General features: G+C 37.3%; 7 protein-coding genes, 1 long non-coding RNA gene and 1 pseudogene across 8 annotated transcripts; 2 read left to right on the top strand and 7 right to left on the bottom strand.

Moving 5' to 3' along the window:
• Window positions 1–29,564: 29,564 nt before the first annotated feature.
• LOC100375174 (tubulin beta chain pseudogene) lies at window positions 29,565–30,449 on the bottom strand (annotated as a pseudogene).
• A 10,704-nt stretch (window positions 30,450–41,153) lies between these two features.
• Window positions 41,154–48,889, bottom strand: LOC100372499 (tubulin, beta, 2-like). The gene is given in 4 exon segments (NM_001184890.1): window positions 41,154–42,197; window positions 43,440–43,555; window positions 46,659–46,878; window positions 48,775–48,889. Coding segments are annotated over 4 exon segments (1,344 nt in total). The 5' UTR covers window positions 48,832–48,889; the 3' UTR covers window positions 41,154–41,246.
• On the top strand, window positions 48,331–49,333 carry LOC146742754 (uncharacterized). Its single transcript, XR_014929731.1, has 2 exons — window positions 48,331–48,434; window positions 48,590–49,333. It is a non-coding gene; the product is annotated as an uncharacterized LOC146742754 (long non-coding RNA).
• A 29,115-nt stretch (window positions 49,334–78,448) lies between these two features.
• On the bottom strand, window positions 78,449–82,137 carry LOC146742753 (tubulin beta chain-like). Its single transcript, XM_085500690.1, has 4 exons — window positions 82,081–82,137; window positions 80,200–80,419; window positions 79,492–79,607; window positions 78,449–79,399 (listed from the first exon to the last, which is right to left on the bottom strand). Exons 1-4 carry the CDS (start codon window positions 82,135–82,137, stop codon window positions 78,449–78,451), a joined length of 1,344 nt encoding a protein of 447 aa, XP_085356816.1.
• Window positions 82,138–91,496: 9,359 nt separating this feature from the next.
• LOC102805848 (sialate:O-sulfotransferase 1-like) lies at window positions 91,497–98,261 on the top strand. The gene is made up of 4 exons (XM_078010535.2): window positions 91,497–91,693; window positions 94,518–94,700; window positions 97,116–97,307; window positions 97,885–98,261. The coding sequence occupies exons 1-4, from the start codon at window positions 91,564–91,566 to the stop codon at window positions 98,241–98,243; spliced, it is 864 nt and encodes a 287-aa protein (XP_077866661.2). The 5' UTR covers window positions 91,497–91,563; the 3' UTR covers window positions 98,244–98,261.
• Window positions 98,262–105,452: 7,191 nt separating this feature from the next.
• Window positions 105,453–111,403, bottom strand: LOC100369476 (uncharacterized). Its single transcript, XM_085500871.1, has 6 exons — window positions 111,125–111,403; window positions 109,946–110,090; window positions 107,906–108,648; window positions 106,912–107,065; window positions 106,213–106,348; window positions 105,453–105,876 (listed from the first exon to the last, which is right to left on the bottom strand). The coding sequence occupies exons 1-6, from the start codon at window positions 111,178–111,180 to the stop codon at window positions 105,728–105,730; spliced, it is 1,383 nt and encodes a 460-aa protein (XP_085356997.1). The 5' UTR covers window positions 111,181–111,403; the 3' UTR covers window positions 105,453–105,727.
• Window positions 111,404–113,060: 1,657 nt separating this feature from the next.
• Window positions 113,061–119,367, bottom strand: LOC144355128 (uncharacterized). Its single transcript, XM_078010539.2, has 6 exons — window positions 119,350–119,367; window positions 116,378–116,522; window positions 114,694–115,454; window positions 114,129–114,282; window positions 113,520–113,655; window positions 113,061–113,339 (listed from the first exon to the last, which is right to left on the bottom strand). The coding sequence occupies exons 2-6, from the start codon at window positions 116,519–116,521 to the stop codon at window positions 113,233–113,235; spliced, it is 1,302 nt and encodes a 433-aa protein (XP_077866665.2). The 5' UTR covers window position 116,522; window positions 119,350–119,367; the 3' UTR covers window positions 113,061–113,232.
• A 4,785-nt stretch (window positions 119,368–124,152) lies between these two features.
• LOC146742752 (uncharacterized) lies at window positions 124,153–125,750 on the bottom strand. Its single transcript, XM_085500480.1, has 3 exons — window positions 125,615–125,750; window positions 124,631–124,897; window positions 124,153–124,502 (listed from the first exon to the last, which is right to left on the bottom strand). The coding sequence occupies exons 2-3, from the start codon at window positions 124,710–124,712 to the stop codon at window positions 124,174–124,176; spliced, it is 411 nt and encodes a 136-aa protein (XP_085356606.1). The 5' UTR covers window positions 124,713–124,897; window positions 125,615–125,750; the 3' UTR covers window positions 124,153–124,173.
• Window positions 125,751–139,944: 14,194 nt separating this feature from the next.
• Window positions 139,945–142,508, bottom strand: LOC146742751 (uncharacterized). The gene is made up of 4 exons (XM_085500870.1): window positions 142,387–142,508; window positions 141,615–141,768; window positions 141,142–141,277; window positions 139,945–140,344 (listed from the first exon to the last, which is right to left on the bottom strand). Exons 1-4 carry the CDS (start codon window positions 142,461–142,463, stop codon window positions 140,196–140,198), a joined length of 516 nt encoding a protein of 171 aa, XP_085356996.1. The 5' UTR covers window positions 142,464–142,508; the 3' UTR covers window positions 139,945–140,195.
• Window positions 142,509–143,200: the final 692 nt, after the last annotated feature.

The raw sequence follows: 143,200 nt of genomic DNA, 5'->3' as shown, positions 1-143,200 counted from the left end.
CTGGTAGTTGCACTTTTCCAGATTAGAAATGGCGATGTCTGTCTGGTAGTTACACTCTTCCAGATTAGAAATGGCGATGTCTGTCTGGTAGTTACACTTTTCCAGATTAGAAATGGCGATGTCTGTCTGGTAGTTACACTTTTCCAGATTAGAAATGGCGATGTTTGTCTGGTAGTTACGCTTTTCCAGATTAGAAATGGTGATGTCTGTCTGGTAGTTACACTTTTCCAGATTAGAAATGGCGATGTTTGTCTGGTAGTTACACTTTTCCAGATTAGAAATGGCGATGTCTGTCTGGTAGTTACACCTTTTCAGATTATAAATGGCGATGTCTGTCTGGTAGTTGCACTTTTATTTTTTTGATTTTAGAGTGATAAATGTGAAATTTACAGAGCAAGAGCAAATTACCTATCAGTGCTGAGTGTTTTGTTTTTGTTTTGTTTTTCTCGAAAATGAGGCTGATGACCCCCAGCTTTTTAAAGTCAATATCCGTACCTTGCGTTGCCTTGGACTACAATTTATTGTAAAATAAAAAAAATCTGGATATTTTCATTTAGTAAGCTTCCACCTTGATTGATTGAGCTTTCAGGTAGGTTATTCCAACTTATTGGATGGAACACTTTCGCCTCAGTGTTTTATTAGCTCTAATTTTAGGATGCTTGTACATGTACGTAGGGCACGTGACCCTGTTGCACAGGAGGAAATAATGGATTGGAGAATTTGATATAATTAATTGTTAATAAGCTTGTACACATGTATCATGTAATCTCTCAAGTGACGGTGACCAAGACTAATAAAAGAGTTTGATATAGTCATGGTAGGAGTGATGTTTTTTTTTTTTTTTTTAAATTGGAATCAGTTTAGTTGCATTACGTTTTACCGTGAGATTCTATTTCATCAACACCATTCTGAAAACATGTTGTCCACACAGGTAAACCTAGACTGGCCCAGTCGTGACAATTTTATTGTTTTAAATGATAATTCATTTAGAACGAGTTTGTAGAATCTTCCGCGTTGACGTGATTTCACGTCCGAGTCGGACCACGATTTAAAAACAAATATAAAATTGCTACTGGGCCAGCTTACAATATACCGTACTCCGGGATTAGTTAACTAAATCCTTATATAAATGTAACACTGATGATTGGTCTAAAAATCTGAAAGTTCTTCTGATAACACCCAAAATGCGGTTAGATATGTGTATATTGAAATTAAGATTACTGTCGATTATTGCACCAAGATAATGTGACCAGAAATTGAATAAGGAAAGTCAGGGTGTTCTTAGCCAATTATAAGCACTTTGCTCGGGTGAAAGCAAATTTCCCATATTTCAGACCATTTCTGAACAATAAAGTTGTAAATTAACTCGTGATGAGATGACCATATTTATATTCAATATTCGTGACGTTTAGAGCGCCTCTTTTAATCAAAGTTATTAGGAAACCTAAACGTTTGCATTTTTATTTGTTCACAGACGTATCGGTCGGTCGTTGGTATTTTTCAAGACAGACTTTTCGGCCGTTTAGTAAGTACGATATAAAATATATTATCACACGCACGATTGAAGAGAAAATACGGCTGTTATACTATGGTCGTTCTACGTCATTGAATCTTGTGAGTTACCCTTCGGTTTTGTGAGGACGGAACCAAGCTGTAGTCAGTGGGCCCCCCCCCCCCCCCCTGTGGCCATATTTTGTGAAGATCATGACTTTGGATTTGTCTGTATTTACTTTCAATCCCCACCTATTAGTATAGTCATGTAGATGATTAAGGGAAGACTGGAGTCCCTCTTTAAATGTTGAAGTGATAACTATATCATCAGCAAAGAGGAGGCTGGATATTGTTAGTCCATCTAGTACTGGTTGATCAATGGCTGTACTGTCTAATAGTTCAACTAAGTCATTAATAAATAAACTAAAGAGAGTAGGACTAAGTGGACAGCCTTGCTTTACTCCGTTATCAGTCTGAAATGCTGGTGTCATCTTGTCATCCAGTTTAACGTAGAATTTAATGTTATTGTACATACTTTTGATGATGTTATAGAGACGGCCATTAATGCAGTTGGCTTGCAATTTATACAGTAGTCCTGATCTCCAAACTGTATCAAAACATTTTTTCAGGTCAATGAAAGAGCAATAAAGTGGCTTATTCATTGATTGGTATTTTTTGACCATGGTATGCAGTGTTAAGATATGGTCTGTTGTCCTATGTTTTTTCCTGAAACCAGCTTGGTTCTTGTGAATAATATCATTATCATGTAGATACTGGTTTATTCTGTCATTTAGAATCATGCTGAAGATTTTTCCTATTGCGCTGTTAGTTGATATCCCACGGTAGTTATTTGGATTTAGTGAATCATCTTTTTTGTGAACTGGTGTAATGGCATTAATGTTCCATATTTCGGGGTATTCTCCTTTCTCCATTACATGGTTGTATAATTTATGAAGGGCTGCAATAATATGTGGACTACTGCATTTAAGCATTTTCAGCTGGTATGCCATCATAACCAGGTGATTTCCCTGTTTTTAGCTTCTTCAGAGTTGTCTTAATTTCAGACATAGAAATCTCTTTATTAATGCTGGAATTGAGATTGTCCAGATTTTCAAAATTGGTCAATACCTGGTGGATCTCAGCTTGTCTATTCTCTGGTATATTGGAATTATTACTGATTGACTGGAAATGATGTATCCACTTGTCATAGGGGATAACTGAAACTAGACTTGTACTTCTTGATTTTGTATATGTCTTGAGTAAATTCCAGAAATCACCTGTGTTAGTATTGGAATTCAACAAGTTAATTTTATCTTGGAAAGAGTTCCATTGCTGTCTTTGCATGGTTTTAATATGCTTTTTAAAGGCTTTCTTCTTAGTAAAATAAATGTTGCGCATATCAGTATCCCAGGGTTTGTGCTATATGGATTTAGCTAATGTTCTAAGTTCTTGTTTGAGTATATTACAGTTTCTATCAGTATACTTATATGATTTCTTCCTGAGTTTTCTTCGTTTAAAGTGTTTACTCTTGTCAAATAAACAGTCATTTGCGAGTTGCTCAATGGTATGTTGGAATTGGCTGGCAATATCATCGGATGAGTGATTTGAAAAATCTGTGTGTAAAAAGTTGTTAACAACACTTTCACCTTTTACAGTCTTAAGGTATAGCAAGTACAGATCTTTTGTTTCATTTGTCCACTTATAATAACTAGGAGAATTATCCAGGTGTTGATTTGGGTTGCTAGTTTTACCATAGATGGTTGGCAGTTTAAGTATGACAGATATTGCACAGTGATCTGATGCAATTGTGGGTACATGTACTTTGAAGTTCATGACTTGGTGCTGTAGATTGGTATCAGTAATAGCATAATCAACTGTGCTAGCACCATTCCATTCATAGCAGGTAAACACACCTTGTCTATCACCTATACTTCTACCGTTCAGTATGATTAAACCATTAGCTTTGCATAGAGTAGTTAATTCTGTACCAAATGCATTTTTATGTGTATCCATGTTATGTCGCATTTTAGTTCTAGTGTCACGCTGGTAATTAACTGGTGCAAAGTTGAAGTTATTCTCGTCATCTTCAATTATGTCCAGTAAGTCTGCTGTTCGGGCATTGAAGTCGCCTTGTAGAATAATGTCCCCTTTTTCTTTGTACATGGTGATTTCTTGTTGAAGAACGTTGAAAGGATCTTCACTGATCCTATTGTAGTACGACGAATTTGCAGGAGGAATGTAAACTGTGCATAAAAAGATGTCTTTCTTTAACTTGAAGTAGTCTTTTTTTAATCTACACCACAGAGTGTAAACACTAGACTGTTCTTGTATTGTAACACCAGGTTTAAGTGTTTTCCTAACGTACAAACTAATTCCACCAACTTCTCCATGCCTTTTCAGATTTGTTCCTAATTTTATGGAACGCAAAGTGATCTTCAGTTGTTGGCAGTAAGTCAGTGGAGTTAGCATCTAACCAGGTTTCAGTGAAAGCATAGATATGGTAGTTCTTAATGGTTTGTTGAATGTTTAATAAACCTTTGGTTTTTTGATCATGACTGCAAGGATTTGGTATATAGTTGTAACGTAGTCCCTCTGAGTTAAGATGACCAATGTTAAGCAATTGGTAAGGTACATTATGTTTTTTAACTTTCATAATATTAGTCCAGACTTGTTTTAAGTGTGTTCAATTGCGATTCAAGGTTTATTACTCTTGAAAGTAGATGTGATCGCTGTAAGTGGTTGTTGTTGAGTTTATTAGCATATCTGTATTTTCCTCCCTGGTAGTCAACTCTCTTCTTGATTGGTGAAGCTGCTGCTGCAGAATAGCTGGTGTAAGTTCTTTTAGCAGGTTCATGGTCAGACCTGTAAGTTGGTTTGTTATTTGTTGCTACTGGACGAGCTTCTAGCTGGAAGTGATTCAGGATAGATGCTTTTATATTATTGATTAGGCATGTATGTAAATGTGTCGAAATGGACATAGTGCGAGTGGTTAGTGCTAGTAGCACTAATCCGAAAAAGTACTAGATCTAGTGGTAAAAATGGCACTAGATCTAGCGCAAAAATGGTGAATTTTCCTGATATCAGACGTTACAACTTCTTCTACATAGTCACGCAGTTTGTTTATGCTTTCATCAGTTATATTACATGACCTATGCTGATCAATTTCTTTTCTCAAGATAATGCCTTCTTTTGATTTCTTAGATAGTTCCTCTTGCAACTTTGCTACTTGGATAGTGTGAGTGATTAGTGATAGTGTGTGATTGTTTTCTACAATGAGGTTATTTATTTTCATTTGCAGCTGTTCTTCTTTGAGTGACTTTTCCTTCAGTTGGTATTTCAGATCAGCGATTTCTTGTTTTTGTTTTTTCATTTCATTTTCTAAGACAATAATATCATGAGTTTCACTTGTATTGTTATCTGCTGGTGATGGTAGACTTCTTAGGATCTTGTTGCAGCCTTCAGTAATCTTGGAATCCAGATCTGTCATCATAGTTGACTGTGTGCCATGGAAGTCTTCCAATAATGTCACTATGTCTTTCAGTGATGTTTGTGCTACATGTGGTTGTAGACGTGGTGATGACATTGTTTTATTTTGGATTGGTATCTTACTTGAAGTTGTATCCTTCACTGTTTTGTTGCCATGTAGCTTATAAGGTGTACCAGATGTAGTACCCGTAGCATGCCTAGTACTGTCATTATTCTTGGGTGAATATGTGGCTTTATTCTGGACGATTGACTTGGTAGTATCATCCTTTATTTTCTTGCTAGATTTCTTGACATTTGTGGAAAGCTCATAATGTTCTGGTTTGTAACGTGCTGGTGGCTGTTTAACACGCTGAGGTCGTTCTGTTATAAAGTTTGGCAATGCAGACTGTGTAACCTTAACATTGATGTTTAACAACTGCCTTAATTCAAGAAATAGATTATAACCCTCATTTAGCATCCAATTATAATAGTCACTACCTTGTATTAATGCTGTCCCATTCTTATAAATTTTAATAGTAACTGTGCTGGCATCTGTGTTAATGTAACTGCTCACTACCTTCATCTTCTTTTACAATATAATTAAATGTATCAATAGGATATACTGACCTCAAAGCCTGTGCCCAAATATCTCTAAAATTTACTGAAGATTTAATACTTATGCTACATTTATTAAAAGTAATATCTCACTACCTATGTATTTATGTAGAAATTCCCTAATCTCTTTAAAATTATCATCTGACTGGTTAAATCCTGATAAAACTTGTATACTTCCTGATGCCATATTAATGAGAAATTAAAGGAGTAAAACTTGGCTAGGTGGTAACTTAAAGTTGGGTCAGTCTCCTTACTGGTTATGTAATAGATTATTGTAGACTTTAATTAGTTAAAGTAGTAGTATTATTTCATGTAACTGTATTGTAGTAGATTTTAGATATCTAACTTGTTATGTTTATTTTAACACCTTTATTGCATTTCATAAACCAAAATAGATATGTAATTCATTCTATAAGGTTGTAATAAAGAATTATCTTATCTTATCTTAAAGTAGAATTAGACAGGAAGTAACACAACTTGACCCAGTTACTGTGATTACATAACCACTCAAACTAAATACATAGTTGGTCTAGCAAACAGATCTAACAAAAAGATCTAGCAAAAACAAGTAGTTATAGTAGACTGACTGACTATATTGAATTGAAACGAAGCAAGCCTACACAGGACAAACACACTGAGGAATAACAAGTTAATCCTTTGCCATGTGTTCTATGTTGACATATACCTAACCTAACACCTAAACAAAGGCAAAGACAATGGTAGCAAAAATGACAACCACAATGGCTGAGTGCCTATCAACAAAAGTGAAAAAATATGAAAAAAGACATAAAAATAAGAACTAATTATTCCCTCAAACTGACCCCTATACCTTTAAAAAGAAATAGTCATAGTCTAGAAGTTTAGAACTCACCTAAAACTAGCTAAAATAAGTGGTTAACTGCAGAGGTACACAGAGCTACATGTTGACCATAGACACACCTCTATATATTTTATGGTCACATTAAAAATCGGCGAGGTTATATCATACTCCGCTAACTGGTTACTTGTGTAAACAATTGCAAACTATCATCGACATCAAAGATGAGCTAGACAATGTCTCTATCAGGATTAATTTGGGTTGAAACAAAAGGAAATACTAGTAAACCAGTTAAGAGGCTTAAGTGGCCACTTGATAGGCGTCGTGGCTCCTTTCGTTAGTACCTTCCATGTTGCGCCACACATGCGAGAGATATTGGGACTGTGGCACAACCCAACGATTACAAATTGTGACGTTAACTGGGTAATTTCTTTGGCTATAGGAAAGTATCGATGCACCCAGGTCAAAACTCGTACTCGTGATTTTCATTGTGGGAGAAATCAATGATTATCAACAAAAATGTCAGGTGCGATGACCACAACCCTTTGTCTCGTGATTCGAGCATACACACCCTTCCGAGCACAAATAACTGCAACAAAGAAGAAAAAGTCCTCTTTAAATCTGTTGTGTCCAACCACAAATGCGGACACTGACATATCCAGGGTTCCAAAACTAGTGTTTACAACTACATGTATTTATTTTACCTGGAGAGATACAGAAATATAATCTTGTTAAAATGCATACAAGTAAATCATTGGTGACTTTTTCATCTACATTACTCCATGACGTCATTCATGCAGATATTGGAGTCCTCTAACCGGTAAATGAAATACAACTTTAAGTAATATAACTTAGTTCAGTTTACGTAATATGCAAATAATATAATCACACATTCCCTAATCAATGTATCAATGCATAATCGTGTTCACACTAGTGGCGTAAAAATGCATAATCGTGTTTGCACCAGTGGTGTATAAATGCATAATCGTGTTTGCACCAGTGGCGTATAAATGCATAATCGTGTTTACACCAGTGGTGTATGAATGCATAATCGTGTTTGCACCAGTGGCGTATAAATGCATAATCGTGTTTGCACCAGTGGTGTATAAATGCATAATCTTGTTTGCACCAGTGGCGTATAAATGCATAATCGTGTTTGCACCAGTGGTGTATACATGCATAATAGTGTTTGCATCAGTAGCGTATAAATGCATAATCGTGTTTGCACCAGTGGCGTATAAATGCATAATCGTGTTTGCACCAGTGGCGTATAAATGCATAATCATGTTTGCACCAGTGGCGTATAAATGCATAATCGAGTTTGCACCAGTGGTGTATAAATGCATAATCGTGTTTGCACCAGTGGCGTATAAATGCATAATCGTGTTTGCACCAGTGGTGTATAAATGCATAATCTTGTTTGCACCAGTGGCGTATAAATGCATAATCGTGTTTGCACCAGTGGTGTATAAATGCATAATCGTGTTTGCATCAGTAGCGTATAAATGCATAATCTTGTTTGCACCAGTGGCGTATAAATGCATAATCGTGTTTGCACCAGTGGCGTATAAATGCATAATCGTGTTTGCATCAGTAGCGTATAAATGCATAATCGTGTTTGCACCAGTGGCGTATAAATGCATAATCGTGTTTGCACCAGTGGTGTATAAATGCATAATCGTGTTTGCATCAGTAGCGTATAAATGCATAATCTTGTTTGCACCAGTGGCATATAAATGCATAATCGTGTTTACACCAGTGGCGTATAAATGCATAATCGTGTTCGCATCAGTGGTGTATAAATGCATAATCGTGTTCGCACCAGTGGTGTATAAATGCATAATCGTGTTTACACCAGTGGTGTATAAATGCATAATCGTGTTTGCACCAGTGGTATATAAATGCATAATCGTGTTTACACCAGTGGTGTATAAATGCACAATCGTGCTTGCACCAGTGGTGTATAAATGCATAATCGTGTTCACACCAGTAGCATATAAATGCATAATCATGTTAGCACCAGTGGCGTATAAATGCACAATCGTGTTTGCACCAGTGGCATATAAATGCACAATCGTGTTTGCACCAGTGGCATATGAATGCATAATCGTGCTTGCACCAGTGGCTTATAAATGCATAATCGTGTTTGCACCAGTGGTGTATAAATGCATAATCATGTTTGCACCAGTGGCGTATAAATGCATGATCGTGTTTGCACCGGTGGCGTATAAATGCATAATCGTGTTTGCACCAGTGGTGTATAAATGCATAATCTTGTTTGCACAGTGGTGTATAAATGCATAATCGTGTTAGCACCAGTGGCGTATAAATGCACAATCGTGTTTGCACCAGTGGTGTATAAATGCATAATCGTGTTTGCACCAGTGGCGTATAAATGCATAATCGTGTTTGCACCAGTGGTGTATAAATGCATAATCGTGTTTGCACCAGTGGTGTATAAATGCATAATCGTGTTTGCACCAGTGGCGTATAAATGCACAATCTTGTTTACACCAGTGGCGTATAAATGCATAATCGTGTTTGCACCAGTGGTGTATAAATGCATAATCGTGTTTGCACCAGTGGCGTATAAATGCATAATCGTGTTTGCACCAGAGGCGTATAAATGCATAATCGTGTTTGCACCAGAGGCGTATAAATGCATAATCATGTTTGCACCAGTGGCGTATAAATGCATAATCGTGTTTGCACCAGTGGCGTATAAATGCATAATCTTGTTTGCACAGTGGCGTACAATTTCATAATCTTGTTTGCACCAGAGGCGTATAAATGCATGATCGTGTTTGCACCGGTGGCGTATAAATGCATAATCGTGTTTGCACCAGTGGTGTATAAATGCATAATCGTGTTCACACCACTAGCATATAAATGCATAATCGAGTTTGCACCAGTGGCGTATTAATGCATAATCGTGTTTGCACCAGTGGCGTATAAATGCATAATCGTGTTTGCACCAGTGGCGTATAAATGCATAATCATGTTTGCACCAGTGGCGTATAAATGCATAATCGAGTTTGCACCAGTGGTGTATAAATGCATAATCGTGTTTGCACCAGTGGCGTATAAATGCATAATCGTGTTTGCACCAGTGGCGTATAAATGCATAATCGTGTTTACACCAGTGACGTATAAATGCATAATCGTGTTCACATCAGTGGCGTATAAATGCATAATCTTGTTTGCACCAGTGGCGTATAAATGCATAATCTTGTTTGCACCAGTGGTGTATAAATGCACAATCTTGTTTGCACCAGTGGCGTATAAATGCATAATCGTGTTTACACCAGTGGCATATAAATGCATAATCGTGTTCACATCAGTGGCGTATAAATGCATAATCGTGTTTGCACCAGTGGTGTATAAATGCATAATCGTGTTTGCACCAGTTAGGTATAAATGCATAATCATGTTTGCATCAGTGGCGTATAAATGCATAATCGTGTTTGTACCAGTGGCGTATAAATGCATAATCGTGTTTGCACCACTGGTGTATAAATGCATAATCTTGTTTGCACCAGTGGCGTATAAATGCATAATCGTGTTTATACCAGTGGCGTATAAATGCATAATCGTGTTTGCACCAGTGGCGTATAAATGCGCAATCTTGTTTGCACAGTGGCGTACAATTTCATAATCTTGTTTGCACCAGAGGCGTATAAATGCATGATCGTGTTTGCACCGGTGGCGTATAAATGCATAATCGTGTTTGCACCAGTGGTGTATAAATGCATAATCGTGTTCACACCACTAGCATATAAATGCATAATCGTGTTCACACCACTAGCATATAAATGCATAATCGAGTTTGCACCAGTGGCGTATTAATGCATAATCGTGCTTGCACCAGTGGCGTATAAATGCATAATCGTGTTTGCACCAGTGGCGTATAAATGCATAATCATGTTTGCACCAGTGGTGTATAAATGCATAATCGAGTTTGCACCAGTGGTGTATAAATGCATAATCATGTTTGCACCAGTGGCGTATAAATGCATAATCGTGTTTGCACCAGTGGCGTATAAATGCATAATCGTGTTTACACCAGTGACGTATAAATGCATAATCGTGTTCACATCAGTGGCGTATAAATGCATAATCTTGTTTGCACCAGTGGCGTATTAATGCACAATCTTGTTTGCACCAGTGGTGTATAAATGCACAATCTTGTTTGCGCCAGTGGCGTATAAATGCATAATCGTGTTTATACCAGTGGCGTATAAATGCATAATCGTGTTTGCACCAGTGGCGTATAAATGCGCAATCTTGTTTGCACAGTGGCGTACAATTTCATAATCTTGTTTGCACCAGAGGCGTATAAATGCATGATCGTGTTTGCACCGGTGGCGTATAAATGCATAATCGTGTTTGCACCAGTGGTGTATAAATGCATAATCGTGTTCACACCACTAGCATATAAATGCATAATCGTGTTTGCACCAGTGGCGTATAAATGCATAATCGTGTTTGCACCAGTGGCGTATAAATGCATAATCATGTTTGCACCAGTGGCGTATAAATGCATAATCGAGTTTGCACCAGTGGTGTATAAATGCATAATCGTGTTTGCACCAGTGGCGTATAAATGCATAATCGTGTTTGCACCACTGGTGTATAAATGCATAATCGTGTTTACACCAGTGACGTATAAATGCATAATCGTGTTCACATCAGTGGCGTATAAATGCATAATCTTGTTTGCACCAGTGGCGTGTAAATGCATAATCTTGTTTGCACCAGTGGTGTATAAATGCACAATCTTGTTTGCACCAGTGGCGTATAAATGCATAATCATGTTTACACCAGTGGCATATAAATGCATAATCGTGTTCACATCAGTGGCGTATAAATGCATAATCGTGTTTGCACCAGTGGTGTATAAATGTACAATCTTGTTTGCACCAGTGGTGTATAAATGCATAATCGTGTTTGCACCAGTTAGGTATAAATGCATAATCATGTTTGCATCAGTGGCGTATAAATGCATAATCGTGTTTGTACCTGTGGCGTATAAATGCATAATCATGTTAGCACCACTGGTGTATAAATGCATAATCTTGTTTGCACCAGTGGCGTATAAATGCATAATCGTGTTTATACCAGTGGCGTATAAATGCATAATCGTGTTCACACTAGTGGCGTAAAAATGCATAATCGTGTTTGCACCAGTGGTGTATAAATGCATAATCGTGTTTGCACCAGTGGCGTATAAATGCATAATCGTGTTTACACCAGTGGTGTATGAATGCATAATCGTGTTTGCATCAGTAGCGTATAAATGCATAATCTTGTTTGCACCAGTGGTGTATAAATGCATAATCTTGTTTGCACCAGTGGCGTATAAATGCATAATCGTGTTTGCACCAGTGGTGTATACATGCATAATAGTGTTTGCATCAGTAGCGTATAAATGCATAATCGTGTTTGCACCAGTGGTGTATAAATGCATAATCTTGTTTGCACCAGTGGCGTATAAATGCATAATCGTGTTCGCATCAGTGGTGTATAAATGCATAATCGTGTTTGCACCAGTGGCGTATAAATGCATAATCGTGTTTGCACCAGTGGTGTATAAATGCATAATCTTGTTTGCACCAGTGGCGTATAAATGCATAATCGTGTTTGCACCAGTGGTGTATAAATGCATAATCGTGTTTGCATCAGTAGCGTATAAATGCATAATCGTGTTTGCACCAGTGGTGTATAAATGCATAATCTTGTTTGCACCAGTGGCGTATAAATGCATAATCGTGTTCGCATCAGTGGTGTATAAATGCATAATCGTGTTCGCACCAGTGGTGTATAAATGCATAATCGTGTTTACACCAGTGGTGTATAAATGCATAATCGTGTTTGCACCAGTGGTATATAAATGCATAATCGTGTTTACACCAGTGGTGTATAAATGCACAATCGTGCTTGCACCAGTGGTGTATAAATGCATAATCGTGTTCACACCAGTAGCGTATAAATGCATAATCGTGTTAGCACCAGTGGCGTATAAATGCACAATTGTGTTTGCACCAGAGGCGTATAAATGCATGATCGTGTTTGCACCGGTGGCGTATAAATGCATAATCGTGTTTGCACCAGTGGTGTATAAATGCATAATCGTGTTCACACCACTAGCATATAAATGCATAATCGTGTTTGCACCAGTGGCGTATAAATGCATAATCGTGTTTGCACCAGTGGCGTATAAATGCATAATCATGTTTGCACCAGTGGCGTATAAATGCATAATCGAGTTTGCACCAGTGGTGTATAAATGCATAATCGTGTTTGCACCAGTGGCGTATAAATGCATAATCGTGTTTGCACCACTGGTGTATAAATGCATAATCGTGTTTACACCAGTGACGTATAAATGCATAATCGTGTTCACATCAGTGGCGTATAAATGCATAATCGTGTTTGCACCAGTGGTGTATAAATGCATAATCGTGTTTGCACCAGTGGCGTATAAATGCACAATCTTGTTTACACCAGTGGCGTATAAATGCATAATCGTGTTTGCACCAGTGGTGTATAAATGCATAATCGTGTTTGCACCAGTGGCGTATAAATGCATAATCGTGTTTGCACCAGAGGCGTATAAATGCATAATCGTGTTTGCACCAGAGGCGTATAAATGCATAATCATGTTTGCACCAGTGGCGTATAAATGCATAATCGTGTTTGCACCAGTGGCGTATAAATGCATAATCTTGTTTGCACAGTGGCGTACAATTTCATAATCTTGTTTGCACCAGAGGCGTATAAATGCATGATCGTGTTTGCACCGGTGGCGTATAAATGCATAATCGTGTTTGCACCAGTGGTGTATAAATGCATAATCGTGTTCACACCACTAGCATATAAATGCATAATCGAGTTTGCACCAGTGGCGTATTAATGCATAATCGTGTTTGCACCAGTGGCGTATAAATGCATAATCGTGTTTGCACCAGTGGCGTATAAATGCATAATCATGTTTGCACCAGTGGCGTATAAATGCATAATCGAGTTTGCACCAGTGGTGTATAAATGCATAATCGTGTTTGCACCAGTGGCGTATAAATGCATAATCATGTTTACACCAGTGACGTATAAATGCATAATCGTGTTCACATCAGTGGCGTATAAATGCATAATCTTGTTTGCACCAGTGGCGTATAAATGCATAATCTTGTTTGCACCAGTGGTGTATAAATGCACAATCTTGTTTGCACCAGTGGCGTATAAATGCATAATCGTGTTTACACCAGTGGCATATAAATGCATAATCGTGTTCACATCAGTGGCGTATAAATGCATAATCGTGTTTGCACCAGTGGTGTATAAATGTACAATCTTGTTTGCACCAGTGGTGTATAAATGCATAATCGTGTTTGCACCAGTTAGGTATAAATGCATAATCATGTTTGCATCAGTGGCGTATAAATGCATAATCGTGTTTGTACCAGTGGCGTATAAATGCATAATCGTGTTTGCACCACTGGTGTATAAATGCATAATCTTGTTTGCACCAGTGGCGTATAAATGCATAATCGTGTTTATACCAGTGGCGTATAAATGCATAATCGTGTTTGCACCAGTGGCGTATAAATGCGCAATCTTGTTTGCACAGTGGCGTACAATTTCATAATCTTGTTTGCACCAGAGGCGTATAAATGCATGATCGTGTTTGCACCGGTGGCGTATAAATGCATAATCGTGTTTGCACCAGTGGTGTATAAATGCATAATCGTGTTCACACCACTAGCATATAAATGCATAATCGTGTTCACACCACTAGCATATAAATGCATAATCGAGTTTGCACCAGTGGCGTATTAATGCATAATCGTGCTTGCACCAGTGGCGTATAAATGCATAATCGTGTTTGCACCAGTGGCGTATAAATGCATAATCATGTTTGCACCAGTGGTGTATAAATGCATAATCGAGTTTGCACCAGTGGTGTATAAATGCATAATCATGTTTGCACCAGTGGCGTATAAATGCATAATCGTGTTTGCACCAGTGGCGTATAAATGCATAATCGTGTTTACACCAGTGACGTATAAATGCATAATCGTGTTCACATCAGTGGCGTATAAATGCATAATCTTGTTTGCACCAGTGGCGTATTAATGCACAATCTTGTTTGCACCAGTGGTGTATAAATGCACAATCTTGTTTGCACCAGTGGCGTATAAATGCATAATCGTGTTTATACCAGTGGCGTATAAATGCATAATCGTGTTTGCACCAGTGGCGTATAAATGCGCAATCTTGTTTGCACAGTGGCGTACAATTTCATAATCTTGTTTGCACCAGAGGCGTATAAATGCATGATCGTGTTTGCACCGGTGGCGTATAAATGCATAATCGTGTTTGCACCAGTGGTGTATAAATGCATAATCGTGTTCACACCACTAGCATATAAATGCATAATCGTGTTTGCACCAGTGGCGTATAAATGCATAATCGTGTTTGCACCAGTGGCGTATAAATGCATAATCATGTTTGCACCAGTGGCGTATAAATGCATAATCGAGTTTGCACCAGTGGTGTATAAATGCATAATCGTGTTTGCACCAGTGGCGTATAAATGCATAATCGTGTTTGCACCACTGGTGTATAAATGCATAATCGTGTTTACACCAGTGGCGTATAAATGCATAATCGTGTTTGCACCAGTGGCGTATAAATGCATAATCGTGTTTGCACCAGTGGTGTATAAATGTACAATCTTGTTTGCACCAGTGGTGTATAAATGCATAATCGTGTTTGCACCAGTTAGGTATAAATGCATAATCATGTTTGCATCAGTGGCGTATAAATGCATAATCGTGTTTGTACCTGTGGCGTATAAATGCATAATCATGTTAGCACCACTGGTGTATAAATGCATAATCTTGTTTGCACCAGTGGCGTATAAATGCATAATCGTGTTTATACCAGTGGCGTATAAATGCATAATCGTGTTCACACTAGTGGCGTAAAAATGCATAATCGTGTTTGCACCAGTGGTGTATAAATGCATAATCGTGTTTGCACCAGTGGCGTATAAATGCATAATCGTGTTTACACTAGTGGTGTATGAATGCATAATCATGTTTGCATCAGTAGCGTATAAATGCATAATCTTGTTTGCACCAGTGGTGTATAAATGCATAATCTTGTTTGCACCAGTGGCGTATAAATGCATAATCGTGTTTGCACCAGTGGTGTATAAATGCATAATCGTGTTCACACCACTAGCATATAAATGCATAATCGTGTTCACACCACTAGCATATAAATGCATAATCGAGTTTGCACCAGTGGCGTATTAATGCATAATCGTGCTTGCACCAGTGGCGTATAAATGCATAATCGTGTTTGCACCAGTGGCGTATAAATGCATAATCATGTTTGCACCAGTGGTGTATAAATGCATAATCGAGTTTGCACCAGTGGTGTATAAATGCATAATCATGTTTGCACCAGTGGCGTATAAATGCATAATCGTGTTTGCACCAGTGGCGTATAAATGCATAATCGTGTTTACACCAGTGACGTATAAATGCATAATCGTGTTCACATCAGTGGCGTATAAATGCATAATCTTGTTTGCACCAGTGGCGTATTAATGCACAATCTTGTTTGCACCAGTGGTGTATAAATGCACAATCTTGTTTGCACCAGTGGCGTATAAATGCATAATCGTGTTTATACCAGTGGCGTATAAATGCATAATCGTGTTTGCACCAGTGGCGTATAAATGCGCAATCTTGTTTGCACAGTGGCGTACAATTTCATAATCTTGTTTGCACCAGAGGCGTATAAATGCATGATCGTGTTTGCACCGGTGGCGTATAAATGCATAATCGTGTTTGCACCAGTGGTGTATAAATGCATAATCGTGTTCACACCACTAGCATATAAATGCATAATCGTGTTTGCACCAGTGGCGTATAAATGCATAATCGTGTTTGCACCAGTGGCGTATAAATGCATAATCATGTTTGCACCAGTGGCGTATAAATGCATAATCGAGTTTGCACCAGTGGTGTATAAATGCATAATCGTGTTTGCACCAGTGGCGTATAAATGCATAATCGTGTTTGCACCACTGGTGTATAAATGCATAATCGTGTTTACACCAGTGGCGTATAAATGCATAATCGTGTTTGCACCAGTGGCGTATAAATGCATAATCGTGTTTGCACCAGTGGTGTATAAATGTACAATCTTGTTTGCACCAGTGGTGTATAAATGCATAATCGTGTTTGCACCAGTTAGGTATAAATGCATAATCATGTTTGCATCAGTGGCGTATAAATGCATAATCGTGTTTGTACCTGTGGCGTATAAATGCATAATCATGTTAGCACCACTGGTGTATAAATGCATAATCTTGTTTGCACCAGTGGCGTATAAATGCATAATCGTGTTTATACCAGTGGCGTATAAATGCATAATCGTGTTCACACTAGTGGCGTAAAAATGCATAATCGTGTTTGCACCAGTGGTGTATAAATGCATAATCGTGTTTGCACCAGTGGCGTATAAATGCATAATCGTGTTTACACCAGTGGTGTATGAATGCATAATCGTGTTTGCATCAGTAGCGTATAAATGCATAATCTTGTTTGCACCAGTGGTGTATAAATGCATAATCTTGTTTGCACCAGTGGCGTATAAATGCATAATCGTGTTTGCACCAGTGGTGTATACATGCATAATAGTGTTTGCACCAGTGGTGTATAAATGCATAATCTTGTTTGCACCAGTGGCGTATAAATGCATAATCGTGTTTGCATCAGTAGCGTATAAATGCATAATCGTGTTTGCACCAGTGGTGTATAAATGCATAATCGTGTTTGTACCAGTGGCGTATAAATGCATAATCGTGTTCGCATCAGTGGTGTATAAATGCATAATCGTGTTTGCACCAGTGGCGTATAAATGCATAATCGTGTTTGCACCAGTGGTGTATAAATGCATAATCGTGTTTGCACCAGTGGCGTATAAATGCATAATCGTGTTCGCATCAGTGGTGTATAAATGCATAATCGTGTTTGCACCAGTGGCGTATAAATGCATAATCGTGTTTGCACCAGTGGTGTATAAATGCATAATCTTGTTTGCACCAGTGGCGTATAAATGCATAATCGTGTTTGCACCAGTGGTGTATAAATGCATAATCGTGTTTGCATCAGTAGCGTATAAATGCATAATCGTGTTTGCACCAGTGGTGTATAAATGCATAATCTTGTTTGCACCAGTGGTGTATAAATGCATAATCGTGTTTGCACCAGTGGTGTATAAATGCATAATCTTGTTTGCACCAGTGGCGTATAAATGCATAATCGTGTTTGCACCAGTGGTGTATAAATGCATAATCGTGTTTGCATCAGTAGCGTATAAATGCATAATCGTGTTTGCACCAGTGGTGTATAAATGCATAATCTTGTTTGCACCAGTGGTGTATAAATGCATAATCGTGTTTGCATCAGTAGCGTATAAATGCATAATCGTGTTTGCACCAGTGGTGTATAAATGCATAATCTTGTTTGCACCATTGGCGTATAAATGCATAATCGTGTTCGCATCAGTGGTGTATAAATGCATAATCGTGTTTGCACCAGTGGCGTATAAATGCATAATCGTGTTTGCACCAGTGGTGTATAAATGCATAATCTTGTTTGCACCAGTGGCGTATAAATGCATAATCGTGTTTGCACCAGTGGTGTATAAATGCATAATCGTGTTTGCATCAGTAGCGTATAAATGCATAATCGTGTTTGCACCAGTGGTGTATAAATGCATAATCTTGTTTGCACCAGTGGCGTATAAATGCATAATCGTGTTCGCATCAGTGGTGTATAAATGCATAATCGTGTTCGCACCAGTGGTGTATAAATGCATAATCGTGTTTGCACCAGTGGTATATAAATGCATAATCGTGTTTACACCAGTGGTGTATAAATGCACAATCGTGCTTGCACCAGTGGTGTATAAATGCATAATCGTGTTCACACCAGTAGCGTATAAATGCATAATCGTGTTAGCACCAGTGGCGTATAAATGCACAATTGTGTTTGCACCAGAGGCGTATAAATGCATGATCGTGTTTGCACCGGTGGCGTATAAATGCATAATCGTGTTTGCACCAGTGGTGTATAAATGCATAATCGTGTTCACACCACTAGCATATAAATGCATAATCGTGTTTGCACCAGTGGCGTATAAATGCATAATCGTGTTTGCACCAGTGGCGTATAAATGCATAATCATGTTTGCACCAGTGGCGTATAAATGCATAATCGAGTTTGCACCAGTGGTGTATAAATGCATAATCGTGTTTGCACCAGTGGCGTATAAATGCATAATCGTGTTTGCACCACTGGTGTATAAATGCATAATCGTGTTTACACCAGTGACGTATAAATGCATAATCGTGTTCACATCAGTGGCGTATAAATGCATAATCGTGTTTGCACCAGTGGTGTATAAATGCATAATCGTGTTTGCACCAGTGGCGTATAAATGCACAATCTTGTTTACACCAGTGGCGTATAAATGCATAATCGTGTTTGCACCAGTGGTGTATAAATGCATAATCGTGTTTGCACCAGTGGCGTATAAATGCATAATCGTGTTTGCACCAGAGGCGTATAAATGCATAATCGTGTTTGCACCAGAGGCGTATAAATGCATAATCATGTTTGCACCAGTGGCGTATAAATGCATAATCGTGTTTGCACCAGTGGCGTATAAATGCATAATCTTGTTTGCACAGTGGCGTACAATTTCATAATCTTGTTTGCACCAGAGGCGTATAAATGCATGATCGTGTTTGCACCGGTGGCGTATAAATGCATAATCGTGTTTGCACCAGTGGTGTATAAATGCATAATCGTGTTCACACCACTAGCATATAAATGCATAATCGAGTTTGCACCAGTGGCGTATTAATGCATAATCGTGTTTGCACCAGTGGCGTATAAATGCATAATCGTGTTTGCACCAGTGGCGTATAAATGCATAATCATGTTTGCACCAGTGGCGTATAAATGCATAATCGAGTTTGCACCAGTGGTGTATAAATGCATAATCGTGTTTGCACCAGTGGCGTATAAATGCATAATCATGTTTACACCAGTGACGTATAAATGCATAATCGTGTTCACATCAGTGGCGTATAAATGCATAATCTTGTTTGCACCAGTGGCGTATAAATGCATAATCTTGTTTGCACCAGTGGTGTATAAATGCACAATCTTGTTTGCACCAGTGGCGTATAAATGCATAATCGTGTTTACACCAGTGGCATATAAATGCATAATCGTGTTCACATCAGTGGCGTATAAATGCATAATCGTGTTTGCACCAGTGGTGTATAAATGTACAATCTTGTTTGCACCAGTGGTGTATAAATGCATAATCGTGTTTGCACCAGTTAGGTATAAATGCATAATCATGTTTGCATCAGTGGCGTATAAATGCATAATCGTGTTTGTACCAGTGGCGTATAAATGCATAATCGTGTTTGCACCACTGGTGTATAAATGCATAATCTTGTTTGCACCAGTGGCGTATAAATGCATAATCGTGCTTATACCAGTGGCGTATAAATGCATAATCGTGTTTGCACCAGTGGCGTATAAATGCGCAATCTTGTTTGCACAGTGGCGTACAATTTCATAATCTTGTTTGCACCAGAGGCGTATAAATGCATGATCGTGTTTGCACCGGTGGCGTATAAATGCATAATCGTGTTTGCACCAGTGGTGTATAAATGCATAATCGTGTTCACACCACTAGCATATAAATGCATAATCGAGTTTGCACCAGTGGCGTATTAATGCATAATCTTGTTTGCACCAGTGGCGTATAAATGCATAATCGAGTTTGCACCAGTGGTGTATAAATGCATAATCATGTTTGCACCAGTGGCGTATAAATGCATAATCGTGTTTGCACCAGTGGCGTATAAATGCATAATCGTGTTTACACCAGTGGTGTATAAATGCATAATCGAGTTTGCACCAGTGGTGTATAAATGCATAATCGTGTTCACACCACTAGCATATAAATGCATAATCATGTTTGCACCAGTGGCGTATAAATGCATAATCGTGTTTGCACCAGTGGCGTATAAATGCATAATCGTGTTTACACCAGTGACGTATAAATGCATAATCGTGTTCACATCAGTGGCGTATAAATGCATAATCTTGTTTGCACCAGTGGCGTATTAATGCACAATCTTGTTTGCACCAGTGGTGTATAAATGCACAATCTTGTTTGCACCAGTGGCGTATAAATGCATAATCGTGTTTATACCAGTGGCGTATAAATGCATAATCGTGTTTGCACCAGTGGCGTATAAATGCGCAATCTTGTTTGCACAGTGGCGTACAATTTCATAATCTTGTTTGCACCAGAGGCGTATAAATGCATGATCGTGTTTGCACCGGTGGCGTATAAATGCATAATCGTGTTTGCACCAGTGGTGTATAAATGCATAATCGTGTTCACACCACTAGCATATAAATGCATAATCGTGTTTGCACCAGTGGCGTATAAATGCATAATCGTGTTTGCACCAGTGGCGTATAAATGCATAATCGTGTTTGCACCAGTGGTGTATAAATGCATAATCGTGTTCACACCACTAGCATATAAATGCATAATCGAGTTTGCACCAGTGGCGTATTAATGCATAATCGTGTTTGCACCAGTGGCGTATAAATGCATAATCGTGTTTGCACCAGTGGCGTATAAATGCATAATCATGTTTGCACCAGTGGCGTATAAATGCATAATCGAGTTTGCACCAGTGGTGTATAAATGCATAATCGTGTTTGCACCAGTGGCGTATAAATGCATAATCATGTTTACACCAGTGACGTATAAATGCATAATCGTGTTCACATCAGTGGCGTATAAATGCATAATCTTGTTTGCACCAGTGGCGTATAAATGCATAATCTTGTTTGCACCAGTGGTGTATAAATGCACAATCTTGTTTGCACCAGTGGCGTATAAATGCATAATCGTGTTTACACCAGTGGCATATAAATGCATAATCGTGTTCACATCAGTGGCGTATAAATGCATAATCGTGTTTGCACCAGTGGTGTATAAATGTACAATCTTGTTTGCACCAGTGGTGTATAAATGCATAATCGTGTTTGCACCAGTTAGGTATAAATGCATAATCATGTTTGCATCAGTGGCGTATAAATGCATAATCGTGTTTGTACCAGTGGCGTATAAATGCATAATCGTGTTTGCACCACTGGTGTATAAATGCATAATCTTGTTTGCACCAGTGGCGTATAAATGCATAATCGTGCTTATACCAGTGGCGTATAAATGCATAATCGTGTTTGCACCAGTGGCGTATAAATGCGCAATCTTGTTTGCACAGTGGCGTACAATTTCATAATCTTGTTTGCACCAGAGGCGTATAAATGCATGATCGTGTTTGCACCGGTGGCGTATAAATGCATAATCGTGTTTGCACCAGTGGTGTATAAATGCATAATCGTGTTCACACCACTAGCATATAAATGCATAATCGAGTTTGCACCAGTGGCGTATTAATGCATAATCTTGTTTGCACCAGTGGCGTATAAATGCATAATCGAGTTTGCACCAGTGGTGTATAAATGCATAATCATGTTTGCACCAGTGGCGTATAAATGCATAATCGTGTTTGCACCAGTGGCGTATAAATGCATAATCGTGTTTACACCAGTGGTGTATAAATGCATAATCGAGTTTGCACCAGTGGTGTATAAATGCATAATCGTGTTCACACCACTAGCATATAAATGCATAATCATGTTTGCACCAGTGGCGTATAAATGCATAATCGTGTTTGCACCAGTGGCGTATAAATGCATAATCGTGTTTACACCAGTGACGTATAAATGCATAATCGTGTTCACATCAGTGGCGTATAAATGCATAATCTTGTTTGCACCAGTGGCGTATTAATGCACAATCTTGTTTGCACCAGTGGTGTATAAATGCACAATCTTGTTTGCACCAGTGGCGTATAAATGCATAATCGTGTTTATACCAGTGGCGTATAAATGCATAATCGTGTTTGCACCAGTGGCGTATAAATGCGCAATCTTGTTTGCACAGTGGCGTACAATTTCATAATCTTGTTTGCACCAGAGGCGTATAAATGCATGATCGTGTTTGCACCGGTGGCGTATAAATGCATAATCGTGTTTGCACCAGTGGTGTATAAATGCATAATCGTGTTCACACCACTAGCATATAAATGCATAATCGTGTTTGCACCAGTGGCGTATAAATGCATAATCGTGTTTGCACCAGTGGCGTATAAATGCATAATCATGTTTGCACCAGTGGCGTATAAATGCATAATCGAGTTTGCACCAGTGGTGTATAAATGCATAATCGTGTTTGCACCAGTGGCGTATAAATGCATAATCGTGTTTGCACCACTGGTGTATAAATGCATAATCGTGTTTACACCAGTGACGTATAAATGCATAATCGTGTTCACATCAGTGGCGTATAAATGCATAATCTTGTTTGCACCAGTGGCGTGTAAATGCATAATCTTGTTTGCACCAGTGGTGTATAAATGCACAATCTTGTTTGCACCAGTGGCGTATAAATGCATAATCGTGTTTACACCAGTGGCATATAAATGCATAATCGTGTTCACATCAGTGGCGTATAAATGCATAATCGTGTTTGCACCAGTGGTGTATAAATGTACAATCTTGTTTGCACCAGTGGTGTATAAATGCATAATCGTGTTTGCACCAGTTAGGTATAAATGCATAATCATGTTTGCATCAGTGGCGTATAAATGCATAATCGTGTTTGTACCTGTGGCGTATAAATGCATAATCATGTTAGCACCACTGGTGTATAAATGCATAATCTTGTTTGCACCAGTGGCGTATAAATGCATAATCGTGTTTATACCAGTGGCGTATAAATGCATAATCGTGTTCACACTAGTGGCGTAAAAATGCATAATCGTGTTTGCACCAGTGGTGTATAAATGCATAATCGTGTTTGCACCAGTGGCGTATAAATGCATAATCGTGTTTACACCAGTGGTGTATGAATGCATAATCGTGTTTGCATCAGTAGCGTATAAATGCATAATCTTGTTTGCACCAGTGGTGTATAAATGCATAATCTTGTTTGCACCAGTGGCGTATAAATGCGTAATCGTGTTTGCACCAGTGGTGTATACATGCATAATAGTGTTTGCATCAGTAGCGTATAAATGCATAATCGTGTTTGCACCAGTGGTGTATAAATGCATAATCTTGTTTGCACCAGTGGCGTATAAATGCATAATCGTGTTCGCATCAGTGGTGTATAAATGCATAATCGTGTTTGCACCAGTGGCGTATAAATGCATAATCGTGTTTGCACCAGTGGTGTATAAATGCATAATCTTGTTTGCACCAGTGGCGTATAAATGCATAATCGTGTTTGCACCAGTGGTGTATAAATGCATAATCGTGTTTGCATCAGTAGCGTATAAATGCATAATCGTGTTTGCACCAGTGGTGTATAAATGCATAATCTTGTTTGCACCAGTGGCGTATAAATGCATAATCGTGTTCGCATCAGTGGTGTATAAATGCATAATCGTGTTCGCACCAGTGGTGTATAAATGCATAATCGTGTTTACACCAGTGGTGTATAAATGCATAATCGTGTTTGCACCAGTGGTATATAAATGCATAATCGTGTTTACACCAGTGGTGTATAAATGCACAATCGTGCTTGCACCAGTGGTGTATAAATGCATAATCGTGTTCACACCAGTAGCGTATAAATGCATAATCGTGTTAGCACCAGTGGCGTATAAATGCACAATTGTGTTTGCACCAGAGGCGTATAAATGCATGATCGTGTTTGCACCGGTGGCGTATAAATGCATAATCGTGTTTGCACCAGTGGTGTATAAATGCATAATCGTGTTCACACCACTAGCATATAAATGCATAATCGTGTTTGCACCAGTGGCGTATAAATGCATAATCGTGTTTGCACCAGTGGCGTATAAATGCATAATCATGTTTGCACCAGTGGCGTATAAATGCATAATCGAGTTTGCACCAGTGGTGTATAAATGCATAATCGTGTTTGCACCAGTGGCGTATAAATGCATAATCGTGTTTGCACCACTGGTGTATAAATGCATAATCGTGTTTACACCAGTGACGTATAAATGCATAATCGTGTTCACATCAGTGGCGTATAAATGCATAATCGTGTTTGCACCAGTGGTGTATAAATGCATAATCGTGTTTGCACCAGTGGCGTATAAATGCACAATCTTGTTTACACCAGTGGCGTATAAATGCATAATCGTGTTTGCACCAGTGGTGTATAAATGCATAATCGTGTTTGCACCAGTGGCGTATAAATGCATAATCGTGTTTGCACCAGAGGCGTATAAATGCATAATCGTGTTTGCACCAGAGGCGTATAAATGCATAATCATGTTTGCACCAGTGGCGTATAAATGCATAATCGTGTTTGCACCAGTGGCGTATAAATGCATAATCTTGTTTGCACAGTGGCGTACAATTTCATAATCTTGTTTGCACCAGAGGCGTATAAATGCATGATCGTGTTTGCACCGGTGGCGTATAAATGCATAATCGTGTTTGCACCAGTGGTGTATAAATGCATAATCGTGTTCACACCACTAGCATATAAATGCATAATCGAGTTTGCACCAGTGGCGTATTAATGCATAATCGTGTTTGCACCAGTGGCGTATAAATGCATAATCGTGTTTGCACCAGTGGCGTATAAATGCATAATCATGTTTGCACCAGTGGCGTATAAATGCATAATCGAGTTTGCACCAGTGGTGTATAAATGCATAATCGTGTTTGCACCAGTGGCGTATAAATGCATAATCGTGTTTGCACCAGTGGCGTATAAATGCATAATCATGTTTACACCAGTGACGTATAAATGCATAATCGTGTTCACATCAGTGGCGTATAAATGCATAATCTTGTTTGCACCAGTGGCGTATAAATGCATAATCTTGTTTGCACCAGTGGTGTATAAATGCACAATCTTGTTTGCACCAGTGGCGTATAAATGCATAATCGTGTTTACACCAGTGGCATATAAATGCATAATCGTGTTCACATCAGTGGCGTATAAATGCATAATCGTGTTTGCACCAGTGGTGTATAAATGTACAATCTTGTTTGCACCAGTGGTGTATAAATGCATAATCGTGTTTGCACCAGTTAGGTATAAATGCATAATCATGTTTGCATCAGTGGCGTATAAATGCATAATCGTGTTTGTACCAGTGGCGTATAAATGCATAATCGTGTTTGCACCACTGGTGTATAAATGCATAATCTTGTTTGCACCAGTGGCGTATAAATGCATAATCGTGCTTATACCAGTGGCGTATAAATGCATAATCGTGTTTGCACCAGTGGCGTATAAATGCGCAATCTTGTTTGCACAGTGGCGTACAATTTCATAATCTTGTTTGCACCAGAGGCGTATAAATGCATGATCGTGTTTGCACCGGTGGCGTATAAATGCATAATCGTGTTTGCACCAGTGGTGTATAAATGCATAATCGTGTTCACACCACTAGCATATAAATGCATAATCGAGTTTGCACCAGTGGCGTATTAATGCATAATCTTGTTTGCACCAGTGGCGTATAAATGCATAATCGAGTTTGCACCAGTGGTGTATAAATGCATAATCATGTTTGCACCAGTGGCGTATAAATGCATAATCGTGTTTGCACCAGTGGCGTATAAATGCATAATCGTGTTTACACCAGTGGTGTATAAATGCATAATCGAGTTTGCACCAGTGGTGTATAAATGCATAATCGTGTTCACACCACTAGCATATAAATGCATAATCGAGTTTGCACCAGTGGTGTATAAATGCATAATCGAGTTTGCACCAGTGGTGTATAAATGCATAATCATGTTTGCACCAGTGGCGTATAAATGCATAATCGTGTTTACACCAGTGACGTATAAATGCATAATCGTGTTCACATCAGTGGCGTATAAATGCATAATCTTGTTTGCACCAGTGGCGTATAAATGCATAATCTTGTTTGCACCAGTGGTGTATAAATGCACAATCTTGTTTGCACCAGTGGCGTATAAATGCATAATCGTGTTTATACCAGTGGCGTATAAATGCATAATCGTGTTTGCACCAGTGGCGTATAAATGCGCAATCTTGTTTGCACAGTGGCGTACAATTTCATAATCTTGTTTGCACCAGAGGCGTATAAATGCATGATCGTGTTTGCACCGGTGGCGTATAAATGCATAATCGTGTTTGCACCAGTGGTGTATAAATGCATAATCGTGTTCACACCACTAGCATATAAATGCATAATCGTGTTTGCACCAGTGGCGTATAAATGCATAATCGTGTTTGCACCAGTGGCGTATAAATGCATAATCATGTTTGCACCAGTGGCGTATAAATGCATAATCGAGTTTGCACCAGTGGTGTATAAATGCATAATCGTGTTTGCACCAGTGGCGTATAAATGCATAATCGTGTTTGCACCACTGGTGTATAAATGCATAATCGTGTTTACACCAGTGACGTATAAATGCATAATCGTGTTCACATCAGTGGCGTATAAATGCATAATCTTGTTTGCACCAGTGGCGTGTAAATGCATAATCTTGTTTGCACCAGTGGTGTATAAATGCACAATCTTGTTTGCACCAGTGGCGTATAAATGCATAATCGTGTTTACACCAGTGGCATATAAATGCATAATCGTGTTCACATCAGTGGCGTATAAATGCATAATCGTGTTTGCACCAGTGGTGTATAAATGTACAATCTTGTTTGCACCAGTGGTGTATAAATGCATAATCGTGTTTGCACCAGTTAGGTATAAATGCATAATCATGTTTGCATCAGTGGCGTATAAATGCATAATCGTGTTTGTACCAGTGGCGTATAAATGCATAATCATGTTAGCACCACTGGTGTATAAATGCATAATCTTGTTTGCACCAGTGGCGTATAAATGCATAATCGTGTTTATACCAGTGGCGTATAAATGCATAATCGTGTTTGCACCAGTGGCGTATAAATGCGCAATCTTGTTTGCACCAGTGGTGTATAAATGCATAATCGTGTTTGCACCAGTGGCGTGTAAATGCACAATCTTGTTTGCACCAGTGGCGTGTAAATGCACAATCGTGTTTGCACCAGTGGCGTATAAATGCACAATCGTGTTCGCATCAGTGGCGTATAAATGCATAATCGTGTTTGCACCAGTGGTGTATAAATGCATAATCTTGTTTGCACCAATGGCGTGTAAATGCACAATCGTGTTCGCATCAGTGGCGTATAAATGCACAATCTTGTTTGCACCAGTGGTGTATAAATGCATAATCGTGTTTGCACCAATGGCGTGTAAATGCACAATCGTGTTTGCACCAGTGGCGTATAAATGCACAATCGTGTTCGCATCAGTGGCGTATAAATGCATAATCGTGTTTGCACCAGTGGTGTATAAATGCATAATCGTGTTTGCACCAGTGGCGTGTAAATGCACAATCTTGTTTGCACCAGTGGCGTATAAATGCATAATCGTGTTCGCATCAGTGGCGTATAAATGCACAATCGTGTTCGCATCAGTGGCGTATAAATGCATAATCGTGTTTGCACCAGTGGTGTATAAATGCATAATCGTGTTTGCACCAGTGGCGTGTAAATGCACAATCTTGTTTGCACCAGTGGCGTATAAATGCATAATCTTGTTTCCACCAGTGGCGTATAAATGCACAATCGTGTTTGCACCAGTGGCGTATAAATGCACAATCTTGTTTGCACCAGTGGTGTATAAATGCACAATCGTGTTTGCACCAGTGGCATATAAATGCACAATCGTGTTCGCATCAGTGGCGTATAAATGCATAATCGTGTTTGCACCAGTGGTGTATAAATGCATAATCGTGTTTGCACCAGTGGCGTATAAATGCACAATCTTGTTTGCACCAGTGGTGTATAAATGCACAATCGTGTTTGCACCAGTGGCGTATAAATGCACAATCATGTTTGCACCAGTGGCATATAAATGCACAATCGTGTTCGCATCAGTGGCGTATAAATGCACAATCTTGTTTGCACCAGTGGCGTATAAATGCATAATCGTGTTTGCACCAGTGGCGTATAAATGCACAATCTTGTTTGCACCAGTGGTGTATAAATGCATAATCGTGTTAGCACCAGTGGTGTATAAATGCACAATCTTGTTTGCACCAGTGGTGTATAAATGCATAATCGTGTTTGCACCAGTGACGTATAAATGCACAATCGTGTTCGCATCAGTGGCGCATAAATGCATAATTGTGTTTGCACCAGTGGCGTATAAATGCATAATCGTGTTTGCACCAGTGGTGTATAAATGCACAATCTTGTTTGCACCAGTGGTGTATAAATGCATAATCGTGTTAGCACCAGTGGTGTATAAATGCACAATCTTGTTTGCACCAGAGGTGTATAAATGCATAATCGTGTTTGCACCAGTGGCGTATAAATGCGCAATCGTGTTCGCATCAGTGGCATATAAATGCATAATTGTGTTTGCACCAGTGGTGTATAAATGCATAATCTTGTTTGCACCAGTGGCGTATAAATGCACAATTGTGTTCGCATCAGTGGCGTATAAATGCACAATCTTGTTTGCACCAGTGGTGTATAAATGCATAATCGTGTTTGCACCAGTGACGTATAAATGCACAATCGTGTTCACATCAGTGGCGTATAAATGCATAATTGTGTTTGCACCAGTGGCGTATAAATGCACAATCGTGTTCGTATCAGTGGCGTTTAATTGCATAATCGTGTTTGCACCAGTGGTGTATAAATGCATAATCGTGTTTGCACCAGCGGCGTGTAAATGCACAATCGTGTTCGCATCAGTGGCGTGTAAATGCACAATCTTGTTTGCACCAGTGGTGTATAAATGCATAATCGTGTTTGCACCAGTGGCGTATAAATGCACAATCGTGTTTGCACCAGTGGTGTATAAATGCATAATCGTGTTTGCACCAGTGGCGTATAAATGCATAATCGTGTTTGCACCAGTGGTGTATAAATCATCCAAGTAGAAATGGTGGAGAATGCACACCATTATTTATGCAGCTTCTTCATCTTCACCTTCCTCCTCGTCAAATTCACCCTCTTCCTCAGCTGTTGCATCCTGGTATTGTAGGTATTCAGAGACCAAGTCATTCATGTTGGATTCAGCTTCAGTGAATTTCATCTCATCTATACCTTCACCAGTGTACCAATACAAGAAAGCCTTACGACGGAATATGGCCGTGAAATGCTCAGATACACGCTTGAATAGCTCTTGGATGGTCGTACTGTTGCCAATGAAAGTGGCAGACATGTTAAGACCACGGGGTGGGATGTCACAGACGGCGGTCTTTACGTTGTTGGGGATCCATTCAACGAAGTAGCTGCTGTTCTTGTTCTGGACGTTCAACATCTGTTCGTCAACTTCCTTCATGGACATACGTCCACGGAAGATTGCAGCCACTGTGAGATAACGACCTTGACGTGGGTCACAAGCAGCCATCATGTTCTTGGCATCAAACCTTTGTTGGGTTAACTCCGGTACGGTGAGTGCACGGTATTGCTGGCTACCACGACTGGTCAATGGAGCGAAACCAGGCATGAAGAAGTGGAGACGTGGGAATGGTACCATGTTGACGGCCAATTTACGGAAATCGGCGTTCAATTGGCCAGGAAATCGCAGATACGTTTCAAAGTACAGAAGCAGATATCGTAGAGGGCTTCATTGTCAATACAGTAGGTTTCATCAGTATTCTCAACAAGCTGATGGACTGAAAGGGTTGCATTATATGGTTCAACAACAGTGCCTGATACTTTTGGTGATGGTACAACACTGAACGTGTTCATGATACGATCTGGGTATTCTTCACGGATTTTGCTGATGAGTAGGGTGCCCATACCAGAACCAGTACTGCCACCAAGAGAGTGAGTCAACTGAAAGCCCTGCCAATAGAAAAGGGATAAAATATACAGACCACTTTCAGATATTTCAAAAGGTGTAGGCCCTCATACAGCTCGTGGAACACAAGGTAAGAATATGCTATATAACTCGATAAAACACGATAGCAAATAGCAAAACAATGGTTTTTTTTTTCGAGTTTAAAGTTAAGATAACACGCAAGTTATTTTTAAGACCAATATTCTATTGTTTATATTTATTTATATTTTAGGCCATGTGGCTTTTATTACAATGCGAATTTCATATGCACGATAGACAAAATGTCTCTGAAATAAAATTACATATTACCTGTAGGCAATCACAACTCTCTGCTTCTTTGCGGACAACATCCAAAACGGAATCTACCAACTCTGCACCTTTAGCCCAGTTTTTGAACAGCATCTTGGATTGAATCATGCAACTAATGCATGTGTTTATGTATTACTTGATGTGGGATGTATTGCGTAAAGTTTGAGTGTGAGGCCAAGGTATAATAAAGACACGGCCCTAGAATAACATCTAATTGAAAATAATTTGGGGAAAAATTACATGGCTGCCATCTTCATTGCTTGATTTAGCTAAAGTTACACACTGTCCACGAATGTAGACCTACGCATATGGGAGTTATTTATAGGTCAAAATTTTGACCATTCTCACGTCTTTCTCACGTACATGAGTTGAGCCGGAAATTAGCCATTGTCACGTAAATACTTTTTCGTGCGGGAGTTTGACTGTTTCCGGTCAGTTCTCACGTGCGTGAGAATGATTGTTTTCTAGTGTGTTCTCACGTAAATAGAAAAAATGCGTGAGAATCATTATAAGGTTTTGTGTCCCAATCTCACGTGCGTGAGAATGATTGTTTCCTAGTGTGTTCTCACGTACTAGTAAATATAAAAAATGCGTGAGAATCATAAGGTTTTACGTCCCAATCTCACGTGCGTGAGAATGATTGTTTCCTAGTGTGTTCTCACGTAAATAGAAAAAAAATGCGTGAGAACCCTTATAAGGTTTTGCGTCCCAATCTCACGTGCATGAGAATGATTGTCTCCTAGTGTGTTCTCACGTAAAAAGAAAAAAAATGCGTGAGAATCATAAGGTTTTACGTCCCAATCTCACGTGCGTGAGAATGATTGTTTCCTAGTGTGTTCTCACGTAAATAGAAAAAATGCGTGAGAATCATAAGGTTTTACGTCCCAATCTCACGTGCGTGAGAATGATTGTTTCCTAGTGTGTTCTCGCGTAAATAGAAAAAATGCGTGAGAATCATAAGGTTTTACGTCCCAATCTCACGTGCGTGAGAATGATTGTTTCCTAGTGTGTTCTCACGTAAATAGAAAAAAAATGCGTGAGAACCCTTATAAGGTTTTGCGTCCCAATCTCACGTGCATGAGAATGATTGTTTCCTAGTGTGTTCTCACGTAAATAGAAAAAAATGCGTGAGAACCCTTATAAGGTTTTGCGTCCCAATCGATTTTGGCTAAAATTCCGCTCCGCCGCCTCTTTACAACAGTGTTTATACGCGGAACTTGATATTGCTTTTTACAATTTGGGTTGCCTTTGAATCACATATTTTAGTGAAACATTGTTTATAGAGTGAAATATTATTGTGTGTTAGGATGGCTGAAACACGAGTCAATACTAGACAGATAACTGGACGAACAATATTTATTACAAATCGGGCGCCATATTACAAGTAACCAAACTGAGCATGCTCAAGGCAATGCCTTATGGAAAAACTATAGGGCTTACACCACATCTCCCTTTCTTTATGTTTAGTCCACTGTTTGCATATGTATATGGCTTTCAAGTGTCCTAAAACAAGCATAAACGATTCTGCCAAACTAGAAAGTATAAAATTACATCGAACGTGGAACTGTAACACAGGAAATATTTCGAACTAGATAACTGTTTAACATATTGGCTCATGCCAAAATAACAGATAGGGAATAACAATCCAACTATAGTTTCTGCAATATGAATGCATGCATGTTAAGTGTCAGTATACTTAGAATTGGGTTTGCATACTCTGCCCGAACGGGTTACTAGTATATAGGGGTGTTTCATAACACTAGTATCAAATTTAATGGGCTCTGTTACACTATGTGATTTTACTGGAGAGTGTATTTTAGGGTTTCTAAGTTCAGTATTGTCTGTTGCAGAGTCTCGTGGAGTCTTCACACTGTCAGCTGGAAGTTTATTCAGTTGAACACGATTTCTGCGAAAACTACCAGATGTTTTCACCAAGTATGATCTGTCATGTACTTGTGATTCTACTATTCCACTTTTCTTTCGGTCTGGAATCCATACTTCACCTCCCGGTGGTAGTAGTGAAAGTTCTTTGACTCGATGACGACTGTCAAAGTTTGTCTTTGTACAAAGACGAATATGTTCTTCCTTAGATCTTAGCAAATTGCGATCAGGAACAACCGGCTCTAGATTTTCTGGCACGACTGGGAGTTTGGTTCTGAGTTTGCGATTCATAAGTAATTCTGCTGGACTGAATCCGCAAACGAGAGGAGTACTTCGGTAGCACAAGAGAGCGGCATATGGATCTTTCGCTGGTATTAGCATTTTTTTGAGAGTTGCTACAGCTCTTTCCACTTCACCGTTGCCTGAGGAATGTCCGGGGCTCATGGTTATATGAATGAACCCATAGTCCTGTGCAAAGGTACTAAATTCTGTAGACATGTATTGTGTGCCATTGTCACTAACGACGGTCTCAGGGACACCATGTCTTGCAAAGATTGATTTCAAGTGATTGATTATTGTGTCACTTGTCAAATCAGAGAGTTTTGCCATTTCTATAAATCGAGAGAAATAGTCAACAACTAGTAGATACCAATTTTTTTTGTAGTAGAAAAGGTCTGTTGCTACTTTTTGCCATGGGCGAATCGGTAATATAGAAGGTTTCAGTGGTTCTATCGGGTTTCTGGAGATCTTACTGCAAATACGACATCCCCTCACAAGGTCTTCAATTTGACGAGATATCCCTGGCCACCAAATAGACTGTGAGACACGCTGTTGACATTTCACGATTCCTTGGTGACCTTCGTGTATACGATCTAACATGTCTATATACAATGACGAAGGAATGAATATGCGTGAGCGGTATAGTAGGAGACCATTTACTATAGTGAGATCAGCGTTATATTGCCAATATTGTTTCAAAAGTCCATCTTTCAGCTGACTTCTGTCTGGCCAGCCCTTGTTGATATACACACATAATTGTTGAGTGAGTTCGTTTTCACGTTGGTGATCGAGAATTTGTTTCAATCGTACATCTGTTGCAGGGAATCCCTCCACTACTAGATTTACGTAAGCATCCATTTCATCATCATCAAATGGATTGCTTGTAATCAAAGACACGTTAGACATTGGAGCTCGTGATAGAGTATCTGCGATATACAGTTCCTTACCAGGGACGTAGTTAATTTGATAGTCAAATCGCATGAGACGCATTCGCATTTGTTGGATGCGCGGTGGCAGTTCATCAAGTGCCTTAGATCCTAATAGTGCGATCAAGGGTTTATGATCTGTCTCTAGGGTGAACTTTAGTCCTATCAGATACTGTTCGAAACGATTACATCCCCAGGTTGCAGCTAGAAATTCTTTCTCAATTTGCGCATAGCGAGTTTCGGCTGGAAGTAAAGATCTTGATGCGTACGCAACTGGCTTCCAAATATTATCATTATCCAGTTGTCTCAAAACTGCACCAAGCCCATATGAAGAGCTATCCGCTGATACACAGGTTTCGCGAGATGGATCAAACATCATCAGTGTTGGAGTTGTACAAATCAAATTCATGATTGTTTCGAACGCTTTATCTTGAACATCTCCCCAATACCATGGTTGTTTGGTTGATAGTAACTGTCTGAGTGGCTCGGAGTGAGTTGCCAAATCTGGGAAAAATTTACCAAGATGATTAACCATCCCCATGAACCTACGAAGATCGGATATATTTTCGGGTTTAGGCATACGAGAGATCGCTTCCACTTTCGAAGGATCAGCCTTGATACCATCTTCTCCAATCACGTGACCAGCAAAAATGATTTCTGGTACTATGAATTCACATTTGCTACGATTTAGTGTCACACTATGTTCAACAAGACGATTAAGTACTTTATCTAGTCTCGCATCATGTTCTGCTTCATTTGCGCCGAAGACAATGATGTCATCCATCAGGTCTACTACTCCTTCAAGACCACTTAACATACTGTGAATTTGTCGTTGATAGTGTTCGGGAGCGGAGTTAATACCAAAGGGTAGACGCTGATAGCAGTAACGACCAAATGGTGTAATGAAACATGTGGCTAATTGAGAGTGTTCATCTGCGAGTCGAATCTGGTGGAAACCTTGATTAGCGTCAAGCTTTGAAAATACTTTCGCACCAGCCATCTGACCCAGAACGTGATCTACGGTAGGAAGTTGATGTCGTTCGCGTTTCACTGATTCATTTAATTTAGTGAAATCACAACAAATCCGAACACTTCCATCTTTCTTTGGAACAACGACGATTGGAGTGCACCAGTCAGTCGGTTCGGTGACTTTACGTATGACGTTGAGCGATTCTAGTCTCTCAAGTTCATCCTTGACTCTTGGCAAGAGTGGTATAGCAATACAGCGAGGTATTGGAACTGAGTACGGTTTCGCATTGTCCTTTAACTTGAGCTTATATGGATGGGACATTTCACCTAAACCTTTAAACAGTTGGGGGTAATCCTCGATACTACCCACATTGAAGGATACAAGTTCGAGATTGCAACTGGTGTCTCGTCCCAGTAGTGATAACCCATTGCCAGCGATGATGCATACTTCGGCCTGTGTATGATTATTTTGACTTTCAATGTTTGCTTGAAATGACCCTAGTGTAGATAGTAGTTTCCTATCAGGCCCTCTAAGTACACGTTGTAGGGGTGTGAGGATTTTGTCTCTGAAATGTTTTTCATAAACATCGCTAGAAATAATATTAACGTCTGCACCTGTGTCAACACGAAATCTGAGAGTGGTACCGTCTACACTGAGATTCACATACCCATCACCTGACTGTCCACCTTGGCCAATAAACCCTAGAAATGCTTCAGGTTTGTCATCTTGTGTTATACCATGTACATTGGTAACTTTTGATTTGCTAGTCTGCGATGATCTACACACAGCAGCATAATGACCACGTGTTCCACACTTTCTACAGTCTGCATTTCGAGCTGGGCACCTTTTACGGTCATGAGTCCCTCTACCACAATAGGAGCAAGCACTGTCACTGGATGTGTGACCTTTGACCCTGTTCTGAGTGCTCTGAAAAGTAGACTGTGCAGTGAAATTACGTTTCTGGTACTTTTTCTTAGCAGGGTTATTACTTTTATTAACAGAACCAACAACTGCATCTGTACCATGTGACATATCTTTATCCATAGACTGTGAACGAGCAGTAGTGATTTCATACGTGCGACAAATTTCAAGTGTCTTCTTGAGAGTTAGCTCCCGTTCATACAGTAGTTTTTTCCGAGTAGCTTGATCAGTAACACCAACTATTAGACGGTCTCTAATCAGAGAATCATGTAGATTGCCAAAATTGCAATTTGAGGCAATTTTCAACACTGCTGCATAGAAATGGTCAAAATTCTCATCAGGTTTCTGGACACACATATTAAATAGATGACGTTCGTAAGTCTCATTTGTCTGACCGACGCACAATACACGCATTTTGTCCATAACGATTTCGATATCTTGTTTGTCACCTTCACTGTCAAAACTGAGCGAGTTGAATGCTTGGAGTACCGACTTAGAGAAACATGTCAGTAGAGTGGCAGTACGTAGTTTCTTGTCTTTTTCGAGAAGGCCTGAAGATATTTCATAGTTTGTCCATACCTGTTCAAAAAGTTCCCAGTCAGCAGCGCGACTTCTATCATCAGAGAGGTCCAACTTGTCGGGAAACGGAACGTGAGAGCAAGATGCCATTTTTTTTCGTGATCCACTAGAGGTAGCGAGCGTATGGAGTACTGTAGTGTTACTTCAAATATTCAGGTTCACTTCTGACACCATGTCGTGTTAGGATGGCTGAAACACGAGTCAATACTAGACAGATAACTGGACGAACAATATTTATTACAACATAATTCAATCTTTGAAACAACAGAAACTAACACATAATAACGATAATCAAATTTGTAATAGTAGTTTATAAATAAATAAACGCTGCTCGGACTGATAAATATGATATATAGAAGATAATATTTGGTAATCGTAGTCCTAAATAACTATTAAAAATAGCTACAAGAATAGCTTTAAGAATCAAATTTGTGTTTGAAGTTCGAAAGTAGTTGCGTTATTTCCGGTTTCAACTAGTTCGAAAATAGAACGTCCTTGAGCGCAATAAAATCACGAGTAGAACTCCATCCGAACCAGACTCTAGCAGCGTAAACTTATTGCAGATTTGCGCAATTTGGGCCCAGTTTGTTCTTACAAGTTTTCTAAGTTTCAGTTATCATTAATTAGTAAACAGGCCCGTGAAACGATTTAATATATCTGTAAAATACGTGCCAACCGACGACTGACTTCGAAACGTTCGAAGTTTCGAACAAACTCCCGGCACACCTTGCGCGATATGCGTCAGATCGGTGTAGAAGACGCCGACCTGCAGCGTCAATGGTGAGAACCCTTATAAGGTTTTGCGTCCCAATCTCACGTGCATGAGAAAGATTGTTTCCTAGTGTGTTCTCACGTAAAAAAAGAGAAATACGTGAGAATCATTATAGTTTTGCGTCTCAATCTCACGTGCGTGAGAATGGTTGTTTCCTAGTGTGTTCTCACGTAAATTTAAACAACAAGACATCGCATCAATCTCACGTACGTGAGAATGGCTGTTTTTGAGTATGTTCTCATGTAAATTTAAACAACGATACATATATCAATTCCACGTAGGTGAGCATGGCTATTTTAAGTATGTTCTCACGTAAATTAAACAACGCGACATCCATCAATTCCACGTACGTGAGCATGGCTATTTTTAAGTATGTTCTCACGTAGGTGGTCGAGGACAATGAAAAAACCTGATCAGACTTGCATACTAATTACCTAATTTGTATAATATTTAACCAATCTGATTAAATGTGATGCATTGTACAGCGTGTATTATATATATATATTATTTGATTAGTACTATACATTATTTCAAGTTGGTGATTTTGATTATTATTATTACGTACATCTAATATGTGTTATTGTTTTAACTATCGCCATATTGCGATTACCAACACTTTAAAAAAATGCCAGTTAATAAATAATAAAATAAAGGATATAGAAAAAATAAACAATTTAATACATATATAAAGAATTAAATCTGCAAGCAGCATTTCGAGTTATAAGCAAGATACTGACACTTTCTTGGTGGTTAGTAAATGTAACCTCAATTATTAAATTAAAGATATACTATAACTAATATATCCACTGTTATTAAACAGGAATGAGAAACGTGTTTTTACGCAAAATCCAAGATGGCTACATGACAAACCACGTGACTTTTTAAAATTATTTTATTATTCTCGTACGAGGCTTTGGCCATATATACTCTATGCCTAATTTTGATTGGTTTCAGCATTCTCTACCATCAGCCCCAGGCAACAGTTACCGCAAGATGGCGCGTGACCCTTGTCACGCAGGAGGCCAATCTCACTAGCAGAGTTCTATTTCAACGAATGTATTGACAGCCGTCACAATTATTATTCAATATTAGCAGCGTCTTTGTTTACCCATGGACCTACTGCGGTTCGTGATTTTTTACCTGTAAATCAACTTGTACGTTATTTATTGTCATAAATAAAACATTGTCAGAATAATTGATGTGATATTCATAGTCACACACAGCTTATCAGAATCTTATCATGTTTATCAGAATGTAATGCTATATACTCCGACCTTCAAAGTGAAGGTGGCTTGCATCTACACTCAAAGCACGTATGAAAACGCAGCGTATGAATCGAAGGAACGAAGTCCCCAAGAGCATATGGGTATTTTGTTTTCAACTGTGAAAAAATATATATTTTGTTAATTAAATTAGACAATGTATTAGTATTTGTGTTGTTGCAACTTGAATGTATTAAATTTTTTTCCTTCAACATTTTAGTCCACTCCTTTTCATACAGCTTGCATCCTTTCTAAATTATGGGCGCTAATAAGTGGGCAGTCACTGTTGCTATGTCACTCATTACTGATAAAACATTGTTTATTACATGTGATGTCACCATTTGAAACTTGAAAGCAGACAGGGCACTTACTGTAGAGGTAAATTTGGTTATCTAACATGAAATACAAAGCAAAACTCTAATTTTGCAAAGCTTCTTGGGTGAAATACCTAGGCAAGACTAAGCCTTGTTTTTTTTTTAATATGAATAACGACTGATGGTCAATATTTTTAAATTGTTATAAATATGTTTATAAAATAAGGTACAACTTTTCACTGCATTTGAAACAATTTTTAAAAGATCGTAGATTATGGGTCAATACAAAAAGCTAGAACTTATACAAACCAGTTGAAACGTATGATTTTTGCAGAGAAAAATCAACTGTTTTTGCAGAGTAAATATGACTGACTTAGTTTTCAACCACAGGAATACCCCCCAAAATATGAAAATGTTTTGCTATAGTGGAAGAAAATTTTGTTTTTCTTGTGCAGACAGAATACTGGTAGTATGCAAATTTTCAGAGGCTGATACAAGCTTGTCACACATGTTCTTGTCGGTTATATGTTCATTTTAAGAAATGTACAAACTCAGTTTACATAGTACATTAAGGAAAAGTTGCACAACTCGTGGTCGAGACTCAACCACTGTTGGAATTATCAGAGAATTGCATTACCATACCATTGTTTTTTCATCTACACACTTTGTTGGTACATGTATTATAACAAAAATGTATACTTTCAAAATTCTCCCACTCATTAATCATAGGAAAAACACATTAGAATATGGTGCCCAGGTTACAGACCTGCATAATGTAGGATTCACTAGACTTTATAGTACACAAAAATGTACTTTGGGTACAGGCACAAATTTGTGTTCTAGTCAGTTTGTACAGGTCAAATTTTGGACATTTTAAAACCAAGTTTATAGCATGCTTAGCAACTTACAACTGTATAACAAAGTAAACTCAGAAAGAATCCTTGTGTTCTGATGTTATTGGACGCATGAAATGTTTAAATATTACTAAACTTGCTAGAATTCGTATACCATACTCAAACTGGCAGCCATAGTAGAAGTACTAATTTGCAAATTATAGCATTCTTAGAACACTCCCACTATTTCAGCCTATCAGCATCAAGTAAATGCCTTGTGATGGCCGCTGACAGACAGAGGAAACCCTTCAAATGTGTTCCAGCTAAGAAGTCTAAAACAAGCAGCCTCTCGACTGAGATAGCTCCGCTGTTATGAACATTTCAATTAAAGAACTGAAGATATTAGAAAATATACAATATGTATAGCAGTAGAGAATTAAAGATATCATTACAAAATGAACAAATCTGAGACAGGTCCACTTGTAGTACCTATCTATGTATGTACCGGTAATATCAAAGCAATTGGACTTGCGGTTTTCAACAAGAATTCAAAAATATCACTTTTTACCAAAAATGACAAAAATATTCATCAAAATTAGAGAATTGAAGATATCATCACGAAATGAACAAATCTGAGAAAGGTCCACATGTAGTACCCATATATGTAATATCAAAGCAATTGGCCTTTTGGCTTTTAACAAGAAGTCGAAAATACCACTTTTTACCAAAAATGACAAAAATATTCACCAAAATTAGAGAATTGAAGAAATCTAAGAGAGGTCTACTCCAGGTACATACACACCAAGTATCAAAGCATTCAGGCTTGTAGTTTTCAAGAAGAAGTCAAAAAAGTAAAACATTGACACGGATGATGATGGACAATCAGTCACTCGTATGACAAAGTCGCCAGCGGAGCTAAAAAGTTCTAGTGTAGATCAAACGACTGCTTAACCACAAACTATCAAAAGTCAACAAATCATTAGTCTTGCTTAAATTAATTTGGTGTATCACTATGATATACAGAAAATGGTACATGCAGTGGGTAATCAGAGTCCTTGGTAATTATTTAGTATAACCATATATTTTGGCCCAAGTATCTTTTCTCAATGAATATAAGTACAAACGTAGATGGTTTATACAAAGGGATAAAGGAAAATTTCGGTAATCTCTATGTGGTTGTATTTATATCACTACGAAAAGATACTTTATCTAAAACATTCGGTTATATTACCGGTAAATAATTACCTACTACCATTTTCAGTATATTTCACAAATTTTAAAATCTGTTTGGTGTGTTTGTTGAAACTCAAAACACACAAGATCTCCTACATGTACTGTGATTTTGTACAGCAGTAATTTCTTGTGTTTATTTATGTAACACAAGACATATACAATAGAATGATGGTTGATCCATATCCTGCTAAATACACGTCAATAAGTGTGTGTATCCATAAACAAACTAATGCTGGCAACTTTTTGTTTGGATGGGAAATTGAGTGCTGGATGCTATCACTGAGGGACCTGGTTCAAACCACTGGCACCTATCGCTGCATGATCTGGTTCAAACCACTTGGACATAGGACTGCATGATCTGGGGCACAATTGTAGTGAATAAAACATGTAATTGGCACACCACCTTCACACCATAAATAACACAAGAATTCTAAGTTTAAATTTATTCACATTGTTCTGAATTGACAAAGTTAGATGCTTCTTTATTTACAATCAATATACATTATATACTGGTACATGATTTATGCAGCTTCTTCATCTTCACCTTCCTCCTCATCAAATTCACCCTCTTCCTCAGCTGTTGCATCCTGGTATTGTTGGTATTCAGAGACCAAGTCATTCATGTTGGATTCGGCTTCAGTGAATTCCATCTCATCCATACCTTCACCAGTGTACCAATGCAAGAAAGCCTTACGACGGAACATAGCAGTGAACTGTTCAGAGATGCGCTTGAAGAGCTCTTGGATGGCCGTACTGTTACCAATGAAAGTGGCAGACATCTTGAGACCACGGGGTGGAATGTCACAGACAGCGGTCTTAATGTTATTTGGGATCCATTCAACGAAGTAGCTGCTGTTCTTGTTCTGAATGTTCAACATCTGCTCGTCAACTTCTTTCATAGACATACGTCCACGAAAGATTGCAGCCACTGTGAGATAACGACCATGACGTGGGTCACAAGCAGCCATCATATTTTTGGCATCGAACATTTGTTGGGTTAACTCTGGTACAGTGAGTGCACGGTATTGCTGGCTACCACGGCTAGTTAATGGAGCGAAACCAGGCATGAAGAAATGCAGACGTGGGAATGGTACCATGTTGACAGCCAATTTACGGAGATCGGCGTTCAATTGGCCAGGGAATCGCAGGCAGGTGGTCACACCACTCATTGTCGCTGACACCAAATGGTTCAAGTCACCATAAGTAGGAGTGGTCAGTTTCAATGTACGGAAGCAGATATCGTAGAGGGCTTCATTGTCAATACAGAACGTTTCATCAGTGTTCTCAACAAGTTGATGGACTGAAAGGGTTGCATTATATGGTTCAACAACAGTGTCTGATACTTTTGGTGATGGTACAACACTGAACGTGTTCATGATGCGATCTGGATATTCTTCACGGATCTTGCTGATGAGAAGTGTGCCCATACCAGAACCAGTACCGCCACCAAGGGAGTGAGTCAACTGAAAGCCCTACCAATGAAAAAAAAAAATTTGTTAACATGTATAACATATGTACCAAAGTTAGGTCAAAAGAAAACAAATTGTGTCATTCTTGTAACACGACCTAGGTACCCTATTTTCACCGGACAAGAACAAATTGTGCCAGGCATTAAGATTTTACAGATATTGAAAACTTTGCAAAACTGGGTAATGTAAACAACTTTAGACATGATACAAAAATGAAATCCAGTTATAACCAGGAACAAATATATATTTAAAAAAACAAACAAGCAGCCTCTTGGCTGAGATAGCTCCGCTGTTAGCAATGCACATTTCAATTAAAGAACAGAAGATATTATTAGAAAATGAAAATTTTCAACAAGAATTCAAAAATATCATTTTTCACCATAAATGATTGTGGTTTTTAACAAGAAAATATCACTTTTTACAAAAAATGACAAAAATATTCATCAAAATTAGATAATTAAAGATATCATTACAAAATGAACAAATCTGAGAGAGGTCCACATGTAGTACCTATATATGTAATATCAAAGCAATTGAACTTGCGGTTTTTAACAAGAAGTCGAAAATATCACTTTTTACTAAAAATGACAAAAATATTCACCAAAATTAAAGATATCATTACAAAATGAACAAATCTGAGAGAGGTCTACCCAAGGTACATATACACCAAGTATCAAAGCATTTAGGCTTGTAGTTTTCAAGAAGAAGTCAAACAAGCAGCCTGTCGGCTGAGATAGCTCCGCTGTTAGCAATGCACATGGCAATTAAAGAACAGAAGATATCATTATGAAATGAACAAATCTGAGAGAGGTCCACATGTAGTACCTATATATGTAATATCAAAGCAATTGGACTTGCGGTTTTCAACAAGAAGTCGAAAATATCACTTTTTACCAAAAATTACAAAAATATTCACCAAAATTAGAGAATTGAAGATATCATTACAAAATGAACAAATCTGAGAGAGGTCGACATGTAGTACCTATATATGTAATATCAAAGCAATTGGACTTGCGGTTTTCAACAAGAAGTCGAAAATATTGACACGGACGACGCCGCCGGACAATCACTCATATGATAAGCTCCGCTCGACAAAGTCGACAGCGGAGCTAAAAATAATCTAAAACCACAATTTTTTTTTTTATTTGCCATCACAACTTTTACAAATTCTTACAAGTATGATTTTTAAAATTTATGCACGATATAAATAACAAACAGTATCTTTGAAATGAAGTTACATATTACCTGTAGGCAATCACAACTCTCTGCTTCTTTGCGGACAACATCTAATACAGAATCTACCAACTCTGCACCTTCTGTGTAATGACCTTTGGCCCAATTGTTACCAGCACCACTCTGACCTGTGAAATAAATAATGTATCAATGAATTCAATCAAAATAGAATGTCTTTGACATCTTAAATCTTTCATGTGTCATTTGAAGTTTGTGGTGTTAGTATGATTATCGATTAGAGTGGTTTTGCAGTTCTTGCTGGTTGTATGATGGTCAATACAAGACATTCATGTCTTTACTATCTATGGCTAATATACAAGTGTATGGCAAATTCTAGAAACTGAAGCCAGTTTATTTAAGCATTTTTGAACAGCATCTTTAATTGAATCATGCAACTAAGGCATGTGTTTATGTATTACTTGATGTGGGATGTATGCGTAAAGTTTGGCCTAGTTGTTACCAGCACTGCTCTGACATATGAAATGAACAAATCTTGAATTTCAAGATATTGAAAGTAAACACCATATATCAACATTACTGGTCAAATCTTACTTTCACCGCCATGAGTTGTTTGCAATGTGCAACATTAGATCAAATCATTTTCATGACGATTTGCTGTTTGGCTAAATGTTTGCATTTAAGTGAGTGTTATGCCACGCACTAGACACACCAGTGACTGTGTCCTGACATGTGAAAATGTGTCAGTACATACATTGTTTAATTTGTTTGGATACAATACATTGTGATTGGACGGAATTAATTGTAAGGTAGTTGCATCTCCAAGTTTTAGTAAACCAGAGTTTGATTTAGGCTGCACTATTGCGCTATAAAATTTGGATTTGCACAATTTTTCAACATGTGTGCACCATCAGGGGTGCACGAAAACAGACAAACAAAACATGTTATAAAAGGTAAAATTTTACGACAATTCAGATGTTATGGCATCAGGGATACTTTACAGCACTTTGGTGCCATGTGCAAAATGATATCTTGTTTTGTGTGAATTTGCATTTGAAAAGAAGCATGTCAACCTCCAGCAAAATGTCAAAGGTTACTCAGCAAGTTTATGACTGCTAAATCTGACGTTGATACACAGAGTGGGTGTGACAAGGTTACAAATGTCAGTGAAGAATTGCAAAGTGGCACTAGCAATGATCGCAACACAAGTCCAGCTGTTATTGTAAAAATGAAATAATAAATAAATAAAAATAAATCAGCATTGTCCACAGGTTAGTAAGTTAACTATAAACGATACAATTTTTAAAAATAGCAGCAAATGTTTTGTATTCAATAATATTTTAAACATGGTATTGTTTCTGATTCTCATAAAAAAAAGTTGTTACCGGTTGTTCGTCGTAATTTTTTTGCCCCCCCCCCCTTCCCTCAACTAGTTTCAGTACACCTCACCTGAAGAAATGCAATTTTTTTTTCATTTAATTCATAATTTCATTATTTATGCGTTTTATTCATGTAAAATGCACATTCATTTTAGATAATATTTTATTCCAGACTTTCTTTTCCTAAATTTATTCACATTATATTTAATTAAATTGAAAGATATAAAATTAAAACTTTTTGACATAACTGATTTCTAAAAAGAATATCTGATACCAGTGTTCTCCACAATCCAAATTAGCTGGTGGGCGGCCTAATTAGCATGAATTTGCATATCAATTTGCATATCATTTACATACAGCATTCTCGCATTTATGACATGAACTGCAATACACACTAACTTATTTACTATTCTCTTTTTAATTTAATTTTAATAATTGGAACATGTTACAATTTTTTGAAATACAAACAGATTGGTCACTATCAATATTTACGAAATGCAAAAAGTTTGAAATCGGTGATTTATGCGTTCGCAAATTATTCTGCGTTCATGAAATGCAATTCGAGTAACCAAGAGCAAGTACAAAACATAATTGAGTTATAATGTAGAAAATATACGAGATGATTTGCCCACGAAGCCAAAACAGACAATTAGTCAAAACAAAATCCATAACATTTTTATTTGTGGCATCAGTACTCACCCGTGCCGACGGACGGTAAGATGCATTTACGCATGTACGGCCACGATACGTTGCGTTTTCACACATTGTTTTGGAATTCAAGAAAAAAATGCTAGCAATCGGCAAAATAAAAGAATCTGATATGTTCTCGAAAGATTAGACATAAAAAAATAGATAAATTGAAAAAAGTACGTGGAAAAGATAACTAAAATATTATTCAATTACAAATACTCGCGGTAAACTAATCCAGCAGCCATGTTTGATGTTTATTACCGCTTTCCGAATTCAGTACACGAACACCCAGAATGCGCTGTTCCCCTATGCAACTTAGATACTAAATCGTTACAGCGCCAACAGCGGTGGGTAGCAGACGGTCGTTGAATGGGGTAGGCCAAAAGGTCATCAGTTTGCCTTCTCCATGCTGTTTTCACAATGAAAATCGAGCGAACGTTGTAAATACGGCTAGAATTAAAATTTTTGTTCGAGTTTACATGCAATCTGCTAATATATTTGTTTATTTTCTGTGCATATACATTTCGTACGTATTTACTTTTTTTCGTGATCGGAAGACGATTATTAAAAATACAGCTGTAAATTGAAACCACTGTAGTTGCGTATCGTGAGCAATAAGTGGCAACAATGTCGGGCGACAATGAATTCAAGCGATTGACACATTGCCATGAATACACTTGATAACTGCTTGCAGACTTCCAATGGACATTGTTTATGTTTGGACTGTTGAAACAATAGCAAAATAAAGGGTTGGGCAACTACTCTTTTGTTTAGGCTTGGGAAGAACAATGCAAGCTTTTTACAAATAATTTCAGCTGGATGTACGTTGGTGGGCGGGTGTTGAGAGTTACTGGGCGGCCGTAAAACTTGATGGGCGGGCCGCCCGCCTAAAACCCCTTGTGGAGAACACTGGATACATAAACAAGCATGTTCTGAAAATGTAGCGAGTTTATTCCATTGTTTTATTATGTTTTTTATTATTTGTCTCAACTAAATGCATGAAACACACCAATATCCTCATTCTGTTTTATATATATTTACATCTGAAAATATTATGACCCTTTATTCTGATGATGGCCCCTTTTTTTAAAATCCGAGATCAAACTCTGGTAAACCATCTACCCCACCTATGCATAAACATATAATTGATACATCAGACACAGAATTACTTAACAAATATCAATAGCCAAAATGTTAAACTCACCGAATACAAAATTGTCTGGTCTGAAAATCTGGCCGAAAGGACCAGATCGGACAGAGTCCATGGTACCTGGTTCCAAATCCACCAGGACTGCACGTGGAACATATTTGCCACCAGTTGCTTCATTGTAGTACACGTTGATTCTTTCTAACTGAAGATCAGAATCTCCATGGTAGGTACCAGTGGGGTCAATTCCATGTTCATCAGAGATAACTTCCCAAAACTGTTGGTTAGAAACAAAAATATTCCAATTATTTTTCATTTATAATTATAACCACTAGTCAGCCAATTTCAAAAATAAATCTCAAAAAATAATTGTTGGAACAGAATCGACCAGCATAACTTTGAGATAGTGCTCAATACATACGAAATGTGTTTTTTTTTTAATGCTAATTTTGGGTCAAATATGACACCATTTGTATCCAGTATCAACCATGTACCAAGTTTGGGGAAATCAGTCCATGTTGAACTTTTGAGATACTGTAATGAACAGATTGACAGACGGACGGACAGTGCTAAAAATAATTTTAAAACTGCCATTCGAAATCTCAGTTTGACAAAATAAACAGAATGCACCAATCAATTCTGTATGTTCTGTATTTTGGTTGTTTTATTACCCTAATTTAGATGTCAGGGAAGAAGACTTGGTTCTTGAATAGGCATGAAGAACTGTATAGTATACCATGTCTTATTGAAATGAAAAATATGGGTAATTATGCAAATTAGGTAATGAATATCGAGATATTTACCCAAAAATTATCAGTTCTGTGCATTGACATTTATGTACCAAGTTTTATTGTAATAAGATTTAGTACTACTCTCTAACATACAGCATTAAACCAAACAAAAAATTTATTGCACATGTTCACATGTGTGCAATTGAGCCGACTTGACTAGTTTGGTTAACAATCGTTATGACTGGTTTTAATTGGTCCTGCGTTGATTTGTATATAAACACTAAACTAAGCCGGCGTTGCTATCGGCCGCCTTGTTTCATTGAAATACTTGCAATGAATGAACAGGGTGCAGGTCGAGACTTGCCATTTTAGGACGTCATAAACTAAATCGGCATGGCACACCCTTATCTTGTTCATACATGTTTCAATTCCAGCTTTTTTGTAACTATGTCGATAACTCGAACAATTTAGAATTTACATTTCCGTCTACTACATATCCATGAACATATCACCTTGCTTATACATGTATAAAATTGTGTGTTCTTTGGTGGAAAGTCAGTTGATGTTTGGGGGGGGGGTGCACAGACTAAAGGTTCAATAGTGAATAATGACTTTGTTTTTCATTGTATTTTAATGCTGGATATTACTAGTATTAGTTGAAGTTCCAAGGTTGAAGCCTCGAATGAGAGAACGTGATTGACCAATCCGCATGTCGGTAGAATTCCAAATTTCATTTAATTTTGTTGTTATTTCAGAACACTAAATTCTTTCTGTATCAGAACAAAAATGTCTTCGAGACTCGAGACCGTTTAGTCGACGTTGGTTGACCATTCTCGACGACTAAATTAGAGTGCCATGGAGGCAGGGACTCTGCGTTGATGAAACTACATTCCCTTGCCAAATATCATCTTGTCAAGCGCAGTTCATATGCGCGTGTCTGCACAAAATTTGGTAAAAGTTGATCTGCGCTCGACAAGATGACATCATTGTCAGGAATAGGTGTCTGCGCATGCATTAATAAAATGGCCGCTGCTAAGGAGTGGTTACCTTGTTGGATTTCGTGATATTTTCACCAAAATATACAGGATAAAGATAAGCACAGGTAAATAAATATTGACTGGTCGACTAGAAATGATTTTGTTGTCATTCGTTGCGAGTTTGAATGGTAATGATTGATGGGAACTTGAACAAATTTTTTTTTTTTTTTTTTTTTTTTTTGACGGACGAAGGTTTTCTAACTTGTCTATTTTTTTTTAGTTCTAGGAATATACAACTTAGGGCGATTTTGGTTCTAGGGGCGATTTATGTCAAAACTACGAACCAAGCAACGTAAAGACTGCCTGTGAGTAAAACGTGATTCCCTAAAAGTAACGGCGCCATAATACAGTCCTCGGAATCATGTACGTAATTGCGATACAAAAGAACAGAAATATCGATCTTACCTTGGCACCAATTTGGTTACCACACTGACCAGCCTGGAGATGTACAATTTCACGCATACTGAAGAACGGAGCAAAAATATTTCTTGAAGTTACAGTTAGAAACGGCAGTCCAAATGTTCAATCACGGTCTGCGGTTTTCAATCGTGGTTTGCCAAATGAACTTTGTGTTAATCCGCACATAGCAAGATAAAATAGTTCGACGTTAAGTGTTCAAAATAAGTGATAAATTCTGGTTTTTAACTGGTTTTATTTTTTGAAAAACGGATAATAATTTTATAACTTTCATGTTGTGCAATTTTGACACACAGCCTTTAAGGATGATAACGTCCACTGACGATGTCTATGGCAACGTGAATGAACGCGTGATCCGTATGCAAATAGTATTATTGTTTCACTTAAGAAAACTCACTCATCACTCCGCTATTATCTGTAGACATGACGCAGTAGTTATATTATTCGGTCCGGGAGTTATGTGTTTTGTGTATACACCCATGTAACCGTTGGCAACATTCACCAGAATGTTAAGTGGTTAATAAAATAAATGAAAATGTAATTAAAATTACCTTATCAATCTCAAAGATTTAAAACGAGATGTATTTACGATCCCGGTCTTGCAGATTTACTGAATGTGACCACCCGGAGTAAAAATACTCAGTTGTTGACTGTGTTACGACGTTAGACAGCCAGGGCTATTCACTGCATTTATTTTACCATAGACCTTAAAAGACAAGGCCTATGATTTTACATACAGCGAGCATATCATTGTATGAAAAAATACAGTTCACAAATTAGTAGAAAATTGCTCAATTTTTTTTCGGTATTTTTTTTTTACAAGCAGGCATTTATGCTGAACCATGCCCTTATTTAGTAGTCAGGGGCGATGCCAAAATTAAAAATCTTGGGCCGAAAAAAAAAACATTTTTGAATAAGAATTCAAAAATGGTCAAATTCTTTTGATGTGCATATCAATTTACTCGTCTTGGCGAGGAGGGTTCAAAAATATATAGTTTGACCTAGTTTTGACCTTGCGTTACGTCACAGTGACCGAAATGTGGAAAGGTCAACACACTTTTCGTGACCGGTCAAACTCATAAAATCTGTCATAATCATCCCATTTACACAATTCTGGTGTCTAATTATATGATTTCTTGCATGAAAAAGTCGATAAGACAACTTTCATAGACCATTATGCCAGTCTTTGCTATGAAAACACAATTATGTCAGATAAGATGGGTCTATTGATATGGGTATTGGCATCATAATTATTCATATATATTAACTGGCCTAGTTTACATCGAGGACCTTTTTTTATTATTGAACCAACAAAGAAAAACGAATACACAACAGAAAATTAGAAAAGTACAACACATAACAATCAACTGAGTCTATAAACTATTTACATAATTCAATATACCTTTAAAAAAATTACATGTCAAGTGAACCTAACATTAACCCAACTTTGTCTCAATTTCTTGTGGCCTTCCAGATTATAAATGGCGATGTCTGTCTGGTAGTTACACTTTTCCAGATTAGAAATGGCGATGTCTGTCTGGTATTTACACTTTTCCAGATTAGAAATGGCGATGTCTGTCTGGTAGTTACGCTTTTCCAGATTAGAAATGGCGATGTCTGTCTGGTAGTTACGCTTTTCCAGATTAGAAATGGCGATGTCTGTCTGGTACGTAGTTACGCTTTTCCAGATTAGAAATGGCGATGTCTGTCTGGTAGTTACACTATTCCAGATTAGAAATGGCGATGTCTGTCTAGTAGTTACACTTTTCCAGATTAGAAATGGCGATGTCTGTCTGGTAGTTACACTTTTCCAGATTAGAAATGGCGATGTCTGTTTGGTAGTTACACTTTTCCAGATTAGAAATGGCGATGTCTGTCTAGTAGTTACACTTTTCCAGATTAGAAATGGCGATGTCTGTCTGGTAGTTACACTTTTCCAGATTAGAAATGGCGATGTCTGTCTAGTAGTTACACTTTTCCAGATTAGAAATGGCGATGTCTGTCTGGTAGTTACGCTTTTCCAGATTAGAAATGGCGATGTCTGTCTAGTAGTTACACTCTTCCAGATTAGAAATGGCGATGTCTGTCTGGTAGTTACGCTTTTCCAGATTAGAAATGGCGATGTCTGTCTGGTAGTTACACTCTTCCAGATTAGAAATGGCGATGTCTGTCTGGTAGTTACGCTTTTCCAGATTAGAAATGGCGATGTCTGTCTGGTAGTTACACTATTCCAGATTAGAAATGGCGATGTCTGTCTAGTAGTTACACTTTTCCAGATTAGAAATGGCGATGTCTGTCTGGTAGTTACGCTTTTCCAGATTAGAAATGGCGATGTCTGTCTGGTAGTTACACTATTCCAGATTAGAAATGGCGATGTCTGTCTGGTAGTTACACTTTTCCAGATTAGAAATGGCGATGTCTGTCTGGTAGTTACACTTTTCCAGATTAGAAATGGCGATGTCTGTCTAGTAGTTACACTTTTCCAGATTAGAAATGGCGATGTCTGTCTGGTAGTTACGCTTTTCCAGATTAGAAATGGCGATGTCTGTCTGGTAGTTACACTCTTTCAGATTAGAAATGGCGATGTCTGTCTGGTAGTTACACTTTTCCAGATTAGAAATGGCGATGTCTGTCTAGTAGTTACACTTTTCCAGATTAGAAATGGCGATGTCTGTCTAGTAGTTACACTTTTCCAGATTAGAAATGGCGATGTCTGTCTGGTAGTTACACTTTTCCAGATTAGAAATGGCGATGTCTGTCTGGTAGTTACACTTTTCCAGATTAGAAATGGCGATGTCTGTCTGGTAGTTACGCTTTTCCAGATTAGAAATGGCGATGTCTGTCTGGTAGTTACACTTTTCCAGATTAGAAATGGCGATGTCTGTCTGGTAGTTACACTCTTCCAGATTAGAAATGGCGATGTCTGTCTGGTAGTTACACTCTTCCAGATTAGAAATGGCGATGTCTGTCTAATAGTTACACCTTTTCAGATTAGAAATGGCGATGTCTGTCTAGTAGTTACACTTTTCCAGATTAGAAATGGCGATGTCTGTCTGGTAGTTACACTTTTCCAGATTAGAAATGGCGATGTCTGTCTGGTAGTTACACTCTTCCAGATTAGAAATGACGATGTCTGTCTGGTAGTTACACTTTTCCAGATTAGAAATGGCGATGTCTGTCTGGTAGTTACACTTTTCCAGATTAGAAATGGCGATGTCTGTCTGGTAGTTACACTTTTCCAGATTAGAAATGGCGATGTCTGTCTGGTAGTTACACTTTTCCAGATTAGAAATGGCGATGTCTGTCTGGTAGTTACACTTTTACAGATTAGAAATGGCGATGTCTGTCTGGTAGTTACACTTTTCCAGATTAGAAATGGCGATGTCTGTCTGGTAGTTACACTCTTCCAGATTAGAAATGGCGATGTCTGTCTGGTAGTTACGTATACACTTTTCCAGATTAGAAATGGCGATGTCTGTCTGGTAGTTACACTCTTCCAGATTAGAAATGGCGATGTCTGTCTGGTAGTTACACTCTTCCAGATTAGAAATGGCGATGTCTGTCTAATAGTTACACCTTTTCAGATTAGAAATGGCGATGTCTGTCTAGTAGTTACACTTTTCCAGATTAGAAATGGCGATGTCTGTCTGGTAGTTACACTTTTCCAGATTAGAAATGGCGATGTCTGTCTGGTAGTTACACTCTTCCAGATTAGAAATGACGATGTCTGTCTGGTAGTTACACTTTTCCAGATTAGAAATGGCGATGTCTGTCTGGTAGTTACACTTTTCCAGATTAGAAATGGCGATGTCTGTCTGGTAGTTACACTTTTCCAGATTAGAAATGGCGATGTCTGTCTGGTAGTTACACTTTTCCAGATTAGAAATGGCGATGTCTGTCTGGTAGTTACACTTTTCCAGATTAGAAATGGCGATGTCTGTCTGGTAGTTACACTCTTCCAGATTAGAAATGGCGATGTCTGTCTGGTAGTTACGTATACACTTTTCCAGATTAGAAATGGCGATGTCTGTCTGGTAGTTACGCTTTTCCAGATTAGAAATGGCGATGTCTGTCTGGTAGTTACGCTTTTCCAGATTAGAAATGGCGATGTCTGTCTGGTAGTTACGCTTTTCCAGATTAGAAATGGCGATGTCTGTCTGGTAGTTACACTTTTCCAGATTAGAAATGGCGATGTCTGTCTGGTAGTTACACTTTTCCAGATTAGAAATGGCGATGTCTGTCTGGTAGTTACACTTTTCCAGATTAGAAATGGCGATGTCTGTCTGGTAGTTACACTTTTCCAGATTAGAAATGGCGATGTCTGTCTGGTAGTTACACTTTTCCAGATTAGAAATGGCGATGTCTGTCTGGTAGTTACACTTTTCCAGATTAGAAATGGCGATGTCTGTCTAGTAGTTACACTTTTCCAGATTAGAAATGGCGATGTCTGTCTGGTAGTTACACTTTTCCAGATTAGAAATGGCGATGTCTGTCTGGTAGTTACACTTTTCCAGATTAGAAATGGCGATGTCTGTCTGGTAGTTACGCTTTTCCAGATTAGAAATGGCGATGTCTGTCTAGTAGTTACACTTTTCCAGATTAGAAATGGCGATGTCTGTCTAGTAGTTACACTTTTCCAGATTAGAAATGGCGATGTCTGTCTAGTAGTTACACTTTTCCAGATTAGAAATGGCGATGTCTGACTAGTAGTTACACTTTTCCAGATTAGATATGGCGATGTCTGTCTGGTAGTTACACTTTTCCAGATTAGATATGGCGATGTCTGTCTGGTAGTTGCACTTTTCCAGATTAGAAATGGCGATGTCTGTCTAGTAGTTACACTTTTCCAGATTAGAAATGGCGATGTCTGTCTGGTAGTTACACTTTTCCAGATTAGAAATGGCGATGTCTGTCTAGTAGTTACACTTTTCCAGATTAGAAATGGCGATGTCTGTCTGGTAGTTACGCTTTTCCAGATTAGAAATGGCGATGTCTGTCTAGTAGTTACACTTTTCCAGATTAGAAATGGCGATGTCTGTCTGGTAGTTACACTTTTCCAGATTAGAAATGGCGATGTCTGTCTGGTAGTTACACTTTTCCACATTAGAAATGGCGATGTCTGTCTGGTAGTTACGCTTTTCCAGATTAGAAATGGCGATGTCTGTCTGGTAGTTACACTTTTCCAGATTAGAAATGGCGATGTCTGTCTGGTAGTTACGCTTTTCCAGATTAGAAATGGCGATGTCTGTCTAGTAGTTACACTTTTCCAGATTAGAAATGGCGATGTCTGTCTGGTAGTTACACTTTTCCAGATTAGAAATGGCGATGTCTGTCTGGTAGTTACACTTTTCCAGATTAGAAATGGCGATGTCTGTCTGGTAGTTACGCTTTTCCAGATTAGAAATGGCGATGTCTGTCTGGTAGTTACACTATTCCAGATTAGAAATGGCGATGTCTGTCTAGTAGTTACACTTTTCCAGATTAGAAATGGCGATGTCTGTCTGGTAGTTACACTTTTCCAGATTAGAAATGGCGATGTCTGTCTAGTAGTTACACTTTTCCAGATTAGAAATGGCGATGTCTGTCTGGTAGTTACGCTTTTCCAGATTAGAAATGGCGATGTCTGTCTGGTAGCTACACTCTTCCAGATTAGAAATGGCGATGTCTGTCTGGTAGTTACACTTTTCCAGATTAGAAATGGCGATGTCTGTCTAGTAGTTACACTTTTCCAGATTAGAAATGGCGATGTCTGTCTAGTAGTTACACTTTTCCAGATTAGAAATGGCGATGTCTGTCTGGTAGTTACACTTTTCCAGATTAGAAATGGCGATGTCTGTCTGGTAGTTACACTTTTCCAGATTAGAAATGGCGATGTATGTCTGGTAGTTACGCTTTTCCAGATTAGAAATGGCGATGTCTGTCTGGTAGTTACACTTTTCCAGATTAGAAATGGCGATGTCTGTCTGGTAGTTACACTCTTCCAGATTAGAAATGGCGATGTCTGTCTGGTAGTTACACTCTTCCAGATTAGAAATGGCGATGTCTGTCTAATAGTTACACCTTTTCAGATTAGAAATGGCGATGTCTGTCTAGTAGTTACACTTTTCCAGATTAGAAATGGCGATGTCTGTCTGGTAGTTACACTTTTCCAGATTAGAAATGGCGATGTCTGTCTGGTAGTTACACTCTTCCAGATTAGAAATGACGATGTCTGTCTGGTAGTTACACTTTTCCAGATTAGAAATGGCGATGTCTGTCTGGTAGTTACACTTTTCCAGATTAGAAATGGCGATGTCTGTCTGGTAGTTACACTTTTCCAGATTAGAAATGGCGATGTCTGTCTGGTAGTTACACTATTCCAGATTAGAAATGGCGATGTCTGTCTAGTAGTTACACTTTTCCAGATTAGAAATGGCGATGTCTGTCTGGTAGTTACACTTTTCCAGATTAGAAATGGCGATGTCTGTCTAGTAGTTACACTTTTCCAGTTTAGAAATGGCGATGTCTGTCTGGTAGTTACGCTTTTCCAGATTAGAAATGGCGATGTCTGTCAGGTAGTTACACTCTTCCAGATTAGAAATGGCGATGTCTGTCTGGTAGTTACACTTTTCCAGATTAGAAATGGCGATGTCTGTCTAGTAGTTACACTTTTCCAGATTAGAAATGGCGATGTCTGTCTAGTAGTTACACTTTTCCAGATAGAAATGGCGATGTCTGTCTGGTAGTTACACTTTTCCAGATTAGAAATGGCGATGTCTGTCTGGTAGTTACACTTTTCCAGATTAGAAATGGCGATGTCTGTCTGGTAGTTACGCTTTTCCAGATTAGAAATGGCGATGTCTGTCTGGTAGTTACACTTTTCCAGATTAGAAATGGCGATGTCTGTCTGGTTGTTACACTCTTCCAGATTAGAAATGGCGATGTCTGTCTGGTAGTTACACTCTTCCAGATTAGAAATGGCGATGTCTGTCTAATAGTTACACCTTTTCAGATTAGAAATGGCGATGTCTGTCTAGTAGTTACACTTTTCCAGATTAGAAATGGCGATGTCTGTCTGGTAGTTACACTTTTCCAGATTAGAAATGGCGATGTCTGTCTGGTAGTTACACTCTTCCAGATTAGAAATGACGATGTCTGTCTGGTAGTTACACTTTTCCAGATTAGAAATGGCGATGTCTGTCTGGTAGTTACACTTTTCCAGATTAGAAATGGCGATGTCTGTCTGGTAGTTACACTTTTCCAGATTAGAAATGGCGATGTCTGTCTGGTAGTTACACTTTTCCAGATTAGAAATGGCGATGTCTGTCTAGTAGTTACACTTTTACAGATTAGAAATGGCGATGTCTGTCTGGTAGTTACACTTTTCCAGATTAGAAATGGCGATGTCTGTCTGGTAGTTACACTCTTCCAGATTAGAAATGGCGATGTCTGTCTGGTAGTTACGTATACACTTTTCCAGATTAGAAATGGCGATGTCTGTCTGGTAGTTACGCTTTTCCAGATTAGAAATGGCGATGTCTGTCTGGTAGTTACACTTTTCCAGATTAGAAATGGCGATATCTGTCTGGTAGTTACACTTTTCCAGATTAGAAATGGCGATGTCTGTCTGGTAGTTACACTTTTCCAGATTAGAAATGGCGATGTCTGTCTGGTAGTTACACTTTTCCAGATTAGAAATGGCGATGTCTGTCTGGTAGTTACACTTTTCCAGATTAGAAATGGCGATGTCTGTCTGGTAGTTACACTTTTCCAGATTAGAAATGGCGATGTCTGTCTAGTAGTTACACTTTTCCAGATTAGAAATGGCGATGTCTGTCTGGGGGTTACACTTTTCCAGATTAGAAATGGCGATGTCTATCTAGTAGTTACACTTTTCCAGATTAGAAATGGCGATGTCTGTCTGGTAGTTACACTTTTCCAGATTAGAAATGGCGATGTCTGTCTGGTAGTTACGCTTTTCCAGATTAGAAATGGCGATGTCTGTCTAGTAGTTACACTTTTCCAGATTAGAAATGGCGATGTCTGTCTAGTAGTTACACTTTTCCAGATTAGAAATGGCGATGTCTGTCTAGTAGTTACACTTTTCCAGATTAGAAATGGCGATGTCTGTCTGGTAGTTACACTTTTCCAGATTAGATATGGCGATGTCTGTCTGGTAGTTACACTTTTCCAGATTAGATATGGCGATGTCTGTCTGGTAGTTGCACTTTTCCAGATTAGAAATGGCGATGTCTGTCTAGTAGTTACACTTTTCCAGATTAGAAATGGCGATGTCTGTCTGGTAGTTACACTTTTCCAGATTAGAAATGGCGATGTCTGTCTAGTAGTTACACTTTTCCAGATTAGAAATGGCGATGTCTGTCTGGTAGTTACGCTTTTCCAGATTAGAAATGGCGATGTCTGTCTAGTAGTTACACTTTTCCAGATTAGAAATGGCGATGTCTGTCTGGTAGTTACACTTTTCCAGATTAGAAATGGCGATGTCTGTCTGATAGTTACACTTTTCCAGATTAGAAATGGCGATGTCTGTCTGATAGTTACGCTTTTCCAGATTAGAAATGGCGATGTCTGTCTGGTAGTTACACTTTTCCAGATTAGAAATGGCGATGTCTGTCTGGTAGTTACACTTTTCCAGATTAGAAATGGCGATGTCTGTCTAGTAGTTACACTTTTCCAGATTAGAAATGGCGATGTCTGTCTGGTAGTTACAACTTTTCAGATTAGAAATGGCGATGTCTGTCTGGTAGTTACACTTTTCCAGATTAGAAATGGCGATGTCTGTCTAGTAGTTACACTTTTACAGATTAGAAATGGCGATGTTTGTCTGGTAGTTACACTTTTCCAGATTAGAAATGGCGATGTCTGTCTGGTAGTTACGCTTTTCCAGATTAGAAATGGCGATGTCTGTCTAGTAGTTACACTTTTCCAGATTAGAAATGGCGATGTCTGTCTGATAGTTACACTTTTCCAGATTAGAAATGGCGATGTCTGTCTGGTAGTTACACTTTTCCAGATTAGAAATGGCGATGTCTGTCTGGTAGTTACGCTTTTCCAGATTAGAAATGGCGATGTCTGTCTAGTAGTTACATTTTTCCAGATTAGAAATGGCGATGTCTGTCTGGTAGTTACACTTTTACAGATTAGAAATGGCGATGTCTGTCTGGTAGTTACACTTTTCCAGATTAGAAATGGCGATGTCTGTCTGGTAGTTACACTTTTCCAGATTAGAAATGGCGATGTCTGTCTGGTAGTTACACTTTTCCAGATTAGAAATGGCGATGTCTGTCTGGTAGTTACACTTTTCCAGATTAGAAATGGCGATGTCTGTCTGGTAGTTACACTTTTCCAGATTAGAAATGGCTTTGTCTGTCTGGTAGTTACACTTTTCCAGATTAGAAATGGCGATGTCTGTCTAGTAGTTACACTTTTACAGATTAGAAATGGCGATGTCTGTCTGGTAGTTACACTTTTCCAGATTAGAAATGGCGATGTCTGTCTGGTAGTTACACTCTTCCAGATTAGAAATGGCGATGTCTGTCTGGTAGTTACGTATACACTTTTCCAGATTAGAAATGGCGATGTCTGTCTGGTAGTTACGCTTTTCCAGATTAGAAATGGCGATGTCTGTCTGGTAGTTACGCTTTTCCAGATTAGAAATGGCGATGTCTGTCTGGTAGTTACACTTTTCCAGATTAGAAATGGCGATGTCTGTCTGGTAGTTACACTTTTCCAGATTAGAAATGGCGATGTCTGTCTGGTAGTTACACTTTTCCAGATTAGAAATGGCGATGTCTGTCTGGTAGTTACACTTTTCCAGATTAGAAATGGCGATGTCTGTCTGGTAGTTACACTTTTCCAGATTAGAAATGGCGATGTCTGTCTAGTAGTTACACTTTTCCAGATTAGAAATGGCGATGTCTGTCTGGGGGTTACACTTTTCCAGATTAGAAATGGCGATGTCTGTCTAGTAGTTACACTTTTCCAGATTAGAAATGGCGATGTCTGTCTGGTAGTTACACTTTTCCAGATTAGAAATGGCGATGTCTGTCTGGTAGTTACACTTTTCCAGATTAGAAATGGCGATGTCTGTCTGGTAGTTACGCTTTTCCAGATTAGAAATGGCGATGTCTGTCTAGTAGTTACACTTTTCCAGATTAGAAATGGCGATGTCTGTCTAGTAGTTACACTTTTCCAGATTAGAAATGGCGATGTCTGTCTAGTAGTTACACTTTTCCAGATTAGATATGGCGATGTCTGTCTGGTAGTTACACTTTTCCAGATTAGATATGGCGATGTCTGTCTGGTAGTTGCACTTTTCCAGATTAGAAATGGCGATGTCTGTCTAGTAGTTACACTTTTCCAGATTAGAAATGGCGATGTCTGTCTGGTAGTTACACTTTTCCAGATTAGAAATGGCGATGTCTGTCTAGTAGTTACACTTTTCCAGATTAGAAATGGCGATGTCTGTCTGGTAGTTACGCTTTTCCAGATTAGAAATGGCGATGTCTGTCTAGTAGTTACACTTTTCCAGATTAGAAATGGCGATGTCTGTCTGGTAGTTACACTTTTCCAGATTAGAAATGGCGATGTCTGTCTGATAGTTACACTTTTCCAGATTAGAAATGGCGATGTCTGTCTGATAGTTACGCTTTTCCAGATTAGAAATGGCGATGTCTGTCTGGTAGTTACACTTTTCCAGATTAGAAATGGCGATGTCTGTCTGGTAGTTACGCTTTTCCAGATTAGAAATGGCGATGTCTGTCTAGTAGTTACACTTTTCCAGATTAGAAATGGCGATGTCTGTCTGGTAGTTACACCTTTTCAGATTAGAAATGGCGATGTCTGTCTGGTAGTTACACTTTTCCAGATTAGAAATGGCGATGTCTGTCTAGTAGTTACACTTTTACAGATTAGAAATGGCGATGTCTGTCTGGTAGTTACACTTTTCCAGATTAGAAATGGCGATGTCTGTCTGGTAGTTACGCTTTTCCAGATTAGAAATGGCGATGTCTGTCTAGTAGTTACACTTTTCCAGATTAGAAATGGCGATGTCTGTCTGGTAGTTACACTTTTCCAGATTAGAAATGGCGATGTCTGTCTGATAGTTACACTTTTCCAGATTAGAAATGGCGATGTCTGTCTGGTAGTTACACTTTTCCAGATTAGAAATGGCGATGTCTGTCTGGTAGTTACGCTTTTCCAGATTAGAAATGGCGATGTCTGTCTAGTAGTTACACTTTTCCAGATTAGAAATGGCGATGTCTGTCTGGTAGTTACACTTTTCCAGATTAGAAATGGCGATGTCTGTCTAGTAGTTACACTTTTACAGATTAGAAATGGCGATGTCTGTCTGGTAGTTACACTTTTCCAGATTAGAAATGGCGATGTCTGTCTGGTAGTTACGCTTTTCCAGATTAGAAATGGCGATGTCTGTCTGGTAGTTACACTTTTCCAGATTAGAAATGGCGATGTCTGTCTGGTAGTTACACTCTTCCAGTTTAGAAATGGCGATGTCTGTCTGGTAGTTACACTCTTCCAGATTAGAAATGGCGATGTCTGTCTGGTAGTTACACTCTTCCAGATTAGAAATGGCGATGTCTGTCTGGTAGTTACACTCTTCCAGATTTGAAATGGTGATGTCTGTCTGGTAGTTACACTCTTCCAGATTAGAAATGATGATATATGTCTGGTAGTACTAGTTACACTTTTCCAGATTAGAAATGGAAAATGAGGCTGGTGACCCCAGCTTTTTAAAGTCGATATCCTTGGACTACAATTCATTGTAAAATAAAAAAAAATCTGGATATTTTCATTTATTAAGCGTCCACCTTGATTGATTGAGCTTTCAGGTAGGTTATTCCAACTTATTGGATGGAACACTTTCGCCTCAGTGTTTTATTAGCTCTAATTTTAGGAAGCTTGTACATGTACGTGTGGCACGTGACCCTGTTGCACAGGAGGAAATAATGGATTGGAGAATTTGATATAAATAATTGTTAATAAGCTTGTACACATGTATCATGTCATCTCTCAAGTGACGGTGACCAAGACTATTAACAGAGACCACGATTTAAAAAAAAAAACACATATAAAATTTCTGCTGGGCCAGTCTACGGTTTACTGTACTCTGGAATTAGTTAACTAAATCCTTATATAAATGCATGAGTGTTGATTGGTCTAAAAATCTGAGAGTTCTCTGATAACACTCAAAATGCGGTTAGGTATGTGTATATTGAAATTAAGATTACTGTCGATTATTACACTAAGATATTGTGACCAAAAAATTGAATAGGACAAGTCAGGGTAATCCAATTATAAGCACTTTGCTCGAGTGAAAGCAAATTTCCCAAATTTCAGACCATTTCTGAGCAATAAAGTTGGTATTACTATAAACAGCAAGTGTAAATTAACTCCTGATGACCATATTTATTATATTCAATATTCGTGACGTTTACAGCGCCACTTTTAATCAAAGTTATTAGGAAACCTAAATGTTCGCATTTTTATTTGTTCATAGACGTATCGGTCGGTCGTGGGTATTTTTCAAGACAGACTTTTTCGGCCGTTTAGTTAGTACGATATAAAATATATTATCACACGCACGATTGAAGAGAAAATACGGCTGTTATACTATGGTCGTTGTACGTCATTGAATATCGTGAGTTACCCTTCGGTTTTGTGAGGACGGAACCGAGCTGTAGTCAGTGGCGCGGGGGGGGGGGGCGTCTCCCCTCGGGGGAAGTGTGGGGGGCTCCAAAATCAAGCAAAATTTGCCCTTAAAAATGCAGAAAATAGCGTTTCAGAGGGACTGGATTTCAAAATGTTTAAGGAGGAGCATGCCCTTCAATCAAAATATGTCATAAAGTTGTGGATTTAGTGTGAACATGATAACCAAACACAATGGCATATTGGTACAACCCAACGAGTACAAATTGTGACATTAACTGGGTAATTTCTTTGGCTATTGGAAAGTATCGATGCACCCAGATCAAAACTCGTACTCGTGATTTTCATTAGAAGAGCGCAGTAGATTGTGGAAAAATGATTATCAACACAAATATCTCACATGCCCGGTGCGACGACCACAATCCTTTGTTTAGTGATTCGAACATATACACCCTTCCGAGCACAAATAACTGCAACAAAGAAGAACAAGTGGCCGAGAACGAGGCGGCAAGTCCACTTTAAATCAGTGTCCAACTACAAATGCGGACACTGACAAACCGGCATTTAATCAGGATTCCAAAACAAGTGTTTACAACTACATGTATTTATTTTACCTTGAGAGATACACAAATATAATTTCTTGTTAAAGTGTTTACAAGTAAATTATTGGTGACTTCTTAATCTATATTACTCCATGACGTCATTCATGCAGATATTGGTACTCCCTAACCGGTAAATGAAATACAACTTTAAGCTTATATGCCAGTGCGTTAACACTATATCTCCTGCAAAGTAATATAACTTAGTTTAGTAATATGCAAATAACATAAACACATCCCCTAATACATACTGACAGGAATGGGCAGACTGTTATTTAATCAGTTAATTGGGCGGGGTAGAAAATAAAGTTCAGGAAAATTAATTTGCTTAGTATTCACTTTATTACGAGAACGGAAAGAACAAATTACTAATCAAAAGAGGAATGTGCACACAAAAAAACTGACTCGCAGAAGTTGGAATAAAATAATCAAGTTCTCACCAGTGGCATATAAATGCATAATCGCGTTTAAACCTGTGGCGCATAAATGCATAATTTTGTTTGCACCAGTGGTGTATAAATGCATAATCTTGTTTGCACCAGTGGTGTATAAATGCATAATCGTGTTTGCACCAGTGCCGTATAAATGCATAATCGTGTTCGCAGCAGTGGTGTATAAATGCATAATCGTATTTGCACCAGTGGTGTATAAATGCATAATCTTGTTTACACCAGTGGTGTATAAATGCATAATCGTATTTACACCAGTGGTGTATAAATGCATAATCGTGTTTGCACCAGTGGTGTATAAATGCATAATCTTGTTTACACCAGTGGTGTATAAATGCATAATCGTGTTTGCACCAGTGCCGTATAAATGCATAATCGTGTTCGCAGCAGTGGTGTATAAATGCATAATCGTATTTGCACCAGTGGTGTATAAATGCATAATCTTGTTTACACCAGTGGTGTATAAATGCATAATCGTATTTGCACCAGTGGTGTATAAATGCATAATCTTGTTTACACCAGTGGTGTATAAATGCATAATCGTGTTTGCACCAGTGCCGTATAAATGCATAATCGTGTTCGCAGCAGTGGTGTATAAATGCATAATCGTATTTGCACCAGTGGTGTATAAATGCATAATCTTGTTTACACCAGTGGTGTATAAATGCATAATCGTATTTACACCAGTGGTGTATAAATGCATAATCGTGTTTGCACCAGTGGTGTATAAATGCATAATCGTGTTTGCACCAGTGGTGTATAAATGCATAATCGTATTTGCACCAGTGGTGTATAAATGCATAATCGTGTTTGCACCAGTGGTGTATAAATGCATAATCGTGTTTGCACCAGTGGTGTATAAATGCATAATCGTGTTTGCACCAGTGGTGTATAAATGCATAATCGTATTTGCACCAGTGGTGTATAAATGCATAATCGTATTTGCACCAGTGGTGTATAAATGCATAATCGTGTTTGCATCAGTGGCGTATAAATGCATAATTGTGTTTGCACCAGTGGCGTATAAATGCATGATCGTGTTTGCACCAGTGGCGTATAAATGAACAATCGTGTTTGCACCACTGGTGTATAAATGCATAATCGTGTTTGCACCAGTGGCGTATAAATGCATGATCGTGTTTGCACCAGTGGCGTATAAATGAACAATCGTGTTTGCACCACTGGTGTATAAATGCATAATCGTGTTTGCACCAGTGGCGTATAAATGCATGATCGTGTTTGCACCAGTGGCGTATAAATGCATGATCGTGTTTGCACCAGTGGTGTATAAATGCATAATCGTGTTTGCATCAGTGGCGTATAAATGCATGATCGTGTTTGCACCAGTGGTGTATAAATGTACAATCGTGTTTGCACCAGTGGCGTATAAATGAACAATCGTGTTTGCACCACTGGTGTATAAATGCATAATCGTGTTTGCACCAGTGGCGTATAAATGCATAATCGTGTTTGCACCAGTGGCGTATAAATGCATAATCGTGTTCGCACCAGTGCCGTATAAATGCATAATCGTGTTTGCACCAGTGGCGTATAAATGCATAATCGTGTTTACACCAGTGGCATATAAATGCATAATCGTGTTTACACCAGTGGTGTATAAATGCATAATCGTGTTGCCCAGTGACGTATCAATGCATAATCGTGTTTACACCAGTGGAGTGTAAATGCATAATCGTGTTTGTACCAGTGGCGTATAAATGCATAATCGTGTTTGCACCACTGGTGTATAAATGCATATTCGTGTTTGCACCAGTGGTGTATAAATGCATAATCGTGTTTGCACCAGTGGTGTATAAATGCATAATCGTGTTTGCACCAGTGGCGTATAAATGCATAATCGTGTTTGCACCACTGGTGTATAAATGCATAATCTTGTTTACACCAGTGGTGTATAAATGCATAATCGTGTTTGCACCAGTGGTGTATAAATGCATAATCGTGTTTGCACCAGTGGTGTATAAATGCATAATCGTATTTGCACCAGTGGTGTATAAATGCATAATCGTATTTGCACCAGTGGTGTATAAATGCATAATCGTGTTTGCATCAGTGGCGTATAAATGCATAATTGTGTTTGCACCAGTGGCGTATAAATGCATGATCGTGTTTGCACCAGTGGCGTATAAATGAACAATCGTGTTTGCACCACTGGTGTATAAATGCATAATCGTGTTTGCACCAGTGGCGTATAAATGCATGATCGTGTTTGCACCAGTGGCGTATAAATGAACAATCGTGTTTGCACCACTGGTGTATAAATGCATAATCGTGTTTGCACCAGTGGCGTATAAATGCATGATCGTGTTTGCACCAGTGGCGTATAAATGCATGATCGTGTTTGCACCAGTGGTGTATAAATGCATAATCGTGTTTGCATCAGTGGCGTATAAATGCATGATCGTGTTTGCACCAGTGGTGTATAAATGTACAATCGTGTTTGCACCAGTGGCGTATAAATGAACAATCGTGTTTGCACCACTGGTGTATAAATGCATAATCGTGTTTGCACCAGTGGCGTATAAATGCATAATCGTGTTTGCACCAGTGGCGTATAAATGCATAATCGTGTTCGCACCAGTGCCGTATAAATGCATAATCGTGTTTGCACCAGTGGTGTATAAATGCATAATCGTGTTTGCACCAGTGGCGTATAAATGCATAATCGTGTTTGCACCAGTGCCGTATAAATGCATAATCGTGTTTGTAACAGTGGTGTATAAATGCATAATCGTGTTCGCACCAGTGGTGTATAAATGCATAATCGTGTTTGCACCAGTGGCGTATAAATGCATAATCGTGTTTACACCAGTGGCGTGTAAATGCATAATCGTGTTTACACCAGTGGCGTGTAAATGCATAATCGTGTTTGCACCAGTGGCGTATAAATGCATAATCGTGTTTACACCAGTGGTGTATAAATGCATAATCGTGTTTACACCAGTGGCGTGTAAATGCATAATCATGTTGCCCAGTGACGTATAAATGCATAATCGTGTTTACACCAGTGGCGTATAAATGCATAATCGTGTTTACACCAGTGGTGTATAAATGCATAATCGTGTTTACACCAGTGGTGTATAAATGCATAATCGTGTTGCCCAGTGACGTATCAATGCATAATCGTGTTTACACCAGTGGAGTGTAAATGCATAATCGTGTTTGTACCAGTGGCGTATAAATGCATAATCGTGTTTGCACCACTGGTGTATAAATGCATATTCGTGTTTGCACCAGTGGTGTATAAATGCATAATCGTGTTTGCACCAGTGGTGTATAAATGCATAATCGTGTTTGCACCAGTGGTGTATAAATGCATAATCGTGTTTGCACCAGTGGTGTATAAATGCATAATCGTGTTTGCACCAGTGGTGTATAAATGCATAATCGTGTTTGCACCAGTGGTGTATAAATGCATAATCGTGTTTGCACCAGTGGTGTATAAATGCATAATCGTGTTTGCACCAGTGGTGTATAAATGCATAATCGTGTTTGCACCAGTGGTGTATAAATGCATAATCGTGTTTGCACCAGTGGTGTATAAATGCATAATCGTGTTTGCACCAGTGGCGTATAAATGCATAATCGTGTTTGCACCACTGGTGTATAAATGCATAATCTTGTTTACACCTGTGGTGTATAAATGCATAATCTTGTTTGCATCAGTGGTGTATAAATGCATAATCTTGTTTGCATCAGTGGTGTATAAATGCATAATCTTGTTTGCACCAGTGGTGTATAAATGCATAATCGTGTTTGCACCAGTGGTGTATAAATGCATAATCGTGTTTGCATCAGTGGTGTATAAATGCATAATCTTGTTTGCATCAGTGGTGTATAAATGCATAATCTTGTTTACACCAGTGGTGTATAAATGCATAATCTTGTTTGCATCAGTGGTGTATAAATGCATAATATTGTTTGCATCAGTGGTGTATAAATGCATAATCGTGTTTACACCAGTGGTGTATAAATGCATAATCGTGTTTGCACCAGTGGTGTATAAATGCATAATTGTGTTTACACCAGTGGTGTATAAATGCATAATCGTGTTTACACCAGTGGTGTATAAATGCATAATCGTGTTTACACCAGTGGCGTATAAATGCATAATCTTGTTTACACCAGTGGTGTATAAATGCATAATGTTGTTTACACCAGTGGTGTATAAATGCATAATCTTGTTTGCACCACTGGTGTATAAATGCATAATCTTGTTTACACCAGTGGTGTATAAATGCATAATCTTGTTTACACCAGTGGCGTATAAATGCATAATCGTGTTTGCACCAGTGGTGTATAAATGCATAATCTTGTTTGCACCAGTGGCGTATAAATGCATAATCGTGTTCGCACCAGTGACGTATAAATGCATAATCGTGTTTGCACCAGTGGCGTATAAATGCATAATCGTGTTTGCACCAGTGGCGTATTAATGCATAATTGTGTTCGCACCAGTGGCGTGTAAATGCATGATCGTGTTTACACCAGTGGCGTATAAATGCATAATCGTGTTTACACCAGTGGTGTATAAATGCATAATCGTGTTTACACCAATGGCGTATAAATGCATAATCGTGTTTACACCAGTGGCGTATAAATGCATAATCGTGTTCGCACCAGTGGCGTATAAATGCATAATCGTGTTTGCACCAGTGGCGTATAAATGCATAATTGTGTTCGCACCAGTGGCGTATAAATGCATGATCGTGTTTGCACCAGTGGCGTATAAATGCATAATCGTGTTCACACCAATGGCGTATAAATGCATAATCGTGTTTACACCAGTGGCGTATAAATGCATAATCGTGTTTACACCAGTGGCGTGTAAATGCATAATCGTGTTTACACCAGTGGCGTGTAAATGCATAATCGTGTTTGCACCAGTGGCGTATAAATGCATAATCGTGTTTACACCAGTGGCGTATAAATGCATAATCGTGTTTACACCAGTGGTGTATAAATGCATAATCATGTTGCCCAGTGACGTATAAATGCATAATCGTGTTTATACCAGTGGCGTATAAATGCATAATCGTGTTTACACCAGTGGCGTATAAATGCATAATCGTGTTTACACCAGTGGTGTATAATCTTGTTTGCATCAGTGGTGTATAAATGCATAATCTTGTTTGCACCAGTGGTGTATAAATGCATAATCGTGTTTGCACCAGTGGTGTATAAATGCATAATCGTGTTTGCATCAGTGGTGTATAAATGCATAATCTTGTTTGCATCAGTGGTGTATAAATGCATAATCTTGTTTACACCAGTGGTGTATAAATGCATAATCTTGTTTGCATCAGTGGTGTATAAATGCATAATATTGTTTGCATCAGTGGTGTATAAATGCATAATCGTGTTTACACCAGTGGTGTATAAATGCATAATCGTGTTTGCACCAGTGGTGTATAAATGCATAATTGTGTTTACACCAGTGGTGTATAAATGCATAATCGTGTTTACACCAGTGGTGTATAAATGCATAATCGTGTTTACACCAGTGGCGTATAAATGCATAATCTTGTTTACACCAGTGGTGTATAAATGCATAATGTTGTTTACACCAGTGGTGTATAAATGCATAATCTTGTTTGCACCACTGGTGTATAAATGCATAATCTTGTTTACACCAGTGGTGTATAAATGCATAATCTTGTTTACACCAGTGGCGTATAAATGCATAATCGTGTTTGCACCAGTGGTGTATAAATGCATAATCTTGTTTGCACCAGTGGCGTATAAATGCATAATCGTGTTCGCACCAGTGACGTATAAATGCATAATCGTGTTTGCACCAGTGGCGTATAAATGCATAATCGTGTTTGCACCAGTGGCGTATTAATGCATAATTGTGTTCGCACCAGTGGCGTGTAAATGCATGATCGTGTTTACACCAGTGGCGTATAAATGCATAATCGTGTTTACACCAGTGGTGTATAAATGCATAATCGTGTTTACACCAATGGCGTATAAATGCATAATCGTGTTTACACCAGTGGCGTATAAATGCATAATCGTGTTCGCACCAGTGGCGTATAAATGCATAATCGTGTTTGCACCAGTGGCGTATAAATGCATAATTGTGTTCGCACCAGTGGCGTATAAATGCATGATCGTGTTTGCACCAGTGGCGTATAAATGCATAATCGTGTTCACACCAATGGCGTATAAATGCATAATCGTGTTTACACCAGTGGCGTATAAATGCATAATCGTGTTTACACCAGTGGCGTGTAAATGCATAATCGTGTTTACACCAGTGGCGTGTAAATGCATAATCGTGTTTGCACCAGTGGCGTATAAATGCATAATCGTGTTTACACCAGTGGCGTATAAATGCATAATCGTGTTTACACCAGTGGTGTATAAATGCATAATCATGTTGCCCAGTGACGTATAAATGCATAATCGTGTTTATACCAGTGGCGTATAAATGCATAATCGTGTTTACACCAGTGGCGTATAAATGCATAATCGTGTTTACACCAGTGGTGTATAAATGCATAATCGTGTTGCCCAGTGACGTATCAATGCATAATCGTGTTTACACCAGTGGAGTGTAAATGCATAATCGTGTTTGTACCAGTGGCGTATAAATGCATAATCGTGTTTGCACCACTGGTGTATAAATGCATATTCGTGTTTGCACCAGTGGTGTATAAATGCATAATCGTGTTTGCACCAGTGGTGTATAAATGCATATTCGTGTTTGCACCAGTGGTGTATAAATGCATATTCGTGTTTGCACCAGTGGTGTATAAATGCATAATCGTGTTTGCACCAGTGGTGTATAAATGCATAATCTTGTTTACACCAGTGGCGTATAAATGCATAATCGTGTTTGCACCACTGGTGTATAAATGCATAATCTTGTTTACACCAGTGGTGTATAAATGCATAATCGTGTTTGCACCAGTGGTGTATAAATGCATAATCGTGTTTGCACCAGTGGTGTATAAATGCATAATCGTGTTTGCACCAGTGGCGTATAAATGCATAATCGTGTTTGCACCAGTGGTGTATAAATGCATAATCTTGTTTACACCAGTGGTGTATAAATGCATAATCGTGTTTGCACCAGTGGTGTATAAATGCATAATCGTGTTTGCACCAGTGGCGTATAAATGCATAATCGTGTTTGCACCAGTGGTGTATAAATGCATAATGTTGTTTACACCAGTGGTGTATAAATGCATAATCTTGTTTGCACCACTGGTGTATAAATGCATAATCTTGTTTACACCAGTGGTGTATAAATGCATAATCTTGTTTACACCAGTGGCGTATAAATGCATAATCGTGTTTGCACCAGTGGTGTATAAATGCATAATCTTGTTTGCACCAGTGGCGTATAAATGCATAATCGTGTTCGCACCAGTGACGTATAAATGCATAATCGTGTTTGCACCAGTGGCGTATAAATGCATAATCGTGTTTGCACCAGTGGCGTATTAATGCATAATTGTGTTCGCACCAGTGGCGTGTAAATGCATGATCGTGTTTACACCAGTGGCGTATAAATGCATAATCGTGTTTACACCAGTGGTGTATAAATGCATAATCGTGTTTACACCAATGGCGTATAAATGCATAATCGTGTTTACACCAGTGGCGTATAAATGCATAATCGTGTTCGCACCAGTGGCGTATAAATGCATAATCGTGTTTGCACCAGTGGCGTATAAATGCATAATTGTGTTCGCACCAGTGGCGTATAAATGCATGATCGTGTTTGCACCAGTGGCGTATAAATGCATAATCGTGTTCACACCAATGGCGTATAAATGCATAATCGTGTTTACACCAGTGGCGTATAAATGCATAATCGTGTTTACACCAGTGGCGTGTAAATGCATAATCGTGTTTACACCAGTGGCGTGTAAATGCATAATCGTGTTTGCACCAGTGGCGTATAAATGCATAATCGTGTTTACACCAGTGGCGTATAAATGCATAATCGTGTTTACACCAGTGGTGTATAAATGCATAATCATGTTGCCCAGTGACGTATAAATGCATAATCGTGTTTATACCAGTGGCGTATAAATGCATAATCGTGTTTACACCAGTGGCGTATAAATGCATAATCGTGTTTACACCAGTGGTGTATAATCTTGTTTGCATCAGTGGTGTATAAATGCATAATCTTGTTTGCACCAGTGGTGTATAAATGCATAATCGTGTTTGCACCAGTGGTGTATAAATGCATAATCGTGTTTGCATCAGTGGTGTATAAATGCATAATCTTGTTTGCATCAGTGGTGTATAAATGCATAATCTTGTTTACACCAGTGGTGTATAAATGCATAATCTTGTTTGCATCAGTGGTGTATAAATGCATAATATTGTTTGCATCAGTGGTGTATAAATGCATAATCGTGTTTACACCAGTGGTGTATAAATGCATAATCGTGTTTGCACCAGTGGTGTATAAATGCATAATTGTGTTTACACCAGTGGTGTATAAATGCATAATCGTGTTTACACCAGTGGTGTATAAATGCATAATCGTGTTTACACCAGTGGCGTATAAATGCATAATCTTGTTTACACCAGTGGTGTATAAATGCATAATGTTGTTTACACCAGTGGTGTATAAATGCATAATCTTGTTTGCACCACTGGTGTATAAATGCATAATCTTGTTTACACCAGTGGTGTATAAATGCATAATCTTGTTTACACCAGTGGCGTATAAATGCATAATCGTGTTTGCACCAGTGGTGTATAAATGCATAATCTTGTTTGCACCAGTGGCGTATAAATGCATAATCGTGTTCGCACCAGTGACGTATAAATGCATAATCGTGTTTGCACCAGTGGCGTATAAATGCATAATCGTGTTTGCACCAGTGGCGTATTAATGCATAATTGTGTTCGCACCAGTGGCGTGTAAATGCATGATCGTGTTTACACCAGTGGCGTATAAATGCATAATCGTGTTTACACCAGTGGTGTATAAATGCATAATCGTGTTTACACCAATGGCGTATAAATGCATAATCGTGTTTACACCAGTGGCGTATAAATGCATAATCGTGTTCGCACCAGTGGCGTATAAATGCATAATCGTGTTTGCACCAGTGGCGTATAAATGCATAATTGTGTTCGCACCAGTGGCGTATAAATGCATGATCGTGTTTGCACCAGTGGCGTATAAATGCATAATCGTGTTCACACCAATGGCGTATAAATGCATAATCGTGTTTACACCAGTGGCGTATAAATGCATAATCGTGTTTACACCAGTGGCGTGTAAATGCATAATCGTGTTTACACCAGTGGCGTGTAAATGCATAATCGTGTTTGCACCAGTGGCGTATAAATGCATAATCGTGTTTACACCAGTGGCGTATAAATGCATAATCGTGTTTACACCAGTGGTGTATAAATGCATAATCATGTTGCCCAGTGACGTATAAATGCATAATCGTGTTTATACCAGTGGCGTATAAATGCATAATCGTGTTTACACCAGTGGCGTATAAATGCATAATCGTGTTTACACCAGTGGTGTATAAATGCATAATCGTGTTGCCCAGTGACGTATCAATGCATAATCGTGTTTACACCAGTGGAGTGTAAATGCATAATCGTGTTTGTACCAGTGGCGTATAAATGCATAATCGTGTTTGCACCACTGGTGTATAAATGCATATTCGTGTTTGCACCAGTGGTGTATAAATGCATAATCGTGTTTGCACCAGTGGTGTATAAATGCATATTCGTGTTTGCACCAGTGGTGTATAAATGCATATTCGTGTTTGCACCAGTGGTGTATAAATGCATAATCGTGTTTGCACCAGTGGTGTATAAATGCATAATCTTGTTTACACCAGTGGCGTATAAATGCATAATCGTGTTTGCACCACTGGTGTATAAATGCATAATCTTGTTTACACCAGTGGTGTATAAATGCATAATCGTGTTTGCACCAGTGGTGTATAAATGCATAATCGTGTTTGCACCAGTGGTGTATAAATGCATAATCGTGTTTGCACCAGTGGCGTATAAATGCATAATCGTGTTTGCACCAGTGGTGTATAAATGCATAATCTTGTTTACACCAGTGGTGTATAAATGCATAATCGTGTTTGCACCAGTGGTGTATAAATGCATAATCGTGTTTGCACCAGTGGCGTATAAATGCATAATCGTGTTTGCACCAGTGGTGTATAAATGCATAATCGTGTTTGCACCAGTGGTGTACAAATGCATAATCGTGTTTGCATCAGTGGTGTATAAATGCATAATCGTGTTTGCACCAGTGGCGTATAAATGCATAATCTTGTTTGCACCAGTGGCGTATAAATGCATAATCGTGTTTGCACCAGTGGTGTATAAATGTATAATCGTGTTTGCACCAGTGGTGTATAAATGCATAATCGTGTTTGCACCAGTGGTGTATAAATGCATAATCGTGTTTGCACCAGTGGTGTATAAATGCATAATCGTGTTTGCACCAGTGGTGTATAAATGCATAATCGTGTTTACACCAGTGGTGTATAAATGCATAATCGTGTTTGCACCAGTGGCGTATAAATGCATAATCTTGTTTGCACTAGTGGTGTATAAATGCATAATCGTGTTTGCACCAGTGGTGTATAAATGCATAATCGTGTTTGCACCAGTGGCGTATAAATGCATAATCGTGTTTGCACCAGTGGTGTATAAATGCATAATCGTGTTTGCACCAGTGGCGTATAAATGCATAATCGTGTTTGCACCAGTGGTGTATAAATGCATAATCGTGTTTGCACCAGTGGTGTATAAATGCATAATCGTGTTTGCATCAGTGGTATATAAATGCATAATCGTGTTTGCACCAGTGGTGTATAAATGCATAATCGTGTTTGCACCAGTGGCGTATAAATGCATAATCTTGTTTGCATCAGTGGTGTATAAATGCATAATCTTGTTTACACCAGTGGTATATAAATGCATAATCGTGTTTGCACCACTGGTGTATAAATGCATAATCTTGTTTGCACCAGTGGCGTATAAATGCATAATCTTGTTTGCACCAGTGGCGTATAAATGCATAATCTTGTTTGCACCACTGGTGTATAAATGCATAATCGTGTTTGCACCAGTGGTGTATAAATGCATAATCGTGTTTGCACCAGTGGTGTATAAATGCATAATCGTGTTTGCACCAGTAGTGTACAAATGCATAATCGTGTTTGCATCAGTGGTGTATAAATGCATAATCGTGTTTGCACCAGTGGCGTATAAATGCATAATCTTGTTTGCACAAGTGGTGTATAAATGCATAATCGTGTTTGCACCAGTGGTGTATAAATGCATAATCGTGTTTGCACCAGTGGTGTATAAATGCATAATCGTGTTTGCACCAGTGGTGTATAAATGCATAATCGTGTTTGCACCAGTGGTGTATAAATGCATAATCGTGTTTGCACCAGTAGTGTACAAATGCATAATCGTGTTTGCACCAGTGGTGTATAAATGCATAATCGTGTTTGCACCAGTGGTGTATAAATGCATAATCGTGTTTGCACCAGTGGTGTATAAATGCATAATCGTGTTTGCACCAGTGGTGTATAAATGCATAATCGTCTTTGCACCAGTGGCGAATAAATGCATAATCTTGTTTGCACCAGTGGTGTATAAATGCATAATCTTGTTTGCACCAGTGGCGTATAAATGCATAATCGTGTTTGTACCAGTGGCGTTTAAATGCATAATCTTGTTTGCACCACTGGTGTATAAATGCATAATCGTGTTTGTACCAGTGGCGTATAAATGCATAATCTTGTTTGCACCACTGGTGTATAAATGCATAATCTTGTTTGCACCAGTGGCGTATAAATGCATAATCGTGTTTGCACCAGTGGTGTATAAATGCATAATCGTGTTTGCACCAGTGGTGTATAAATGCATAATCGTGTTTGCACCAGTGGTGTATAAATGCATAATCGTGTTTGCACCAGTGGCGTATAAATGCATAATCTTGTTTGCACCAGTGGCGTATAAATGCATAATCGTGTTTGCACCAGTGGTGTATAAATGCATAATCGTGTTTGCACCAGTGGTGTATAAATGCATAATCGTGTTTGCACCAGTGGTGTATAAATGCATAATCGTGTTTGCACCAGTGGTGTATAAATGCATAATCGTGTTTGCACCAGTGGTGTATAAATGCATAATCGTGTTTGCACCAGTGGTGTATAAATGCATAATCGTGTTTGCACCAGTGGCGTATAAATGCATAATCTTGTTTGCACCAGTGGTGTATAAATGCATAATCTTGTTTGCACCAGTGGCGTATAAATGCATAATCGTGTTTGTACCAGTGGCGTATAAATGCATAATCTTGTTTGCACCACTGGTGTATAAATGCATAATCTTGTTTGCACCAGTGGCGTATAAATGCATAATCGTGTTTGCACCAGTGGTGTAGAAATGCATAATCGTGTTTGCACCAGTGGCGTATAAATGCATAATCGTGTTTGCACCAGTGGCGTATAAATGCACAATCGTGTTCGCACCAGTGGCGTATAAATGCATAATCGTGTTTGCACCAGTGGCGTATAAATGCATAATCGTGTTTGCACCAGTGGCGTATAAATGCATAATCGTGTTTGCACCAGTGGCGTATAAATGCATAATCGTGTTTGCACCAGTGGCGTATAAATGCACAATCGTGTTTGCACCAGTGGTGTATAAATGCATAATCGTGTTTGCACCAGTGGCGTATAAATGCATAATCGTGTTTGCACCAGTGGCGTATAAATGCATAATCGTGTTTGCACCAGTGCCGTATAAATGCATAATCGTGTTTGCACCAGTGGTGTATAAATGCATAATCGTGTTTACACCAGTGGTGTATAAATGCATAATCTTGTTTGCACCAGTGGCGTATAAATGCATAATCGTGTTTGTAACAGTGGCGTATAAATGCATAATCGTGTTTGCACCAGTGGCGTATAAATGCATAATCGTGTTTGCACCAGTGGTGTATAAATGCATAATCGTGTTTACACCAGTGGTGTATAAATGCATAATCTTGTTTGCACCAGTGGCGTATAAATGCATAATCTTGTTTGCACCAGTGGCGTATAAATGCATAATCTTGTTTGCACCAGTGGCGTATAAATGCATAATCGTGTTTACACCAGTGGTGTATAAATGCATAATCTTGTTTACACCAGTGGTGTATAAATGCATAATCTTGTTTGCACCACTGGTGTATAAATGCATAATCTTGTTTACACCAGTGGTGTATAAATGCATAATCTTGTTTGCACCAGTGGCGTATAAATGCATAATCGTGTTTACACCAGTGGTGTATAAATGCATAATGTTGTTTACACCAGTGGTGTATAAATGCATAATCTTGTTTGCACCACTGGTGTATAAATGCATAATCTTGTTTACACCAGTGGCGTATAAATGCATAATCTTGTTTATACCAGTGGTGTATAAATGCATAATCTTGTTTACACCAGTGGTGTATAAATGCATAATCTTGTTTGCACCAGTGGCGTATAAATGCATAATCTTGTTTGCACCAGTGGCGTATAAATGCATAATCTTGTTTGCACCAGTGGTGTATAAATGCATAATCGTGTTTGCACCAGTGGCGTATAAATACATAATCGTGTTTGCACCAGTGGGATATAAATGCATAATCGTGTTTGCACCAGTGACGTATAAATGCATAATCTTGTTTACACCAGTGGTGTATAAATGCATAATCTTGTTTGCACCAGTGACGTATAAATGCATAATTGTGTTTACACCAGTGGCGTATAAATGCATAATCGTGTTTGCACCAGTGGTGTATAAATGCATAATCGTGTTTACACCAGTGGCGTATAAATGCATAATTGTGTTTGCACCAGTGACGTATAAATGCGTAATCTTGTTTACACCAGTGGCGTATAAATGCACAATCGTGTTTGCACCAGTGGCGTATAAATGCATAATCGTGTTTGCACCAGTGCCGTATAAATGCATAATCGTGTTTGCACCAGTGGTGTATAAATGCATAATCGTGTTTACACCAGTGGTGTATAAATGCATAATCTTGTTTGCACCAGTGGCGTATAAATGCATAATCGTGTTTGTAACAGTGGCGTATAAATGCATAATCGTGTTTGCACCAGTGGCGTATAAATGCATAATCGTGTTTGCACCAGTGGTGTATAAATGCATAATCGTGTTTACACCAGTGGTGTATAAATGCATAATCTTGTTTGCACCAGTGGCGTATAAATGCATAATCTTGTTTGCACCAGTGGCGTATAAATGCATAATCTTGTTTGCACCAGTGGCGTATAAATGCATAATCGTGTTTACACCAGTGGTGTATAAATGCATAATGTTGTTTACACCAGTGGTGTATAAATGCATAATCTTGTTTGCACCACTGGTGTATAAATGCATAATCTTGTTTACACCAGTGGTGTATAAATGCATAATCTTGTTTGCACCAGTGGCGTATAAATGCATAATCGTGTTTACACCAGTGGTGTATAAATGCATAATGTTGTTTACACCAGTGGTGTATAAATGCATAATCTTGTTTGCACCACTGGTGTATAAATGCATAATCTTGTTTACACCAGTGGCGTATAAATGCATAATCTTGTTTACACCAGTGGTGTATAAATGCATAATCTTGTTTACACCAGTGGTGTATAAATGCATAATCTTGTTTGCACCAGTGGCGTATAAATGCATAATCTTGTTTACACCAGTGGTGTATAAATGCATAATCGTGTTTGCACCAGTGGGATATAAATGCATAATCGTGTTTACACCAGTGGGATATAAATGCATAATCGTGTTTACACCAGTGGTGTATAAATGCATAATCTTGTTTACACCAGTGGTGTATAAATGCATAATCTTGTTTGCACCAGTGACGTATAAATGCATAATTGTGTTTACACCAGTGGCGTATAAATGCATAATCGTGTTTGAACCAGTGGTGTATAAATGCATAATCGTGTTTACACCAGTGGCGTATAAATGCATAATCGTGTTTGCACCAGTGACGTATAAATGCATAATCTTGTTTACACCAGTGGCGTATAAATGCACAATCGTGTTTACACCAGTGGCGTATAAATACATAATCGTGTTTGCACCAGTGGTGTATAAATGCATAATCTTGTTTACACCAGTGGCGTATAAATGCATAATCGTGTTTGCACCAGTGGGATATAAATGCATAATCGTGTTTGCACCAGTGGCATATGAATGCATAATCTTGTTTACACCAGTGGCGTATAAATGCACAATCGTGTTTACACCAGTGGCGTATAAATACATAATCGTGTTTGCACCAGTGGTGTATAAATGCATAATCTTGTTTACACCAGTGGCGTATAAATGCATAATCGTGTTTGCACCAGTGGGATATAAATGCATAATCGTGTTTGCACCAGTGACGTATAAATGCATAATCTTGTTTACACCAGTGGCGTATAAATGCATAATCGTGTTTGCACCAGTGACGTATAAATGCATAATCTTGTTTACACCAGTGGCGTATAAATGCACAATCGTGTTTACACCAGTGGCGTATAAATACATAATCGTGTTTACACCAGTGGCGTATAAATGCATAATCGTGTTTACACCAGTGGCGTATAAATGCATAATTTGATTTGTGCGAGTAGGACACAGAATTCATACCCCAACACACAACTTCCAAATATAAAAAAAATATTAATTGATATCATAGTCCCTCAGAATACACAGAGAGGTTATATGAGTGTTTGTTTTGTCAATATTCAGTTTACGCAATTCATGTAGCTTCCCCCTCGATTTTTCAAGTGCATTTTTTGGCAATTCTGTCATCGTCCCTAAAATGTCTACCTATCCAACGCTTATGCCTATTATATTTCTACATGCGTAAATGTTAGGAATGCCCTATTAATTATGTCGGTATCGAATTTATACAGCTTCTTGTTCATCGCCTTCCTCCTCATCAAATTCACCCTCTTCCTCAACTGTTGCATCCTGGTATTGTTGGTATTCAGATACCAAGTCGTTCATGTTGGACTCAGCTTCAGTAAATTCCATCTCATCCATACCTTCACCAGTGTACCAATGCAAGAAAGCCTTACGACGGAACATGGCGGTGAATTGCTCAGATATACGCTTGAAGATCTCTTGGATGGCAGTGCTACTTCCAATGAAGGTGCCAGATACCTTAAGACCGCGAGGTGGAATGTCACAGACGGCGGTCTTTATATTGTTGGGGATCCATTCAACGAAATAGGCGCTGTTCTTGTTCTGGACGTTCAACATCTGCTCGTCAACCTCTTTCATGGACAAACGACCACGGAAGATTGCAGCTACAGTGAGATAACGACCATGACGTGGTTCACAGGCAGCCATCATGTTCTTGGCATCGAACATTTGACGAGTTAACTCCGGAATATTGAGAGAACGGTATTGCTGGCTGCCACGACTGGTCAGTGGGGCAAAACCAATCATGAAAAAATGCAGACGTGGAAATGGTACCATGTTTACAGCCAATTTACGAAGATCGGCGTTCAATTGGCCAGGGAATCGCAGACAGGTGGTTACACCACTCATTGTCGCCGATACCAAATGATTCAGATCACCATAAGTGGGAGTGGTCAGTTTCAATGTACGGAAGCAGATATCATAGAGGGCTTCATTGTCAAGGCAGAATGTTTCATCAGTGTTCTCAACAAGTTGATGGACTGAAAGGGTTGCATTATATGGTTCAACAACAGTGTCCGATACTTTTGGTGATGGTACAACACTGAACGTGTTCATGATACGATCTGGATATTCTTCACGGATTTTGCTGATGAGAAGTGTGCCCATACCAGAACCAGTACCGCCACCAAGGGAGTGGTTTAGCTGGAAGCCCTGTTAATTGAAAGGAGAAAGAACAATTAATTATGCGTTATATACACGGACTCCTCAAATCAAATCAATGTATCTGAGATAGTTCGCATTACCTGTATGCAATCACAACTCTCTGCTTCTTTGCGGACAACATCCAAAACGGAATCTACCAACTCAGCACCTTCTGTGTAGTGACCTTTGGCCCAGTTGTTACCAGCACCACTCTGACCTGTGAAATACACATGTATTGGATTGTTGGGGAAACACTTGGATATAATTGAATTAAATATTAATTACTTATACTGATCAAATTCAAATTTAAGCCAACACAATATGAATTTGTATGCGATAAATTAAATTATATGTGTACAAATGTAGACAACCTTACAGTATATAATATCATTGAACTAGTGGTATAGTATATACACTATCCTCGGGGGCGGACGTCCGGGTATTTTCTACCGCCTGGCAACCCTCGCGGTGAAAACAAAGACCAAAAACTCGCAGAAAACGGTACTTTGCGATGGTTGTTGAGAGTCCCCTGAACAGTGTAACAAGATTAGCCCTACGTGTGTAACATATTTGAATTTGGTTGTTTAGGATTATTTCAAAGTTGAGTTTGTGTTGTTTTCTCGAGTTTTCACCGGCTCCACCTGCGTTCCACAGCAGCGCGCACAAAGCCCATAGAAATACGTGGTACAGTGGTGCGCGTCTTAGCAACGTAGAATGTCCGTGACGTAGCTCCGCCCCCGAGGATAGGCATACGGTTAGTGGATTTATACGAAATGGAATTATCAATCGCCAAGAAAATTAACATTTACCGAATACAAAGTTGTCTGGTCTGAAAATCTGTCCGAAAGGACCAGATCGGACGGAGTCCATGGTGCCTGGTTCCAAATCCACCAGGACAGCACGTGGAACAAATTTGCCACCGAGTGCTTCATTGTAATACACGTTGATTCGTTCTAACTGGAGATCAGAGTCGCCATGGAAGGTTCCTGTGGGATCAACACCATGTTCATCAGAGACGACTTCCCAAAACTGTTGGTTGGAAACAAATGTACTTGATTCAGATTCTGTTTGATAAAACAAATCCTGGCTGAGTCATCATATACGTTGCACAATGTCCGGGTTACAGCCACTTAAGTTTAGAGCCCAGTCTGTCATATCAGGCGCAGCATAGTTTGCAATTTCTACAGAGGCGTGTTTAAAAATTGTGTCAAGGCAGGGAATTTTAATATTTATTTAGGATGAATACTGTTTCTTTCTATTATTGAAAACAGGGGTTATTCAGATATTAAATACAATCCAGTAGATGGGAAGTTAACAAAGGAGGAAAAATCTGCCAAGGCTGTTCTTGATAGGAACAATATGATTGGGGTAACTTTTAACATGTTGTCGGCAGAGGGCGCATTTTAGAAACTAATCTGCTTGATTAGAAAGTGATAATACATAGAGTTGTTCATATTCCTGCTGAAATTTAAATTGATATTTATAAGCAGCTTATACCATCAACAGTACGATCGCACAGTCATGTTGCCTAGAAACTTGTATTCATGTGAAAAAAAAACATAGGCGGCTAGAGAAACCATTACGTTACACTTTATTAGTCCAGGTCTAATCGATGTGGACAGTTACAGACGTTTAATGATGAATAGGAACTGGCGCACATAATAATCACATAACAGCATGCAACTCGCTATTTCTAACCCGCGCACACAGCGATGTGCATCGCCTCTGAGGGCAGATTTGTTAACCATTGAACCACACTGACTAACGTAAGAAGGACGTATGTCGGCACCTCCCACTATGTCAATGGGCAAATTTGATGGGAACAATAACACAAACTCTCAAAGCATAATACAAGTTCTAACGAGTTTATAATATATTCCACTTGAAAATACAATAACTTTCCTTAGAACCTAATTTATTGTTTATGTTACATTTCTCTATAGACCCTAAATTTTAGGGTCTATGATTACGCCTTGCCTTATCTTATAACAATAGAGTTCCCACTTGAATCATACGGACGATACATTCTTCCAATCACCTGGAATTCGGGATTTACCTACATTTACCTATTGTTACTAAAGATTAGCTTTAAAACAATCATAGCAGATCTGGGCAGATATATATTCTAACTTGTAAGCTAATGGAAATTCTTTTGGAGGGCAATGACAATTCATATATTCAAATTATTTCTTGAAGGTTACAGATATGTAATGAATTAATAGTGATCAAATAACAGTTATTTATGGTGTTTTATCTGCGTTGCCATGATAAATGTTGTTGCTATCACAGCAGTGTGATTACCTATTACCTATATACTGAGTGACAATGTATTTCAGTAAGAAATGTGTATACAATTACATATTGGGCGAATCTTGACCAATTTATTTATTTCAAAACCTAAATTGTGAACAATACACAATCACAGAGAACATCTACCATGCCATGGAAACTACCTTACTGCGATACAATTTAGATCCCTTCTCCTAACAAAAATATCACCTACAGTTTTAAAAGACAAATTTTCAGTGTTTAGCCAGCCGACTATAAACTGTAATACATCGTGGCACCAATAATTATGTATTCACATATGTCTAATAAACATGAAAGTTTGGTGAGTGTTATTTAATGCATCGCATCTCACGATTGGCCATATGTAGTACAAAGAAGAAAATCAAAAATGTTGGTCTTACCTTGGCACCAATTTGATTACCACACTGACCAGCTTGGAGACTTACAATTTCACGCATGTTAAAAGACAAAGCAGAAGAAATTGTAGGAGAGAGAGTTTGAAGCAGTTGTTGGATCCTCAGTCGAATCTGTTTGATAGCTGAGACACAATTTATAGCGTTCAGGGTGTGTCATAGATAGGGGCGGCAAGTTGAAAGTTTATTATGGATCATTAATGACATTAACTATAGAAAACATTCTTAGTTCACAAATAGTTTATTTCTGATTATAGACTAGAATACAAATCCACCCAATGTCGAGCAGCATTTCATCAAACACAATATAAAGCGATATGATCATTTTTATTATAAGTAGTTGACGCCCTCATACGCTTACAATACACTCACACGTCGCATAGCAATGTGCATTCATTCGATACACAGCAGACGAATAAACAATGATTAAATCACTATTCAATTAGTCCCGAGCCAAATCTCGTATCCAGTTAACCGTAATTAATGCCGACTATTAGTAAAAAGGAGCCTGGGTGTGCCCTCTATCAAGGATGCAATATAGCCATCAACTACATTCGGTACACTCCACATAACAGCTGTAAACACAAATAACGTTGTGGTTATAGACAAACATTTACTTATTACTCCGTCTTTTCTTACTATTATCTTACAGTAATTGGACGGCAAACTCTCTGTTTGATATGGATTATAGCAAAAAAAAAGATCAATCGGTGAGATTGTTCGCACTATTGGCTAGATATAATACACTTTTATTTTTGAAAAGGTTTTAGATAGCCTGGATTAGAAATTGGTACATGGTATTGATGAATTTAACTTCGTTCTCTCTGTTAAAATGGACCCAATCTCTATAATTAGATCTTGTATAAAGCATATGGGGTACAGTGGTCTCTCTAGAGGGGTCAATCAGGGGATCATTGGAACCGTCCTTCCCCGATAAGTCTGTCAAATAATGGAATCAATGCTATATAGTATTGGCGTATATAAGATTTAAAACTCTTCGCATAACGACGACTGTGTGTTTGTTTACACAGAAAGCATAAAACAATATACGTCAAAACACTCCAATCTCTGGAATTTGTCATTTAAACAATGTAAATGATTAATTATTACCGCATATAAAAATATTTGGAACAACAAATATAGCCTTATTCAGAACCAAAAATATATTCACTTTTGTCTAATTTTACGATAAAGGAAATTTATTTATAGCTGTCATTTTCAGTCGTGATGGCAACAATAACAAATGGCAAGTCCTATTTGCACAGCCTAGGACCTCGCATTCAACTCATATGTTGGTAAGCTCACCTACCGAGCGGATATCCTGTCGTAAGTTGTTGACAATTTCAATAAACAAAATTCCACTTCGCATTTCACTACTTCAATAAAACAAGTTCGTGATCCAAGTTAATGCGCATTAGTTATCTAATGTCAACACACACAACGCTACAGGGCGCAGCCTCGGCTAAATAGAAAGTGATGCTACTTTAGGGTTTAGTCCAGGTTTGAAAGATCAATGTATTCGAGTTTGAATATTTGCTGTTATTATTGTGTGCATTAAAGCAATATAATGCATCGTAATATTGAATATTAAATAAAAATATATATTCGCGTTATATATGTTATACTGATATCTAGGATAGACATCTCCATGGGAAAATGGTTCATAAAAAACTTCGATTAGATCGGTGTAATTCAGATATTTTGCTGCAAATATTTTGCTGCGATGGTGTGAAATATGGATCAAAACTTTTTACAGCAAGACTAGAAGAAGGATTTTTTATCAACTTTTCAAGGCTGCAAATCACCAAGGACGACAATTCACTGAATTCCGTCTGCTAGTTTGTTCAATGAAATCCTAAATACCCGTAACATGTATGTATGCATTGGGTCTCAGCTAGCGATTTATTTTTTAAAGAATGCATCAGTTTCATCCAGTTTGTGGTGCGTGTATTGCAATGTCAGCTGTTTCGTTTGAGGTGCGTGCTATTGCAATGTCAGCTGTTTCGTTTGTGGTGCGTGCTATTGCAATGTCAGCTGTTTCGTTTGTGGTGCGTGTATTGCAATGTCAGCTGTTTCGTTTGAGGTGCGTGCTATTGCAATGTCAGCTGTTTCGTTTGTGGTGCGTGTATTGCAATGTCAGCTGTTTCGTTTGGGGTGCGTGTATTGCAATGTCAGCTGTTTCGTTTGGGGTGCGTGCTATTGCAATGTCGAAATATGATAAATTGCTATTATGCTGTATGTTTAAAAAATCAGTTGTTCGGCAATAAATAATTTCAGAAAATCAGTCAAAGTTTGTTTTCAACAACGCGTGTGTAATTACGTTTACAGTGCAAATTTTGCCATGTCGTTTACCGATGACGCGAACTCTTTGATAGAGGGGTCACTCATGTCCCTAGTTACTTATACTCAACAAAAAATGCAAGTCAACTAGGAAAGTTAAATAGCTCTAGACTTAATGAAGTGTGAATAACCTATTATTTATCTCTTAAACGTATGTTGCTAGGGGATATGATTGTAATGTATTGTATTAAGCTCATGAAGGTCGTAAACCACTTAATACGAAAACGATTATCACGCCCTTGAATGTGTTAATTGTTTGATATAATGGTTCTCGGCATTTCAATTGGTGAATTTACTTTCTAATCCACAGTATGAACTAAATTATGTGTAAACTTTAACTTCATATAGGGTTTACAACAACCCACTTACCGCCCAGTACACCGACACAAGCTATGATGTGTAATCGCATACGCACATTCGACAGGTGCAGCCAACAATTTCTAGTCGAAGTTACAGATATACAGTGGAGTAGAAATGAAAATCTCTTCGTAGCTCTTTTATTCTCAAAAAACCTGTCAACTCCCCTCTCATGTACAGTGTGCATAGAACAATCAACATTCCATATTGCTGTAACCCAGGTATTTTTATACCAACAGTTTTGGGTAGTCTGCTTTAATGAAGAGAGCATCGTATCGAAGTTATCCAGTTAGTGGGTGGTGGGTAGATGGGTTACTTTGTCCGTGATCTATGCTGCACGCATATGACACGTAAATTGGTCCTATGGCGCTTGTAGTCATGAAATAAAATATAAACAGTTAATTAAGTTATTTTTACTCATTGATACATTCATGTGTTAATTCCAGAGTGTTTATTCTGATCTCGTGTTAGTATGGGAATAACATCTAAGTACAAATCTAACCTGAAGCCTTCCTCAATCGTATCTTTCAATAAGTTCGTTTGCTTCTGGTGCAAAGATTTAGATATTGGTGATCTTACAGGGCTGGCTTGGTAGCTCATTATGACTTGTAGGTAGATAATGTGGTATGAATTCTTGCGTATTAATTGGTTCATTTGATGATGTGGATCTACTACTATCCCCACTATTATCATTGGATAATGCACTATCCTCACTAAAACTATGAATAGAACTGCTAACTGTATTAACACTAAATCCTGCGCTCATATATGGATTCTTCAACGAACCATAAACTATTGAGCCTACCACCACACAAGAATTTGTCTTACTGTTATTCGGAATTTCGTTCGCCATCAGGCTCTAGACGATCTATATACACTGGAATTTGTTTCTTGTCGTCAAACAGTTCGACGTTTCCTACACAATCGGTAACAGTGTCATGAATTTGTTTTTGCGTATCTGTTAACCGACTTAATTAACTGATTATTAGCGAATTGCTGTGTTATGTCTGTCATCGTTCAGGCCTATTTGAAGTTTTGGACGGAACTTGGCTCAGTGATTTGGAACTAATTACCAGATACCGTCGCTGTTCTGACATCCATAGTTATTAATGTAGTGAACGATTAATCAAAAGATATGACGTATTCAGTACTTAGTGTGATTGGCTTTATGATTGAAGGTTACGCCCTAGAGTCTTTTTACTGCTCTGTAATTGGTTAGAGTTTTGAAAATGAATAAAGAGAGTTTGAGTTGGTCTTGGCGAATACTCTACGATAGACGCAGTAGAGAGAGAGAGAGCAGTCCTGGGCAGTCGAGAGTCCGAGAGAGTCCAGGGGCGAGCCTTGAGGCAGTCCAGTCTTGGGCGAGTCTTGGGTCAGCCTTGCGAGAGTCTTGGGGATTTTTTCCCCAGGGCGCTGTGTCTTGTAGAGTGCTCCAAAAGATCGACTAAGACGAGAACTGAAACGTATTTCGTTGTGTGTGTCTTATTTGACTGTAAAGTTAAAGTGACTTTCCCGATCCCGTACCTCAAGGGGACGAGATATAGAGAGACGAGACGAGTTTCCCCCTGACAAGTGTGGAGAACCCGAGAGAAAGAGATTTTCCCCCTGATACGTGGTGTGAGAACCCTGGGCATTGCGTCTTACGCACATTGACATCCTGTGAAGAAAAGTGAAATGGCGAAGAGGTGTCTTTCTTGTGAACCGAACTAACTGGCTCGATGGCAGAGACGAAACCGCGCTCGACGACTAACACCGTTACCAGTATGGCACCGATGTACAACGCTGAAGAGATGAAGATTTCAGAACCCCTTCGGAAGGACCAGTACCGGATAGGACTGTATAATTAAGAATTGAGCGACATTAAAGACAAGAAGATGACAAAGAACGACCCGGAATAACGCGACAAGAGAAGAGACGCTTATAGACTTTGACTTTAGCTATCTGTGTATTGCTTAGAGAACCGCTCGCTGGACACTGTAACTGACACTGTGTAACTCAGGACGTTGAACTCTTTTCCACAACCCTAACCCTATTGCTCAGTAATGTAATGTATTGCTTGCTTTTCCTATCGTTTATACCGTTTTTTTGTGATGTTGGATTGTATGTTATGTAAGCGCCCAGATTTTTGTTTTGAAACTGATATTTAGTGACGTTCGAGGTCCTTTATAACGATTTAAGCGCGCCTCAGTGGACAAGTATTTGCAACACAGTGTTATGAGTTTTGTGAAGTTTCATGGAGTTTTAATGAGTTTATGAGTACGGAATATGATGGGAGGAATGATGCCCCCACGTGTTTTTTTAAGAGTTTTGAGATTTGTCGATGTACAGAGATATCGACGTTTTAAGAGTTGTTTTTGTTTACGTGTTGTTTTCCGGAATACTTCTGACGCTTTTTTGAGTTGATAGCACCTTTGTAACGTTTTTTAATGTCTTTTTGAGATGAGAGTTTGGTGCGCTTATATACGTATTGTTTGATAACGCAAGTTTTTTTCATGATTGACAGGTTTATATGTAACTCAGTAGTTTCTATCGTTTAGCCTTTTTCCGTCTTTTTGCCAGAGGAGTAATGTTTTATGAAAGCGACATTTGTCTTTGCATTCTGTTTCCACGCCGTATGACTTTTGTTTAGATTAACGACTTTTGAGTTCAGTTGAAGTTTATAAGCGTATATGAAAGGAGTTTGATTAATAGCTTTTTATTCATTGTTTATTAGTTACCGCTTTGCAATGCTTTAACCGAGAGACGCATCCCTGGTAATCACGTGATCATGCTGTCGACTGCAGCGATTGGCTGATCGCTTGGTTACACCGCCACGCCTTAGTTTTTTTGACCTTTTGATATAGAGTTTGTAACCTTAGCAACGGAGACAGTGCAGCGACGGGTTACCTCAGCGAACCTGTTTGAGAAAAGTGAGTCGATTGGTAGCCTTTCCCTTGTTTTTGATTCATAACCGTTGATATTTGAGACTTTATAACCATTGTATTTAGACTTTATAATCATTGTACTTAATTAGTGTGTTTTACTCTTTTTGATTTATACCTTTTATTATTAGTATTGTTTTTAACCTGTATGACGATGAGTGGCTGACGGTATCTTTGATTTATGAACGTGCAATGCCGAGGGGCATATCTCAGTTTGGGTGAAGGGATGTGTCATGAATTTGTTTTTGCGTATCTGTTAACCGACTTAATTAACTGATTATTAGCGAATTGCTGTGTTATGTCTGTCATCGTTCAGGCCTATTTGAAGTTTTGGACGGAACTTGGCTCAGTGATTTGGAACTAATTACCAGATACCGTCGCTGTTCTGACATCCATAGTTATTAATGTAGTGAACGATTAATCAAAAGATATGACGTATTCAGTACTTAGTGTGATTGGCTTTATGATTGAAGGTTACGCCCTAGAGTCTTTTTACTGCTCTGTAATTGGTTAGAGTTTTGAAAATGAATAAAGAGAGTTTGAGTTGGTCTTGGCGAATACTCTACGATAGACGCAGTAGAGAGAGAGAGAGCAGTCCTGGGCAGTCGAGAGTCCGAGAGAGTCCAGGGGCGAGCCTTGAGGCAGTCCAGTCTTGGGCGAGTCTTGGGTCAGCCTTGCGAGAGTCTTGGGGATTTTTTCCCCAGGGCGCTGTGTCTTGTAGAGTGCTCCAAAAGATCGACTAAGACGAGAACTGAAACGTATTTCGTTGTGTGTGTCTTATTTGACTGTAAAGTTAAAGTGACTTTCCCGATCCCGTACCTCAAGGGGACGAGATATAGAGAGACGAGACGAGTTTCCCCCTGACAAGTGTGGAGAACCCGAGAGAAAGAAGATTTACCCCTGATAACAGTACGGCTATCACAAGAGCTCTTCAAGCGTGTATCTGAGCAGTTCACCGCTATGTTCCGTCGTAAGGCTTTCTTGCATTGGTACACTGGTGAAGGTATGGATGAGATGAAATTCACTGAAGCTCAATCTGAATACCAACAATACAAGGATGCAACAGCTGAGGAAGGGGGTGAATTTGATGAGGAGGAAAGCGAAAATGAAGAGAGTAAACTAAACTTAAAAGCCCACAAATGCACAGGAATATCTCAAAGTTTGACAACTTAATTCCAAGTCAGGAATCTTTTTTTCCTCAAATCAGAAATGAGATGTGTAGAATCCAGATGCTGTTTCCGACAAATGACGAACCCAAGTATTACCCGACCCAGAAAAACTGGCTAGAGCAACAAGAGGGCGCGTCTTCCATTGTTCAAACCTCACAGAATAGTATTGTACAGTGACTGTATTTTGGGGTTATAAAAGACAACATAGAGCATAATATTATGTGTTATGTGCTTGCATGAATATTAACAATGACAGTGTATTTTCACTACTTATTGTCAACTGAACTGAAGTATGCTACACTGCATTTGAAATATGTATTACTAATAAAACAAATACGTAGCTTAGACGAACATTAAAACACTTTTAAAGGGGTGGACCCTAATTATGCTAATAACTCAATTTATTCAATATTACAATGCGCTGAACAAACGTTGCCGCAACAAAATGAGTTGATGTATTGTTCAAATTACGGATATTGAGTTACAAATATGACAACGTCTAATATTTTAGAAACCAAGTCAAAAGTCTTTCTGAGCTTTATTTTTTTTTGATATCGGCGATTCCAATTATATCAACCCCGTCTTAGCAACGCACGGGATGCGTTTCGTCAACTGTACCGTATCTTACATGTGTGCCGTTAAGGGACGCGGAACAGACGTGAACACTGACCTCGTAGCCCACAAACCGGTACATCAGTGTCAATGGCATATATAGACCCAATTCGCGAAAACTGAATACAGTGTTACACATATGGCAAAAGACGGTAAAAATAAAAACGTATATATATCATTTATTGTTATAAAGTGTTATAATCCTTTTAGAGCCTGAGAATATTGACCATCGCTGGTTTCAAGCATGTCTTACTTCCTGGCTATATTATTCCTCAGGTCAGTAGCATAGCACCCTCTATTTCACTTGTTGGGTTGCTCTTGTTTTTCTTCGTATGGACTTGAATGGGCCAACCATGTGAATTTTACAGCATATGGATTGGTATCTCACATGACTGTGTATCCGACGACATAAACTCGAAAAGTGAGTTAATTGTGGAATATTGTCGAGCTCTTGCAACACTGCAAAATACAACTAAGACAGTCTGGCTTGGGATCGAGAATCGCATTACCAATAAAAGTTGCAACTAACATTTTTCATAAAACAGATTTCCAGTTTTATTTATAAAATATCGTTCAGTTACATAATGCAAATCCATTAAAATTATGGATATAATTTAAATAAATAATCATAAAAACACAGCACCTTTACTGATAAGTTTACTCTTTATGAAAATATCACTTTCTAAAAGCTGGACTGGCGTTTTTTTTAATTAAAATTAGTGCCCCGTAGTTAAATTACATTATTTACCTAATTTGCATGATAATTATGATGATGATGATTTGAATTTCAATAACATTTAGTGCATTGATAAAATATGCAATGTTATTCGCAGTATTTTGCGCCAATACTGTCAAATCTGCAATTGAATAGTTCATTGTAGTATTTGCATTGGTAGCTATTGTTGACGTGGTACCATGCATTAAAATCAGCAAATGTCATTTTCAGTTATGTATGAAACTAATCTCAAGTCTGTTATTTACTTCCGTGTTTCGTAGTGTCACACAAAGTCCCATCCTTTCGAGAAAAAATTGTAAGTTTAAAATGTAATAAAAAGTACCCATTTAATATAAAATAGATATAAAGATAAATTATTGAGAAATCGTTGTAGTCCAACTACTCAAGAAAAATACACTCAAGTACAAAAGGCAACAAGGAAAACAAAAATAAGAATCTTAAAAACTGAAATGTGGGAATATTTTTATTTGGAGTGTGAATATTTGATTAAGTTTACATAGTCATAAAAAACCTGTACATTTGGTATAAATTACAATTGCATTTCATAATTCGAAAACAAATACATAAATAATATTATAATGCTGCGACATAATTCGAGCATTACAAATTTGTTCGTTTACTGAATAATTACGATCAGGTGGTACTACGATCATATATATATTATTGCTTTTCAATAACCGACTAACCCCATCGCAATTAAACACAGAATGCGACGTTAAACGTACATATTGATCTATGGGTCACGTGATCAAATGTGTATATTGAAAATCTATGGTATTGAATATTGTCAACTAGAGGAATGTGTTCAACACAACGTTGGTATATCAGCTCTGAATTGGACAATACGAAAGCTGCCCAAATTGACCCGAACTGCATAGTTATGCATAGTTTATTGCCAACAGATCACCCGATCAGTACACAGCAATATTGATTGTATATCGACATATGTCACGCCGACCGTACGGGACATGGGTCGATCCATTATCGTGCTATCATTTATTTATTTATTTGCCGCCGTTACCAGACATATACATTAGATGCAATGAACTCTACCAAGAGTAGGTATTACCAGACTGGGGTGATTCTCGTTGTCTTGGTGACGTTATGTGTGTGGTATTTCACAGTGGACATCAGAAACTCGATGTATGCATCCAATAGTAGGTATTACCAGACTGGGGTGGTTCTCGTTGTCTTGGTGACGTTATGTGTGTGGTATTTCACAGCGGACATCAGATACTCGATGTATCCATCCAAGCAGTGGCGGATCTAGCAAAATGTAATGGGGGAGGGGGCAAGCTTCGCTTAAGATATACGGAGCGAAAATCGCAGAGAAGCTATGCGTAATCCAGATGATATGAATCGTCATGCGTTTGGGGGGCATGCCCCCCCCTCTGGATCCGCCACTGCATCCAAGGATTTTGTTTTATTAACTCCATATTGCGATGTGAAGCGAGTAACTGATTTCGGTAAGAGGATGATATTATGACATTATATTTACATTTAAGATTGCGTTTTCGGATTGTGAGTGGATTATGGAAGTGGTGTACTTGTCTGTTTCTGTGGGTTTGTGCAAAAACATCCTTAATACAAGAAACGAGTTTGATAAGGGCTGGTCGACAACAAAAGCCATGTGTGATGTGTACTAAAAGTTATGATGTTAATTCTATGAAAGTATGAAATATTAATATACCAGCTGTGAATGACAACCACAGTGTTACTGAATGAACGCAATGAAGTATGCACTGTTTATGTTGCTAACAAATGACGTTTGATTTTTTTTTCTTCAAATTTAGAAATACGTCAGGTAGTGTTATACATTATGTTTGTTTGTCTATATGTTAAATGGTTTGTATGCAATGTGTGACAGTATATGTAATTTAGAAATGATACTATAAAATCACAGAATACAGAGCAGGGTAGTTTATTTTTAATACTGAACAATATATCAGATGAAGGATATTAATGACATTTTCAAATTTCATAATATCCAAGTAATATAATACAATTGGAATGCAATTTCCGCTACCAAACAAATACTGCTTCAACATAAACAACTAACATAACATGTAAGATAGGCGCAAGTATGTTTTACTGGAGAGTAATTAAATGACAAACGACTGGATTCAGGTCTTGTCTACGAAAAACGCGACAATCGCACAATTAAATCGTTTTGTTTCAAAAATCAATTAGATGAACAATACATTTTTCATACAATATAACCTAGAATAAACTTTTAAAGACAAATGATAATTGTAAAACAGATAATACACAATGTTTTGTGGTGATTTATTTGGTATACTGGTAAAATAAAATTCAATGATGGCGTGATTGAAAAAACACTTTGAAATGAGCGCCCATTAATTTATGTCGAGATGGTATATTGAACCAGTCATATAACGTGGATTCAATAGACTGTATCTAGTAACAACACATATATTCATTCATTGTTTTCTATAAAGTTAATCTCAGAATTCTGACGGCATCCTCTCAAAGTGGGGGTGTTCATATTCGACCGACCGACTGACGAATATGTTACAGAAGTTTTATGCTTGGTCTAAAGCTCAAAACCGACGCATTTATAACAAAAAATAATTGATGTATTGCTTCCTGTAAGTATTTTGTTAGTTGTACATACATGTACATATTTTAAGAACAACTGCATTGGTAGAGGGGGTAGCAATCTAATAGCTTTGAAAGCTGATCTAATAGGTTTTCTTTGCTTTAATGAACATTTCTTGTTGAAACATGTTGTTAGCCGTTCGCAACATGCACAGTTGTCATAGTAGCATGATATTGATAAATACAAACACCATGTTGATTACAACATATGCTTCAAGACCATTCATCACGATTACTTGTTAAATTTATACTATCATTAAATATTTGTTAAAGTAGGCAGTTTATATTTATCAAGTCCAGGTTTTTTCTTCAGCTATGTTTTGACTAAACATAGGGGCCACTGACCTGGGCCAATTGCTTGTAAGATGCTTCGTTCAGACAAAGCCAGAAACGAACATGCATACGAATTTATGCATATTAATTTAATGTAATCCAGTCATACGGCAGGGGATAAAATGGCCGCCGCCAAATTACAAAAATGAATCAGTCCACAAACGCCAGCGACGTTGATATGCTATTGGCCTAATAATTAATTTAAATGACTGGTAAACACGCATGCGTAGTAATAACAGCGTACCGGTATACCCAATCAGCCACTTAGTAAGCATTTATGTCTGTCATAACATCATTTATCCAGAGTAATTTTCATAACAATTTTTGAGAATTTACTTTATTTGAGAGAACTTTTGAAACATGAAGCTTCAACAAAATAAATTTTGAGTGAGTGTTAATATCATGTATGTTAGTGGTTACCTACGTTGTAATTGACACGAGCACTTCGTCCCCTCAAAACATCTCCTGCTGTTCTCATCAGGAATCGATTCTCGGTCCAATTTTATTTCTCTTGTTCATCAATGATATTTCTAACTCTATCAGCGTCTTCGATTTCCACCTTTTTACCGACGACACCAACCTTTTCAAAGTTCTTAGAAATAATGTTATTGATCTCAACAAGATTAACATTGAATTCCAGAAGGTGTGCAACTGGTGCAATGCAAATAAATTAATCATCAACACAGACAAAACTAATGATATGTTAATTAAAACACCCCAGGGAGCAATCCATACTTGTGGTAACATTAAGGTTAACAAAAATATAGTAGAGGGCGTCACATCTACAAAGTAACTGGAAGGAACAAATTTGTAAAACTATTTCACCTAAAATTGGTAGTTTGTCTAAAATTCGTCTTTTTGTCCTACGATCTATTGTTATCTTGCTTAACAATTTCCTCATTTTACCACTTATTACTTACTGTATTGAAATATAGGGTAACACCTACAAAACCTTTCTTATCAAAATTCTACTATTACAAAAAAAAATGTTAGCGTGATAACGTATTCAGATTTCCGTGCCCCATATCACTCCTATTCAAAAAAAAAAAATGTTTAGACATCTATAAACTTCGTAAGTTTCACACCTGTCTGTTTGTTTTGATATTATTCAGAACTCGTCTACTAATCAACACAGTCTCACCTAACAAGCAGCAAAAAAATGGAACTTACTTCCTGATCCCACAAAAAATATCAAAAGAATTATACATTATTATTATTATAATTATTATTATTAATATTAAGTATATGCGTGTTAGTAAACCATACAAATTGAATGTACCAATGTAATTCTCATTGTTGATGCAATCACATAATACTATGCTCTGTGTTGTCTTTTAGAAACCCAAAATACTCGAACATGCAATAACTGTTCTGTGGGGTTTGGACCATGGAAGAAGCGCCCTCTTGTTGCTCTAGCCAGTTTTCCTGGGTCGGGTAATACTTGGGTTCGTCATTTGTTGGAGACGGCATCTGGATTCTACACAGGGTCAATATATAATGATGAAGATCTCTACAATGCGGGTATGTCACATTTATTATTGTCACAAATTTGGATTGCTATCTCTTCGTGTTTGTATAATAATCCTGGTTGCACCAACCCATACAGTTGAACAGGCCTAATTATTATTTTGGTCTCAGCAGTATTTGGAGATGAATGTGGATAACTTTGTCTCCTATGTTAACAGTGACAAAGTGTAGTTATAAACGCAAACTTGACAATACAGATGTGTGTAATGGAACACATTGCCTGCATAATTTGTAAATGTAAAAATGCATTGATGGCTTGATTTAAACAGAGGTAAATTTACAGTTTAGTCAGTTTTATATCCGAGTCGTGTTAGCTTTCTTTTAATCAAGACGTTAAATTTACAGCCTTGGTAGTTACAATGGAATTATGATACTTAATTTGCAAGTTTTGTAAAAGTGTACATGTTTCCTGGTCATAATAGGTAGTAATGGAACATGCTCAACATTGCATTTTTATACAATAGACGTATAGAATATTTTCCACAATTAACAAAATCCACAAAAACACAACAACACAATTAACAGTACACTGCACTATACACTACATATTCAAATCTGTCTAATGATATATGATATCTAATGATATATGATATATGTATATATGATATATGTATATATGATAATTTGTATGTCATTGTTAAAAGGCACGCGTCTATTTTTATGAGAGTAGATTTATATAATGTAGCCATATTATTTGGAACAGGTACATTTGAAATTTTCACACTGCAATTTAAATTAACAGAATTTCGTGCAAACCATGTTGATAATAATAACTAGAAATGTCGAAAACAGCCAAACTGCACAAAACTACTGGATCACACTGGTCATCGTGACTTGTAGTGCTATTTGTTATTATTTTGCCTGCAGTTCATCGCTCTTACTATTACTAAAGTTATGAGACTCGGCTGGTTAACAATTTAAAAAAAATGTTTATTAATGTATATCAAGATGCCGGAGTTTTTTTTTATTTGTACAATGTAAGGTAAAAAAATGAACCGTTGAAATGGTCGATGCGTCGGTTTCATGGCGGCCGAGTATTTTAACTTTAATATAGTTATAGTAATAGCAATACAAAATAGGGAAACAATTAATATACAATAGTTCTGAACGATTTATTTGATTTGTTTAGCCCTGGAGTGCCTGTGTATATGAGTGATATGTTTACACGAACACGTCTGATACCTTGGTTTGGTAAAGTGATTAAAACGTTTGACTAGAATCACGTAGTGTGTGGTTTGACCTTTGTGTCAGCATCCTTTATTTCATGTTTTTGTCATATTACCTCAAACCCTGCAAATGTAAGTATGCATGGAATCATGGGAAGAAACGGTGTGTATTGTGATAACTGTCATAAAGGTGATTGACAGGTCATACTTGTTTTCAACTCTGGAAGGACAGTGGGTTCTAACAGGTGTGCTTGTAATTTACATAACAAATGGTGTTTACAACTTTGGAAGGAGAATTGGAATCTACCAGGTGTGCTGTTATTTGAATAACAAAGGATGTTTATGATCTACTGAGTTGCCTACGTGACACAGCTGCTAGCAAGATTACATTCTGATTGGCTCATGTGGAAACCCAGGTTGTGTCACTGCCTATAAATTGGACAGACTAAAGACAGTTTGGGTCGATAATTTCAACTTGCTTTCCTGTGTGTTCTGCTACGATACGATATTACAGGCTACAACCATCATTCTGTGAGACTTGTATGAACTGCTCTGCGATCTCTTGCTTTCAGCGGTGCCCTCTAGAATACTAGCGCTCCTCTGCAAGCAAGACTCCTGTATTTCTCCGTTGTGTTGCAGAAGCCATTGACTGTCTTCCAATAATACATCCTGGAACTGTGAGTTATCACCAATGCACACTTCCCTAAGCAATCCCCTATTTTAGTGACTTTATTCATTGTATTTTTCTGTGCTTTATTTCTTGTAATTATTTTGAGAGGTATTAAAGCCAGGAGCTTTAACTCGATATGTTTGGCGTATGTGTATTTCATTTCCAGTACTATTGTCTTGTCTACCCCATACTAGCAGTGAAAGAACCCCCTGTCCAGTATGAGTTCTGTGGGTGGTCCTCTCAATTGCGATAAGCAGGTCTTACACTGTGACACTTTGGATAACTCTGATAACCGACTCGTCCCGCAGCAGTATATGCAAAAATATCTGGTGTTCATACCGTCAAATATACAGTAACAGATTTGGAAAATAACGTCCTATCAGTTATTGAATCTTTTTTATCCGTTCTCTGTAAAATGAATTAGTTTTTAATATGTTTAGGTTTTTAAAATTCGCAATTAAATTCATTGATTATATTTTAAAAGATACTATTTCAATTGAGAAATGTAAGATGTTCATAACAAAATTCAGATATCGATATGCATTATTATATATAATAAATTTGTCTTCATAGGATTCTTGGGTGAAAAGAATAAATTGAACGAAGTACTCGTTGTGAAGACCCATGACAGTCGCACAACGCGGAATTACCCGCACGCAATACATATTTTGAGAAATCCGTATGATGCCATTCTATCAGAGGTTGCACGTTTGCAATTGAATAGTCACGTTGGAATCGTCAATGATGAAGTATTCAAGAAAAAAGGCAAGTCGCTATTTAAACGAATATCTACACTAGTAGCGTAGTGGATTTTCAGATGGACCAACAAATAAGCCAACCCTGTGCCACAAACTCAGTAGAAAAGGGAAGGAACAACGCCACAGTTCTGTCACGTACTCCTCAAATAATTTTGTTTGACTGAGCCTTGTTGACGCTAGGATAGCACATTAAATTACATGCCACTACAATAAGATGTTCTCACAATTCTGTCACGTATTTACAAAAAAAATATAGGAGCATGAAAGGACGGGCGAGTTCACCGTGACATTCACTGCTAGAAATTGTAACATGACCATACAACACCTACCGCCTGCCATAAATCATTCTCTGTAACCCATGGAGTGTATACATCATTCTGTTATTACTAATTAAATCATTCATGTATCAAAAATACAAATAAATGATGTTTTACTCTGCATGGCAATTTGCGTTCAGTGGACCTGTTATTGCTCGTCTTTTTTCTTGTCATTTCCTAGGCATTATGCTTTTTGCAAAGCGATGAAGTGGAAAATATTCGAAGACCAACATCATTTATTTTACTAATATTAAATTTATATTACAGGATGGCCGAAAAGAGTCATGAATTTAGGAACTCGTTGGAAGGAGCACTCCGAACAATGGCTTAAAAACAACAACCCCACTCTGCTCGTTATGTATGAGAAGCTTAAACATAACCCAGTTTTTGAAGTTCACAGGATGATGATGTTTTTGAACCTCACCCTGACCTCCGATAGGTTGTGTTGTTTGGAAGACAATATTGAAGGGAAATTCCATCGTCACCGAAATGAATCCGCGGCTTTCAACCCTTATCCAAACGACACACAAGTTTTTCTCGATGCCCTCATAGATGACATAAATTGGATTTTAAAAGAAAGAAAATATGACATATTGTTGCCTTCAACTCTGTCAACTCGTCATTAAATATTTTTTGAAAATTTACCCATGTTTATTTATTTGCAAGTTTATTATTGAACTATTTCTATCATGATTATGAAAATGTGTGCGTGTATACTAATCGTGGCAACTTAGAACTATATAGAATTTTTGAACTATATACAATATTCGAAAAAAGTCTTGTATATATATGTGTATATATATATATATATATATTTTAACTGTATTTATTATCAAATTATAACCTAATATTCTGGTCAACTTTATGTAAGTTTACGCCCACGCCTTTAACACGGAAGTCACCAGGCGGACAACTATATTTAAAACAAATAAAACATGTGACTTGTGTCAATTCAGCTTTGCGGTGAATATTACTTTTTAATTGGAATGTTAAATTCATTACAACTTTGGAGACAGACACATTTAACTTTCCTGTGTGTGAACATTTGCTATGATTCTTTCCCTGAGAAAATCCAGCTGCACTAAAGATGAAATGTATAACGCGAAACACAGTACGCCGTGGATGGTACTGTAATATATAATGCATAGTTACACCGTTACTAGTGCTGTAATGTATAATGCATATCACAGTACGCCGTTACTAGTGCTGTAATGTATAATGCATAGTTGCGCCGTTACTAGTTCTGTGATATATAATGCATATCACAGTACGCCGTTACTAGTTCTGTAATGTATAATGCACATCACAGTACGCCGTTACTAGTTCTGTAATGTATAATGCATATCACAGTACGCCGTTACTAGTGCTGTAATGTATAATGCATATCACAGTACGCCGTTACTAGTGCTGTAATGTATAATGCATATAACAGTACGCCGTTACTAGTTCTGTAATATATAAGGCATAGTTACGCCGCTACTAGTTCTGTGCTATATAATGCATATCACAGTACGCCGTTACTAGTGCTGTAATGTATAATGCATATCACAGTACGCCGTTACTAGTGCTGTAATGTATAATGCATATCACAATACGCCGTTACTAGTGCTGTAATGTATAATGCATATCACAGTACGCCGTTACTAGTGCTGTAATGTATAATGCATATCACAGTACGCCGTTACTAGTGCTGTAATGTATAATGCATATCACAGTACGCCGTTACTAGTGCTGTAATGTATAATGCATATCACAGTACGCCGTTACTAGTGCTGTAATGTATAATGCATATCACAGTACGCCGTTACTAGTGCTGTAATGTATAATGCATATCAAAGTACGCCGTTACTAGTTCTGTAATGTATAATGCATATCACAGTACGCCGTTACTAGTGCTGTAATGTATAATGCATATCACAGTACGCCGTTACTAGTTCTGTAATGTATAATGCATATCACAGTACGCCGTTACTAGTGCTGTAATGTATAATGCATATCACAGTACGCCGTTACTAGTTCTGTAATGTATAATGCATATCGCAGCACGCCGTTACTAGTGCTGTAATGTATAATGCAAATCGCAGCACGCCGTTACTAGTGCTGTAATGTATAATGCAAATCGCAGCACGCCGTTACTAGTGCTGTAATGTATAATGCAAATCGCAGCACGCCGTTACTAGTGCTGTAATGTATAATGCAAATCGCAGCACGCCGTTACTAGTTCTGTAATGTATAATGCATATCACAGCACGCCGTTACTAGTTCTGTAATGTATAATGCATATCACAGTACGCCGTTGCTAGTGTTGTGGTGTGTTATGCAAAACGCAGTACGTCATTAGTGCTGCAATATCCCTTACGGAATTTCCCCCTCTGTCGGTATAGTAATCGCGTATATGCAACGTATCTCTCGAGTATTTCTTGGGTAAAGTTTCTTGTGTACTTGGGGCTATTGGTTGTAACGAACATAATATACAGGATAGATAGAATTGTTCGTACCTTCGACTTTCCCCGTTTTTAAATTTCAATAATAATAATTAGTTAGGGAATGTGACTTTCATCACGCACTTAAAATATATTCTAAAACTGATTTAAAATCAACCCAAACGCCAATACTAGTTGACAAATAGACAGCCATTTTATTATTCATAATTAGTAACAAAGACAGTCATTACAGTAAGGTCTCTTATTCATAAACACACTGAGAAAAACCCCAAACAATTTTTTTTCACAGCTCGAACCCCTCATCGCGAAATGCACATAAATCAAAATATAATTTATATATTGTCTGTACTGGTATCATGCCACTAATCAGCCAATCACAGTTCGTAGCGTTCAATTTAAATGCCTTGCAAGAACCAATGAAATTGTTTAAATATTTTTTTCCCTGAGGTACTCCCTGTTTGAGGGCGTGCATCGCTTGAGTCAAAGGTGAGACTAAAATTTGATTGTTACACACAGCCGCTGAGTAATTTACTCAGCGGCTGTGTCCCTGTGGGATTTTGTTCTGTGTGTATTTTTTAAAATCCAAGTTTAAGCTGGCCAACATCATAGTTTGTTCATGTGGTTAATTACTGGCATGTTCATTTCCCATTTTTTCAACTTTGTTCATCATTTTCATATAGCAATCTCATCATATGTTAACATTGTCGTCTATGGAGTTTCAATTAGTGGTGTGAGCCCTACGAGATAGAAGGAGCACTTTGAATGGTTGAACATTTCTCTATTTCATCTATGGAGGCGCAAATATCATACGTCACTATCTTATAAAACACTTGCATGTAATATATGGTGGAAGTAAGCTGAAACATTATACCTCGAAAGTTCAAAATTGCACTGCACGACTTGCAATTGTTCGCTTTTCATTTAAATAATTTTCCATTTTAGGTACTCTATATTATTTAAACCCAAAACAACTTAATACATGTATGTTTCCATACCTTGCATCATGTAGTGTATCTTTTGTATAAAGTATGCGTTGATACATTTACCAATCACAAATCAAACACTAGAAATGTGTAATGTAGATACCTTCAGTCCTAACAATTATTAACCGAATAATGTTAGTGGTGTTTTCAGAATTATAGATATACTAATAATAAGTAAAACATAAATAAACGGTAACTTTTTAAATAAGTATCCGGTAAAGTAATCATATTGACTATAACACAGGGAGTTGGACAAACTTATGTATTTTAATAAATTATTAAATAATAAAATGTTATATAACTTTTCTTTTACCCCCCCCCCTTCCTGGTATCGATTTCAAGTAATCACTGATCTTTGTTTATACCACTCTTTCCTTTATCACAATCTTTGTTACGTGCTAATGTTATATGCAAATTTTAACGCGCGATGTAGACACACCCTAGTATAATAGGGTGTGATAATCGATACCAGGAAGGGGGGGGTAAAAGAAAAGTTATATAACATTTTATTATTTAATAATTTATTAAAATACATAAGTTTGTCCAACTCCCTGTGACTATAGCATCGATTCACATACAAAAATATCAGTGTGATAAAATCATTTCAAAAGACTACGTAACGGCACGTGTCGCCATAGAAAACCCCGGACAGCGCCAACGTAAAATCGCGCCCTCTATCGGTATATGATGTGTTTTTAAGGTTTTTAAGCCAATGAGAAACAACTGGCAAATACAAACGAGATTTATAGTGTGGCGCATGACGTTAGGTAATTACAGATAATGTCAACCACGATGGACCCATATGAACGATCCCAACTAATTATTGAAATCGAAGAAGATATAGACTATTTGTATGTTCTGCGTCGACGGCTTATCATCATGTTACAAAACAACACTATTAATCCAAACAGCAATTCGAGGACCGAGTTACACGACAAAATACACGGGGTATCGCACTGTGCAATGAATTAATTGAGAAATGGCATCGCACGTGGGATCGACTACGTGGACCATGGGAGGCAGATTGAATTACTCAATCACCAAACCAAATGGCCCTTTTCAGGGCCACCACATCCTCTCTTAAGAGACCATACCGTTTCATGTGATAATATTATTTCGGATATATATTTGTTTTTGAGATATCTTAGAGAACTTTATTGATCTGAAGAGATAATAAAGGCACCATTAACCTCATACGCATGGTTTTTCTGTTTTTATATAATTTTCCAGTCAATGTTCGGCAAGTCACCAATTATACACTAGTACTTCGCATTGTTCAATGCACACTCTATGTAGTTGCGTGGACTTTTGCGATGAGGTGTAAGGAGGTGATACAAAGTATGACTGGACTTGTTTCCTTCGTTACATTAATACATAGCCCTACTTGTCATATACACGGAAGTTAAAATTATCTACGTTTCTAACTCTTGCCATATGTGGAACTAATTAATTAAATCGTCAAATATGCCACTAATGTAGAAGAACTGACGTTTCAGAGTTCCAGATTTAGAGAATCACAGCTTTTTAGCAAATGAGTGGTTCGAATTAATTACATTGTACTGTAAATGCATTAATCACTCGTTATTTTATTTTCGGTATTTTTTTTATAAGGTAATATTATCTCCATGATTAAATCTACGTGTACATGTATAATGACAACACGTGAACTTAAAACCCAATAAATATGCTCAAAATAGTGAAAATAAATGGTTTTACAGTATATATATATATTGATTTTATTTGTTAACATTATGAGATCAGGGAAATTGTTGGCTACAATTAAAAGTTTGTCACATGCAGGAGAGTGTGGTCAATACATGCTTGACTGAGACAGGAAGTGTCGTCTTTGTTAAAAGAATGCCACCTGTGGATGTGTGAATTGAGACTAGAAAATATGCACCATTTCAACAAACTATCAATAACAGCGAATTTCTTTATTCTAATTATTGAAATAAATGCATAAAAGGATGACATGATTTCGCACTGCGATACAGGAAGGTTGATAAACATTCAAAATCACTACCACGTTTCAAAAAAAAAAACTTTCGATGTATGTAGATGTGAATCAGGTGAAATGTTTCACATCGCCATATTCTATTAAATATTTAGGAGTCCTGTAACCGCACAACGGGTGATGGTCATTTCCTGTCTTTTGATGCAATTGAGGTATGAGGCGGGAAACATTAAGCATGGTTACTTGTTCTTTTTAGCTGTCACATATACAACATCTAACGTTATAGGCATTTATTTCTAAGGTCAGTGTTTTTGTTGACTTTATTTATCAGTACCGCATACAGTGACGGGAGTTTACATTTATATACCTGTCAAAACCACGTGAATACTTTAAATATAACAATATGTATGAAACTCGTTTCCATGCAACGCGTCAGTCAATGTAGTAAAGATCATTCAGGGATATGCAAGTATTCCACGCTTTCACAGTCAGGGCAATTAGAGACAACTGGGCCCTGGTTTATTGTTTGACGCATACGTCATGCATATAGTACAAGTGTAGGTGTCACAATCAAGTTGAATGTCCACGACTATGGACCCATTTGAGCACAGACCCCTTTGTACGCCCATGATTTGAGCTCTCCCAGCTTAATATTGAAATAGAAAATAACGTGTCCATATCAATGACCAGCGTTACAGGTTGGTACCAATTTCATATAACAACACTGCTAAATTCAGCAGCAGCACTACGAGGACTAAATCACGTTACATATACAAGTACTTATTGCGGAATGCAATGAATTTATCGAGAATTGTATACAAAATTCGGATCTTCTTCACATACCACGAGTGGATTGCGATGCTGATATCGATCATGACTCAATCCTTATACAAAACTACCTTTTTCAGGGTCACCGCATCCTCCCACATATTATTCTGTTCATACCATTTATTACATGGTATTTTCAGCATATTTATTTCTAAATAAATGTTGTTTTGACCGTAGTGGTGTTATATTCCTTCAATGGTTTTGACCAATTCGACATTAGTCTCACACTAAACATATGTATATGTATTCCCAGTAACATTTTATGGCTAGTTATCACTTGAATTTATTCTCGGAAACCGTTCATACTTCCATCATTCCATACATTCATCGAAGTGTGACCAATGAAACACGCAGGATTATTGTGTCATTTCACCAAAGACGTGAGAAAATTGCTCCCCTGTCGACGATAACATTCATGTGTTCCCCGATTGACTTGAAGGTTGACCAACGAGGAGCAACTTGCAAATGTGCACCGTGCACTGTGACAACTCATCATTTAGGCATGGAGGTAAACGGACTCTATTTATAACATAGAATCACAATAAGGCTGAACTCGGTTTACCTCCAAGGTTCCAGTCACTGGCCGCTACTCTGATGCGACTCTGTCTGGCACAGTATGATAATAAACACCGTTGAGGGCAGTACAGCCAACAAGGACGACAGCCAATGAGACCAGTCTTGAGCTGTAACAGCTTTTGACGTCACCGAGTATAATGTAGTTTGTTTCATTTGCATCGACTTTAATTACGACATTTTGTAAATATATAAGGTCAATTGTGATAAATTTGAAGGTACGGGCCTAAATGTTGGGATAAACGAGATATTGCAGAGTTAGGCAGTTAACTTTATCGGGTCAAAGTTTGAGGGCTATCAGTTTAATATGCCTTCGAATATATCCACTGATATGTTATTTTTCTCAAAGGTTGATTTAGTCATACAAGCTAGATGCAAAATAGAAAGTTGATCGGTTGAAGTGCCCATGGGAAAAAAGTGCAATTTTGTTAATTTTTGTTAACGCATCAGTAAAAGAGTACTTCCCGTGCGGCCAAATCACGTGACCATTCATCACGTGACAAACTCCTAAACTTTAACGTGCTTTACACACAGATGCTAAAAAAAAGCTTTCACGTCAGTGGTTCTGAAGAAGATGTTTACGCAAGTTTCTGATGATTTGACGTTTTTCAAACATAGCGAAAAAAGTCACTCGACCGAAAACATATAATACCATATACAATTCTGAAAGTCAGGTAAACCAAGTCACATTAGGGTCTATCATCATAGAAAATTGCAGACCGTTCCGTTCAGCGGTTTTCTCAAGACGGCTTGACGAAAAAACGGTGGAAAAAGAAGAAAATATAAATAAGAACAAAAGGCCTAAAATGGACCTGGACTTTAAAATCACATTAATTAGATCATGAAGGTAAAAGACAGATTAGATTAATCTCCAAGGCATGAAATAACGCACAAGTAAAGTCGTTGAGATATTTTCCGACACGAGTACATCACAGTTACATGTGAAAAACATGTTTTAATATGTGCATATCGGTGGAGTGCTTCTCGATAATCAGAATCCTCAATTGAAGTACTTTATTTCTACGATATGTCATGTTCTCAAGTCTGACTCTATTTTTTGTAAGTAAAATCTCTTTATTCTCATAAACAGTCATATACCACGTGACATCGAACGCAGACCAAGTTTTACAGTGTTATAAAACACATCGGGCCATCTGAAAAAAAACACTGCCCATTGAGCTGTATGGGACACCATGATGTCGGTAACAAATGAACTAATATAACCTTCTACAATAGGTGCCCACACATACAATAAAATACGAACACGACCACGGCAAACGTTGTGCCACTGCAAACAGATGTGCACGCGATATCGCGATAACCTGGGACTACTTGAGTACTTGAAACATGTTAATTAAATCTTGTGGGACACCCGGTAGTTCCTGCACGGCCACAGTTCTCATACGCCGGATTGTTCTGGTGTATTCAACGTAAAACGACCAATTGGACGTCCTTGAACTGATGAACAGAGGAACTCCTGTCGACACAACAAAATGTTCTATGTTAATTATCTGCTGAATGCGATTGTCTCGTGTTATCAACTCTTAAAATTATGTGTATGTTCACCGTTATAACGAACTATGTTGTGTTCATATATAGGATATCAAGCAGTGATTGTTCATTTCTGATCACAGCAATATATAATTTGACAGACATAATATTTTATTTTCAGTTACTATGTATGGAAATATAAATTGATCTAAATATTTACAAATAATAGAACAAGAAATTGGTCATTGGGGGGATTATCATTATATCCCATCCTCCCTGGTATAAGTTATAAGGATACTTTTATATGTTCGCTCGTACTTACGTTCAGCTATTTCTTGCTCTATTAACGATAAAACATAATTATCATTTCGATACTTGGCAGATTTAGGAACCATTTTAAATACATCATTCAGACCAAACACACTTAATGATTTATTTCGGAGATTGTTTGTGAGAACCTATTGAAATAATGACATAGGTGATATGTACTGGGTATTGAAAAGAAACAAAGATAAAAGCTGCCAAACATTTATTTATTATGTGCTTATTCATAAGCCGAGTGTGGTGGGCGTGGCAAGTCGGAAGCTTTGTGCACACTGTGATGTAAATGTTAATTGAAATGCGACTGAATACATCTGTACTGTGAGTCCGTGTGCACAAAGTAGCACTGTGAAATACTTTATTTTAGCTGGAATTAATTTTCGCTGAAAAGACTTTTCGGGTGTTTTGTATGGAATTTGTTTTCACTGATTTTTGGCGAGTTGAATGTGAAATATAGAGGGAAAAAAAGGTATATTCGCTGGAATTAATTTTCGCTGAATCGTTCCTTCAGCGAAAATTAATTCCAAGCGAAAATAAAGTATTCTACAGTATATTCTTCTTCCACTTATTACTACACTGACCTCCTCTATTAACATAGTACGTACTTCACCATGACAACATGATCAGTCTGTAATGTATTACGGACGTAAAACTGTTAGCCAACAATTTTATTAAAACGAATAATATGAAGCACACATACCTGTTTATATTCTATTGGAGCTGCAACATATATACACGATAAATTGTAAGACGCCAATAACTTTTTAATGGAAGTTACTATTCCATCGAGTGCATTATGTAAGGCCTTAAGTTCAGCCATGCGCCCTGGCTTGCAGTGATGTAAAGTTTTACACCTACAAAATAGTAAGAATACCAATAATTATCACATCACAGGCCAAGTTATACCGCCTTGACAAGAAAACATGCCGTTCATACCTTGGTCGTACTACGTCATCGCACTGCGAGCCAATGGAAGCCATGTGCGATTTCTTAAATGTTTTGTCCTCGTACAGAACGACCCAGAAGAGTAACTAAAGTCAAAAGGGTATATGTGTTTACCGAATAAACAGTACATATGATTGTGTTCACGATATAAATTTCCTGGTCACTAGATTGGGCAATTTTGTTTTGTTTTGTTTTTCCAATGCGTGAATCACCACCTCGCTAAGAACGTTTCGTTTTCACGTCAATTTGTCAAAAAAGACAACCTATTACCGTAATAGTTGGATTCCTCAAGGCGTGGTCTTAAAACGACAACATATACTGAGTTGTGAATATTATGTTAGCATTTGTACAAATGGTACCACACTCAGGAGCGGATACAGGATTTTGTTATGGGGGTCCCAAACTTTAAAATCGCCAGACACTTATTAACACAGAATAGTCAGACATCACGGACGAAAATGGTCTGAATCTAACCGTGCATAACGTGTTCAAAACTCATCGAAGAAACCAGTAACCTGGTCATACGGCATATACGTCAATCGTATTTGCACGTGCTCAACCATAAACCATATTCAACCAAGAACCATATTCGATAAGAATATATAATTATTGCAGCACAGTATATGTATTATTCAAAATATAATTGGGCTGCTTGGTTTATGCAAAACATTACACAGCGATATTTATCAGTGTGTTGGGGATTACTTCATTACATTAAGTCTGTAAATGTATATATTTATTTCACATACCTTTCACCACTTTTGTTTCGCCAATGTATCACAGCAAATTCCCCTTCACAAACTTTTGGAATGAATTCTTCTGCCATGCGACGTATGTACGGAGCGCGCACAAGGTGCTTATCCACCAATTCGTTTATTTCGTCGTTACACGGCAGATTTACGTCATCGGTTGCAAATAAAGCAAGGCACTTTTCATTTCGTGAACTGTAATAGTCGTTGCTGGCACTGTTCCCAAATGAGGTTATGATTGTATTCAGTTCTGTCGTGACACCCGGAATGCTGTTGAGTATACGTGTGGCAGCAAATGCCTGGAAAACAGCTTTCCATCCAATCAGTTGTTCATACCTTTGGAACATTACTTCCTTTGTTTCCATGGCGATTGTGGGCGGTATAAACACGTTATTTGCTTCTAAAGTATTTCCACAATGTGAGATGTAATCTGTTTCATCAGCAATTGGCAGCATTTCTCGTAACTTCTCCGAATCAAAAGTCGTATCAGCGTCGCGTGGCTTGTGGGTTTTATGGACGTTGAAGGGTCTTATGAAAAGGGTCCTCTGTTGAAATACGGCAAATTTCACGGCGATTCTCCATAGATTATACATGGTTGACGGTCCGGCAGATGGCACATTCCAGACAATTATAAGGTATCTATCTGTCGCAATAGACCTGTTGTTTGTTCGCAGAAAGTCGCAACTTTTAATTAGGTTCTCTACAGCATCATAGTTATTATACGACGATTTGCTGACATCAATCTGACATAAATACAAGCGAAAGAACGTATATTATAATTGTGTTCATCAGACAAGTTATCTAAAGACCATGTCTTATTTTAACCGTGGTAAACCTGCTAGGATTGACCTCTATGTCAATGTGTTTTGAAAGATCGGTGTTGTTTAATGTTAGTATTATCACATTCCCTCTCGAGAAACTGTGGTATTATGTTGAATTGTGTTAAATATATTTCCATTTGTAAAATTATTCCATTCATAAGCTAATTTAGATCACAACTTTTCCTATTAGCATTTGTACCTCGACTGGCGTAATCTCAAGTCGGATTGGCGTTTTCGTAGCCTACGTGTACTTAATTCGGGAACATCTTTGTATGCGTAGGCTGACGTAACCTCAAGTAAGGTTTGGAGCTTTTGGCTAATCATGCTGAAGTTATCGTAAATATGTTTATTTTTTTCTTAGCAATATTTATTTCAGTGTACAAATCTGTTTCGTGAGATTCTCTCCCTAATTATTATTAATTATATTATATATTAATTAGTGTTGCAGATATGGCAAGTCTATACTATGCAAAACGAATATTTGATGTCATTGTTGAAATTCCTCATTTCAGTACTATGGATAAATAAATATTTTTTTATTTTTGCATATTATTATGCTGTCTTAGAAAAAAAGGGATTATAAAAAAATGTTTCTGTGTATTTGGGCACCATTTTTGTTCCTGTGCATCTTATTTATGATTCTTCTATAAGTAATTTCATAGTCAAACAAATTTACTTAAAAATTGCAAATTTTGCTGTTATGAAATCAATCCAAGTAAAATTTGATGTAAATTTGAGGTACCGGTCGCTTTTAATATTGTGTTCTCGTCTCGTCGGATCAGGAGCCAATCAGAACTCGTGTTACACACCATAGTTGGTAGTCGATGAGACGTCGTTAGATGCGTGTACACTGGTAACCAGCGGCCAATAAGCAATCAGAGCTTCTACCAACATCAAATTTTAATGCCATGACAACAGTTATGGTTTTCAATTCACATTGTGATTCTTTTCGAATTCGGAATAGTCGGCGTCGAGGAAAAATGTTTTAAAATGTTATAATACGGCTTTCTTCGAGTAAACTTTAAACATCAGAGAATACAGTGATGTTGTTGTTTATTTATTTCAGTTTTTAACCAGTATTATCGTAGGGCACGGCCATTTTTAAATGTTAGCACTAAAAATGTATCAATGTAATGATTTGAAATAATTGCCACGATGTCTGGGCTATTTTGGTCATTGCCTGGATACTCAGTCGCTATGCATGCTAGTTTATACTCACTTGTTGATTTTGGACTGCACACTGAAATGGATCCTGGACTCCGAGCTGAATATTCATTGTAATGATATAGGTAACTATACTTGTTAAGGGTATACACAAATATAGACATCTCAACTGATTGGATGTTAAATCGCCGTGTGGCATTCTGAAATGGATAAAATATGATTCACGTGTACACAATATCATGTAATCATCAATCTATGTCAACACATATCCCAGCTTTCTTATTTACTTATTGCAATGCTGAACTCGATTGAACCGTAAACACAAGCCACTATGCGTTGGATAGGTCGCATATTATGTTTTAAAGTTTTTGCATTTTTTAAATATAATTGCACTGAAAGCCAAACGGCTTTTGAACCAACTGACTAACATTAATATTTAACTATATCAACCAGATTAATACAATGGTTAGCTAATATGTGACTACTGTGTTGTTTGGCATTTATAAGATAGATATACTAATCGTTTCAATTCATGTTCGTTTTGATTAGCAGTGTATTGGTCTTTAACTTGATACACACAAATTACACATTAAAACCTGTGAATAAGAAATGCATCTTTAGTATATTTAACATCGTTCTGTTTCAGGTCATTATCATGATAACAATGCTTATCGTCGTTTTAAATTCGACTTGTGCATGCCATTTTAAATTTACATGAATCCACGGTCAAATCAGGTTCAATTGAATATACTAATAATGGTATACATTTATTACAATACTAAATTTATATTCACTTAACAAAACACAATTCATACTGCTGTATTCCATATAATTACCTCGAGTGATTTATAAATCCAGTACAATATATCTGACACACATAGGTAACAGAAACTATCCGCCAGCATCGCATACCGTGACGTGGTGCTTTGATTACGGATCATAATATCACGTAAAAAAATGTTTGTTAATTTGAATAACATGTTTACATCACATGTGGCGCAAAATGTCTAAAATACTCTAAAGTAGAAAAGTACCGCACTTAGCCACATTTTGAGTCGCTGACATATACGCCGTTTAAGCGTAATTGCAATCGGGTCACCACCTGTCACCAGCCCCCGCAAAATTAGCAGAATAATACTATAACATCGGGGATATGATAACGAACCAGCATCGAAAATAGCGTAAAAGTGTATTTTATATCAAATTAACTACAAACACAATAAATGAACGGTACCTTTCCTGTTCTGTAAACCTGTAGTTATCATCACCATCAACAGCAGATTTAAACATTTATGTAAATGAAACAACTAGTATCGGGCTGGCACACCAGTAATCCGGTTCGTTTACATTCAATGATTTGACAAAATAGAGTGATATGACAATAATGGCGAATAGAGAGAAACGATGAGTCTCTTCTTGTTACGTGGGATTATAACCACCTAATGTTGAAATGAGAAATCATAATTTATGTAATTAACGATCGACCACACTGAAAAGCACTATACTCACTCTGGATACGTCCAACGTTATGCACATATCTTAAAATGTATGAGGTTATTCAGAGTTAGTTTAGCGTCAGCCGGCAGCAACGTATTCATAGTATGCAAATTTCACAACGAATAATAGTAATATATTATATACGCTCTCTTAATTTAGTTAATGCTGGTCAAATTAGTTTGTTTGTTGCATATTTTCACAATTATTACTAGAATATAGTTAATGTTGCCACCAATACTTCGCAAGGGTTTATTAATTGTATTCGTATAGTTCATATATGTATGGCATTGACCGATGACTTGCCTTCTGCAATTACAAGTCTAATATGCACCGTGTACTAGTTTACATTCTAAAAATGTCTGTTTGAAGTTTGTCAATTATCAATTGAATCAAACAAAAGGAATATTATTTCCCGACAGTTCAAGTGAACCAGCTGGAATTTATAGAGAGCATATTTACAACACTACTGTACTGTCTCCATGGATCATCGGCGCATTTCGGATATTTTTAGCCGAGCTACGCCCAAATCTGGAACTAAACACCAATAATCTGCTTCCTTCTAAACAGTTGTTTCTCATTTATTACCGTTAAAATATTGTTGTTGATTTACGTTTCCTGCCGTTTCATTCGTTTGTGTTTTGTGTGCGACTTGTTTGAGGTGACGTGTTTGCGTCATGTACAATGCGCCACTAAACGGCCCTTATATTGAAACCCACGTGAACTCGAAAAGTAATGTGGGATGGGGCAAGACAAGGGAATAGTACAGTAACTAAAGATTTGTTTTTCATACAAGGTATATAAGAACATCTTTATGGACTGCATACGGCTTTTGTTGCCCACGGTCACACGGCCTATGCACTCTCGCGAGCTCTGGCATCACTCGACTCGCAAGCTCTGGCATCGCTCGACCTCGGGTCGCAAATCTGTACCCAATCCATGAAGACTAAACTAATCTTAGTAGGAATTCTCTTTCTGACCACCGTCCATATCATCTATAGATACTAGCATATATATATATATCAGTAGTTTTAATGAAAATGAAGTACAATATTCGTAGTGAAATTGACACCTGTTGTTTAGTATGATGAATCCCCACGATTGGGTACAAGAGCATATAAGTTTAAAATACAAATTGTTATCCATAAGAAACATGAAACCATCAAAAGTGGCCATATAATTCATAGTGGGGTGGGAGAAGTAAGTTGGTGCTTATTTTTATTACTGTCTGGCCACCCAGTTTGCAATTCACCATGATCATTTACATATAAACAAAAGCTCCAGTCAATATCAGATTTGATTACTTGTTTCAAGCTGTGGCACTTGGAAATTAGTGTTGTGACATGTGGCAACTGTCTTAGGTAATAAGATCGCATAATTTTCAACTAGAAACAGGTAAACCAGTATACCTGTATGTATGAAGCCAGTGAATTTGATTCAAGCAAAGGAAACTGCATCTACGTATATAAATATAAATACACATGGACAGAGAATATTTTCTTGGAGCACTAAATGTGACAATTGCCCTACTATCTGTGCTGATTTGGTGGGTTAAATCCACCTTATATACGTAGCGCCCGACGAGGAGATGGGTAGGCAGTGAAGACAAATATTGACTGAAGCATTGCAAAGGACTGAATTGTTGTCAATAGCAACAAACATATCACCAGTCTGAGTGAAAGTAAAATAGTTTTATTTTAACATGTACAATGAAACATGTATTAGTTCAATATAAAGTATTGTTCCAAAATACAATAATAGATTTGCGAAATATTTATTTAACGCGCGTTGTAAATTTGATGATCCAGTGTGACACACTGTAACAATGGTCACCATATCATCTGATACTTATGCTAATTCTTCTATAGCCACAGTTTTCATTTTCCGAATTGTGCGAGTGTATTCAACATAAAACGACCAACTTGATTGTCTTGAACTGATGAAAAGAGGAATTCCTATGAAAATAAGATTATACATGATGATTCAGTGAAATATAGACGTCATTGGTGTGCTTTAGACATGAATCCATCGATTGATGTGACTAAGCGTCACTACGCCAAATTACAAATGTACATTATCGTGAACGTGCGGTGATTAGACTGTGCTATGAACTGACTGTCTCTTGATGTACTTACGTTCAGCTATTTCTTGTTCTATTAACGATATGATGTAATCGTCATCCTGGTATTTTGTAGACTCTGGGACCATTTCGAATATGTGCGTGAATGCAAATACTTGCAGAGTACCAAGTTTTAGTTGATCTGCGAATTTCTGAAACGATTTGAACAGTCATTATCAATCAGTGTGATCATACGTTAGGTCTTGGTATATGTGAGTATTAGCGCGAAGCATACTGATGCGATTTTGGGCGACATTTATATGAAAAAATAAATCAGAACATCGGGAGAATAACTTTTACATAAATTATGTAAATAAAGTGGGAAGTGAGTGGAAATGCCAGTAGCTTCGTGGGTCCCACCTGACGCGATCAATCCCACAATTTGATTTCACAAAGCAGATTGGTGTTGAAGAAAGGTTAAATATATAATCAGGGGTTCATGGCCACGAATTAAACTCGCATTCCTTATATGATGAAATATAATCGGACGAATTCACAAAACGTTGTGTTTGAAAAAACGTTTTGTATAGATAGTAATCCGCCGGATGTGATCTAAGAAGAATCTTATATAGACATCTCCCAATAAAAAGAGACGTATACTTGATTCGTTGTGAACGTAAAATACCTGTTTATATGACGGTGGCGCTGCTACATAAATACAATTTAACTTATTATTTCGTAAGGTGTGCTCAATCGTTTCAGATATATTATTGGCAGCGTTACACAGGTCTTCAACTTCTCTCTTCTTCCCCACAATGCAGTCTACGTCCCTGTGACACCTGCGCATTCAATAGAAGTGACGTCAGAGATGAAATGTGGTGGCATGTGTATTGCCTGGCAACGATTTGTAAAGTGCGCCCTCTGGCGGGATTATCACAGTGCTCCGATATTTTTATCTTAACAACTCAGTCGACAACTTACTGATGGAGGAGAGGGCATAGAAATATAAAAGTAATCTACAACGCCGAAAAAACAACAGTTATAAACCATGATGACTGCATGTCATTTAGATTTAGACCACTCCGTAACTTCCGTTGTGTGTTGATGCTATATATGTATATTGTAAATAATGAGCAACTAAACAACATATATTGCTTACACCTATACATATACGTCATTTGTAAATTACGTGTATGCTTTGTCGCTAGAGGGCCCGTATTACAGGTTTCAATGTAAACAAAATATTTCACCTTTCTCGGCTTTTAAGATGTAAATGTATCACAGCAAAATTCCCTCCACATACGATAGATATAAATCGCTCCGCTATTTGCCGAATATAAGGAGCGCGTACCAGGTACTGTTCCACTCTAGTATTGATCTTGTCGTTGCACGGTAGCACTAAATCATCAGTTGGAAACAGCGCAATACACTTTTCATTTTTAGAATTATGATAGTCGTTTGTGGCGCTATTCCCAAATGACGTAATGACTGTATCAAGTTCTGACGTAACTTCCGGTATGTTATTAAGAGCACTCCTGGCCGTGAACGCCTGAAATAAGACCTTCCACTCAGCCATATTCTGGTATAATTGGTAAATCGTTTCTTTGGAGTTCGCATCGATTGAAGGCGGTATAAACACGTTGTTGGCAGTCAGAGTATTTCCACAAAGTGAGATAAAGTCTTTTTCGCTCGCCACTGGTAGTATTTCCTTCAACTTTTCTAAATCAAATGTTGTATCCACGTTTCGTGGTTCTAACGTGTTGTAGTCTATAAAAGGTCTTATCACAAAGGTCCTATGTTGAAATACGGCAAATTTAACAGCAATTCTCCATAACGTGTGCATGGCTGATGGCTCTGCGTACGACACGTTCCACACCGGTATAATATATTTCTTATATGCCGATATGTTGTTTATTTGTAAAAAGTCGCAATTTTCAGAACGGGTTTCTGTTGTACCTGGAAGGTTATCACCCTCAGTGATGTCAGCCATGTAATCAGATACTTCTTGCTGCTGTAAAGAATAGTATAAACTATATGAATGAAAGTAATTTTTTTATTTGCTTTATTGTGTATTTTGCTATCTCCAAGGAATTTTGCTGTTTTTAATATTTTTAAGTAGGTTGGAGTCATGGTTCCATCCAGTAAATTGCCTGAAAATTATTATTATTATTATTATTATTATTATTATTATTATTATTATTATTATTATTATTATTATTGAAACAAAATCAATTCAATGTAGTTCCCATGTAGTATAATTGCTCAGCTCGATGCTCGAATAGTTGGTTTTGTAATTTAGACTTATATGCGAGGTTATGAATGAAAGTTAAGGGGACTTCTTTTGGAGGGTATGAATTGTTAGTTGAAGAGACTTTTATGCGAATCTATAAAATATAAGTCAATGGGACTTCTATGTGAGGTTATGAATGACACCTGAGGGGACTTCGATGTGAGGGTATGAGTTGAGAGGACTTTTATGCGAGGTTATGAAATGTAAGTTGGGGGAACCTCTCTCAGAGTTTATGAAATGTAAATTGAAGGGACTTCTATGCGAGTCTATCAAATATAAGTTGGGGGGACTGTTATGCGAGGTTATGAAATGCAAGTTGACAAACTTCCATGTGGGATTACGAAATGTAACATGGGGGCATTAACTTTTCGAGCGCCAATGTGTGTACCAATTTCACAAAATAAACCCTCACATTTTTTTAAATACATTCATCAAGACCTATATACAATATGAATTTATATCTAGTTTGGTGTAAAATTACTGGAACAATAATAGATTCGATTACTTGCGCAGTATTTCGTTAAGTTCGTAGAATAATGCCATCTCTTTGGTGAATTGGTTTAGAATATACATGATTGAGGATATATACCGGGTAGGTTTAATATCCTCCTCACACGAATGATGCGTGCCGTAATGACACTTACCTTATGGGATGGGATGGCGCAATGCATATGTTTGTAAACTCTTAGATTCGTATTTATCGCCATCATGTAGGTCAGTATACTTGCTAGAGGTATGCCAACAAATACAAACGTCACGTGATTGGGAGATGATCCACCGTAAAACATCCTATAAAAGAATAAAACCCGGGTAACACTTTATTTTTTCAAAATGGAATTATTTTGTCCATGTTTATTTCATTTATGCACGAAATGTGTGATAATGTAGTATTGTTATGATAATTCAGCAGGAAAACGTGTTATCGTGGGATATGCCTTCTGAAGTCAAGATAAAATAATGAGAGTAATGAAGTCAAACTATAAAGATAAATTAGATGTTCATGTTGACATTCTGTTGTGTATACTGTGACATGTGCCAATGATATATATTAAACATTCAAAACACGAACAATAACTATGATAGGTAATAAATATTGGTTTACTAACCTTATTCCAATGAAATTAAAACCTTTGTGGTTTCAAAAACACACGAATGTAGCTGCTGCTCTCTAACACTAACGATTGTGTCAAACATGGCGACTAAAATCATGTCCAGTGACAAACTACTATTAACTTAAGGGGTTCATCTACATAATATTATCTCACCGTCTAGCTGGTCCGCCCAGTGCCACTGTGGAGATAATATTATCTCACTGACTCGCTGGTCCGCCCAGTGGATATAATATCGACTCACTGGTCTACCCAGTGCCACTGGTGACTCACTGGCAAATAGTGTTATCTCTCTCTGACCCAGTCATTCCCACAGGCGCCTGTGGTCATTCCCATGAATATTGTTTGATAAAAAACGGTAAAAAATACTGTTCGTAAAGCCCACCGCTTGTCTTTTCACGCCATTCTCAAAATTTCGCCGTAGGTGGCGTCTTGTTTTTGGCTTCAGAAGGCATATCCCACGATAACACGTTTTCCTGCTGTATTATCATAACAATACTACATTATCACACATTTCGTGCATAAATGAAATAAACATGGACAAAATAATTCCATTTTGAAAAAATAAAGTGTTGGGTACGTTCTGAAATATCACGCCCATTCAGATACATATTCACAAAATAAGTATTACAATGAAAAGCATTTAAGTACAATTTCATTTTATCCAATTTATCAGGGCAGCTTAATATTACAAAGAGATGTACACATATATTTCATTAATATGTTTACGGTTTTATACAATACTGCTTGCTAGAATTATATTAATAGGCAAATATTCCTATGAGTTTCAAATAAAGCGACACTGTGGATACGATACGGCATCTACGATTTCTAATTGAACATGTGTGCACGCGAAAATGCTTTTCACCAAAGTCCATCAGGCATTTCTGGCAAGTTGACTTCAAATTTAGTAATCATGTCGGCAATGTCTCCTCATATTTCCGTGGTTGCATGAAGGTAAACTGATGGCAATCGTTTCCTGTATTGTGTTTATGACATTTCTAAATTACAGTGTACGGGAAATGATGGTAAGGATTACCGACATTATTATCGTGCTGTTTTTAGTCTGTACAGTTTTATTTGATTTGATTTCGGCAGTGGTAATCATTGAGTTCTGTCCCCCACTATTTAAAATGGGACACTTATTTTCTTTTTGATCAGCAACATTCGAAGGACTCTAAGATCAAAACTTGTATTTACTATAGTTTATTATTCTTATATGTAACATATTCCACGCTGTACATACACTGACCAGGAAGCTAAATCTTCATATTCGGCACTATCACTACATTGCCACCGTGAAACACATCTCTCTATTCAACCGACCATTCCCTCAAAATCGCAAACCGATACTCTGATCTGTCAAACTACCGATGATGCCTTTTTGCAATGTGCAAAATATTGGAAAATTGGATCGAACCAACACTCAACAGTAAATTGTAACTTCTTTCATCGATTGATATAATTGAATTAAATATAAAATAGTTGATACCCTGAAAGGGTAATCATTATAATCTGGCGCCGAACGATCCCTTGGTAATAGTGCATCCATTTCAGGAGGCTGTCATTGGAACACATCTCACTAAGCCCAGATGAAAATATATGGTCACCACACTTTTTTGCGCTAAACACCGGTTAAACATTCATGAAAATGGTGATGTTAGAGATGTACAACTGGTTGGTATGGTAAAAGGTTCTCTCTATATCTAAAAATGTGTTTGATTACATTGAACAGGTGGTATATAGTTATAATATGGATAATAACGAATTATTAGAATATTATAATTATTATTGATTTTTATGAAATTATTCAATAAATGCTCATGTTTGTATAATATTCTGTAATTGTAATAGAAACACGAAATGTTGATGTCATGTGCAAAAAATAATAATTATGGTACATTTTTAAAACTAGAAATTATGATAAGTTGTTTGCCTTTATATATTAAGTTGAATAGCCGCATGGGTTCTTATAATATATATCATTTATGTTTCATTTCCACATGTATACGGGGAGTTATGAAGTCAAAGCCAGTATAACATAGATGAAACAACACGTGACGTGTGTATTCCTACAGCGGATGCAACCATAGACTCACTCGTGGGTTTATAATACATTCTAACATAATTCGATGGCACGATCCACACGGTAATGTCAGGCTAGGTTGTTATGTTCACTGATTGGAATTATAAAATATGGGGTATATAAATAGCCATAATGATATATGTCAGAGCCAAAAAAATGTCTGTGTGTCTGAGCGTGTAACCAAGCAAATGTACGAGCCCTCTATGTGCCCTTACAGGTCATTCGTTCTTTTGATAAATATTTTGATAGTGAATAAAAAACGCTTTTTGAGCATACGCGAATCGAAATTCGGGTGACCTGAAAACATGACACAGCGCTGCGTTAATTGCAATAAAAGCCTGGCAGAACACTTCCATTGTTTTTCAACAAAAAATGTACTTATATATTTTGCCTACAAATAATCAAACTAAATGAACCATACCTTTTTACTGCAGAACCCGAGCCTATGAAATCAGAAAGAGCATTTGAAATAATGTCATATTAACATACCCCAAGCTGTTGTACCTAATCCACATAGTCTCCATGCCAACAGTCATCTCTATTGTTTGTATGAATGATTAACATGCATCATATGCTATATGGAGTGGTATGAACTGTCATGAGAAAAGCTCCCGTAAATGTTTGAGCTAAATTCGATTGGATATGGTTGGCGTTAAATTATTAAATAATAATGGAGTTCAAATTTCATTCATTTTTGGGCCTCATTCATTCATTCATTCATTCATTCATTCATTCATTCATTCATTCATTCATTCATTCATTCATTCATTCATTCACGACTTTGGTAGAATGAGTAAGGGTAAAAGAGCCTGGCCTGATTCCCCTCTATGAACACCGTAACAATCATGACGCTCATCCACTCAAAAGAAAGAAGCTTTTGTCTGAAAAACATTAAAAACATTTCCAGTCAAGATGGACGAAAGACTCTTTGAGATACACCTAGCAACTCATTTCAAAATTTGTATGTCGGATTTAGAAGGTGATAAACAGTTGCTCACTAGTGTTCAGAATATTCCAGCTGATGATAATGTTATTCTAAACATGGTTGAGGTGAACGATGCATACTTGGTAATTTTGATGAGGTATCAGGAACAGAATTCTGCGACAACAAACTATCACAAATAGTTGAAAGATCCATGACAGACTGGTTCTTAATGTCCAATTTGTAAAATCATTCTGCAAAAATGAGTCTGATTAATCTTGTCCTCCCACTTAGCAAAGCAATGTAACTTCGTTACTACATTCCTGTTGCTATCAGACTCATTGCTGAACAAACTCACATGTGGTTGCCCAACTGTGTAAGACCCCACCTAGAGATTATACAACGTAAATACTGGTCTGATGTTGACTCTCATTATCTCTGTTGTGCCATAGTTGGATTAGAGAGGAAAATATTCATAACACTTGATCCGCATTTTCACCAATGTACACTCATTGTATAGCATCGATTAGTAATACCAAACTGGATCTTCCAGGGAGGTGTTCTGCATATTACCTTAGCTGCTTTGCATGCTCTTGGTAAAACAATTGATGGACGTGGCATTGAAACATATTGCAATAGCAGTGGCATATACCTCTGCAGCCATTCATGGGATTTATGGTGGCAAAGCATTCACACGAGGTGTGGAGTAGCATATCTCAACCAGTCTGGCAATAATGATGATGTAGTTTGGTGATAGTAGTCATTCTATTTGAACCTCTCCATGTTAAGTATGATATGGTTGAAATATATGATAATATCCAGTCCTGGCATTCAGAAAATATCAATCAGCTTGAAGGGAACATAGATGGCACCTTGACATGTGCAAGCAATCCATTCACAGTACTCATTTGAAGAATCTTGCTTCATCAGCTTTGGTACCAGAAAATGCAAAAGCCGATCTTCTTCACATTGAAGGGAAAGTTGAAAAAGGTTTTGAAGATTTCATTCATGATAGATTACTGAAAACATATTCGAACTTCATGAGATAACAAAAGCCTGAGTCGGCGACAATTCACATTTCCGCTCACATTCTCATTCTATATTCCCACAGATAAGGCCAGTTTGATATATGGTGTTGAGGAAGCCAGGAGAAATCACTTCAGTTAATTTATTGATTTTCGAAATCCAATCAAAATGAAGCTCACCATATCTCTCAAAGATCTTCTACAGTGTATGGGAACACAATCTATAAAGAAGATCCTTCATATGAGGAAGCTGAACACATCTTGTTTGGTCACCTGACACAGATGTAAGGGTAAATAGACGTCATTGATATTAGGCCAAAAAAACTTATGTTGCCCTCAAGTCGGAAAATTGAAAAATTGGGTCGGTCGGTCGGATTTTTTTTTCAGAGAAATACAGATCAACCCGAGGTTAAAAGTCGCCACTTATCCCCATGGGGACCTGGTTAATGTTTAGAGAAAACACTTTTTTACTGCTTAAAATAGGGAGTTTTTAATTGGGTCTATTAAAAAAATAAATAAATAAAACGCGACCCGATATTTCATATTTTTCGGTCGATCGCTGAGGGCAACAAAACAATTTTTGTTTGGCCTTACCCTGCATGTATCATTTTCTGTGGTTAACTGTATGTTTTGACATATTTGTACAATTTGAAACAATATGTACGTTATGTGCATACATGATATACAAATAGTAAAACCCGGAACTTACGACATGCTTTGTATTATGTACAGGATATTGAGTTTTTGACATTGATCTTAACTTAAACTCAGTGATAGTTACTTTGTGTAGATGATGTATTATTTTGGTTTATATATTTGATCAATAAATAGTGGTTTAATGTGAAAGTAATAAGTAAATGTCACAGATACTATAACACTATAGCTAATTTACTGATTATATTTGATTTCATTGTCACATTTGACATGCACATCTCATTTAAAGTATCATAAATAGAATCAGAATCATTAAATGCCTTTTAAAATGACACAGAGATCATAAAAATAGGTTACTTATTAGTGAAGTTATGTAAGTGCCTGTCCAACAAGGCGACACCGAAATGGCGCCCTCTGCGGGGGTCAGCACTCTACAACACATTATTCGAAATTTTGGTAAAGAACAAATCCACACGACGTATACGGCGCTGTGCATATTTCGATATTTAGAAACATCGAGAAGGGTTATGCGCACGCCACATTGGGTCGTATCTGGGAGCTCTCAAATAGGACCTCACGAATACGACCTACTTTACATATTACCCATATTGCATTATACAAAATGGCTGGTAGGTTAGTTGTTAGTTTTTTTCGGTTTCTTCGCAGTGTGTACTCGATGTTTTGCGTTTACCAGTAATCGTACGTTTTCCTGACGCAGTATTTGAACCAATATCGCCTCGCGAGATAGCGATTCAGTTTGCATGTTTATTCATGTTTATGAACGTAGGATTTATTGACATTTATTGGAATATTTATTGGCATCGGACTCGTTGCGTTGACCCGAATCTTCGACAGCTTGTTAAACCACAGTCCCTCTATCACCGGTCTAGAAACGGCCGCTGTCCTATTGTCCTATTGCGCGTAGCGGGTAAATAAACCATTGACACCTATACGTAATCCGCAGTTGACGCAACTTGTCAGGGGTCATCTTCAAGTTGACCCGCATATCATTACCATTAATGATTTACCCGACATGCTTTGCGAAAAAAAATTGTGCGGTTGCGCAGAAGTTTTCAGAACCAGAATCAAAACATTGGAAGTCGATTTTTGAGCAGCATGTCGTGGAAGTACGGAAATGATTTTGTTGGCTTCGAGGACGAAGATATCGAATGGGATTTTGTGATGGGACAGGAAGACTTTTTCCCCTCTAATGCTGCCGATGTTCCAGACGATATGAAAGTACATGTACGCGAATCTGCTAAACGGAGAAATTTCGTCTACGTCTGCCCGACTTGCGACAAGCAGTACAAAAGTTTAAGTGGCTTCAAGGGGCACATGAAAAATGTTCATGATACAAACGTCAAAGGTATGTCCGTTACTATTGCTGTATGATCGAGGGGAATTAGTAAATGTTTGGTCTAAATGTTGTTCGAATTTTTTTTCATATTTTTAGCACAGTTGCATCAGGCAGCTGGTTGCATCTCCAACGATTATTAGTTGTCTGAGATTGCATGTACTTCCGTTTCACGGCGCTCCTGTGACAATATCTTGGGCAAGGAGGAGGCAATAAATTTGAGTACAATAATTATACGAAAAAGAGCCTATTGCTTTTTATTTGGGTCGGCAGACTCGCCGTGTATGAATCAAACTGGGCAGACACGATAACATGAAGTCGACATCACTACCAACTTGTCGCCTCTTGTGAAAGTGTGAATGAGTATTGTTGACCGAAAATCCTCACGATGTCTTGACGAATATGAAAATATGAATGATTTATTATGAATATATTTATTTATAAGTTTTAGTTTCTATCTATGGTAATCTGTATACTTCATGGTTATATTACATTGTTTTCAGTTCCTGAACACTAGCAAACTGGCAATATACAATCTGTGAAAAGAAGGTCCAGTGAAGAACACAGCAGATCAGGTAGACATTTTTTTTATTACAGGTTTAATCTCCATAGAGCCACGTTATAATTTTTTTTAAGATAGGCTCAAAGAATTTTTTTGTGGGCCTGATTATTTTTTTTAGATAAGCTTAATAAATATTTTTTTCAACTCAAATGTACTGAATATGAATTATTACTAGCCATCTAGTATCCATGAAGGAAGAGCATTGTAATATCCTAAAATAAAAATATAGTAATTTAAAAAATGCAATTACCATGTGCAATAATTAAGTTTTTCCGTTTCAGGTTTTACCAGACCCAGCAGTGTATAACAAATTGTTGTTGCAAAGGCCTTACACCACAAGATGGTTTGGCATGCTTTTTTTAATATGTGGGTAGACAGAAAAACCACAGATGACATAATTAATGTATTTATGGATTTTCGGCCCAGTGACACAGATATAGATGAACTGTTCAGAACATGCATTTTTAACTTTGCAGTGTTGGCAAGAACCCGAAGGGACACCATGGACTACCAGTCTGAAACAGTTGAAGCAGCAAGCACAAGTGAACTAAGTATTGAGGAAGAGCAGGCACTCAGATATTTTGCTGATTACATTCCCTACAACTTAAAGAAAATGGCAATGAAAGCACAAAAGCAAAATTAATTAAAATTTGTATTTATTTATAACTTATTTACATCTAACAATAAATACAAAAAACAGCAATATATTAGTATATCTTGTTTTTTTACTATTTTACATTGTTTTCAAAAACAGAAATACTAACACTTCTGTTTGGAAAGAGAAGAGGAGGAGTATCATCTACTATATGCTGTAAGGGCCTTCTCTTGTGTCTCCCTGTATTGCCTGTGATGCACTGCATGTGATAAGATTTTTGAAGTCTGATGACATTCTCTTGATACCCAAAAGCCATAACTGTTGGGTGGTTATTTGCTCCTCCTCCTCTGTGCCGATGCTTACTGAAGTGGGCTTGTAGTGGGTCTTGACGGAACCTCTCACTCAATATAAAATCCACTCCATGGTTTAGTAGGTATTTAGATACTTCTACAAAAGAATGCACTGGGAAAAACAAAACAAAAATAACTCGTAAGATAAATTTTAAATTACTAGCATATTACCAATTTCTGGAAAACTTTACAGTGAATAACAATTTCACATAAAATAAAAATAAGTGCGACTCAACTCACCAGTCATTTTCAATTCATCAACCGTTTGTTTACTAAGACACATAGCATTTCCAGCACTTTGAGAATATAATAACTTCCACATTTAATTCTTACATGTTGCATTGTAGCATCATTAGCAATGGTAACATGCGATTGTGAAAAGTCATCACATTCACTGGACTTTTTTTTCAAATTGCTTGTAGTAACTCTTGGGCCTCCGAAAACTGTTCTTCTTACGAGGCATGGTTGTTAAGAGCTTGTATGGCTTCAACAGCTGCACGTTCTCGTCTGACAATATAAAAATAAAATAAAAATGTAAACAAAGATATTTCACCGAATATAACGAAACAGCAGATACCCAAATATACCTTAACCCCACAACTCATTTGTTAATCTTCATAACAACCAGTATTGGGTATTATTATCTACACCGGATTTGTATTATTCTCAAAAAAGGAACCGAAACGAGAAACTCTCGTTGATGTATTTACGCACAGTTCGGTATCTAAAATGGCGTCGAGTTGAACCACGAGTTTCGAAAAACACACACAGAAAATCTATTTTTCGGGACACAAAAAAAATGTTGGCAGCACAGAACATCTTTTACCGTGAATGGCACCTTCAACAGCACATAAAATAGTGAATTTAGTGATCATAACGTAAGAATATCTGATTTAAAAAACACGACCCATTATCGCAACAATCGACTATTCTCAGGATGTTTGGTCGTATGTGAATAACCAAGATCACACAGTTTTCAAGAATTCGACAAAAAATAATACGATATAAACACTCCCACTCGAAGCAAATACACTTCCACCCGCCAAAACGATGCGAGTTGAAGATTTTGCTAGCATATCAAGCGAGAAAAGGGAACCGAAAAACTACCGACATGTTTTGAGCGATGAACTTTTTGACAAAATGGAGGTCAGAAAATCGAGGTCAAATTTTCAAGATCGAAAAAACTACGAAATATTCGAAATGAAAGAATGGATAATAACTCACCTGTTAACTAATGGTATTTCGCTTCGGTAATAACAAAAAGTTGTTAAATATATGAAATTTTACAGCTAAGAGCAAGGAATAAAATACGGAGCCCTCGATCATACGTTGTCCAAAATGGAAAGCGACGCTATACTGTCACGTGACTATGCGACGCCAACAACCGCTACACGCACTCACTGGATGTTTATTGCTAATCTCCCCTAAGACAATAGGCGTTTCGAGACCGGTGATAGAGGGACTGTGAACGGAAGAATAACAAATAGATTTCCATACTCTTCAGGAGTAAAACAGAGCTGTAACTTAAGCCCAACATTATTTAATCGTTTTTATTTTATAAATGCTCTCCAGACATTTTTGCTATGAACACTTGTGACCCTCCAACCAGTCGGAGCCCAGGAACTTTGATCAACTGTACGCAATCCCTATGAGCGGGGGGGGGGGGGGGGTTATCGGCTGGTATCTAGTTTAAGAAATAAGGGATGAAGGCTCCAGCCAGCTCATATTTTTTAAACTCGAAAAAACAGTCAAACGGAATGAAAAAATAAAATCTAAAAAAAAATACCAGCTTGAAGAATATTGGTTGCTGTTTAAAATTTCAAATTTGATCATAGTTCCTGTGCTCCAACACGGGGGGGGGGGCTCCTTTTACCAAAACCACCACCCCATACCACTCCTAGCCCAATTTAATTGCGTATGTCCCTTCTAAGGACACCTATAGTTATCTAGAGGGGGTATAGGGAAGAAGGCTTATTACTGAAACAAACGTACACTAGTACAAGTTCGTACTAAAACAAACACTCAATTCTGTCTCAAACCTCAAAATAAGCATAGCTATGGGTGTGAAGTATGGGGAGAGGAAGTCACTAAAAATAGCGATATTATTGAAACTGTTAACTATTCTTTCTTCTGATTACTCCTGAGGGTTAAAAAGAATGCTACTAAGCTTGCAATCTTAGGGGAATTGGGAAGATACCCTCTTGCCATAAAAATTATCACACAAATAATTAAATTCTGGCTCAGATCAAAACTTCCATAGACGCCCAAGTTAATAAAAAGCACCTTTGATGAGGTCAATACAGTAAAAACTAGGTGGACAAGAAATGTCGACAAAATAATCAGTGACAACAATCTTGATAAGGCAATAAAACAACAAATAAAAAAAAAGAAACCACACCAAACCAAGACTATCTCTGCTTTACTGAAAGAAAATTATAAAATAAAATGGAAAGAAGCTCTATTTGATGACAACAGAGCAAATGGTGGAACAAACAAATTGGAAAATTATAGAACATTCAAAACACAGTTTAAAATGGAAAAATATTTAATAACAATGAGTAATATTATTAAACTGAGACACTCCCTATGCCAGTTCAGAATCTCTGATCACAAACTTCATATTGAAACTGGCAGGCATTGCAGAACTCCAAGGAATGAAAGGGTCTGTAAACACTGTGCTAAAAAGCAGATTGAAGATGAGATACATTTCCTTATGGACTGCAGTCTGTACAATACACACAGAATTGAATTATTCAAGTACTGTAAGGAAATTATACAAAATTTTAGGAAGTTAAATGAACTAGAAAAATTCAATGCAATCATGAAATATTGTTCAGGAATAAGAACTGCACAATGCAAATGAGATGTGAGCAGCTCCACCAAAATTAAAAATATTCTTTCCACCATAATTATGACTAATGTGATTTTAATGTGATTTTGTTACCTCTTAATAATATTAGCCAGTGTATTGTATTGTACCGTATAAGTTTATTATGATCTTTTGCGTGTTTGTAATATTATTTAGCTTTATTTAGCATTCTGTGTAGTTGATTAACATTACTGTATCTTAGTGTAGTTTATTTTATTTTATCTTATCTATTTTTATTGTTATATGACCATAGAACAACTCACTGTAGTTCGTTTTAGTGTTGAATAAATAAATTATTTGACAAATTAATTTATTTTTTAATTCAGCTAATCCTTGTTTGAGGTAGTGATGTCTGGGGGCATTGAAGCATGTACTGTTCCAATGTACTATTTAACATCTAGTATGTTAGCTTGTAGCATTTAACTGGTACAATTGTATAAAACCAGTTTAATTCCTCTCCAGGAATTTGCCATGTTTCAATAAATGTAAGGTTATCCTGATATTACTTGTTCTAGACCTGAGTGTTTTTGGGTAAATTTTTTTTCTAAGATTGGGGAACACAGCATTAAAGAACTGGGTAATATTCTTTCCACATTAGACGTAAACAAATTTCACTGGCTAACTCAGGTGACTGTGTATTATTGTTGTCGTTAAAACAATACTTCATACCTTTGTAATTTTTAAACATTATTATCTTGGTATAGTAGTGGTTTATACCCCGGTATAAGGAGCAGTATAAATTTGATATCTTAGAACATAACATGTTTCTGTTTTAGCATGTTTGGTCTTGTATTGCTTCAGTGATCAAAACATTCAATCCCATTCCTATACACAAGACAGAACCTATATTTCAAAACTGTGATTGGAATAAACATCTTTCATGATGTTGAATAGTTCCTTAAAATAAAAGGAAGACAGTGATTGGTGTGCTTACTACAGGCTAATTACTGCAATGTATTTTACAACAACTTTCTTTTGGTAACCATCAGGTGCTACAATTTTTTTCTCAATAATGATCAATGTATGTTTCTAATTTGTGTTTATTGAAAATCAAATTATTTTACTAATAGATGTCATCTCTATTACTTATAATAAATAAAATGTGGCTAATGATTTTTATCAAATTTACCGCTGCATGTACATAAATCAGATTAAATTATTACCAGTAGCTGATTTGGATGGCTGATAGACAGTATGAACCTAATAAAATGGTCCATGATTTAACAGTAGAATGTATAGTTACCTTTCTCAAACAAGTGAATTTTTAATCTAATGAATATTTCTATTTAGTATCCACTGGAATTCAAACCAGTGAATGTTTTTTAAATACACAGTGCCCTCTATGGGTTGCTTGGAGAAAGATACAAAATAATGTGAACTACCCCCGGTAATTGAAATTGAAGATTGCATAGCAATTGTTAGTTTTATAGAAGTTCAAGAAAGATTAATGTCTGATAATTGTAAATGTAGTTCCACCTTGTTCAAATTCTACCATTTAAAATCATGAAGTGAAGAATATCATTTTTCAGGCATGCCTTAATATATTGTGTGCACCATAGTTTTGGAATCAGCTGTCCTGAAAATTCATTTATTTAATATTTTAATCATTCATATTGTGAAAGGTGCAGCATTTGAATATTGCATAATATTGCATATATAAATACAATACTGTATCTTATTGTTCACATTTGTCCAGCCATCCCTTTGTGCTAGGCAGCATTATTCAATTTTTGAGACTAATTGAATCCCACATCCCAAATGCCTGGGTTGAGATTTCTCATGGAAGGAATATTGTTTTGAAATAGAAAAGTGATTGTGTTTACAAATCATTAACATACCATTGTAGCTATATAAGGGGATTATTAGGTTTGGGCCAATTGATATTTAAGGTAGAGATGCAGTTTACCAGACAGGTATTTTAATTAGTTAATTAGGCAACCAAGATGACCTCCCTTGTCCACATAACTATATATTTTTAGAAAGCCTATTGTATGAATTTTAAAATTTTGTAAGTATTTTTTTATGGACATTGTAGTTTGAAATATGCACAAAAATGTTTTTTTTTGGTCAAAAGTGATTTAAAACAAATTAGCTTCTAAACCATGTCTCTGTTTCCTGTCAAAATTGGTTTACGGGTACATCTGTTTACTATGAAGAAAGTTTCGTCTTGAAAACTGTCTACCTGGGCAGCAGCTCAAATTTCACTAATTCAAGTTTATGCATAAATTAACACCCAGGCTAGTTGTCTGTACGATTGTTGTAACACTGTTCAACCAAAAACAATGCCCCTACGGCGTTTTGAAGATAAACACATTGTCAATCATTTGTGAAAATTTCAAAACAAAAGGTCAAAGCGTAAAGTTTATAAGAGATAATTGCTAATTTGTATATTTTATAGTTAAGTAAAAATATATGCTGATTTACATTGCTATTGGATTTAACAGAGTTCCACTAAAAAATGCTCGGCACCATCTAAAAAAAAATGTTATATATATATATCTGTCAGATTTGTTAAATTCGTGTAAAAATATGGAAATTTAGATTTTAAGTGAATATTTTTGTCATTTTTGGTAAAAAATGTTATTTTCGACAACTAGTTCGAAACCATAAGTCCAAATGTTTTCATATTTCCAGCAATGATACGTTGGATGGTCAGATTTGTTAAACTGGTGTCAAAATAAGCAAATTTGGATTTTTAGTGAACATTTTTCTCATTTTTGGTAAAAAATGTTATTTTTGACAACTGGTTCAAAACTGTAAGCCCTATTCACAGAGAGCTTTCAACTAAATATAAAACATAATACAGCTTTAAAGTATACTTTGAATATGTAATAGCACAAGTGAGTTAAGTAACTGGTATTTTTGATGAAAAATGCGATGATTATTCTGCTTATATCAGGTCTCTTAAATTGCACACATAATAATTTGGACGGTCATTATAAATAGAACATTGATACAGTCATTAGAAACAACTTTTAGATCTTCTCAGCTTATTTCAGAAGCCACAACATATATGGCACAACAATTGATCTTGCATTCAGCAATGTCTTATGTAAAACTGGAGTACATTTGTAATTGACTCTTTTATACCTGATCATAAGATTATTACTGCACAGATTTATTGAACATTTGTTCTTGGGTGTAACAAAACAATTACATATATGTACAACATATCAGGAAAGATAACATTTCAAAAACATGACCACAATTTTCAAACAAAAACATTTTTTTTTTCTCGACCATTTCTCAGGTTTTTGCACATCCATGATTTCTTAAGTTTAGCCTCAATGATGTTTGTCCAATGAAATGCACTATCCTTATGAACACTATAAAAGTTCATAATTGCAACTGCAAGAAACTGCAACTGCAATGTTTTCTAAATGACTGACTATGAATATTACAACCACAATGCCACTTCACTGATTCTTGTTCCATGATAATGAAGACAGCGGACCTATTTCGACCGTCAGGTCGCTTGGTTTTCAGTAGATTAATGATTTATTTCACAGCACAAATCATCACTGTGTACATGGTATGCTATCAAATCACATATGTAATCTATAAACGACAACCATTACAAGTTCTGAATATTATGGTAACATCCATGTGAAATATAGGAATCTGAGTCTTTGATTTGCACAGAAGATCTGAAGTTTGTGGACTCCTAGTGATACGTCACTCAAAATAGGGAATACTATATAATAGCTTGTGTTGCGTGCTCGTTGAATTATGTTTCTTTATTATTTTACCTTTTGATCTTAAAAATTATATTATGTTGTTCCTGATAATAAAATCAACGAAGATCCCATAAATTTGCATGCACAAAGTTTCTTAAAAGTGGGAATAAATATAACCACAGTTTGGCAGTGCCATATTTACAATTAAATAATTGTATTTAATGTATTCATGGTCATTAAAGCGTTGCTGCGCATTCCCTGTAAACAAATGTGTATTTTACACGTATTGTGTATGTCATGAGTTCCATATTGATTAGGACAAGTAGTAGTTTGACCAATCATTTTCATAAACAGATTAAACAGCAAATACAGTGTTTATGTTAGCAACATATTTCTTAAGAACATTTCCCATCATTTCCAATGCTACTACCAGTACTGCAGAATTTACAGTTGATGGAAAATGTTACTGATATTAAAATATACAATCAATACAGTTTTTCTCTATTGGTGCATTAAAATTGTTGTTCTCTATTTCTTTTCTCTAATTTTTTTGGAGTATAAAGAAAACTGGTATTTTTTTTTTACAAAATTGACCATCACGTTAAATGTTTGCAGTTTTCCCCATAGACCACCATGTAAACTGAAAAAGGGTGTATAGTAATGAAACATTTTATTTAGCCATTTCTGAATACAGTCTTGAAAATGTATTGGTCACCCTTAATTTCTGTGCAAATGAATTTATTCACTGATTTCACCTCAAATTTGGTTGTTTTCCAGACTTTTACAAAATTGTTATATAGGCTTGTACATATGACTTACATATGAACATCCATTTGTGATACAGACTTATTTAACATGGACAAACAGTGGCAATTTTAGTGCTAAAAATACATCAAAATTCCCTGTTTTGGCCATTTCAGAAACAGATCTTGGTAATGCATAGACTGATTACATTCAAACTTGGTACAATGAAAACGAATGGGACCTTGATGCACGAGACATGCAGATATAATTAAAAATGGCTTACTGGTGGCCATTTTGTTTTACCAAATACAGTTCCAGGTCTCTATATTGGAAACACTGGAATGGTCAAGTTCAAACTTTATACAAACACCATACAACATGTGCTACTACTTGATTCAAGATTTAGTACTAAAAATGCATTAAACTTATTTAAATTGGCCTTTCTGAACTAATATTGAACCTTGATGCGCGTCCTTTCCTTTTGATTTAACAAATATAATTCTGGTTCCACATCTTGAAAGTACTTGGATAGTTAACCTGAAACTTTAAACATGCACACAACTCGGGATGCATATTTTTTATTCATATTTGTTTTTTATTTGTTTTTTTATTTTTAGAATAGTGTGTTTTCTTTTTTGTTTTTTTTTAAATTATAGTTTTTAAATTTCTTTTTGTAAGACCCTTTTTATTCTTCCCTGAGGATTTTATGCATCTAATAAATATTATTAAGATGACTGCAGAAGGCCCCTTCTTGGATGGATTTTGTTTTTTATGCAATGACTTAAACTTCATAACCAATGAGGACTGTATAACTTGTTAATAGTATTTTTGGGCAGGCAATACAGTAAAATTTGGGTTTTATCTATTTATAGCAGTTTAATTGTACCACAATAAGTCAAAGGTGACATTGTACACTCTTTGCCCAAAAACAATGTTTCTGGCCAAATTATTTTTTCAAAATTGATGCATTTCTTTACTACCATGGCCAACTACAAAAAAAAACATTTGACATGTAATCTTTGAGTGATGTGCATGGTGATCTGAAACATTATTTTGTTTTGTTGAGCTTAAACTATATATAAATCTTAAAAAACATGGCTAAGAAAACAGAAATTCTGTGGAACCACAGATAAATCATCCTTGTATATATCATGTGTGTTTGACATTCTGAGTGCATGCTTTTCTAGTTTGTATGTTACATTAGTATAGGAAAATGCAGAAAGTATTTGGTGTCCCTTGATGCCCTATTTTCACAGGTTCGTACAGAGTCCTGTCAGGAGCACTAGTGCATATAGAGATAGTCACACAGTGTTATAATGAAGACATTGCACACTAGACCTGATTAACCTATTTAACAAGTTTATAATTCCATAGTTTGTAATAAAATGTTGAGATGACGATGACATAAGTATCCACCACATTCCAGTATATTACTTACATGCACTGTAGGCAACTTTAATACAATTATGAGGGTATTAGTGACAACTGATTTTCATTGATGTCTGTTCAAATTTAAATAGCTAATTATTGCTACTGCAGAACTGACACTTGCCATATTAGTCATCTAGAAGGCAGCACATTTACAGTTTTCAATTTTTTTGGAAAATTATCTTTACCTACTTAAGATACTTGATGAAATTTGTGGTGCAAATTTTCACTGGCCCTTTAAATTAGTTGCTCATAATTGTGGATGTACAGTTATTTATATTTTGTGGACACAAATCTCAATTGTCAGTTTTGCGTCTAATATGTCACACAAATCATATGGACATTCAGAACCAAGTTTATTTAGTATGGAACAACACTGCAACCATTTACAATTATTATAAAACAAATTGTGTTTTATTAGAGAACCTATATAATATAACTGAGGATGCTGATAAAGAATGCCATATTTTTTCCTTTATATTCTTTAGAACAAGCTGTATGGAAACCAACATTACTGCACTGTATACTGGATATAATATAAATTAATGCTGGCTAACCTGGAATTATCAACATTGTGTAGATGTGGGTGCAACATCAGGACAGATATTTTGCCAGATTATTTCAGTTTATAATGAAAATATTTTTTTGATAATCATCTTATAAGCTATTTTCATTTGTTAACTTGAGTCTCGAGTCCAGGAAATAATTCCCTTTCCTCGATGGGTTAAATAAAGTGACACTGAAACATTACAATGAAAAGAAATTGTTTCAGATGATATTTAAATGTTTTTCATATTAAAAGTGCTGATAATACCATGAACTAACAAACATTCATTGTCAGCTGGCTACACATGAAACTCCATGCAATACATAACCCCCAAAATAGCTTACTGCGGAAGCACCCAACACTGTTCTGTACACTGTTCTAATACATTTGGAGTTATTGCTATATACCGGTACTGATAGAAAATTGCGTATTTCTAAAGATGCAATACAGTACAATTTATTAACTCATAACAACCTACTGAAGGAGGTTAAAGGTTACAACAACAACAAAAATTACAGAAAAAAAATTAATCAAATTACAATGGCTAATAGTTTAAAGACAACCAAAATCAGACTAAAAACAGAATAAAAGTTAGTAACGGAAATATATAATAAAGTAAAATAAAACACCAAAAAAAAACTATAAACTGAATATAAAAACAAAAACCCAATGAATAGGTGTAAAAAAAAAATAAAAGAAAAAGTGAATGACTAAGTACCAGGGGTAGGTGCTGCTGTCTAATAGCAAAGCTGTATTTCAGATATTGTGCCAGAGGAATTGCTAAGTTATTATTTGACATTATTTTTATGAATTTATTTTCAGGTGTGAGATTAGTAAAGTCAGGAATAATCTTTTCAGCTTTATTGTATAAAACGACCCTCTCTTTACTATATACTGGGCATATTATGAGGAAGTGATGTTCATCTTCAATATCATTTTTATTACACAATTTGCAGATTCTGTCGCTACTTTTGATTCTGTTTTGTCTTTCTTTTTCAATTTCTAAACTGTGATTGCTCAGTCTGAATTTAGTTAGGGTATTTTTCAGTTCTTTATTTTTTAGCTTAATTAAGTAGTTTTCCAAAATGAAGTTTGTTTTAAATTTTTTGTAAGTCCTCAGTTTGTTTTTTGTATTAGTATTTTGTCTGTTATCATCATTAATTGAGTTAATCCAATGCTTTATAAATACATTTTTTATTTTATCGTATATCCGTGACATTTGTGACGATTTTAGCTCATTATTGTCAATATCTGATAGTGTTGTATTTGTAGATTTAAATACAGTTATTATTATTATGCGTCTTATATCTACTTCAAACAAAAGTAGCCGCTATTCGTGATGAGAACTGGAAAACCAACTGTAACTTGGGTAGCTGGTAAACTGACCTAGCTGATGACAAACCACTATCAAAAAAACTTTCGACCCCCGTGTAGCCACGTACGGCCGTCAGCTATATGAACTGTACTCCGTCTACAAATGTTCATCTGCCGACACGTTATTGGACTTTCCCACCCACGATGACAACCAATAAATCATGTTTGTAACGTCTGGTCTGATTACACCCAGCAGCACAAGCTCTAAATCAGGGTCATATATTGCAGATTTGTATTTGAACAAATAATCGTGCATGGGCATCCTGTCTTCTAAGCTTTGTGAAAGCATAAGGTTTTGAAAGCATTGTGCATATTTACAACTTTCTCGCATTTCACACGTAATGCGCCATATACTGTAAAAGGATCAATTGTTCACCGGGTTTTAATTTGGCTTATTTCGCTGAATGAAAAATGCGCTAAATTAAAACCCAGTGAATATGTAAAATTTAGCATAGAATACATTATCTAAATGACAAAACCGTGAATTTAAAACCCACTTAATATACCTGAAATGGTAAATCAGCGAAATTTAAACCAAGTGAAAATTAGTCATTTTACAGTATGTGTATCGATGTCGCCATGCCAACGTTTCGTTTCGTCCCAGTTGTGATATTTATCTGTAAATGTCAGACCATTGGTCTGAGGTTCATCGCAGACTCTATTTGAAAGGCTGCGGTTGAGGTTTCATGTTGATCCGTCGAAAATGGCAGTTACTTATCACACAACAAAAACTTATTAGTTACGACAATATTTTCTTAACATTTTATGGAAACAATTCGTAGTGTGCATAAACCTTAAAGAAACATAATAGACAAAACAGTAAATTTTAATATTACTTGTTCGTGCTGTTTTGCAGCACTGCGAAGGAAAATGAAAGATTACAACAATTAGCGCATATGGCTGGAAGTTACATTTGCTCCGTTGTGTAGAAAGGTTTCAACATTTCATCAGATAATACAATTTATATCCAATCATCTAGAACAAACTTTTCTAGAGAACACACGCGCACAAAGATTTTGTGGTCTCGTATTGGGGGGGGGTCACAGTAATATAAACAAGGATACATTTTGCCGAGATATTCAAATCAGTCGCTATTATGATTTACAGAGGCGGCGGAACGAAATATCCCATGGAGGGGCGAGATCTGCTCATCACCCCTCGCTTACTAGGAGGACCCAGGGGCATACTCTTCCTTGAATTTTGAAATCTAGACCCTCTACAACCTAAGCTATTTCCTTCATTTTGAGGGGCAAATTGTGCTGACACAAAAGGTTTCAGCTTGATTTTCGAGTGGCGGCATATTTTACATGCCCCTGAAGTGGTTCTCGTTTTTAGAATATTAGAAATAAGTATCGGTCTTATTTCTGATCAAGATAGGTATGAATATCGGTAGTATTTTCCCAATTTGGTGTATTTATGGTTCCGTATATGAGCGAATATCTCCACCTCAGATTCCGGCCTCATATCCCTAGGTAACTGTTTTATTCGAAATAAACAGTGAGGACAGAAATGGTACTTTGGTATAAACATGGGTATAGATTTTGCCACTATCCAGTTATAAAATTGGCCACACTTTTGAGCACTCAGGGGCACTTCCCTACCCAGCTATGTATCAACTGCCACCCCCTCCCCCGCGTGCATGCCCGTGAATGTGGTTATGCAATAGAAAGTAATGTCTACACGTAGGTAGGGTTATTAAAATCGAGAAAACAAAATACGGGTATATTTTTTCCGACATATAAGATAAACGGAAAAGAGGTTACTAATCAATCTTCAAGTTTTACATTTTTGTAATTTCTTCTGTGAATCTCTCCGGCGAACCTACCAGCAAATCTCCGGTAAGGTATACTTAGTAGTACGTGACGTTCAGAATTCCCCCGCCCCTGAATAATCGCGAAGAACAGACTGGCGTGTTAACTGCATAAATATGTATAATTTCCTTCCTGAATACAGAACTTAGTTGATCTAATCGTTAAGGCGTATGATACATTTTGATGTGAGTTAATTTGTAATGAATAGTTCAGCCAAACACTGAATTATATCATGATGGTGGTATGATGAATTATATTTTTTTTCAAAATGATTTTTCTGGATTTCATAGAAGTATATTTTCATTTTTTGGCCGGCTAATGTTGGATGTGCAAACCTCATTCGGGAACATGTATATTCGGTGTTTAGAATAAAGATGGGCAAAATGCTAACAGGGCAATCGTTTTTATTGATGTGTTGAAATTACGCCAATAGGGTATGCTTTTGATGTTTTTGTTAATTGAATGTTTTTGTTGTTGTTGTTGTTGTTGTTGTTTTTAAAAAATTGTGTACGTATTTGAAATTTATTTAAAAAGCTGAAGAACCCTTGTATCATCAGAGGGTCTGTGCATCATCATAAGAATAGCGGATTTTGCAAGGAATAATGTTTACTTGCTCTCTTGACTGAACACTTAAAACCCAGAGTAAAGAATAAACTTTATAAAATAGTCGGATGGTTGAGATCATATACTAGTATCACATGGATATGTGTAGTATAGTCAGATGGTTGAGATGATATACTAGTATCACATGGATATGTGTAGTTGTAGTCGGATGGTTGAGGTGATCTACTAGTATCACATGGATATGTGTAGTTGTAGTCGGATGGTTGAGGTGATATACTGGTATCACATGGATATGTGTAGTATAGTCAGATGGTTGAGATGATATACTAGTATCACATGGATATGTGTAGTTGTAGTCGGATGGTTGGGTCATATACTAGTATCACATGGATATGTATAGTGTAGTCGGATGGTTGGGTCATATACTAGTATCACATGGATATGTATAGTGTAGTCGGATGGTTGGGTCATATACTAGTATCACATGGATATGTGTATTATATGTACATGTCGGATATTTTGTCTTTTACGCCTTGATGAGTCTGTCACAGGGTTCACAAAGAATCACGTGTAACTGCCCCTTAAAAGAAAAATAACATTGCATACTCCGAGGTTAGTATTAAAGCCAATCAGCGAATTTTGCAGGGGCTTATTGCCAGTAGTCCATATTCTCAAAACCGTGGCGAAATGAAACATTAAGCTCAGTGGTTAGTTTACGCATCTTTTAAATGTGTTTTGATTCACAGTGCATTCGGCAATCAACTGCAAGTCAGTTATGTGAATATGAATTGCATTCACTGGCAGCCGTACTAATGAACAAGTTGAAATCGCATTTAACGGTAGAAATATGATAATTCTTAAAACATCTACATTTCTATGAAAGGCCTCAGTACTCTATATTGTTTTATTTTGTATGTAGCTGTTGTTGTATTTTCTGATTTAGTAGTAAGTGCAATGTATATTTCATTAAATGAGTGAAACAAAGACGTGGAATTCATCACCTAAACTGAGTATAATAATTTTTCAAAATAGCAATAGAAAATAATATTTCTTTGGCATTACCCAATCTCATTTAATATACTTATTAGACAACAGAAAGACAGACACTATGCAGGGTTACATCCTTAAATGACGATTCATCGTGAATGGAAGGGGTTCCCTGCCAAGTTGAAGCTCCTTGTGTTGGAGAGGTATAGGTACATTCTGCGCTACGGAGTTCTCATTTCAAACTGTTTAACCCCTCTTTTCAGTGTAATGTAGAACTATGTCTTATTATGACAACACATCTTCATCAAAATGTCGAAATTTGAATATCCATTTTAGTACAATTTACCCAAAATGGAGACTGAGTTTTAAGACCTTTTCTAATATAAATAAGAAGTGGAGTTTAGAACACCTATTAAAACATACCATCTTACATATTTCGACATTGATTTTGCAAATAAAACATTCGCTTGAATGGTATCATCACACTGCTGTCATTTGAAATAATATTTGCACTCTGAGAGCATTTATAAAGCGTTATTAGTGTACTGGAAAATGCCATTCTCTGTAATAGCACGGACTGACAAAACGTGAAACCGTGAGTTCTATATAAGTTTGTTGAACGTAAATAATTCCATTACAGCATTAAAACATGAAATTTAGTGCTGATGGTCGATTCAAATAATGGGTCAAATATTTTTTTAGTCTATGAAGACGAATCATGTATATTTTATGTAATAGATTGAGAGTTTCCTGTCACCCAGATTATTTGGAAATCTGTTTTTCAAAGCTAAATTTAGACAGCACCGCAGTTCTATTCAACCCACACATTTATAATTATAAGCAAACGCTGTTTTATTTTAGAATTATCTTGCGAGCATCATTGTTTGTTGTCATCAGAGTACTTCGCTAGGACCTACAGGACTCTATAGTAAACGTGTCGCTCTCCATGACCAACTTCTACAAAGTACCGAAAAATCTAATTGTTGAAAACATCACTACCGGTAAGTTGAAGATTATGAACTGGAACTCGAAGGCCTCAAAACACATTCTGTGCCCAGGAATATAACGGCACACGGCGTTTGAATCAGTCACAGTACCGACCGTTACATCGCGAGTCATCGAATAGTAGCACCGCAAACCAAGGGTCATTCAATAACCAAACACTCCCTTGCTCCCTTGCTCTGTCCGACTGTGTGCGACCCGAGTCCACGTCGCGAGCTCAGTTTCTATTTACGAAATACCAAATATATTGATACTAATGGGCCCGGCAACGTTAAATTATAATGTGCCACAACGCCATTGAACAATCAATACGTCACTTCCTGAGTCCTATTCGTGAGGTCGTATCTGTGAGGTTCTATTCGTGAGGTATATAGCGTGCGCATACATCAATTGGAAACATCAGTGCACGACAAAATTTTTATACGCAGACAAGAAATGACTGAATACAAAATGAAAGCGTTGACTATATACCTTAAAATGTAAAACACTCTAACAACACCTAGGGAGACAACATTAACAGTGAAATGCACAATACGTCCTTAAACAAAACATTTAAAAAACAAATAATTTTATTTCAACGAGAAACATAATCAACCAAAGAACTTGTAGAATGTATTACGTATATCAACCCAATAGTGATGTGATCTACCTTAAAGTAATTATCATTTGTGTAAAGTGTAAAAACCCATGAATACAAAATAACAATATGTCAAACGTGATATCGTGTAGTATTACCTAGGGTTACCTAAGTACTTGCAATATGTCAGTTGTTGTCAGCCTATACCGTGTAAATTACCCGGGGTTATTTAAGAACTTGAAACATGTTAATTAAATCTTGTGGGACACCCGGTAGTTCCTGCACGGCCACAGTTCTCATACGTCGGATTGTTCTTGTGTATTCAACGTAAAACGACCAATTTGACGTCCTTGAACTGATGAACAGGGGAACTCCTGAGTAAAAATATAATAGATATAATCATATAAAACTCTAAGTACATAACAATTGTGCAGTGCTGAACTTACATATTCTAAATGGCGAAATATTTACATAACCGGTTTTTGATTCGCTTTTGGTTTACTTATTTTGATGTCACGGAAGCGCTTTTTTGCTCGGAGGAAACAACATATAGGTATATGCAATGTATGCAAATGTGGTTCATCGGAAAGATGTGTATAGTTACCAGGGTCCGATCAACACCAAAATAACTATGTCCCGAAATCGAGCACGATTGGTCACTATCGAAAGAAGCCGGCCACATCAATTGCCGACGTCTGTAACAATAGTACAAATATCGTCTATCGACCTATAGGCTTCTACACGATACCGTGCGGGATCGCATAGGCTATCTTAAGCAGTGAGATATGATTGAGCGCTCTTCGAAACAAGGCGCCCAATCAGCTTGGACGTACCAAATTGAAAAACAAAATTCCACTTCCTGTTTTTGTCGCTATGAAAACATCCTTCCCACACAAAACTACGTCGATTACCTGTACCTGATGAGGCTTGAGAGCACCAACACCGAAAACTTTCGCAATTTTATCATCACAAATATCACGATTCATGGGCGCCGCCATTTTGTTTAAAATGAAACGCCAAAGAGGGATTTGTAACACGCAAACTGATTGGACAATGATTAGCCGCAACTAACTACGGGGGGCGCTGTTAGAATACGCATATTTAATGGTCGTTCTGCCAAGGCTTGGCCGAATAAACTAAGACCTTGGCTAGCGAAGATGCAAATACTCACGTTCAGCTATTTCTTGTTCTACTAACGATAACACATAGTTGTCATCTGTGTATTTCATAGACTCGGGAACATTTGTAAATAGGTCTGATAGCCCGAACACTTGTAATGATAATGATTCAAGACGTGCTGTTATTGTCTATATAAATACAAGAATAATGGCTTGATGTAAGTAAAGACAATGCATGCTTAATTCCAATGCGATATATTCTGCAGTTATCTGGGCTCAATTTCATTCAGTTTTATAAATCTTAATCACATAATATATCTGCTACACGTTAATGATAAAAATACAAATACAGTCGCTTGTTGATGCAAATGTTGATGACCACCCCAGACGTGAACCAACGACTAGCCAACACGAACCAAATATTTTAATCTTGCAAACAGCTATATTGTCTGAAGTCAGCCCACTACAAATGTCTACATATAAACGTGATATAAATGATAAATGATTCCCAAATCAGACTTCGTACCTGGTTATATAAAACAGGCGCCGCCACATAAATACAGGACAGGTTGTTACGCTGTAAAAGTTGTTTAATTGATGCAGCTATGCCATCGGCAGCTTTTTCTAAAGATTCCACCTCAGGCTTACGGCCCTCTTTGCAATGTTCATTATTTGGACACCTGTTATTAAAATAATATGTAACATAGTATACAAACAATAACGATATTTAGATAATATACTCGATACAAAATAGCTGCCACGTAGTTTTAAAGACCGCTAAACAAGTGTTTATCTAATCAACACGCACAGGTTAGTTATTAAGGTTATTCTGACCAGTTTAGGACATATTTTTTTTTTTTGAATGATTCCAAATCTTTGTAATATTGTATCGATAATTGTAAATAAATAAAGCTATAAGTTGTCGATTTAGTACACTGCCATCATTCCAGACGAGTTGATTTGTTTGTTTTGGTAAGGAAAATATTAGAAGGCCGGGAGTAACTACGTGAAATAGCGAGCAGCATTCAAAATAATTACACTCTATCTCGCAAGCATTTAAATATTGTAGAGTGGAACCTGACTTAAATAGATTAAAACGTAAAAGCAAAACAGAAAATGTCCAGTATCTGGGAAAAATTGCCATGGATGTCAAAATTTAAATAGCAACCGATCTGGTGGTAGGAAATGTTTTTTAAAAAACAATACACCAACATAAATGTGTAGAAGATGATGATTGAAACTGGTCAACTGTAGCAGCAGACATTTTTGTTATGATCTGTATAAAATGGGTAATTCACCTTTCGCCACTCTTATTTCGCCAGTGCATCAATGCAAACATCCCATTACAAACAGTCGGTGTAAATCTCTCTGCCATTTTCCTTATATATGCCGCGCGCACGAGATATTTATCCACGATTTCATTTATTTCTTCGTTGCAAGGCAAAATGACGTCATCCGTTGGCAACAATGATATACAATGTTTTTGTTTCGATTTATAATAATCGTTTCTCATACTCTGTCCAATCGATTTCGGGACTACGTTGCCGTTTGCCGTTATAGTATCAATTTTATTCATCACATTTTTGGAACAGGACATTAGGTATGTCGCTTTCCAAGTAACCAATTGGTCATATAACTGAAACAACGGCTCTTTTGATTTAGCGCCAGCTGGTGGTGGCACAAAAACATCATCTCCACTAAGACTGCGCCCACACTGAGCCGTAAAGTTATCCACTGTTTTCACTGATAATATTCCTTCCAGTATCTCTAAATCGAATGTCGATGATATTTCTTTCCGTTTACTGCTTTTGTGCTGAAAGAAATGGCGCACGACGATTGACCTCTGTTGAAAAATCGCAAACTTTACAGCGATTCGCCACAGGTTATAGACCGTTGAAGGCCCGGATGGAACGATCCAGAGTGGCAGCAGGTAATACTCCCCACGCGATATTGGTCGTCTCCGAAGAAAACCACAGTGTTCAGAATTGTTTTTCACGCCATTTACGGTGTCAGGTGTGGCTGTTATACTTTCACTATCAACAGTAATGCCGTTCTGATGAAAGAAAAAAAAATATTGTTTTAAAGCGGGGGAGTTGTCACCTGCGAATGCTG

This window comes from Saccoglossus kowalevskii, chromosome 6 (assembly GCF_978046115.1).
Source record: "Saccoglossus kowalevskii chromosome 6, keSacKowa6.1, whole genome shotgun sequence".
Classification (NCBI taxonomy): domain Eukaryota; kingdom Metazoa; phylum Hemichordata; class Enteropneusta; family Harrimaniidae; genus Saccoglossus; species Saccoglossus kowalevskii.
This window is presented reverse-complemented; position numbering and strand designations above follow the sequence as displayed.

What these genes read in the sequence shown, in the direction of transcription:
- LOC146742753 (XM_085500690.1), bottom strand. Translation starts at nt 82,137, where the DNA reads ATGCGTGAAATTGTAAGTCTCCAAGCTGGTCAGTGTGGTAATCAAATT. An exon ending in GTAATCAAATTGGTGCCAAG is followed by an intron (nt 80,420 to 82,080) that starts GTAAGACCAACA and finishes TCCAACCAACAG; the next exon opens with TTTTGGGAAGTCGTCTCTGA. An exon ending in AGAGTTGTGATTGCATACAG is followed by an intron (nt 79,400 to 79,491) that starts GTAATGCGAACT and finishes TTCAATTAACAG; the next exon opens with GGCTTCCAGCTAAACCACTC.
- LOC102805848 (XM_078010535.2), top strand. Translation starts at nt 91,564, where the DNA reads ATGCGTAATCCAGATGATATGAATCGTCATGCGTTTGGGGGGCATGCC. An exon ending in GAAGCGAGTAACTGATTTCG is followed by an intron (nt 91,694 to 94,517) that starts GTAAGAGGATGA and finishes GTTGTCTTTTAG; the next exon opens with AAACCCAAAATACTCGAACA. An exon ending in TGAAGATCTCTACAATGCGG is followed by an intron (nt 94,701 to 97,115) that starts GTATGTCACATT and finishes TTGTCTTCATAG; the next exon opens with GATTCTTGGGTGAAAAGAAT.
- LOC100369476 (XM_085500871.1), bottom strand. Translation starts at nt 111,180, where the DNA reads ATGTTTAAATCTGCTGTTGATGGTGATGATAACTACAGGTTTACAGAA. An exon ending in AGGTTTACAGAACAGGAAAG is followed by an intron (nt 110,091 to 111,124) that starts GTACCGTTCATT and finishes TATCCATTTCAG; the next exon opens with AATGCCACACGGCGATTTAA. An exon ending in GTGCAGTCCAAAATCAACAA is followed by an intron (nt 108,649 to 109,945) that starts GTGAGTATAAAC and finishes TATTTATGTCAG; the next exon opens with ATTGATGTCAGCAAATCGTC.
- LOC144355128 (XM_078010539.2), bottom strand. Translation starts at nt 116,521, where the DNA reads ATGTTTTACGGTGGATCATCTCCCAATCACGTGACGTTTGTATTTGTT. An exon ending in GCGCCATCCCATCCCATAAG is followed by an intron (nt 115,455 to 116,377) that starts GTAAGTGTCATT and finishes TATTCTTTACAG; the next exon opens with CAGCAAGAAGTATCTGATTA. An exon ending in AGAACAAGAAATAGCTGAAC is followed by an intron (nt 113,340 to 113,519) that starts GTAAGTACATCA and finishes TTATTTTCATAG; the next exon opens with GAATTCCTCTTTTCATCAGT.
- LOC146742752 (XM_085500480.1), bottom strand. Translation starts at nt 124,712, where the DNA reads ATGTGGAAGTTATTATATTCTCAAAGTGCTGGAAATGCTATGTGTCTT. An exon ending in TGATGAATTGAAAATGACTG is followed by an intron (nt 124,503 to 124,630) that starts GTGAGTTGAGTC and finishes TGTTTTTCCCAG; the next exon opens with TGCATTCTTTTGTAGAAGTA.
- LOC146742751 (XM_085500870.1), bottom strand. Translation starts at nt 142,463, where the DNA reads ATGGCAGAGAGATTTACACCGACTGTTTGTAATGGGATGTTTGCATTG. An exon ending in CGCCTGTTTTATATAACCAG is followed by an intron (nt 141,278 to 141,614) that starts GTACGAAGTCTG and finishes GTATTTATATAG; the next exon opens with ACAATAACAGCACGTCTTGA. An exon ending in AGAACAAGAAATAGCTGAAC is followed by an intron (nt 140,345 to 141,141) that starts GTGAGTATTTGC and finishes ATTTTTACTCAG; the next exon opens with GAGTTCCCCTGTTCATCAGT.